The sequence below is a fragment of the Triticum urartu genome, chromosome 3A (genome assembly GCF_056163025.1).
Source record: "Triticum urartu cultivar PI428250 chromosome 3A, HENAU_Tu73, whole genome shotgun sequence".
In the NCBI taxonomy this organism is placed as follows: Eukaryota; Viridiplantae; Streptophyta; class Magnoliopsida; order Poales; family Poaceae; genus Triticum; species Triticum urartu.
In genome coordinates, this window is record NC_141875.1 from 627,390,030 (window position 1) to 627,534,208 (window position 144,179).

Consider the following 144,179-nt stretch of genomic DNA (forward strand, 5'->3'; position numbering starts at 1 on the left):
TGCTATGTACTCCGCTTCACATGTAGATCGTGCTACGACGCTTTGTTTAGAACTGCACCAACTGACAGCTCCACCGATTAATAAAAACACGTATCCGGTTTGCGATTTAGAATCGTTCGGATCAATATCAAAGCTTGCATCGACGTAACCATTTACGACGAGCTCTTTGTCACCTCCATAAACGAGAAACATATCCTTCGTCCTTTTTAGGTATTTCAGAATGTTCTTGACCGCTGTCCAGTGATCCACTCCTCATTACTTTGGTACCTCCCTGCTAAACTAATAGCAAGGCACACATCAGGTCTGGCACACAGCATTGCATTCATGATAGAGCCTATGGCTGAAGCATAGGGAACATCTTTCATTTTCTCTCTATCTTCTGCAGTGGTCGGGCATTGAGTCTTACTCAACTTCACACCTTGTAACACAACAATAACCCTTTCTTTGCTTGATCCATTTTGAACTTCTTCAAAACTTTGTCAAGGTATGTGCTTTGTGAAAGTCCAATTAAGCGTCTCGATCTATTCTATAGATCTTGATGCCCAATATATAAGCAGCTTCACCATGGTCTTTCATTGAAAAACTCTTATTCAAATATACTTTTATGCTATCCAGAAATTCTATATCATTTCCAATCAACAATATGTCATCCACATATAACCCACAAGTATAGGGGATCAAGTGTAGCCTCTTTCGATAATTAAGAGTGTTGAACCCAACGAGGAGCTAAAGGTAGAACAAATATTCCCTCAAGTTCTATCGACCACCGATACAACTCTACGCACGCTTGACGTTCGCTTTACCTAGAACAAGTATGAAACTAGAAGTACTTTGTAGGTGTTGTTGGATAGGTATGCAAGATAATAAAGAGCAAGTAAATAAAAAGTAGGGGCTGTTTAGATAAAGACACAACTAAATTAGTTTTAGTAAAGAGCTTTTGTCAACAAGAAGGTTATTCGTCCCTAGGCAATCGATAACTAGACCGGTAATCATTATTGCAATTTTATTTGAGGGAGAGGCATAAGCTAACATACTTTCTCTACTTGGATCATATGCACTTATGATTGGAACTCTAGCAAGCATCCGCAACTACTAAAGATTCATTAAGGTAAAACCCAACCTTAGCATTAAAGCATCAAGACCCCTTTATCCCATACGCAAACAACCTACTTACTCGGGTCTGTGCTTCAGTCACTCACGCCACCCACCATAAGCAAATCATAAGCATATTCCAAACCCTACAGCGGGAATCCCTCACACTTGCGCGACACGGAGAGCGCCATAGGACAGCACCAATAATAAAACATACAACTCAAACCAATCTTGATCATCAAATAGCCATTAGGACAAAACCGATCTACTCAAACATCATAGGATAGCCATACATCATTGGGAAATAATATATAGCGTTGAGCACCATGTTTAAGTAGAGATTACAGCGGGTAAGAGAGCGGTTACACCGCTGCATAGAGGGGGGAAGAGTTGGTGATGATGGCGGTGAAGTTGTTGGTGAAGATTGTGGTGATGATGATGGCCACGGCGGCGTTCCGGCGCCACCGGAAGAGAAGGGGAGAGGGGGCCCTTTCGTCTTCTTCTTCCTTGACCTCCTCCCTAGATGGGAGAAGGGTTTCCCCTCTGGTCCTTGGCCTCCATGGCATGGGAGGGCGAGAGCCCCTCCGAGATTGGATCTATCTCTCTGTTTCTCTCTGTTTCTGCGTTCTCTTCTGGTTCTGTTTCACCGTTTTGTATATATATGGAGATCCGTAACTCCGATTGGCCTGAAACCTTCGCTGTGATTTTTTTTCGAATATTAGCTTTCTTGCGGCAAAAGAAGAGCGCCAACCGCCTTACGGTGGGCTCATGAGGGTACGGGCGCGCCCTAAGGGGGGGGGCCTGCCTCGTGACCACCTCGGGCACTGGTTCGCGTTGATTTTCCTTTTGAATTTTCCATATTTTCCAAAAAATAAGCTCCATCCGTTTTTATCCCGTTTGGACTCCGTTTGATATGAATATTCTGCAAAACCAAAAACATGAAACAGACAGGAACTGGCACTGGGCACTGGATCAATATGTTAGTCCCAAAAATAATATAAAAAGTTGCCAAAAAGTATATGAAAGTTGAATAATATTGGCATGGAACAATCAAAAATTATAGATACGACGGAGACGTATCAGCATCCCCAAGCTTAATTCCTGCTCGTCCTCGAGTAGGTAAATGATAAAAAAAGATAATTTTTTATGTGGAATGCTACCTAGCATAATCTTGATCATATGTCTAGTCATGGCAAGAATATTAAGACAAGAGTGATTCAAAGCAATAATATATCCTTTGACATAAAGACAATAATATTTCAAGCATACCAACCAAGCAATTATGTCTTATTGGAATAACATAGCCAAAGAAAGCTCATCCCTACAAAATCATATAGTCTGGCTATGCTCCATCTTGACCACACAAAGCATTCACATCATGCACAACCCCGATGACAAGCCAAGAAATTGTTTCATACTTTGAAGTTTCTCAAACCTTTTCAACTTTCACGCAATACATGAGTGTGAGCCATGGACATAGCACTATAGGTGGAATAGAATATGATGGTGGGGGTTATGTGGAGAAGACAAAAAAGGAGAAAGTCTCACATCAACTAGGCGTATCAACGGATATCAATGTGAGGAGTAGGGATTGCCATGCAACGGATGCACTAGAGCTATAAGTATATGAAAGCACAACTGAAACTAAGTGGGTGTGCATCCAACTTGCTTGCTCATGAAGACCTAGGGCATTTGAGGAAGCCCATCGTTGGAATGTACAAGCCAAGTTCTATAATGAAAATTCCCAGTAGTATATGAAAGTGATAACTCAAGAGACTCTCTATATGAAGAACATGGTGCTACTTTGAAGCACAAGTGTGGTAAAAGGATAGTAACATTGCCCCTTCTCTCTTTTTCTCTCATTTTTTGGGCCTTCTCTTTTTTTGGCCTTTCTCTTTTTTTATATATTTTTTTTTATTTTTTTTTGTCCGGAGTCTCATCCTGGCTTGTGGGGGAATCATAGTCTCCATCATCCCTTCCTCACTGGGGCAATGTCCTAATAATGATGATCATCACACTTTTATTTACTTACAACTCAATATCACAACTCGATATCTAGAACAAAGATATGACTCTATATGAATGCCTCCGGTGGTGTACCGGGATGTGCAATGATCTAGCATAGCAATGACATCAAAAAACGGACAAGCCATGAAAACATCATGCTAGCTATCTTACGATCATGCAAAGCAATATGACAATAAATGTCAAGTCATGTATATGATGATGATGATGGAAGTTGCATGGCAATATATCTCGGAATGGCTATGGAAATGCCATGATAGGTAGGTATGGTGGCTGTTTTGAGGAAGATATAATGAGGCTTATGTGTGACAGAGCGTATCATATCACGGGGTTTGGATGCACCGGCGAAGTTTGCACCAACTCTCGAGGTGAGAAAGGGCAATGGACGGTACCGAAGAGGCTAGCAATGATGGAAGGGTGAGAGTGCGTATAATCCATGGACTCAACATTAGTCATAAAGAACTCACATACTTATTGCAAAAATCTATTAGTCATCGAAACAAAGTACTACACGCATGCTCCTAGGGGGATAGATTGGTAGGAAAAGACCATCGCTCGTCCCCGACCGCCACTCATAAGGAAGACAATCAATAAACACCTCATGCTCCGACTTCGTTACATAACAGTTCACCATACGTGCATGCTACGGGACTTGCAAACCTCAACAAAAGTATTTCTCAATTTCACAATTACTCAACTAGCACGACTCTAATATCACCATCTTTATATCGCAAAACTATTGCAAGGAATCAAACATATCATATTCAGCGATCTACAAGTTTTATGTAGGATTTTATGACTAATCATGTGAATGACCAGTTCCTGGCATCTCTCTAAATAGATATAAGTGAAGCAAGAGAGTTTTAATTCTTTCTACAAAAGATATGCCCATGCTCTAACAAATATAAGTGAAGCAAAAGAGCATTCTACAAATGGCGGTTGTCTAAGTGAAGAGAAACAGGCAATCCAAACTTCAAATGATATAAGGGAAGCACATGAAGCATTCTATAAAGCCATACTCAAAAGATATAAGTGAAGTGCAAAGAGCATTCTATAAATCAACCAAGGACTACCTCATACCAGCATGGTGCATAAAAAGAAAAATAAAAACCTAAATGCAAAAGACGCTCCAAGACTTGCACATATCGCATGAACGAAACGAATCCGAAAACATACCGATATTTGTTGAAGAAAGAGGGGATGCCTCCCCAGCATCCCCAAGCTTAGACGCTTGAGTCTCCTTGAATATTTACTTGGGGTGCCTCGGGCATCCCCAAGCTTGATCTCTTGCCTCTCTTCCTTCTTCTCACATCGAGACCTTCTCAATCATCGAACACTTCATCCACACAAAACTTTAACAGAAAACTCGGTAAGATCCGTTAGTATAATAAAGCAAATCACTACCCTAAGTACTGTTGCAAACCCATTCATATTTTGTTTTTGCATTTTGTCTACTGTAATATAACTTTTTTATGGCTTAATCCACTGATATAAATTGATAGGTTCATCAAAACTAGCAAACTATGCATCAAAAACAGAATCTGTCTAAAACAGAACAGTCTGTAGCAATCTGAACATTCACCATACTTCTGATACTTTAAAAATTCTGCGAAAATTATAAAAATAAAAAATTTGTATAGGAAGACAGTTCAAAAAGAATCAGAACCATTTGACGTTCCAGCTAAAACTGTAAAATCGCGCACTACAGCCAAAGTTTCTGTCCTGCACCGTACAAACCATCAAGCAAATGTAAACATCCTAAAGGCAAACCTTGGCACATTATTTTTATAATACAATGGAATTTTACAAGGGGATAATTATTTTTGTTGAAAAGTTTCTGTAATTAAGATTCACAAAGTTCCCATGGACATGAACAAAGTTCAAGGACGTCCCCCACTTTCACAATGCTCGTCTCTCTCACTTTCACTTTTCTTTTAGAAAAAGTTTTGGGTTCCCCTCTTTATTTTTGTTGTTTTTAAACTATATGAAAGCACTCAACAGAAATAAATGACTCTCTAAAACTTCCGGGTTGTCTCCCTGGCAGCGCTTTCTTTAAAGCCATTAAGCTAGGCATATAGTGCTCAAGTAGTGAATCCACCCAGATCCCAAGGTATATCAAAGCCAATTTTAATTAACAATGATTTGTAATTTAGTAGTGAGCACAAAGTAATATATATCATGCAACAACGAAGTCTAAATCTCTTCCTATGCATCGGCATGTCATAAAAGAACAATTCATGCACACATAGTAAAGGCCAATGCATAGTATAAACAGTTTCTTGCAATTTTATCATATTGGAAACATAGAGGTGGAGATGTAGTTCCTCTCTCATAATAATTGAGAGTAGGAGCATCAAGCACATGCATATTGTATTCATAAAAATCATCATGTGCAACGGTAAAAGGCAACCCATCAATATAATCCTTAATAAGTGCAAACTTCTCCGATATAGTGTAGTCGGGAGAATTCAAAAAGATAATAGGACTATCATGCGTGGGTGCAATAGCAACAATTTCATGTTTAACATAAGGAACTATAGCAAGTTCATCTCCATAAGCATAATTGATATTGGCATCTTGGCCACAAGCATAGCAAGAATCATCATAAAGGGATATTTCAAGAGAATCAATGGGATCATAACAATCATCATAGCAATCATCCTTCGGTAAGCATGAAGGGGAATTAAACAATGTATGAGTTGAAGAGTTACTCTCATTAGAAGGTGGGCACAGGTGATCAATCCGCTCTTCCTCCTTTTGTTCTTCACTCTCTTCCTCATCTTTTTCATCCAATGAGCCCACAGTTTCATCAATTTCTTCTTCCATAGACTCCTGCAAAATATTAATCTCTTCTTGGACAGCAGAGTATTCCTCAATATATTGTTTAACATAGGTATTAGAAGCATAATTATCATAGCAATATTTCAGTATAGCAAAATTTTCAGATTTGTGAAAAGTAGCATCATACTTTTCAATCAAAGAAGCAATTTCATAAGCACCCTCAAAAGCAACAAATTCTTCAATTTGTTGAACATCATAGTAACTATAAACACCTTTAGATAAGAAGATAAGATTCCATTATCAATAAAATCACATTGGTAGGGAAGGTGTTTCTTAGGGTTTTCAGAACAACAAGTAAAATCATATAATTCACATAAATTCCAAGCATAGCATTGCAAACGTTGAATTTGACTCCATAATAATTTCCCTTTTTCAGATATACGGTGTCGCACATAACAAGCATGCTCATCTAAAGATTTGCCCTCAACTAAGCTAGTTGGGGTTTCGGCATGGCACAAAGGGATCGAAGATGATCTAAGTAATAAGCTTTAGCAGTGTGATAGATTTTGATTGGTTCTTCAACCATTGGTTCAGTAAGTACAACTAATTTTTTTGGTATTTTGCGTTTCCTACCCATAACTAAAGATAGGAAACAACTAAGAACAGCAAATAAAAATTACTTAGTGATAAAGCAAACAAGCACACACGAGAATATTCACCCCACGCTATTGCTCCCCGGCAACGGCGCCAGAAAAAGGTCTTGATAACCCACAAGTATAAGGGATCAATTGTAGCCTCTTTCGATAAGTAATTGTGTCGAACCCAACGAGGAGCTAAAGGTAGAACAAATATTCCCTCAAGTTCTATCGACCACCGATACAACTCTACGCACGCTTGACGTTCGCTTTACCTAGAACAAGTATGAAACTATAAGTACTTTGTAGGTGTTGTTGGAGAGGTATGCAAGATAATAAAGAGCAAGTAAATAAAGAGTAGGGGTTGTTTAGATAAAGACACAACTAAATTAGTTTTAGTAAAGAGCTTTTGTCAACAAGAAGGTTATTCGTCCCTAGGCAATCGATAACTAGACCGGTAATCATTATTGCAATTTTATTTGAGGGAGAGGCAGAAGCAAACATACTTTATCTACTTGGATCATATGCACTTATGATTGGAACTCTAGCAAGCATCCGCAACTACTAAAGATTCATTAAGGTAAAACCCAACCATAGCATTAAAGCATCAAGTCCCCTTTATCCCATACGCAAACAACCTACTTACTCGGGTCTGTGCTTCTGTCACTCACGCCACCCACCATAAGCAAATCATAAGCATATTGCAAACCCTACAGCGGGAATCCCTCACGCTTGCATGAAACGGAGAGCACCATAGGACAGCACCAATAATAAAACAAACAACTCAAACCAATCTTGATCATCAAATAGCCATTAGGACAAAACAGATCTACTCAAACATCATAGGATAGCCATACATCATTGGGAAATAATATATAGTGTTGAGCACCATGTTTAAGTAGAGATTACAGTGGGTAATAGAGAGGTTACACTGCTGCATAGAGGGGGGAAGAGTTGGTGATGATGGCGGTGAAGTTGTTGGTGAAGATTGCGGTGATGATGATGGCCACGGCGGCGTTCCGGCGCCACCGGAAGAGAAGGGGAGAGGGGGCCCCTTCGTATTCTTCTTCCTTGACCTCCTCCCTAGATGGGAGAAGGGTTTCCCCTCTGGTCCTTGGCCTCCATGGCATGGGAGGGGCGAGAGCCCCTCCGAGATTGGATCTATCTCTCTGTTTCTCTCTGTTTCTGCGTTCCTTCTGGCTCTATTTCACCGTTTCGTATATATATGGAGATCCGTAACTCGATTGGCCTGAAACCTTCGCCGTGATTTTTTTTCCGAATATTAGCTTTCTTGCGGCAAAAGAAGAGCGTCAACCGCCTTACGGTGGGCTCACGAGGGTAGGGGCGCACCCTAAGGGGGGGCGTGCCCCCTGCCTCGTGACCACCTCGGGCACTTGTTCACGTTGATTTTCCTTCCGAATTTTTCATATTTTCCAAAAATAAGCTCCGTCCATTTTTATCCCGTTTGGACTCTGTTTGATATGGATATGCTGCGAAACCAAAAACATGCAACAGACAGGAACTGGCACTGGGCACTGGATCAATATGTTAGTCCCTAAAATAATATAAAAAGTTGCCAAAAAGTATATGAAAGTTGAATAATATTGGCATGGAACAATCAAAAATTATAGATATGACGGAGACGTATCAATGACCATAAAAGATATTGCTCATATAAATAGAACAACCATTATTCTCAGATTTAAATGAATAACCGTCTCGCATTAAACAAGATCCATATATAATGTTCATGCTCAACGCTGGCATCAAATGACAATCATTTAGGTCTAAAACTAATCCCGAAGGTAGATGTATAGGTAGTGTGCCGATGACGATCACATCGACATTGGAACCATTTCCCACGCGCATCATCACCTCGTCCTTAGCCAGTGTTCGCTTAATTCGTAGTCCCTGTTTCGAGTTGCAAATATTAGCAACAGAACCAGTATCAAATACCCAGGTGCTACTGCGAGCTCTGGTAAGGTACACATCAATAACATGTATATCACATATACCTTTGTTCACCTTGCCATCATTCTTATCCGCCAAATACTTCGGGCAGTTCCACTTCCAGTGACCAGTCTGTTTGAAGTAGAAGCACTCAGTCTCAGGCTTAGGTCCGGACTTGGGTTTTTTATCCTGAGCAGCAACTTGTTTGCTATTCTTCTTGAAGTTCCCCTTCTTCTTCCCTTTGCCCTTTTTCTTGAAACTGGCGGTCTTATTAACCATCAACAGTTGACGCTCCTTTTTGATTTCTACCTCCACAGCCTTTAGCATTGCGAAGAGCTCGGGAATTGTCTTATTCATCCCTTGCATATTATAGTTCATCACGAAGCTTTTGTAGCTTGGTGGCAGTGATTGAAGAACTCTGTCAATGACACTATCAACAGGAAGATTAACTCCTAGTTGAGTAAAGTGATTATGATACCCAGACATTTTGAGTATATGCTCACTGACAGAACTATTCTCCTCCATCTTACAGCTATAGAATTTATTGGAGACTTCATATCTCTTAATCCGGGCATTTGCTTGAAATATTAACTTCAACTCCTGGAACATCTCATATGCTCCATGGCGTTCAAAGCGTCGCTGAAGTCCCGGTTCTAAGTCGTAAAGCATGGCACACTGAACTATCAAGTAGTCATCAGCTTTGCTCTGCCAGGTGTTCATAACATCTGGTGTTGCTCCTGCAGCAGGTTTGACACTTAGTGGTGCTTCCAGGACGTAATTCTTCTGTGCAGCAATGAGGATAATCCTCAAGTTACGGACCTAGTCCATGTAATTGCTACCATCATCTTTCAACTTTGCTTTCTCAAGGAACGCATTAAAATTCAACGGGACAACAACACGAGCCATCTATCTACAACAAACATAGACACGCAAAATACTATCAGGTACTAAGTTCATGATAAATTTAAGTTCAATTAATCATATTACTTAAGAACTCCCACTTAGATAGACATCTCTCTAATCATCTAAGTGATCGTGTGATCCAAATCAACTAAACCATAACCGATCATCACGTGAAATGGAGTAGTTTTCAATGGTGAACATCATTATGTTGATCATATCTACTATATGATTCACGCTCGACCTTTCAGTCTCAGTGTTCCGAGGCCATATCTGCATATGCTAGGCTCGTCAAGTTTAACCTGAGTATTCTGCGTGTGTAAAACTGGCTTGCACCCGTTGTAGATGGACGTAGAGCTTATCACACCCAATCATCACGTGGTGTCTGGGCACGATGAACTTTGGCAACGGTGCATACTCAGGGAGAACACTTTTATCTTGAAATTTAGTGAGAGATCATCTTGTAATGCTACCGTCAATCAAAGCAAAATAAGATGCATAAAAGATAAACATCACATGCAATCAATATAAGTGATATGATATGGCCATCATCATCTTGTGCTTGTGATCTCTATCTTCGAAGCACCGTCATGATCACCATCGTCACCGGCGCGACACCTTGATCTCCATCGTAGCATCGTTGTCGTCTCGCCAACTATTGCATCTATGACTATCGCTACCGCTTAGTGATAAAGTAAAGCAATTACAGGGCGATTGCATTGCATACAATAAAGCGACAACCATATGGCTGTTGCCAGTTGCCGATAACTCGGTTGCAAAACATGATCATCTCATACAATAAAATATAGCATAATGTATTGACCATATCACATCACAACATGCCCTACAAAAACAAGTTAGATGTCCTCTACTTTCTTGTTGCAAGTTTTACGTGGCTGCTACGGGCTGAGCAAGAACCGTTCTTACCTACGCATCAAAATCACAACGATAGTTCGTCAAGTTAGTGTTGTTTTAACCTTATCAAGGACCAGGCGTAGCCACACTCGGTTCAACTAAAGTTGGAGAAACTGACACCCGCCAGCCACTTGTGTGCAAAGCACGTCGGTAGAACTAGTCTCGCGTAAGCGTACGCGTAATGTCGGTCCGGGCCACTTCATCCAACAATACCGCCGAACCAAAGTATGACATGCTGATAAGTAGTATGACTTGTATCACCCACAACTCACTTGTGTTCTACTTGTGCATATAACATCAACGCATAAAACCTGGCTCGGATGCCACTGTTGGGGAATGTAGTAATTGCAAAAGTTTCCTACGCACACGCAAGATCATGGTGATGCATAGTGATACGTCTCCGTCGTATCTACTTTTCCAAACACTTTTACCCTTCTTTTGGACCCTAACTTGCATGATTTGAATGGAACTAACCCAGACTGACGCTGTTTTTAGCAGAATTGCTATGGTGTTATTTATGTGCAGAAACAAAAGTTCTCGGAATGACCTGAAACTTCACGGAACAACTTTTCGGAAATAATAAAAAATCCTTGCAAAAGATGAAGGCCAGGGGGCCCACCACCTGTCCATGAGGGTGGGGGGCGCGCCCCCTACCTCGTGGGCCCCTGGAGCTCCTCTGACCTCAACTCCAACTCTATATATTTGGTTTCGAGGAGAAAAAAATGAGAGAGAAGGATTCATCGTGTTTTATGATACGGAGCCGCCACCAAGCCCTAAAACCTCTCGGGAGGGCTGATCTGGAGTCCGTTCGGGGCTCCGGAGAGGGGAATCCGCGCCGTCGTCATCATCAACCTTCCTCCATCACAATTTCATGATGCTCACCGCCGTGCGTGAGTAATTCCATCGTAGGCTTGCTGGACGGTGATGGGTTGGATGAGATCTATCATGTAATCGAGTTAGTTTTGTTAGGGTTTGATCCCTAGTATCCACTATGTTCTGAGATTGATGTTGCTATGACTTTGCTATGCTTAATGCTTGTCACTAGGGCCCGAGTGCCATGATTTCAGATTTGAACCTATTATGTTTTCATCAATGTATGAGAGTTCTTGATCCTATCTTGCAACTCTATAGTCACCTACTATGTGTTATGATCCGTTAACCCCGAAGTGACAATAATCGGGATACTTACCGGTGATGACCGTAGTTTGAGGAGTTCATGTATTCACTATGTGTTAATGCTTTGGTCTGGTACTCTATTAAAAGGAGGCCTTAATATCCCTTAGTTTCCGTTAGGACCCCGCTGCCACGGGAGGGTAGGACAAAAGATGTCATGCAAGTTCTTTTCCATAAGCACGTATGACTATATTCGGAATACATGCCTACATTACATTGATGAACTGGAGCTAGTTCTGTGTCACCCTAGGTTATGATTGTTACATGATGAACCGCATCCGGCATAATTCTCCATCACTGATCCATTGCCTACGAGCTTTCCATATATTGTTCTTCGCTTATTTACTTTTCCGTTGCTATTCTTATCATCACTACAAAATACCAAAAACATTACTTTTGCTATCATAACCTTTTGCTACCGTTACCACTACTATCATATTACTTTGCTACTAAACACTTTGCTACAGATATTAAGTTTCCAGGTGTGGTTGAATTGACAACTCAGCTGCTAATACTTGAGAATATTCTTTGGATCCCCTTGTGTTGAATCAATAAATTTGGGTTGAATACTCTACCCTCGAAAACTGTTGCGATCCCCTATAATTGTGGGTTGTCACATAGTAACGAGAGGGGAGAGTGTGTCCACGTAACCTCGTAGACCGAAAGCGGAAGCGTTAGCACAACGCGGTTGATGTAGTCATATGTCTTCACGATCCGACCGATCAAGTACCGAACGCACGGCACCTCCGAGTTCTGCACACGTTCAACTCGGTGACGTCCCTCGAACTCCGATCCAGCCGAGCTTTGAGGGAGAGTTCCGTCAGCATGACAGCATGGTCGCGATGTTGATGTTCTACTGCTGCAAGGCTTTGCCTAAGCACCGCTACGATATTATCGAGGTGGACTATGGTGGAGAGGGGCACCGCACACGGCTAAAAGATCCAAGAGATCAATTGTTGTTTCTCCAAGGGGTGCCTCCCTCCCCATATATAAAGGATGGAGGAGGAGGAGGGGTTCGGCCACCCTAAGCGCACCCCATGAGGAGTCCTACTCCCACCGGGAGTAGGACTCCCCCTTTCCATGTGAGAGTAGGAGATGAGAGGGAAGGAGAGAGAGGGGGAAAGGAAAGGGGGGCGCCGCCCCCCTCCTTGTCCAATTTGGACTGGGGGGCAGGGGGCGCGCGGCTGCCCTTTGGTTGCCCCTCCTCTTCTCCATTAGGGCCCAGTAGGCCCATTAGTCTCCCCGGGGGGGTCAGGTAACCCCCCGGTACTCCGGTATATGCCCGAGACTCCCCGAAACCATTCCAGTGTCCGAACATAGTCGTCCAATATATTGATCTTTACGTCTTGACCATTTCGAGACTCCTCTTCATGTCCGTGATCATATCCGAGACTCCGAACTATCTTTGGTATATCAAAAACCATAAACTCATAATATAACCATCATCGAACTTTAAGCGTGCGGACCCTACGGGTTCGAGAACTATGTAGACATGACCGAGACACGTCTCCGGTCAATAACCAATAGCGGAACCTAGATGCTCATATTGGCTCCTACATATTCTACGAAGAACTTTATCGGTCAACCCGCATAACAACATACAGTGTTCCTTTCGTCATCGGTATGTTACTTGCCCGAGATTCGATCGTCGGTATCTCAATACCTAGTTCAATCTCATTACCGGCAAGTCTCTTTACTCGTTCCATAACACATCATCCCGCAACTAACTCATTAGTTGCAATGCTTGCAAGGCTTAAGTGATGTGTATTACCGAGTGGGCCCAGAGATACCTCTCCGACAATCGGAGTGACAAATCCTAATCTCGAAATACGCCAACCCAACAAGTACCTTCGGAGACACCTGTAGAGCACCTTTATAATCACCCAGTTACGTTGTGACGTTTGGTAGCACACAAAGTGTTCCTCCGGTAAACGGGAGTTGCATAATAGCATAGTCATAGGAACATGTATAAGTCATGAAGAAAGCAATAGCAACAAACTAAACGATCAAGTGCTAGGCTAACAGAATGGGTCAAGTCAATCACCTCATTCTCCTAATGATGTAATCCCGTTAATCAAATGACAACTCTTTGTCTATGGCTAGGAAACATAACTGAGGGAGTCCTGGATTAGGGGGTGTCCGGATAGCCGGACTATAACCTTTGGCCAGACTCTCAGACTATGAAGATACAAGATTGAAGACTTCGTCTCGTGTCCGGATGGGACTTTCCTTGGCGTGGAAGGCAAGCTTGGCAATACGGATATGTAGATCTCCTCCCATTGTAACCGACTTTGTGTAACCATTTCCCTCTCCGGTGTCTATATAAACCGGAGGGTTTTAGTCCTTAGGACGAACAACAATCATACCATATGCTAGCTTCTAGGGTTTAGCCTCTCTGATCTCGTGGTAGATCTACTCTTGTACTACCCATATCATCAATATTAATCAAGCAGGACGTAGGGTTTTACCTCCATCAAGAGGGCCCAAACCTGGGTAAAACATTGTGTCCCCTGCCTCCTGTTACCATCCAGTCTAGACACACAGTTCGGGACCCCCTACCCGAGATCCACCGGTTTTGACACCGACATTGGTGCTTTCATTGAGAGTTCCTCTATGTCATCACCTTTAGGCCCAATGGCTCCTCCGATCATCAACAATGATGCGGTCCAGGGTGAGACCTTTCTCCCCGGACAGATCTTCGTGTTTGGCGGCTTTGCACTACGGGCTAATTCGCTTGGCCATCTGGAGCAGATTGAAAGCTACGCCCCTGGCCATCAGGTCAGATTTGGAAGTTTGAACTACACGGACGACATCTGCGGAGACTTGATCTTCGACGGATTCGAGCCACAGCCGGGCGCGCCGCACTGTCACGATGGGTATGACCTAGCTCTGCCGCCGAACAGTACCCTAGAGGTCGCGCCCGCATCAGCTCCGACCCTTAGCTCAGAGCCAACTGCGCCGATCAAGGACGGGTGGCTAGACACCGCCTCGGGGGCTGCAGTCTCAACGGCGATCGAGCCGAACACCAGCCTCATCCTCTGCGAAGCCCGTGACTCCAAGGTGCCGGACTCTTCTCCGGACTCCGAACCTTCCACGCCCCTACCAATCGAATCCGATTGGGCGCCGATCATGGAATTCACCGCCGCGGATATCTTTCAGCACTCGCCCTTCGGCGACATTCTGAATTCACTAAGGCCTCTCTCTTTGTCAGGAGAGCCCTGGTCGGACTATGGCCAACAGGATTGGGATGCGGACGACGAAGAAATTCGACGCCCACCCACCACCCACTTCGTAGCCACTGTCGATGATTTAACCGACATGCTCGACTTCGAATCTGAAGACATCGACAGTATGGACGACGATGTAGGAGACGAACATGAACCAGCGCCTATAGGGCACTGGAAAGCCACCTCGTCATATGACATATATATGGTGGATACACCCAAAGAAGGCAATGGCGACGGAACAACGGGGGATGACCCCTCCAAGAAGCAACCCAAGCGCCGGCGTCAGCGGCGCCGCTCTAAGTCCCGCCAAAGAAAAAATGGTGATGCCGGCATGGGAGATAATAACACCCCGGACAGTGCCGAAGACAATTCCCTCCAACAAGATTCAGCGCAGGAGGATGGAGAAGCCAGCCCCCTTGAGAGAGCGGCAGACAGAGAAGAAGAGGATGATAATTACATGCCTCCCTCCGAAGACGAGGCAAGCCTCAGCGATGACGAATTTGTCGTGCCTGAGGATCCCGTCGAACAAGAGCACTTTAAGCGCAGGCTTATGGCCACGGCGAGTAGCCTTAAGAAAAACAGCAACAGCTTAGAGCTGATCAAGACTTGCTAGCCGACAGATGGACGGAAGTCCTTGCGGCCGAGGAATACGAACTCGAATGCCTCTCCAAGAGCTACCCAAAGCGCAGGTTGCTCTCCCGTTTAGAGGAGGAAGCACTTAAACCTACATCCCCAACGCATGATGCGGCTGACCGGCCACCTCGCGGCCGCGACAGAGAGTCCTCCCGGCCCTCCACTCAAGCCGCACCCCGGCGTCGCTCAAAAAATACCAAGGCACGGGGAAATGCGCTAGACCTGCGAGATATGTTGGAAGACAGGGCAAGGCAAACAAGATCGATCTACGGATCGCGCGGGCGCCCCATGACATGAGACGATAACCGTCACGCCGGATACAGTAAATCCGGCCGGGCCGAACACAGCAGACAAAGCTCATTTGAGCTACGTCGTGATATAGCCCAGTACAGAGGCGCCGCACACCCACTATGCTTCACAGATGAAGTAATGGATCATCAAATCCCGGAGGGTTTCAAACCCGTAAACATTGAATCATACGATGGCACAACAGATCCTGCGGTATGGATTGAGGACTATCTCCTTAATATCCACATGGCCGGTGGCGATGATCTACACGCCATCAAATACCTCCCACTCAAGATTAAAGGACCAGCTCGGCATTGGCTTAACAGCCTGCCAGCAGAATCAATTGGTTGTTGGGAGGACCTGGAAGCCGCATTTCTCGACAATTTTCAGGGCACTTATGTGCGACCACCAGACGCCGATGACCTGAGCCACATAATTCAGCAGCCAGAAGAATCTGCCAGACAATTCTGGACATGGTTCCTAACCAAGAAAAATCAAATCGTCAACTGGCCGGATGCAGAGGCCCTAGCAGCCTTCAAGCATAACATCCGTGATGAGTGGCTCGCCCGGCACCTTGGACAGGAAAAGCCGAAATCTATGGCAGCCCTCATGACACTCATGACCCGCTTTTGCGTGGTAGAAGACAGTTGGCTGGCTCGTAGCAATAACATGACCAAGAGCCCTGGTAATTCGGATACCAAGGACAGCAATGGCAGGTCGCGTCACAACAAGCACAAGCACCGCATTAACAGCGACAACGCTAAAGATACGGCAGTTAATGCCGGATTCAGAGGACCTAAGCCCGGTCAACGGAAAAATCCATTTAAGAGGAACACTCTGGGCCCATCCAGTTTGGACCGTATACTCGATCGCTCGTGCCAGATACATGGCACCCCCGAAAAACCAGCCAATCACACCAACATGGATTGTTGGGTGTTCAAGCAGGCCGGCAAGTTAAATGCCGAAAACAGAGATAAGGGGCTGCACAGCGACGAGGATGAGGAGCCCCGGCCGCCGAACAATAGTGGACAGAAGGGCTTCCCCCCACAAGTGCGGACGGTGAACATGATATACGCAACCCACATCCCCAAAAGGGAGCGGAAGCGTGCACTCAGGGACGTATACGCGTTGGAGCCAGTCGCCCCAAAGTTCAACCCATGGTCCTCCTGCCCGATCACTTTTGATCGAAGGGACCACCCCACTAGCATCCGCCATGGCGGATTCACCGCATTGGTTCCAGACCCAATCATTGACGGATTTCACCTCACTAGAGTCCTTATGGACGGCGGCAGCAGCCTGAACCTGCTTTATCAGGATACAGTGCGGAAAATGGGCATAGATCCCTCAAGGATTAAACCCACAAAAACGACCTTTAAAGGCGTCATACCAGGTGTAGAGGCCAACTGTACAGGCTCAGTTACACTTGAAGTGGTCTTCGGATCCCCGGATAATTTCCGAAGTGAGGAGTTAATCTTCGACATAGTCCCGTTCCGCAGTGGCTATCACGCACTGCTCGGACGAACCGCATTTGCAAAGTTCAATGCGGTGCCGCACTACGCATATCTCAAGCTCAAGATGCCAGGCCCTCGAGGAGTCATTACGGTCAATGGAAACACCGAACGCTCTCTCCGAACGGAGGAGCACACGGCGGCCCTCGCAGTGGAAGTACAAAGCAGCCTATCAAGGAAATTCTCTAGTCCGGCTATTAAACGTCCGGACACCGTGAAGCGCGCCCGGAGTAACCTACAACAAGACCGCCTGGCACGTTCCGAGCACGCGTAGCAATACGGCCCCAACCCCAGCCCTCGTGAAACTGCGAAATCAGTACTACGCGTACATAACTATGCTCTGAAAATACCATGGGCACAGGGGGAGGGGAACGACCACGGCACGCCCAAAAATGCGGCTCAACCGCACTAGGGGCTCCCGATTTTTTCATTATTTCCTACTTTCAGGACTCCACTCTTCGGAAGGCCTGTCCGACAGTACAACCGCCGAACACACGATGCAACAACCAAGGAGGCAGAAAGCTACGTTGAATTCCTAGGTGGTCTCTATAACGAGCAAAATACCTGTCTTACATACCGTCTCGCAGCTCGCCCCTGGAGGGGGACTTGTCAAATAGTCCCATCTCTTGCTTATCACACTATTTGTATCGTTCTGCTTTCACAGCAGTCTTTTAAAATAAACAATGCTTAGCTTCAGCTTATTATTGCATTCTCTATTCATTTCTTTTTCAATACATATGTTCAGTTATGACATTTATCACCCGTACACTTTGGTACGGTCCATATGCAAGGGGCTCAAGCACCCCATAATACGGCGTGAGAAGTCCAAACACTTTCACAAAGTGCGGCCCTCCGAACTTATAGCATTATATGCATCAGCTCTGAATCATGTCTTTGGTCAATAGTTGGGTTTGCCCGGCTCCCATGTTTTGGTACCTTACGTTCCGCTATATCGGCTAAGGTAGCGCTGGGAAAACTACTGCGATTGTGCCTCGGTTGAGCTGGGCTAAGCACCTCAGTAGAGAAAGCTAAAACTGACTGTCATGATAGGGCGAGAGCTGGTCGCTGTTCGGGAGGTTTCGAGTCCCTAAAGACTTATGCCGCTTAGAGCGAGGAGTCGGCTTTGTCCAGCCTAGGCATGTATAGCGCCCCGAACTCGGTCTTCCGAACACTAGGGGCTTCGCCAAATTTAAAATTATAGAATTCTCTGGCTAAGTGAGAGTGATAACGCATTATAGTCCGATTGCCTTGTTCGTTGTGCTGAGCACCTCCCTTGAAGGACCCAAGAATGGGAAAAAGAGGGCTCACGTTTATCCCGAACACCCCAGCACTCGTGGCACGGGGGCAGAAGCCGACGACTCGCCATCTCTCAGACTCGATAAACGGCCGCATAGAAGGTAATATTTTAAATTAAAACAAGCGTTGCATAGCGCATATGAACAAAGTTTTCAGCGCACGGGATAAAACGAACAAGTTCACTCAAATATTACATCTTTGGAACATTCGTCCGCCACAAGGCGGGCGCCCTTCAGGACGCCCTCATAATACATCTCGAGGTGGCGATGCTCCTTGCCCTGTGGTGGCCCGTCCTTCACAAGCTTCTCCGCATCCATCTTGCCCAAGTGCACTTTAGCACGGGCAAGCGCCCTACGGGCACCTTCGATGCAAAGGGAGCGCTTGACGACTTCAAGCCACGGACAGGCATCCACCAGCCGCCCCACCAGCCCGAAGTAGCTTCCAGGCAGGGCCTCTCCAGGCCACAGCCGAACTATAAGGCCCTTCATGGCCTGTTCGGCCACCTTATGGAGCTCGGCCAGTTGCTTCAGCTGGTCGCTCAAGGGCACCAAGTGTCCGGCTTCAGCATACTGAGACCAGAACACATTCTCCGTTGAGCTGCCCTCCTCGACCCGGTAGAAGGCGGCGGCATCTGACACGCTACGGGGCAAATCTGCGAATGCTCCTGGAGAGCTCCGGATTCGGGTAAGTAGCAAGTAATTCACTTTCACGTGCTTGCTTTGCATAAGAATGCCTTACCCGCCGCTATCCTCTTCATCGCCTCAACTTCCTGGAGGGCTTTCAAGGCTTCGGCCTTGGCAGACTTGGCGCTTTGAAGGGCCGCCGCGAGCTCGGACTCTCGTGTCTTTCAGTCAAGCTCCAAACTCTCATGTTTTTTCATGAGAGACTGGAGCTCTTGCTGCACCTCGCCAACCCGCGCCTCATGTTTCTCCCGCTCGGTGCGCTCCGTGGCCGCCTTCTTTTCGGCCTTGGAAAGCGCTTGCTTAAGGGTCGCCACCTCAGTCGTGGCCCGTAGGACACCAATAGCGATCCTGTCATTTTTTGCAACTGCATCTTTTTAAATACACTCCACAAGGTATTACTTACCTTCTTTTTCCTCGAGCTCCTTTTTAGCAAGGCCGGGCTCTTGCTCGGACCGCTCGAGGCTCTGCTTCAGCACATCCACCTCCGCAGTCAGTGCGGCAGAGGCCAGCAGCGAAGCCTGCATATGCATATTGACTTAATTATGTTAGACTCCTGCGAATGTTGTTAGATCCTCTATTCGGCTTTTCTTTCCGAACGCCAAACAGAGCATCAGGGGCTACTGTCTATGCGGTAATATTTTCACATATTTTTCACATACCTCAAAGCCTGTTAGCAGGCTGGCACAGGCTTCAGTCAGCCCGCTTTTGGCGGACTGAACCTTCTGGATCACCGCACTCATAATAGTGCGGTGCTCCTCGTCGATGGAGGCGCCGTTAAGCACCTCCAGCAAATTATCCGGTGCCTCCGGTTGGACGGAGGTCACCGGCGTCGTAGGCTTGCTCTTCTTACCAGGGGGCCGCCTGCCGGACTCCGGAACCATTGAAGGTTCCGGTGCGGTGTCCGGCCCAGGGCCGGACTTGGAGCCCTTGGGGTTTTTTTCGCCTTTGCGCCTGGAGTCCGGGAGATCGCCTTGCGGTGCCTCCAGGACCACCCTCCTGGCTTGGAACCTTTCGGGACAACACCTGGGCATCGTCCGTCGGGCGGGGGGAGGTAGCGGTCGGAAGTGAAAAACTATTCACATCCGACGAATCCAGGGAGCCACTCGACGACACGTCGAGCCGGGCTTTGGGCGGACTGCATAATTATATTCGGCGTCAGGAGAAGCTGTGCAATAAAGGAACGCCATGAGCCACTCAGGTATCCGAATATTTACGATTTTGCCAGGGGCTTGGCCCTGAGCGGCCACTCCTCTTCGCCGTCGTCGGCGTTGGTGGAGTAGTCCGTAGGGAGGGTCCTCCCTTTCTTGGACCCTCCGGCCTCCACAGTTGGGGCGGCCTTCCTTTTCTTTTCTCCCCCTGTTGGGGAAGAAACCTCTCTTTCCTCCTCCTCGTCTTCGTGGGAGGAGTGTGCCTCGGAGTCATCGGACGATGAGTCCAACTCCACCCGGCGCTGGGAACTCTTCCGGGTTCCCGTGGCCTTCTTCTCCGGCACCACGTAAGGTGCCGGAACCAGCAGCTCCGCCAAGCGGGCGTCCGCTGGGTCTTTGGGCAAAGGAGCCGGACAGTTGATCTGTTCGGCCGTCCTCTGCCAGTCCTATCAAAGGCATGGGGGCTTAGATCCCGCATAGAGTCAAACTATGAAAGACAAACATCCTGTAAGAGGTAAAAACAGCTTACCGCGTTGGCTTGACGCTGCACGCTGAATCTGCGATCCTCGGTAGCGGATGCGGGAGCCTCGGCGCCCTTGAATAGCACCTTCCGGGCATCTTCGTACGTTGTGTCGAAGAGCCTTCTCAGAGTTCGGTGCTGGGCCGGGTTGAACTCCCACAAGCTGAAATCCCGTTGTTGGCATGGGAGGATCCGGTGGATGAGCTTGACCTGGACTACGTTAACAAGTTTGAGCTTCTTGCTCACCAGGTTTTGGACGCATGTCTGGAGTCCGGTCAGCTCTCCTTTTTTACCCCACAGCAGGCCCTTCTCTTTCCAGGAGGTGAGCCGCGTAGGGATTCTGGATCGGAACTCGGGGGCTGCGACCCATTCAGGGTCACGCGGCTCGGTGATGTAGAACCACCCCGATTGCCACCCCTTTATGGTCTCCACGAAGGAGCCCTCGAGCCATAGGACGTTGGGCATCTTGCCCACCATGGCACCTCCGCACTCCGCCTAGTGGCCGCCCACTACCTTCGGCTTGACATTGAAGGTCTTCATCCATAGGCCGAAGTGGGGCTGGATGCATAGGAAGGCCTCGCACACGATGATGAACGCCGAGATGTTGAGGACGAAGTTCGGGGCCAGATCGTGGAAGTCCAGGCCGTAGTAGAACATGAGTCCCTGGACAAATGGGTGGAGAGGGAAGCCTAGTCCGCGGAGGAAATGGGTGAGGAACACCACCCTCTCATGGGGCCTTGGGGTGGGGATAAGCTGCCCCTCGTCTGGGAGCCAGTGCGCGATGTCGTCAGACAAGTACCCGGCTTTCCTCAGCTTCTTGATGTGTCCCTTCGTAACGGAGGAGACCATCCACTTGGCTCCCGCTCCGGACATGGCTGGAGAAGGTTGAGGTGGGGAATGCGGACTTGGGCGCTGGAGCTTGAGTGCGTGAAAATGGATGAGCAAAGGAGGAAGAAGGCGTGGATGGAAAGGCGGATTCTTATCCCCTTATATGGGCGGACGAAACTATGCGTCCCCACCAGCCTGGTAAAACTCGCTTATCTCCCAAGCGCCGTAATCAATGGCGTGATTGGGTTACCCACGCCCGTATTGATGAGAATCCCGGGATAAAGGGACACGATCTCTGCTTCGACAAGACGTGCCAAGGAAACCGCCTCGCGAAACGCGCTGAGGTGGGACGGTAAAAACGGTTCAAATACAGGCTTGGCTGTGGCGTGATGACACGCTACGGAATACGTCAGCAGATTAGATTTGTGTAAATATTATTCTCTCTATGGCAGTATGTGGAACTTATTTTGCAGAGCCGGACACTATCCTCGTGTTCAAAATCTTCTATGAAGTATTCGGAGGAGGAACCCGCCTTGCAATGCCGAAGACAATCTGCGTGCCGGACTCGTCGTCATTGAAGCCTGGTTCAGGGGCTACTGAGGGAGTCCTGGATTAGGGGGTGTCCGGATAGCCGGACTATAACCTTTGGCCGGACTCTCGGACTATGAAGATACAAGATTGAAGACTTTGTCTCGTGTCCGGATGGGACTTTCCTTGGCGTGGAATGCAAGCTTGGCAATACGGATATGTAGATCTCCTCCCATTGTAACCGACTTTGTGTAACCCTAGCCCTCTCCGGTGTCTATATAAACCGGAGGGTTTTAGTCCATAGGACGAACAACAATCATACCATAGGATAGCTTCTAGGGTTTAGCCTCTCTGATCTCGTGGTATATCTAGTCTTGTACTACCCATATCATCAATATTAATCAAGCAGGACGTAGGGTTTTACCTCCATCAAGAGGGCCCGAACCTGGGTAAAACATTGTGTCCCCTGCCTCCTGTTACCATCCGGTCTAGACGCACAATTCGGGACCCCCTACCCGAGATCCGCCGGTTTTGACACCGACAATAACCATCTTTGATCAACGAGCTAGTCAAGTAGAGGCATACTAGTGACACTCTGTTTGTCTATGTATTCACACATGTATCATGTTTCCGGTTAATACAATTCTAGCATGAATAATAAACATTTATCATGATATAAGGAAATAAATAATAACTTTATTATTGCCTCTAGGGCATATTTCCTTCAATTACTTCCAATCGCTTCTCTTTTGTGAAAAAGTTTTTAAGTTCCCCTCTATTTTTTTAAAAACTTCATTAAATCACTCAATAGAAAGAAATGACTCTCTAAACCTTCCGGGTTGTCTCCCTGGCAGCGCTTTCTTTAAAGCCATTAAGCTAGGCATAAAGTGCTCAAGTAATGAATCCACCCGGATCCCAAGGTATATCAAAGCCAATTTTAATTAACAATGATTTGGAATTCAGTAATGAGCACAAAGCAACATATATCAAACAATGACGAAGTCTAACTCTCTTCCTATGCATCGGCATGTCATACAAGAACAATTCATGCACATACAGTAAAGGCCAATACATAGCATAAGCAGTTTCTTGCAATTTTATCGTGTTGGAAACATAGAAAGGCGGAGATGTAGTTCCTCTCTCATAATAATTGCAAGTAGGAGCATCAAGAACATGCATATTATACTCATCAAAATTATCATGTGCAACGGTAAAAGGTAACCCATCAATGTAATCCTTAACAAGAGCAAACTTCTCTGATATAGTGTAGTTTGGAGAATTCAAAAAGATAATAGGACTATCATGTGTGGGTGCAATAGCAACAATTTAATTCTTAACATAAGGAACAATAACAAGTTCATCTCCATAAGAATAATTTAAATTGGCATCATGGCCACAAGCATAACAATCATCAAGTTCTTCAAAAAGAGATATTTCAAACGAATCAACGGGATCATAGAAATTATCATAGCATTCATCCTTCGGTAAGAACGAAGGGACATTAAACAATGTATGAGTTGGAGGGTTACTCTCATTAGAAGGTGGGAACGGGTAGCTAATCCGCTCTTCCTTCGTTTGTTGTTCGCTCTCCTCATCATATTTTTCATCCAATGAGCTCGCAGTTTCATCAATTTCTTCTTCTATAGACTCCTGCAACATATTAATCTTTTCTTGGACAGCGGAGTTATTCTTAATAAATACATCAATATCATAATTGTATTTATAATTATTATAGCAATATTTAAGGATAGCAAGATTTTTAGGTCTATAAACTGAATCATTGAAATCTTCAAACATTTCAAACAAAGATTCAATTTCATAAGCACCCTTAAAAGAAACAAATTATTCTATTCATTCCACATCATAATAATCATATATACCTCTAGCATAAGAGGCCAAGGTTTCATTATCATTAAATTCACATGAATAGGAAAGGTGTGGAACTTCAATCTTAGAGCAACAAGTATAATCATATCTCAAGCATAGATTCCAAGCATACCATTGCAACATTTCAATTTGATCCCATAAAATTTTTCCTTTTTGAGTCAAGCGATAATCCCTAAAGTATTCATGTTGATCCAACGTTACTCCAATTATCAAGTTGAATGGGGTTTTCTCAGGATTATCAAAGTAGTGCATAATATTTTTCACATCACGAGCATCGAGCGTTATTGGAGGTTCCCCATCTCCATGAGTAGCTAGTACCACTAATTTTTTTGGTGTTTCGTGTTCCATATCCATAACTAAAAATAGAGAACAACTTAGAACAGGAAAATAAAAACTACTTAGTGATAAAGCAAACAAGCACACACGAGAATATTCACCCCATGCTATTGCTTCCCGGCAACGACACCAGAAAAAGGTCTTGATAACCCACAAGTATAGGGAATCATTTGTAGCCTTTTTCGATAAATGAGAGTGTCGAACCCAACGAGGAGCTAAAGGTAGAATAAATATTCCCTCAAGTTCTATCGACCACTGATACAACTCTACGCACGCTTGACGTTCGCTTTATATAGAACAAGTATGAAACTAGAAGTACTTTGTAGGTGTGATAGGATAGGTTTGCAAGATAATAAAGAGCATGTAAATAAAATCTAGGGGCTGTTTAGATAAAGAGACAACTAAGTTAGTTTTAGTAGAGAGCTTTTGTCAACAAGAAAGTTATTTGTCCCTGGGCAGTCGATAACAAGTACCGATAATCATTCTTGCAATTTTATATGACGGAGAGGCATGAGCTAACATACTTTCTCTACTTGGATCATATGCACTTATGATTGGAACTCTAGCAAGCATCCACAATTACTAAAGATCATTAAGGTCGTGAAACTCAACCATAGCATTAAGTATCTAGTCCTCTTTACTCCCATACGCCATACCCCACCTACTCGGGTTTAAGTTTCTATCACTCTCACAACCCACCGTAAGCGAACCATGAACATATTGCAACACCCTCTAGCGGGGGCCCCTCATGTTTGCACGAGAACGGAGGGCATGGTAGGATAGCACCATAAATAAAATATACAATCATACCAACCAAGATCATAATTAACCCACAGGACAAAACGGATCTAATCAAACATTATAGGATAACCATAAATCATTGGGCAATAATATATGGAGTTGAGCACCATGTTTAAGTATATATTACAGCGGGGAGAAGAGGTTTTACACCGCTGCATAGAGTGGGAGAGAGAGTTGGTGTTGACGGTTGATACGTCCATTTTGCATCATGCTTTTATATCAATATTTATTGCATTATGGGCTATTATTACACATTATGTCACAATACTTACACCTATTCTCTCTTATTTTACAAGGTTTACATAAAGAGGGAGAATGCCAGCAGCTGGGATTCTGGGCTGGAAAAGGAGCAAATATTAGAGACCTATTCTGCACAGCTCCAAAAGTCCTGAAACTTCACGGAAGATGTTTTCCAAATATATAAAAAATATTGAGAGCAAGAACTTCACCAGAGGGCCACACCCTGCCCATGAGGGTGGGGGCGCGCCCTACCCCCTGGGCGCGCCCCCTACCTCATGGGCCCCCTGGTGGCCCTCCGGTGGCCATCTTCTGCTATATGGAGTCTCTCGATGGGAAAAACATCATAAGCCATCTTCTCGGACGAAACTCCGCCGCCACGAGGCGGAACCTTGGCGGAACCAATCTAGGGCTCTGGCGGAGTTGTTCTGCCAGGGAAACTTCCCTCCAGGAGGGGGAAATCATCGCCATCGTCATCACCAACGCTCCTCTCATCGGGAGAGGGCAATCTCCATCAACATCTTCATCAGCACCATCTCATCTCAAAACCCTAGTTCATCTCTTGTATCCAATTCTTGTCTCCAAGTCCGGGATTGGTGCTAGTAGGTTGCTAGTAGTGTTAATTACTCCTTGTAGTTGATGCTAGTTGGTTTAATTGGTGGAAGATTATATGTTCAAATCCTATATGCATATTAATACCCCTCTGATTATGAACATGTTTATGCTTTGTGAGTAGTTACTTTTGTTCCTGAGGACATGGGAGAAGTCTTGCTATTAGTAGTCATGTGAATTTGGTATTCGTTCGATATTTTGATGAGATGTATGTTGTCTCTCCTCTAGTGGTGTTATGTGAACGTCGACTACATGACACTTCACCATTGTTTGGGCCTAGAGGAAGGCATTGGGGAGTAATAAGTAGATGATGGGTTGCTAGAGTGACAGAAGCTTAAACCCTAGTTTATGCGTTGCTTCGTAAGGGGCTGATTTGGATCCATATGTTTCATGCTATGGTTAGGTTTACCTTAATACTTTTGTTGTAGTTGTGGATGCTTGCAATAGAGGTTAATCATAAGTGGGATGCTTGTCCAAGTAAGGTCAGCACCCAAGCACCGGTCCACCCACATACCAAATTATCAAAGTATCGAACGCGAATCATATGAACGTGATGAAAACTAGCTTGACGATATTCCCATGTGTCCTCGGGAGCGCTTTACATCATATAAGAGTTTGTCCAGGCTTGTCCTTTGCTACAAAAGGATTGGGCCACCTTGCTAAACTTTATATACTTTTGTTACTTGCTGCTCTTTACAAATTATCCTATCACAAAACTATCTGTTACCACTTATTTCAGTACTTGCAGAGAATACCTTGCTGGAAACCGCTTGTCATTTCCTTCTGCTCCTCGTTGGGTTCAACACTCTTACTTATCGAAAGGACTACGATAGATCCCCTATACTTGTGGGTCATCAAGACTATTTTCTGGCGCCGTTGCCGGGGAGTGAAGCGCCTTTGGTAGGTGGAATTTGGTAAGAAAAATTTATATAGTGTGCTGAAATTTACTGTCACTTGTTACTATGGAAAGTAATCCTCTGAGGGGCTTGTTCGGGGTATCTTCACCCCGACCAGTAGAGCAAAGAGTTGCTCCTCAACCTACTGAACCTACTGAAAATGAAAATGTTTGCTTTGAAGTTCCTGCACGTATGATAGAAAAACTGCTAGCAAATCCTTTTTTAGGAGATGGAACAAAACATCATGATGTACATCTGATATATGTGGATGAAGTTTGTGGATTATTTAAGCTTGCAGGTGTACCCGGAGATGTTGTTAAGAAGAAGGTCTTCCCTTTATCTTTGAGGGGAGATGCATCGACATGGCATACGCTATGTGATGATATGAGGTCTTGGAATTACAAACGATTGAAATTGGAATTTCATCAGAAGTTTTATCCTATGCATCTTGTTCATCATGATCGCAATTATATATGTAATTTTTGGCCTCGCGGAGGAGAAAGCATCGCTCAAGCTTGGGGGAGTCTTAAATCAATGTTATATTCATGCCCCAATCATGAGCTCTCAAGAGAAATGATTATTCAAAATTGTTATGCTCGGCTTTCTGGTAACAATCGCACCATGCTTGATACTTCTTGTGCTGGCTCTTTTATGATGAAGACTATTGAATTCAAATGGGATTTATTGGAAAGAATTAAACGCAACTCTGAAGATTGGGACCTTGACAATGGTAAGGAGTCAGGTATGACACCTAGTTTTGATTGTGTTAAATCTTTTATGGATACCGATATTTGCCGTAAATTTAGCACTAAATATGGACTTGACTCTGAGATAGTAGCTTCTTTCTGTGAATCTTTTGCTACTTATGTTGATCTCCCCAAGGGGAAGTGGTTTAAATATCATCCTCCCATAGAAGTAAAATTAGCTGCACCTATTAAAGTTGAAGAAAAGACCATCACTTATAATGATCCTATTGTTCCTACTTCTTATGTTGAGAAACCACCTTTCCCTGTTAGGATAAAGGATCATGCTAAAGCTTCAACTGCAGTTTGTAAAAGCAATATTAAAACATATACACCTCCTGAGCAAGTTAAAGTTGAACCTAATATTGCTAATGTTAAATATCTCTTGTCTGATAATATTGATGGGCATGTTATTTATTTCTATAATGAAACTGCTAGGATTGCTAAACCCCGTGATAAAGATAAACCTAGACCTGTGGTAGGCATGCCTGTTATTTCTGTTAAAATAGGAGATCATTGTTATCATGGCTTATGTGATATGGGTGCTAGTGCTAGTGCAATACCTTATTCCTTATACCAAGAAGTTATGCATGATATTGCACCTGCTGAGATGGAAGATATTGATGTCACAATTAAACTTGCCAATAGAGATACTATTTCACCAATGGGAATTGTTAGAGATTTTGAAGTCTTGTGTGGGAAAACTAAATATCCTGCTGATTTTCTTGTTCTTGGTTCCCCACAAGATAGCTTTTGTCCCATTATATTTGGTAGACCCTTCTTAAATACTGTTAATGCTACCATAGATTGCAAAAGAGATGTTGTTACTGTCGGTTCAGATGATATGACTCATGAATTTAATTTTTCTAAATTCAGTAGACAACATCGTGAAGAAGAATTACCTAGTAAGGATGAAATTATTGGTCTTGCTTCTATTGTCGTACCTCCTAGTGATCCTTTAGAACAATATTTGCTAGACCATGAAAATGATATGTTTATGAATGAAAGAAGGGAATTAGATGAATTATTCTTTAAACAGGAACCTATTCTGAAAAACAATTTACCTGTTGAAATCCTAGGGGATCCTCCTCCACCCAAGGGTGATCCCGTGTTTGAGCTTAAACCGTTACCTGGTACTCTTAAATATGCTTATCTTGATGAGAAAAAGATATATCTTGTTATTATTAGTGCTAACCTTTCAGAGCATGAAGAAGAGAGATTATTGAAAACTCTGAAGAAGCACCGCGCTGCTATTGGGTATACTCTTGATGATCTTAAGGGCATTAGTCCCACTCTATGTCAACATAAAATTAATTTGGAACAAGATGCTAAACCAGTTCGTGATCATCAACGCCGGCTGAAATGAAAGAAGTGGTAAGAAAGGAGATACTAAAGCTCCTTGAGGCAGGTATAATTTATCCCGTTGCTGATAGTTAGTGGGTAAGCCCTGTCCATTGTGTCCCTATGAAGGGAGGTATTACTGTTGTTCCTAATGATAAAGATGAATTGATTCCTCAAAGAATTATTACAGGTTATAGTATGGTAATTGATTCCGCAAATTAAATAAGGCAACTAAAAAAGATCATTACCCCTTACCTTTTATCGATCAAATGCTAGAAAGATTATCCAAACATACACATTTTTGCTTTCTAGATGGTTATTCTGGTTTCTCTCAAATACCTGTGTCAGCCAAATATCAATCAAAGACTACTTTTACATGCCCTTTTTGTACCTTTTCTTATAGACGTATGCCTTTTGGTTTATGTAATGCACCTGCTACCTTTCAAAGATGCATGATGGCTATATTCTCTGACTTTTGGGAAAAGATTTGTGAGGTTTTCATGGACGACTTTTCCGTCTATGGATCTTCTTTTGATGATTGCTTCAGCAACCTTGATCGAGTTTTGCAGAGATGTGAAGAAACTAATCTTGTCTTGAATTGGGAAAAGTGCCACTTTATGGTTAATGAAGGTATTGTCTTGGGGCATAAAGTTTCTGAAAGAGGTATTGAAGTTGATAAAGCCAAGGTTGATGCTATTGAAAAGATGCCATGTCCCAAGGACATCAAAGGTATAAGAAGTTTCCTTGGTCATGCCGGTTTTTACAGGAGGTTCATTAAGGACTTCTCAAAAATTTCTCGGCCTCTGACTAATTTATTACAAAAAGATATATCGTTTGTCTTTGATGATGATTGCGTAGAAGCATTTGAAATACTTAAGAAAGCATTGATTTATGCACCTATTGTTCATCCACCTGATTGGAATTTACCCTTTGAAATTATGTGTGATGCTAGTGATTATGATGTAGGTGCTGTTCTAGGACAAAGAGTTGATACGAAACTAAATGCTATTCATTATGCTAGTAAAACTCTAGACAATGCTCAAAGAAAATATGCAACTACTGAAAAAGAATTCTTAGCAGTTGTATTTGCTTGTGATAAGTTTAGACCTTACATTGTTGATTCTAATGTAACTATTCACACTGATCATGCTGCTATTAAATATCTTATGGAAAAGAAAGATGCTAAACCTAGACTTATTAGATGGGTTATCTTGCTACAAGAATTTGATTTGCATATTGTTGATAGAAAAGGAGCTGAGAACCCCGTTGCAGGCAACTTGTCTAGGTTAGAAAATGTGCTTGATGACCCACTACCTATTGATGATAGCTTTCCTGATGAGCAATTAAATGTCATAAATGCTTCTCATAGTGCTCCATGGTATGCTGATTATGCTAATTACATTGTTGCTAAGTTTATACCACCTAGTTTCACATACCAGCAAAAGAAAAAGTTCTTCTATGATTTGAGGCATTACTTTTGGGATGACCCACATCTTTATAAAGAAGGAGTAGATGGTGTTATTAGACGTTGTGTACCTGAGCATGAACATGAACAGATCCTACGCAAGTGTCACTCTGAAGCTTATGGAGGACACCATGCTGGAGATAGAACTGCACATAAGGTACTGCAATCTGGTTTTTATTGGCCTACTCTCTTCAAGGATGCCCGTAAGTTTGTCTTATCTTGTGATGAATGTCAAATAATAGGTAATATTAGTAGACGTCAAGAAATGCCTATGAATTATTCACTTGTTATTGAACCATTTGATGTTTGGGGCTTTGACTATATGGGACCTTTTCCTTCCTCTAATGGATATACACATATTTTAGTTGTTGTTGATTACGTTACTAAGTGGGTAGAAGCTATTCCAACTAGTAGTGCTGATCATAACACTTCTATTAAAATGCTTAAAGAAGTTATTTTTCCAAGATTTGGAGTCCCTAGATATTTAATGACTGATGGTGGTTCACATTTTATTCATGGTGCTTTCCGTAAAATGCATGCTAAATATGATGTTAATCATAGAATTGCGTCTCCTTATCACCCTCAGTCTAGTGGTCAAGTAGAATTGAGTAATCGAGAACTCAAATTAATTTTGCAAAATACTGTTAATAGGTCTAGAAAGAATTGGTCCAAGAAACTTGATGATGCATTATGGGCCTATAGAACTGCATATAAAAATCCTATGGGTATGTCTCCGTATAAAATGGTCTATGGAAAAGCATGTCACTTACCTCTCGAACTAGAACACAAGGCTTATTGGGCTATTAAAGAACTTAATTATGATTTTAAACTTGCCGATGAGAAGAGGTTATTTGATATTAGCTCACTTGATGAATGGAGAACCCAAGCCTACGAAAATGCCATGAAGATGGCATGACAAAAGGATACAAAAGCGTGAGTTTAATGTAGGTGATTATGTATTGCTATACAACTCTCGTTTAAGATTTTTTGCAGGAAAACTTCTCTCTAAATGGGAAGGTCCCTACGTTATCGAGGAGTTCTACCGTTTCGGTGCCATAAAAATCAACAACTTCAAAGGCATGAATCCGAAGGTGGTGAACGATCAAAGAATCAAACATTATATCTCAGGTAATCCCATAAATGTTGAAACCAATGTTATTGAAACCGTGACCCCGGAGGAATACATAAGGGACACTTTCCGGAACGTTTCAGACTCCGAAAAGGAATAGGTATGTGGTACGGTAAGTAAACCGACTCCAAAACAGTTTTAAGGCAATATTTCTCTCTTTTGGAATATTTAGAAAAATATAAAAATAAGCAGCGGTCCGGGAAGGACACGAGGGCTCCACGAGGGTGGAGGGCGCGCCCTACCCTACTGGGCACGCCCCCTACCTCGTGGGCACCTCGTGTGCTCTCGGGACTCCGTTTTTGTACACGACACGTATTTTGGTTAGTAAAAATTAATTATATAACCTCCCGGGGGTTTTGACTCCTGTATCACGCAAAAATCTCATGTCTTTGTTTCGAGCTGTTTTCTGACAGATCTAGATTATCATGGCATCTCCAAGTGCTCCCAAAGACAAGTTCTTTGAGAAGGTCATCAACCCTTACCTCGCGGAGGTGCAGCGACACCCTCAAAGCATTGAGATGCGTGATTGGTTGCTGCACATCCGTGATGCTGAGGGACCGAAGGGGACCGGAAGCGTGGAGATGAGGCTCGAAGCAATGGAGCAACAATTTTTCAAGTGGCAGGGGATGGTGGAGCGTGGACTCAACTCCAACCACATGATGATCGCATAATTCACCAACAAACACAAGCTGGATGCCGACAACATCGGGGAGACCATCTTCAAGCTTCACGAGAAAATTGAGCACCTTCAAGCTCAAATCTATGACCTGCAAAACCAAAACTATGAGTATGAATATAGATTCAAAAGGATGAGTTTGGCTGCAGATTTGAGGATCCCGGAGACCCGGTCATCTTTCTATGATGGTGAGCCTATGCCTTGGAAGAAGGACGACAAGCCTACGCCATCAACAAAATCACCACCTTCTTCACCAACAAAGGAGACATAAGCACCTGGGTATGGGCACTCCACTTGGCAACTGCCAAGCTTGGGGGAGTGCCCCGGTATCGTATCACCATCACTTTTATCTTTACCGTTTTTCTTAGTTTGATCCTTTTGGTAATATCTTGATCTAGTAGAATAAAAGTTCTTAGTATGATCTAGTTGTGAGTTTTGCTTTATTATCCTTCTATGTAATCGAGTCCATGAGCTATATAATAAAGACTAGTGTTGAGTCAAGGGCTTGATTATTTTTCCATAATCCTAAGTGAATAAAAGAAAAGAGAAAGAAATAAAAAGATACAAAGGGATCATGTGAGTCTTATGGAGAGTAATGAGCTCACATAGAAAGAGTATGATGAATAAAAGTTGTTGAGGGTTGACAAACACAGTTTTGGTCATCGTTGCAATTAATAGGAAGTAATAAAGAAAGAGAGGTCTTCACATATAAATATACTATCATGGACATCTTCTATGATTGTAAGCACTCATTAAAATATGACATGCTAAAGAGTTGATATTGGACAAGGAAGACAACGTAATGGGTTATGTTCTCTTACATCTGAGATGAATTATATTGTCTTGGATCTTCCAACATGATGAGCTTGCTTTTCCCCCTCATGCTAGCCAAATTCATTGCACCAAGTAGAGATACTACTTGTGCTTCCAAATACCCTTAAACCAGTCTTGCCATAAGAGTCCACCATATCTACCTATGGATTGAATAAGATCCTTCAAGTAAGTTGTCATCGGTGCAAAGCAATAAAAATTGCTCTATAAATATGTATGATTGATTGGTGTGGAGGAAATAAGCTTTATACGATCATGTGATATGGAAGTAATAAAAGCGATAGACTACATAATAAAGGTCCATATCACAAGTGGCAATATAAAGTAACATTCTTTCGCATTAAGATTTTGTGCATCCAACCATAAAAATGCAAGACAACCTCGGCTTCCCTCTGCGAAGGGCCTATCTTTTACTTTTATCTCCTACATTGCATAAGAGTCATGGTGATCTTCACCCTTCCTTTTTACACTTTATCCTTTGTCAAGCACAATATGTTGGAAAGATCCTAGTATATATGGCTAATTGGATGTGAGCTTTCATGAACTATTACTGTTGACATTACCCTTGAGGTAAAACGTTGGGAAGCAAAACTATAAGCCCCTATCTTTCTCTGTGTCCGATTAAAACTCCATATCCATAAGTATTGCGTGAGTGTCAGCAATTGTGAAAGATTATATGATAGTTGAGTATGTGGACTTGCTGAAAAGCTCTTATACATTGACTCTTTCCTATGTTATGATAAATTGCAATTGCTTCAATGATTGAGATTGTAGTTTGTTAGTTTTCAATGAAGTTTACGATTCATACTTGATATTGTGATTGAATTATTACTCTAGCATAAGAGATATATGAAAAGAATTATATAAGTTGATGTTCTAAGAATGATCATGATGCCCTCGTGTCCGTATTTTATTTTTATCGACACCTCTATCTCTAAACATGTGGACATATTTTCGATTTCACCTTTTCGCTTGAGGACAAGCGAGGTCTAAGCTTGGAGGAGTTGATACGTCCATTTTGCATCATGCTTTTATATCAATATTTATTGCATTATGGGATGTTATTACACATTATGTCACAATACTTATGCCTATTCTCTCTTATTTTACAAGGTTTACATAAAGAGGGAGAATGCCGACAGCTGGGATTCTGGAATGGAAAAGGAGCAAATATTAGAGACCTATTCTGCACAACTCCAAAAGTCCTGAAACTTCACGGAAGATGTTTTCCAAATATATAAAAAATGTTGAGAGCAAGAACTTCACCAGGGGGCCACACCCTGCCCACGAGGGTGGGGGCGCGCCCCCTACCTCGTGGGCCCCCTGGTGGCCCTCCGGTGGCCATCTTCTGCTATATGGAGTCTCTCGATGGGAAAAAATCATAATCCATCTTCTCGGATGAAACTTCGCCGCCACGAGGCGAAACCTTGGCGGAACCAATCTAGGGCTCTGGCGGAGTTGTTCTGCCGGGGAAACTTCCCTCCCGGAGGGGGAAATCATCGCCATCGTCATCACCAACGCTCCTCTCATCGGGAGAGGGCAATCTCCATCAACATCTTCATCAGCACCATCTCATCTCAAAACCCTAGTTCATCTCTTGTATCCAATTCTTGTCTCCAAGTCCGGGATTGGTGCCAGTAGGTTGCTAGTAGTGTTAATTACTCCTTGTAGTTGATGCTAGTTGGTTTAATTGGTGGAAGATTATATGTTCAAATCCTATATGCATATTAATACCCCTCTGATTATGAACATGTTTATGCTTTGTGAGTAGTTACTTTTGTTCCTGAGGACATGGGAGAAGTCTTGCTATTAGTAGTCATGTGAATTTGGTATTCGTTCGATATTTTGATGAGATGTATGTTGTCTCTCCTCTAGTGGTGTTATGTGAACGTCGACTACATGACACTTCACCATTGTTTGGGCCTAGAGGAAGGCATTGGGGAGTAATAAGTAGATGATGGGTTGCTAGAGTGACAGAAACTTAAACCCTAGTTTATGCGTTGCTTTGTAAGGGGCTGATTTGGATCCATATGTTTCATGCTATGGTTAGGTTTACCTTAATACTTTTGTTGTAGTTGCAGATGCTTGCAATAGAGGTTAATCATAAGTGGGATGCTTGTCCAAGTAAGGTCAGCACCCAAGCACCGGTCCACCCACATACCAAATTATCAAAGTACCGAACGCGAATCATATGAACGTGATGAAAACTAGCTTGACGATATTCCCATGTGTCCTCGGGAGCGCTTTACATCATATAAGAGTTTGTCCAGGCTTGTCCTTTGCTACAAAAGGATTGGGCCACCTTACTGCACTTTATTTACTTTTGTTACTTGCTGCTCTTTACAAATTATCCTATCACAAAACTATCTGTTACCACTTATTTCAGTACTTGCAGAGAATACCTTGCTGGAAACCGCTTATCATTTCCTTCTGCTCCTCGTTGGGTTCGACACTCTTACTTATCGAAAGGACTATGATAGATCCCCTATAATTGTGGGTCATCAACGGTAGCAAGATTGTTGATGTAGATCGCCGTCCCGATCATTGCCCCGGTGGCACTCCGGCGGCACCGGAAGTGAGGGGGAGAGAGCCCCCCTACTTATTCTTCTTCCTTGGCCTCCCCCTTGATGGGGAGGAGAATTCCCCCTCTGGTCCATGGTCTCCCACTACTGGAATCAGCTTATTTGTCGTCCTCCATGGCGGACGGCAAAGGCTTGGTTCACGGATGGCAAAACTCTTTGCCGTCCTCTAGCGGACGGCAAATCGTCCGGATGAATGAATGCCAGCAAAGGATTACGCCGTCCGCCATCCGAGGCCAGCAGACGGCAAAGACTATGGACGGAAGTGCGGTGGTGTGAGAGTCGTTAGGGGTTTAACAGCGCTCTTTGCCGTCCTCCAACGAACAACAAGGAGCTCAGCTAGGCAGAACTGGGAAGCTGCCACGTGTGCAGCTATGCCGTCCGCCGGCAGACGGCAAAGAGGTATGAATCTTTTCCTTCCGCTGGCTAACGACATAGCTGGTCATTTGGCCGTATGCTAGCAGATGACAAAGTGACCAAATAGGCAGCCAGTGTTCCCAGTTTGCATAGGTAACTACCATGTGTCCTCTTTGTCGTCTGCTAGCGGACGACAAAGCTCTTTGCCGTCTGCTAGCGGCGGACGGCAAAGAGGCTACATATCCCCTGATTTTATTTTAATCCATTTAATTTGACAGGGTTTCAAACACAGATATACATGCATACATATGGAACATATCCAACAACATATAACAGCAAGTCCAACAACATATTTCATCAAATCCAACAACATATATATCCAACATCATATTTCATCAAATCCAACATAGTTCAACAAAGTCCAACATATCCATATATACATGCATAACCAGAAACTAGTTTCCAACAACATATCCTTGCATACATATTGAACATAATCAGAATAGTACACTCCATGAATCCAAGCTTCGTCATGTAAAGCAAATCTGCAAATTGGAAAGATGAAAGTTATAAGAAGAAGACTAGTTAGAAGAAGAAGAAGAAGAAGAAGAATATTTTTTCTTCTCTTTTTTTCTCCTCTCCTCTTCTTTATCTTCTTCTTCTTCTTCTTCTTCTAACTAAGGTAGGTAAAAATGTCATTTTATTGCTAAGCTAGGTAAAAATGCTAAGTGTAAGTCATTTTAGAGCTAACGTAGGTAAATAGGTCATTTTGGAGCTTAGTAAGGTTATTATGTCATTTTCGAGCTAACAAAGATTATCATGCCATTTTTTACCTAAGTATGCTAAGTATGTCATAAATGAACTGAATAAGCTAAGTATAGCTTATTTTTTATCTAACTTAGGTAATTATGCCATTTAGGAGGAAAATAAGCTAAGTATCCATTTGTAAAGCAGAACACTAGAGAAAACTTACCCTCATCACAACAAATATGATGAAGATCGCAACTAAGGTAACAATTGATCCAATGACATAATGATACCAAGCCTCATTATCAATGGCATATTTTCTAATCTTCTTAAGCTTCAGGCGCATTGCATCCATCTTCAAGCGCATTGCATTCATCTTCATCTTGTGATCATCGATGGCATCGGCAACATACAACTCCAATGTCATCTTCTCTTCTTCAATTCTTTTAATTTTTTCTTTCAAATACTCATTTTCTTTTCAACTAAATTTAACTTCTCGACAAGAGGGTCTATTTCAAATTCCGATTCACATACCTCCTAGATTAAAATATCTCTATGTCAACTTGATGGCCATAATTTGCATAAATGCGAAATGCAACAAATAGTTATGAAAGAGAATTTACCACATCCGAATCATAAAGCGGGCGAGGGCCGACCGGGACGGAAATCAAGACCATGGCACTATGTATAAGAAACAATCATAAAAAGTAAGAAAATTATAAATACCAACTATATAAATCATACAATCATACAAATAACTATATAAATCAAGTACACCATAAAAATTTGAATACCTAATAATCATTATCGATAATGACGTGCGCGTCATCATCATTAATAAAAGCATCATCATCATCACTATCGGTAATGACGTGCTCATCATCATCATTAATAAATGCATCATCATGTGGAAGGCCACCTTTACGTAATCATTCAAGCATTGACAGGTCATCTGCAGCAGTAACTTCTTCTTCTTCCGGTTCTTCTTGTTTCGGCTCAGGGGTGAAGTCGAATTCACTATCGTTGTCTACTTCAATGTTCTGGGGTGGAGTAGAGCAGTTCTTGAAACGTTTTTTGGAAAGACGTGTTTCTTGGAAGAATTCTCCTTTGCCATATGTGTCCTGGTTAATGTGAGGTTCATAATCCTTTTCATTAGGGGGAGGTGGTCTAACATGTGGCGGCACTTCATAAACGACATTCCAACCACTGAGATTTGGATCACTTTGACAGGCCCACGGTAGATAGAAATCTTGGGTTGCCTGTTGAGCCGTAATATAGACATCGGGAACATCCAAATGGGTGCTTTGTTTGATTTCGACTAGCCCTATATGTTCATGAGTCCTTCTAGTCTCCCTCGGCTGGAACCAATAACATCTAAATACTACGACGTTTGGTGGGTTTTCACCATAGAATTCAAGTTCATAAATTGCTTCAACTCTTCCATAATACTCGATACCTCCTTCGCCGATAGCAGAGACACAACAATTTGTAGACTTTCGGTCGGCCATAGATAGCTCTTTGCCATAGGTACGAAAGCGATACCCATTGATGTCGTATTTTTCAAATGAACGGGCCTTATAGTAAAAACCATTAGCTACTTGTCTCAATTCGGCATCCATAATCTCTGAATTAGCCTACAAGTTTAATACGAAAGGATTGTTGCATTAGTTGCAAATTATCCAAAGAAAAGAAAGGGTCTAATGGAAATTACCGTTTTTTGAACCAAGAGATGAAACCGGGATATCCGGCTCCTTGTTTTGCCAGAAGCTCATACTCTTCGACGGAATCCTTTTGGATCACTGCTCCATATGAGAATATGGCGACGTATCGACTGCATCAAATATCCATGAATAAGAGAAGTTAAAAGCAATTAGAAGTTGTGAAACAATGTACCGAGATCTTACTCGATGTACGGCCGCACTTCTGTTAGGTTGTTGAAGAGATACAGCGAAATGGTCCACCATTCTTCAACATCCAACCTTACTGGTTTCCAACCACTGGCTGGTGCGAGATTCTCTTTGAATAGGCTGAGGTTGGATTGACCCTTTTGAGGTTCGTCAACATTGTACCGAGGCTTCGGATTATGCAAATGACGATTTTTGGCTTCGTAGTGTGCTGTCACGAAGTTTGCCGCCTCCTCAGTGATGAATGCCTCCGTCATCGATGCTTCTATTCTACGTTTATTTTTACATTTTGCTCGAAGCGTCTTCTGCATCCTCTCAGTTGAGTAGCACCAACGATTTTGCACGGGCCCCCCCAATCGTGCCTCGGTCGGGAGATGCAAAATGAAGTGTTGCATTGGATTAAAGAAGCTTGGCGGAAAGATCTCTAACTTGCAGATCAACTCCGGCGCCAACTGTTCCATTTCTTCTAGGCAGCCAGGCAATAGTTCTTTCGCACAAAGAACACGGAAGAAATAGCTCAGCTCTGCCAGTACTAGCCATTCATCCTCAGGGATGAAGCCACGCAACATCACCGGCATTATCCGCTCAATCCATATGTGCCAATCATGACTTTTTAGACCAAATATTTTCAATTTTTAAAGACTCGCTCACCTCTTTAGATTTGCTGCATACCCATCAGGGAACATCAACTACATTTTCACACACAAAATAATTTCCTTCATAGTTGGCCTTCCAAGATTGAACCATGCCTTTCGCTTCGTCCAGTTGATCCCCTTTCCTTTTGGTTCTTTCATGTTTTGTAACGGTCTATCACATAGCTCCTCTTGATCGAATCTAGCCTTATTATTATCCTTTGATTTCCCCTCTATGCAGAACAATGTACCAAAAATGGCTTCGGCGATATTCTTTTTAGTGTGCATCACGTCGATGTTGTGTGGGCAAAGGAGGTCTTTGAAGTAAGGCAGATCCCAGAAGCATGTCTTGTGAGTCCAGGCATGTTCCTTATTATACCCCTTGAAATACCCTGGACGCTCTGGATCTGGCTCGAGAGCGTTTAAATGATCTAGGGTCAGTTGGCCTATCAATGCAGGTGGTGCAGAGTGTTTGACAACTCTACCTTTGATGAAGTTCTTCTTGTCTTTCCTGAACTTATGGCCAGGATGTAGAAACGGTCTATGCAAGTCGAAGCAACTATACTTGTGCCCTACCGTCAGCCAACGAAACTCAAGAGCTCCCTTGCATGTGGGGCACGGGAACCTTGCATGCACACACCAGCCAACGAATAGCGCATACGCCGGCAAGTCATGCATCGAGTATATGTACCAGGCATGCATTATGAAGTTCTGTTTGCTAAAGGTGTCGTATGTCTTGAACCCATTATCCCAAGCTTCTTACAATTCGTCCTTAAGCGGCTACATGTACACATTCATAATCTTCCCCGGATAGTTGGGCCCTGGAATTATCAACGTCAGGAAAATATTCTTTCGTTGCATAATCTGCCCCGGGGGGGGAGATTGAGTGGAATGACAAACATGAGCCAACAGTTGTATGGGGCTGCTATCTGACCAAACACACTGAACCCATCTGTGCTGACGGCGACTCGAGGATGCCTTGGATCTGCCGCTTTTTCCTTATGTAATGCATCGAAGCGCTTCCACGCTTCACCATATGATGTCTACTACACAACCTTCTTCTTGTAGACGTTGTTGGGCCTCCAAGTGCAGAGGTTTGTAGGACAGTAGCAAATTTCCCTCAAGTGGATGACCTAAGGTTTATCAATCCGTAGGAGGCGTAGGATGAAGATGGCCTCTCTCAAGCAACCCTGCAACCAAATAACAAAAAGTCTCTTGTGTTCCCAACACACCCAATACAATGGTAAATTGTATAGGTGCACTAGTTCGGCGAAGAGATAGTGATACAAGTGCAATATGGATGGTAGATAAAGGTATTTGTAATCTGAAATTATAAAAACAGCAAGGTAACTAATGATAAAAGTGAGCGTAAACGGCATTGCAATGTGTGGAAAGAAGGCCTAGGGTTCATACTTTCGCTAGTGTAAGTTCCCTCAACAATAATATCATAATTGGATCACATAAATATCCCTCAACATGCAACAAAGAGTCACTCCAAAGTCACTAATAGCGGAGAACAAACGAAGAGATTATGGTAGGGTACGAAACCACCTCAAAGTTATTCTTTCCAATCATTCCGTTGGGCTATTCCTATAAGTGTCACAAACAGCCCTAGAGTTCGTGCTAGAATAACACCTTAAGACACAAATCAATCAAAACCCTAATGTCACCTAGATACTCCAATGTCACCTCAAGTATCCGTGGGATTGATTATATTATATGCATCACACAATCTCAGATTCATCTATTCAACCAACACATAGGACCTCAAAGAGTGCCCCAAAGTTCCTACCGGAGAATCACGACGAAAACGTGTGCCAACCGCTATGCATAGGTTCATGGGCAGAACCCGCAAGTTGATCACCAAAACATACATCAAGTGAGTCACGTGGTATCCCATTGTCACCACAGATACGCACGGCAAGACATACATCAAGTGTTCTCAAATCTTTAAAGACTCAATCAGATAAGATAACTTCAAAGGGGAAACTCAATTGAATACAAGAGAGTAGAGGGGGAGAAAACATCATAGGATCCAAATATAATAGCAAAGCTCGCGATACATCAAGATCGTATCACCTCAAGAACACGAGAAAGAGAGAGAGATAGAGAGAGAGAGAGAGAGAGAGAGAGAGAGATCAAACACATAGCTACTGGTACATACCCTCAGCCCCGAGGGAGAACTACTCCCTCCTCGTCATGGAGAGCACCGGGATGATCAAGATGGCCACCGGAGAAGGATTGCCCCCTCCGGCAGGGTGCCGGAACGGGTCTAGATTGGTTTTCGGTGGCTACGGAGGCTTTTGGCGGCGGAACACCCGATCTATTGTCTGTTCTGGAAGTTTTAGGATACGTAGGTATATATGGGTGAAAGAAGCACGTCGGTGGACCGAAGGGGGGGCCACGAGGCAGGGGGCGCGCCCTAGGGGGTGGGCGCCCCCCCCCACCCTCGTGGGCACCTCCCTTCTTTCCTGACGTGCACTCCAAGCTTTTCCGGTAGCTTTCCTTCCAAAAATAACTTCGCCAGTTGATTTCGTTCCGTTTCGACTCTGTTTGATATTCCTTTTCTTTGAAACACTGAAATAGGCAAAAAAAACAGCAAATCTGGGCTGGGCCTCCGGTTAATAGGTTAGTCCCAAAAATAATATAAAAGTGGATAATAAAGCCCAATATTGTCTAAAACAGTAGATAATATAGCATGGAGCAATCAAAAATTATAGATACGTTGGAGACATATCAAGCATCCCCAAGCTTAATTCCTGCTCGTCCTCGAGTAGGTAAATGATAAAAACAGAATTTTTGATGCGGAGTGCTACTTGGCATAATTTCAATGTGATTCTTCTTAATTGTCGTATGAATATTCAGATCCATAAGATTCAAGACAAAAGTTCATATTGACATAGAAATAATAATACTTCAAGCATACTAATTAAGCAATTATATCTTCTCAAAATAACATGGCCAAAGAAAGTTCATCCCTACAAAATCATATAGTTTAGTCATGTTTCATTTTCGTCACACAAGGATGCTCTCATCATGCACAACCCCGATGACAAGCCAAGCAATTGTTTCATACTTTAGTAATCTCAAACTCATAAACTTTCACGCAATACATGAGCGCGAGTGTGACGCCCCGAGACCAATGTGCTAGGTGTCTTCCAGTTATTCGTTGTTGTTGCCTTGTCATTGCTGGTGTGTCATGCATTTCATATCATGTCATCATGTGCATTTCATTTGCATACATGTTCGTCTCATGCATCCGAGCATTTTCCCTGTTGTCCGTTTTGCAATCCGGCGCTCCTATGTCACCCGGTGTCCCTTTCTACCTCTTTTCGTGTGCAGGTGTTAAACGTTCTCGGATTGGACCGAGACTTGCCAAGCGGCCTTGGTTTACTACCGGTAGACCGCCTCTCAAGTTTCGTGCCATTTGGACTTTGTTTGATACTCCTACGGTTAACCGAGGGACCGAAAAGGCCTCGTGTGTGTTGCAGCCCAACACCCCTCCAAAGTGGCCCAAAACCCACCTAAACCCCCTCCATCATCTAGATCGTTCGATCACGATCGTGTGGCCGAAAACTGCACCTCATTTGGACTCTCCTAGCTCCCTCTACCTATATATATGTGTGCCTCCCCGAATTTTTCACGGATGAACCCTAACCCCCGCTCCTCTCGCGCCGCCTGACATGTCCGCCCGCCGGCGGAAGCGTCCACTGTGCGGCCTCAGCCAATCCGCGCCGGCCACATCACCGTCCTCCGCCGTCCCATCCGCGCGGCCTGCCGATGCCCGTCTCCAGCCCCCGCGGGCCCGAGCCGCCGTCCCGCGCCGGGATCCTCGCGCGCTGCCAGGGAGTCGGCGCCCCGCCACCACCGACCCTCATCGTCGGAGCCACCCACTGCCGCCGAGCCCGCGTGCCATCGCGGCACCTGCCGGAGCCCGCCCCGGCCCCTCCTCCGTCTCCGGCGCCGCCCGACCTCGCCATGGCCGCACCACCACCTCGCCTCCCCGCCTCTTCCTCGTCTCCGGCCGGCGACCCAACTCGGCGAACTGCTACAGTGTTTCCGGCGAGATCCGGATCTGGATCTGGACGAACTCGGTTGACTTTTTCTCCCTGAAACCCTAGATTTTCGCTATCTTCATCAGTGCATAACTTCGTCACCGTGGCTCCGATTCGTGCGTGTAGCATATCAAAATGTTCGTCTCGATGAGTACTCCATTTCATCTCATTGCATCATTTTCATTTGAGCTCATCTTGATGCCCGAAATGCTGTTGGAAGAGGGCTATGTGATGTTAGTTTCAGATTCATATCAGCAAATGCACTTTTGTCATTTTTGCCATGATTAATGTGTGCATGCTATGATCCTGAGCTCCACATGTGTTTTGGAGTATTCCATGCCATCTTTACAGGGGTGTATGCCATGTATTTTTGTGATCTCTGTGGTGACTAGCACAAGCATGCAAAGTAGCTTACTCAATGTTGCTGATTTCAGGGACTTAGAAATATTATAAGTCTTTGTCCTGTTATTATTTTTATGCCATATGTTCATGTTGTTTTCGAGTGATCCGCGCATCTTTTGAGCATGATCAGTAAGGATGTTTTTGTAGATATATTGGTGCTCTATCCATCCAAGTCTTTGTTTGCAATTATGGAGCACCCTAGCTTGACTCAAATCGAGTTCTACTTTTGCTATAAAATGTTCCTGGCAGATTGTTAACATGTTTAGCAATTTTGCCGAGCTTGTTGTTGTTGATCCATGCATGATATGTTGTTGTTCTTGCCATGTCTAGCTTCTATGCCATGTCTTGTAACATCCCAAAATTCTAAATTTTGGAATGTTATAATAAATAGATAGATTTGATTGACTGTTTGATTGATTGTCTGAAAGTGAGTGAATTCGAAACTTTTGAAAGTTAAATGAGAGGGAATAAAAGGACTTTCCCAAACTTTCATATTTGCTTTCCGATCTCCATGAATTCAAATTCTTTTCAACACAAAACCCTAGAGAGAAGATGACATGACTTCTTCCATTTAAAATGAAAAGGGTGTTTGAAAAATATTTGAATTCCATTGGGAAATATTTTTCCAATTCTGAAACTTTATGCGACTCAATGATTTTCACGAGAGAAGATAAAATGACTTCTTCAAATTATATGAAATATGAGTTGGGAGTTTCAAAGAATTAAATTCAAAGTTCTTTTGAATTTATTTTCAATTTGGAATGTTATACATTAGATCATCATGCTTATCTTATTTTCTTGTATTTTGGTCGATCCTAGAAATTTCACGCAACTCAAGGACCTTCGGAGAGAGTTGGAGATTTCGTTATTTTCATATTTGAGAGTTTTCTCGAATTTGAAAAGAGGATCATTTGATTTATTTATTTTATCTTCAATAATTTTTCCGTTCTCAAAAATATGAGAGAGGGAATAATATGACTTTCCCAAAATTGAGGAAAAATGAAGATTTAATAAATAGGTCAAACTTTGGTTCTCCCGGAGTTTTATTTGCATTTTATTTGGATAGGGAAAAATGCGCGTTTTCAAAAATTGCATTTTAGGTCCGGAGAAAAGTTCATTTTGTTCGACTCATTTTTAGGAGTCGGGGAAAATTTACTTTATTAATTTTGGAGCCCGTTTAGATTTTATTTTTCTGTGTTTTTCTGCGCGCGAAACCGTTTAAAAAAAACTGGACCAAGGCCCAGCCGGGCCAAAGGCCCAAGCCAAGCCGCAGCCTCCCTGCGCGCAGCGCAGCGCCAGGCGCCAGGAGCGCCCCAGGCCGCCGCCTCTTGCTCTACGAATCCTAAAAGGATTCTAGGGTAGCCCCTTGCCCCTTTTTCCTTTGTTTCGTATTCCTAGTCCTACTCCGTTTCCTCTTTTTCTTTCCTATTCCTACTCTATTTCTTGTCCCCTACCCCAAGTCTCCTCTCCCCTCCCCAATATAAATACCCCAACACCCCCCCCCTCTAAACCCATCAAATCAAACCCCAAGCCCCAAGCCCCAAGCCCTCCACCGCACCCCGCCCCGCGCCCTACACCGCCCCGCGCCACCCCACACCCGCGCCGCCGCCGCACCTTGCCCGCGCCGCCGCCGCACCTTGCCCACGCCGCCGCCGCCCTACGCCGCCGCTGGAGCCCCGTTCGCCGAGGTTGCCCTGCATCTCTTTTCCTCGGATCGTTTTCTTCTAATCATTCCGATTCTTTTCTTCTCTTCCAATTCGTTTTCTAGATCGGTTTTTCATTTCGGTTTTCTTCTCCGAAACCCTAAATCGGATTAGTCATCTTTTCCGATTTAGTTTCCTTTGGACCGTTCGCCGGACCGTTCGTCCTAACGAATGTGATCACCGGATTCTTCTAGGTTAACGAACGTCCGTTTGTTTAACCGTTCTTCTTTTTCTTCTCGTCGGATTTATTCCGCGATCGCGATCTCAGATCCGATCTTCGTTCTAGTTTATCTTCTCGCTCGTTTATCGGAATCAGGTGATTCAAGCGCCTGGAGTTTCGTCTCGAAACCGCCGTTCCGTCTAATCAACTTGAACAAGTTTTTGCTACTGTAAAAATTTGACCTAGTTTCAACTTGCTAGAACCGAGTTGTTTTCTTTCGCCGTTTTTTCCCGTATCTTTGTTTGGTTCGTTCTTTCTTTGCAACCGGAGTTCTTAAGTTGAACTATCTGGTTCGTTCCCTCGTTCGAGTTTTACTTGTGCATTAGATGAGTACTTATTGTGTGGTTACTATTGTTTGCTTACGATAGATTGACCGGAGTGTGATGAGTAGATCTATCAAGAGTTTTAAGTGCGAATCATCTTCATCAACATTGCAGGCAAGTTCACACTTTGATCATACCTTTTCTACAACCCATGTTTTATTGCATTAGATCAATCCCCTCACATTGCATGATTAGGATCTAATTAAATTGTGGGATGGGAAGTAGATGAGGTAGTACCTATTACCTGTATTATTATGAAACCTTGGGAGTTACTTCTACATTTGCCTATTATGCCATGCTATGCTAGTAGACGTGGATTGGGTGAGTGATATCCATGACAGATGTGAGATTGATAATTTTAATTGTTTATCTAAGGTGGCAACTTAAACACACATCTGGGTGGATTGAGGCACCTGATGTCTATCAGGACTTGCCTGTTTTTTTCGGACCGCCACCCAGGCTCAAAGGGATCATAAGATCTTTCATGCTAGAAACTTCCGTGTGCAACCACATGCTACTATGGGCTCTGGCGTAGTTGACTAAGTTGTGCGAACTCTTACGGGGTGGACTAGCATATGTAGGGGTTGTAGGTGGTACGGTCTACCCCACATGTAAGGTGCTAGCGCTTCTGAAAGACTATGTCTCGGTCATCCGTTTCTCAAACACCATGTAGTGCGAGAAAACAAACGGAGGCGATCGAGTCATGTGGGGAAAAGTGCGCAAACCTCTGCAGAGTGTACAAACTAATCATGGTTAGCCGTGTCCCCGGTTATGGACAACTTGAGTATCTAGTACTTGAATATCATTGTGAATCTCAACATGTTACTTCTAATTAATGTTGTTGGGTTTTAATAATTTTTAATTGGGATTGAGAATGCTGTCAACCATTCTCAATGTTTCACAACCACCATGATAGTTAAATAAATTTATTCCTTTGCAGTAGGGAAAAATTGGCTTTACGCAAAAACCTTATAACCATAGAGCTTTTCCACCAGCTAAATATGCATGTAGTGATAGCCATTGTTCATCATTCTCTATGGTGTGAATTTGCCAGTACATTCAATGTACTGACCCGTTTCGGGCTGCAACGTCTTATGTTGAAGGTTTCTTACGACGAGTAAGTGTTACGTTAGGGTTACGATTTCTACACTCAACTTTGCCGTTGGTGTTGATGGGAATCCACAACCTTGTTGCTTCCGCTATATGGATTGAGGTAATAGTATTTACGTTACTTTATACATGTGATTTACCTCTGTTATAAATCCTTCGAGTACTGTGTGTGTTAGCATACTGATCCAGGGATGACACATAAGCACAGAGACTTGATCCATTCGGGTCGGGTCGCTACAAGATGGTATCAGAGCACATGTTGACTGTAGGACGTGACCCTAGAAACTGGCAAGCCCATAGCAAAGATTTTTCTCTACAACTTTCCCTTTCAAAAAGATCTTTTACCTCTCTTCTCTTCTGAGCTTATTCAAAAATTCTTTTAGCGAGACCATACCCCTTTCCCTTTTTGACCCCACGAAGATTCGACTGATGAGACCACTCCAAGAAGTACAGGATATCAGACTAGTAAGACAATTCGGAATTAAGAGGATTTTACCATACATTATGATAATGGAAACTAAAGTTGTTGAAGACTCTGAAGACTAGGAGAATTGGAAGGCTCTGTAGAATTTCCAGATTTGTATGACCTAGGAATGCTACCCTTATGGAACTTGGCAGACAATGGAAGTTGTCAATGCCCGAGATCAAGGTGTGTTGGAGAAAGACCGGAGCATGTAGAGTTAAGAACTCAAGGATTTGTCAAAACCCTAAGGCAGGAGATATCAACTATGGAGAGATAGCTCATGGAAATGACAACCACGGCTATCCATGATGTCATCACCCGCTAATGCTATTGTCACCGTGCTGAGTTAAGGATGCATGTCATCAGAAAGGATTGGATGGTAGAAGGTTGATGGAGCAGCCATCAGCAAAAGATGAAGTTTTAGCCCTAGCCGGTGTATCACCACGATCTGGAGTAGTACATCAAGAAGTTTAAGGTGGAGCTCCAGGAAGTCGTATTAGACAAGGAAGTATTTCATGAGGAACTCAGGATCCTGAAGATGAGAGTAGCCAAGCTGGAGGAGCTACAACCTCGAGATACCGGAGAATTGTCAAGAACTGAAGGACAGTATGACCATGAAGGATGATTGAAACCAGAAGTTTGAAATGCAACTCCGGAATATTAAAGGATGTCATGAGAGACTTCGCGTCACAAGAGTTGACCTGGCAAAAGAATTTGAGAAGGATAAGCATGATTGGAAGAAGCCATTGGAGGCACGAACAAGGCTTGAAGAGTTTGGAGATGTTGGAGATTTATTGACCTTTAGAAGACCAAACCCCTGCTATACACCTACGTTAGATGCGACGATTGTGAGCTGTCATTTGTTTGATGTTTTTCGACAGCCATAATAAAAATCTGTCTTTTCAAAACCATTGTTTGTATTGTGTGCATTCCTCTCTATCTCTCTTATCTCACCCCAAAACCCATGGACCCAATAGAGGATGAATGGAGATGAGCTTGTATTTTCTGGACCGATGAGTCAATTGGAGACAGACCGATGGATTTAGAACATGGAAGATCACATGGAGAATAACCCTATAGTTGGACATGATATGACCCAGCATGCTCTTCTGTGCTTTGAAAGAGGTGCTGCTACTTGGTGGAGGATGTACCAAACCATGAATGGATGGCAAGGAGTAACCACTTGGAAAGAATTTAAGTTGACTTTGCCAAAGTCTCGGTTTGTGTCCCAGAAGTTGAAACCTTATGGAAAGGATATGAAGAAAACCTTGTGCATGCAAGATTTGTGGAGAAATAGGACACACCCATAAAGAACACAAGGATAAATGCCCTAATTGTGAAGGAAGTCACCCAGTTGAAGAATGCCCAAATAGGCAGATTACTTGTTTCTTGTGTGAAGGGACTACCCACTATCCTGCTATGTGTTACATTTACCCCATGGTACAACGAACCATCCAGTAGAAGAAAGAAGTAATGAAAGGAGCCCTCATGGAAATTTTAGAAAAAGCTGTGATGGAGGACACGCCTAAAGAAGACCCAATTAAACCTTACACCAAGTCATGCTATTCATGTGGAGAAGAAGGACACATCTCCCAAAATTGTTTGAATGGGGATCTAGTAGAATTCCCGACAGATGAAGTAGAATATGACCCATAGGAGATAGAAGCCCTAATTGGAATGAAGAAGTCCAGGAAGAGAAACCGATTGGAGCCCAGGAGGAACCTGAGTCATATCACCTGTTACAGGTGCAAGGAGTCAGGGCACTACCTCAGCAGTTGCCCAAAAAGGAAACCTTGAAACTTGTCAGATGTAATATGTTTCCATTGTAATAAAGCAGGGCACTTTGCCAGAGATTGTCCGAAGGAGAAGGAGACTTGTGATAAATAGTTGAGTTTGTACCAGAAGAAATATAGTCGTAGTAGTGAGGACATTTTCCTTTATATTGAGGTGTTGAGTTGAGGCATGTAATGGAAAAATAGGAGATTGTAATAATTTGAGAATCAATAAAGTTAGCAGTGTTGGTACTGATTTGGATTTTATGAGTTACTCTATGAGGAAAGATGTTGACCATTTTTGAGGATATGAGAAATATGGTCTATAAAATATTGGAGCATTTTAAGGGTGGTAGTACCCTGTAAGAACCGTTGACCCTTGGAAAAGATAAGGATACTCCACTGAGTGGATTTCGGACAAAATGAATACGAGTTTTGTCTCGATATGTGTGATGCCCCAAGAGTATGTAGGATGAAGTTGGAGACCGTCAGTTGTTTGGACCAAATGTGATCAAGGAGTCAGACGAGAATGTTAAGTTGATTCGAGATAGACTGAAGGTAGCTCAGTCCAGGCAGAAGAGTTATGTAGACTCAAAAAAACGCAAGGAGGTAGTCTATGAAATTGGAGACAGAACATGTCTTCGTGTGACCCCTCTGCGAGGAGTTAAACGATTTGGAGTTAAGGGACAGTTAGCCCCGAGATTTGTAGGACCATACCGAGTTTTGGAGCGTATGAGAGAAGTGGCCTACAAGTTGGAGTTACCCGAAGGACTGTCAGGAGTTCAGGATGTGTTTCACATTTCCCAGTTGAAGAAGTGCCATGCAGAGATGGCCAATATTCCCATGTAAGGATGCTTGACCGCGGAAAGGATAATGATGTTCCACGAAGTGGAATATGGACTTCATGAGTATAAAATCTCGGTATGAGGGATATCCCACGAGAATGAAGAGATGAAGTACTATTGGATATAAAGGAGGTATGATATGGATCAATGGAAAATTCCATGATGAGTCTGAGTAATCATGTCCTAGTTTGGTGCCAAAAGACGGAACGAAGACAGTACAATTGGATGGATTTAAGAATACTAGGAAGTTGGAAGTTGGAATAATGATCAGTTGCCCGATGATAGGTTCAAGGATTACAAGTGATGAGATGGGCCATAACCCACAGGCCCCAAGACCTGCCAAGAAGCAAGCACATTATTGCTGAAGGAAAAACCCTGGAAGAAGTTACGATTTTATCGACGGACGATTTTGTAGGAGTAACGCAAAACCTGAGAGTTGTGAAGGAATGATAGATGTTTGTTTGGCTTGCAGAATCTATGGATTTATCCGAACTTGGTTCGTCGACAAGAGAAATTCTGCAATGCTTGTGAGGATGACCGAGTGTTAGAATGCGAGATTCGCTAAACTGTATACAAGGTAATGATTTGGGTGCGGGATGGATTGGTCACCATACCGACTTACTCTTATTATTCGCCTTGCTATGTGGGATGGTAAATCTGAGTGACTTACCTATAGTGGAGAGACGACGATCAAAACCTTGTATAAACCTTAGAATGGTATAAGCATTTTCCCTTGTACACGGCAGTTGTTGTCAATCGTAGGTTATACGGTGAGGATCAACCCAGACCCATTTCCTGCAGGAGAAACCATACATTGTTGACCACCATGAGATATCGATAGTTGTTTAGTTTTGGCGCCAGACCCGTCAGCTAAGAAGACCCAGTCCCGAAATAACCTTACCAAGAGGAAAGGACAAAAGAATTGAGGAAAAGGTTATGCCACTACCGGAAGAGCCCGGATAAGGAATTATCCTGAAGATCTGAGAAGACCGGCCCTGTCAAGAATAAGGATGGAGTATATGAGATTTGATGAAACCATAACAATGATTCTAAGGGTGGTAGCACCCCAGACCCCGGTGAAGATTGATGGAATTTGAGGAGACCCCCCAAACCCTAACCTTTTCTTGCTAGCCTCTCCGAATCTCGAGGACGAGATTCCTTTTAAGGGTGGTAGGTTTGTAACATCCCAAAATTCTAAATTTTGGAATGTTATAATAAATAGATAGATTTGATTGACTGTTTGATTGATTGTCTGAAAGTGAGTGAATTTGAAACTTTTGAAAGTTAAATGAGAGGGAATAAAAGGACATTCCCAAACTTTCATATTTGCTTTCCGATCTCCATGAATTCAAATTCTTTTCAACACAAAACCCTAGAGAGAAGATGACATGACTTCTTCCATTTAAAATGAAAAGGGTGTTTGAAAAATATTTGAATTCCATTGGGAAATATTTTTCCAATTCTGAAACTTTATGCGACTCAATGATTTTCACGAGAGAAGATAAAATGACTTCTTCAAATTATATGAAATATGAGTTGGGAGTTTCAAAGAATTAAATTCAAAGTTCTTTTGAATTTATTTTCAATTTGGAATGTTATACATTAGATCATCATGCTTATCTTATTTTCTTGTATTTTGGTCGATGCTAGAAATTTGACGCAACTCAAGGACCTTCGGAGAGAGTTGGAGATTTCGTTATTTTCATATTTGAGAGTTTTCTCGAATTTGAAAAGAGGATCATTTGATTTATTTATTTTATCTTCAATAATTTTTCCGTGATCAAAAATATGAGAGAGGGAATAATATGACTTTCCCAAAATTGAGGAAAAATGAAGATTTAATAAATAGGTCAAACTTTGGTTCTGCCGGAGTTTTATTTGCATTTTATTTGGATAGGGAAAAATGCGCGTTTTCAAAAATTGCATTTTAGGTCCGGAGAAAAGTTCATTTTGTTCGACTCATTTTTAGGAGTCGGGGAAAATTTACTTTATTAATTTTGGAGCCCGTTTAGATTTTATTTTTCTGTGTTTTTCTGCGCGCGAAACCGTTTCAAAAAAAAACTGGACCAAGGCCCAGCCGGGCCAAAGGCCCAAGCCAAGCCGCAGCCTCCCTGCGCGCAGCGCAGCGCCAGGCGCCAGGAGCGCCCCAGGCCGCCGCCTCTTGCTCTACGAATCCTAAAAGGATTCTAGGGTAGCCCCTTGCCCCTTTTTTCTTTGTTTCGTATTCCTAGTCCTACTCCTTTCCTCTTTTTCTTTCCTATTCCTACTCTATTTCTTGTCCCCTACCCCAAGTCTCCTCTCCCCTCCCCAATATAAATACCCCAACACCCCCCCCCTCTAAACACATCAAATCAAACCCCAAGCCCCAAGCCCTCCACCGCACCCCGCCCCGCGCCCTACACCGCCCCGCGCCACCCCACACCCGCGCCGCCGCCGCACCTTGCCCACGCCGCCGCCGCCCTACGCCGCTGCCGGAGCCCCGTTCGCCGAGGTTGCCCCGCGTCTCTTTTCCTCGGATCGTTTTCTTCCAATCGTTCTGATTCTTTTCTTCTCTTCCGATTCGTTTTCTAGATCGGTTTTTCGTTTCGGTTTTCTTCTCCGAAACCCTAGATCGGATTAGTCTTCTTTTCCGATTTAGTTGCCTTTGGACCGTTCGCCGGACCGTTCCTCCTAACGAACGTGATCACCGGATTCTTCTAGGTTAACGAACGTCCGTTCGTTTAACCGTTCTTCTTTTTCTTCCCGTCGGATTTATTCCGCGATCGCGATCTCAGATCCGATCTTCGTTCTAGTTTATCTTCTCGCTCGTTTATCGGAATCAGGTGATTCAAGCGCCTGGAGTTTCGTCTCGAAACCGCCGTTCCGTCTAATCAACTTGAACAAGTTTTTGCTACTGTAAAAATTTGACCTAGTTTCAACTTGCTAGAACCGAGTTGTTTTCTTCCGCCGTTTTTTTTTCGTTTCTTTGTTCGGTTCGTTCTTTCTTTGCAACCGGAGTTCTTAAGTTGAACTATCTGGTTCGTTCCCTCGTTCGAGTTTTACTTGTGCATTAGATGAGTACTTATTGTTTGGTTACTATTGTTTGCTTATGATAGATTGACCGGAGTGTGACGAGTAGATCTATCAAGAGTTTTAAGTGCGAATCATCTTCATCAACATTGCAGGCAAGTTCACACTTTGATCATACCTTTTCTACAACCCATGTTTTATTGCATTAGATCAATCCCCTCACATTGCATGATTAGGATCTAATTAAATTGTGGGATGGGAAGTAGATGAGGTAGTACCTATTACCTATATTATTATGAAACCTTGGGAGTTACTTCTACGTTTGCCTATTATGCCATGCTATACTAGTAGACGTGGATTGGGTGAGTGATATCCATGACAGATGTGAGATTGATAATTTTAATGGTTTATCTAAGGTGGCAACTTAAACACACATCTGGGTGGATTGAGGCACCTGATGTCTATCAGGACTTGCCTGTTTTTTTCGGACCGCCACCCAGGCTCAAAGGGATCATAAGATCTTTCATGCTAGAAACTTCCGTGTGCAGCCACATGCTACTATGGGCTCTGGCGTAGTTGACTAAGTTGTGCGAACTCTTACGGGGTGGACTAGCATATGTAGGGGTTGTAGGTGGTACAGTCTACCCCACATGTAAGGTGCTAGCGCTTCTGAAAGACTATGTCTCGGTCATCCGTTTCTCAAACACCATGTAGTGCGAGAAAACAAACGGAGGCGATCGAGTCATGTGGGGAAAAGTGCGCAAACCTCTGCAGAGTGTACAAACTAATCATGGTTAGCCGTGTCCCCGGTTATGGACAACTTGAGTATCTAGTACTTGAATATCATTGTGAATCTCAACATGTTACTTCTAATTAATGTTGTTGGGTTTTAATAATTTTTAATTGGGATTGAGAATGCTGTCAACCATTCTCAATGTTTCACAACCACCATGATAGTTAAATAAATTTATTCCTTTGCAGTAGGGAAAAATTGGCTTTACGCAAAAACCTTATAACCATAGAGCTTTTCCACCAGCCAAATATGCATGTAGTGATAGCCATTGTTCATCATTGTCTATGGTGTGAATTTGCCAGTACATTCAATGTACTGACCCGTTTCGGGCTGCAACGTCTTATGTTGCAGGTTTCTTACGACGAGTAAGTGTTACGTTAGGGTTACGATTTCTACACTCAACTTTGCCGTTGGTGTTGATGGGAATCCACAAACTTGTTGCTTCCGCTATATGGATTGAGGTAATAGTATTTACGTTACTTTATACATGTGATTTACCTCTGTTATAAATCCTTCGAGTACTGTGTGTGTCAGTATACTGATCCAGGGATGACACATAAGCACAGAGACTTGATCCATTCGGGTCGGGTCGCTACATGTCTGCTTGCTGGGTGTATGATTAATTTATCATGCAATACCTCGTGGTGAGTGCATCGAGCTCGTAAACATGCCTACTTGATATCTGTTTTGCCATGTTCCAGTTTTTCACTAAGTCTGAATCTGTTATCATTAATTGCTATGTTCACGTGGTTACAATTGTATTTTCTGATCCCTTTTTGGCTTATGGTCAGTAAGGGACTTTTGTTGTATGCTTTGAGTAGTTTCATGCCATTCCTTGCTTTGCCATGATATGTTCCTGTAGCATGTAGTTATAGTGCTCTAAAAATTGCTTCCTGATGTTAAATTCCTGACATGTTGCTAATTTCACTAAGTCTGTAACCTGTTATCGTTTGCTCTTTTGCCATGCTTGTTTGAACCTACTATTGAGTGAATTAGCCGTAGCTCAGTGTTCATCTTTTGTCAAGCATCTTGAGTGGACCCCTGCCACGTATTTTGTTGCTATGTTTGAGTGCAGTAGCTTATTTATCTTGATGCATTTAGATGGCCACGTGTTGTTAATCGCAGACCGTTGCCATATTTGTTTTGCTTGTCATTTCCAAACCGTGCATCCGATTCCGGTGATCTTTATATCTATTTCAACCGAAATCAACTCCTCTTTCCAGTGGAACTCTTGGATTTCCAAGTTGAGGCCAAGTTCAATCATTCCTTTCTGAAGCATGCATATGCATCGCATATCCCATCCCGCATATCATGTCGTGTTTTGCATCATGTTGCTTGAGCATTGCACGTGGTTGATTGTGTTCCCCTTTGCTTGTGTTTTTGCTTTGGGTAGAGCCGGGAGACGAGTTCGTGTTCGAGGAGCCCATTGAGTACGTTTACGAGGATCAAGCTTTCGTATTCTCGGAGAACTTTGCAGGCAAGATGACCATACCCTCGAAATCACTTCTATCTTTGCTTGCTAGATGCTCGCTCTTTTGCTATGCCTATGCTGCGATACCTACCACTTGCTTATCATGCCTCCCATATTCTTAAGCCAAGCCTCTAACCACCTTGTCCTAGCAAACCATTGTTTGGCTATGTTACCGCTTTGCTCAGCCCCTCTTATAGCATTGTTAGTTGCAGGTGAAGATTGGAGTTCGTTCCATGTTGGAACATGGATTGTTGTTGGGATATCACAATATCTCTTATTATATTAATGCATCTATATACTTGGTAAAGGGTGGAAGGCTCAGCCTTATGCCTAGTGTTTTGTTCCACTCTTGCCGCCCTAGTTTCCGTCATACCAGTGTTATGTTCCTTGATTTTGCGTTCCTTACACGGTTGGGTTATAATGGGAACCCCTTGACAGTTCGCCTTGAATAAAACTCCTCCAGCAAGGCCCAACATCGGTTTTACCATTTGCCACCTAGCCTTTTCTTTCCCTTGGGTAGGCCTGCCCAAGGGTCATCTTTATTTAAACCCCCGGGCCAGTGCTCCTCTGAGTGTTGGTCCAAACTGAGCGATGTCCGGAGCTACCAGGGGCAACTTTGGGCTGGCCCACCCGACGTCTGGCTCATCTGGTGTGCCCTGAGAACGAGATATGTGCAGCTCCTATCGGGATTTGTCGGCACATCTGGGTGGCTTTGCTGGTCTTGTTTTACCATTGTCGAAATGTCTTGTAACCAGGATGCCGAGTCTGATCGGATTGTCTTGGGAGAAGGAATATCCTTCGTTGACTGTGAGAGCTTGTGATGGGCTAAGAAGGGACACCCCTGTAGGGATTTGATCTTTCGAAAATCGTGCCCGTGGTTATGGGCAGATGGGAATTTGTTAATGTCCGGTTGTAGAGAACCTAAAACTTAACTTAATTAAAATGCATCTACCGCATGTGTAGCCGTGATGGTCTCTTTTCGGCGGAGTCCGGGAAGAAAACACGGTCTCGTGTTATGCTTGATCGTAGGTTGTTCTAGGATCACTTCTTGATCATAGTTTGCTGATCGTGCCTTTGCCTTCTCTTCTCGCTCTCATTTGTGTAAGTTAGCCACCATATATGCTAGTTCTTGCTGCAGCTCCACCTCACATACCTTTCCCTACCTTTAAGCTTAAATAGTCTTGATCGCGAGGGTGTGAGATTGCTGAGTCCCCGTGACTCACAGATACTTCCAAAACCAGTTTGCAGGTGCCGACGATACCGTGCAGGTGATGCAACCGAGCTCAAGGAGGAGCTTGATGAAGACCGTGTTCGTTATGTTGTTTCCGTTTTTCAGTTGATCGGTAGTGGAGCCTAGTTGGGACGATCGGGGATCTGTGTAGCTTTTGGGGTATTCTTCTTTTATTTTGGTTCCGTAGTCGGACCTTGATTGTATCTGGATGATGTAATGCTTTATTCATGTATTGTGTGAAGTGGCGATTGTAAGCCAACTATGTATCTCTTTCCCTTTATGTATTACATGGGTTGTTTGCAAAGATTACCTCACTTGCGACATTGCTTTCAATGCAGTTATGCCTCTAAGTCGTGCTTCGACACGTGGGAGATATAGACGCATCGAGGGAGTTACAAGTTGGTATCAGAGCCTTCCCCGACTTTAGGAGCCCCCCCTGCTTGATCGAATCGTTGGCGTTGTTGAGTTTAGAAAAATGTTTTGAGTCTTAGGATTATATATATCGGAGAGTAGGATTCTTTTACTCCTCGGTCCTTTCGTCGCTCTGGTGAGGCATCCTGACGTAGAGTTTTGACTCTTCTCTTCTCAAATTTCACTAAAAAATTTAGGATCACGCGGGTATCTTGGAATTGTTCCGATGGTTTTGTTATGAGAACATTGTTCTTGGTGCCTCCTGACATTTATGGGTTGTGGCAGTGTCCCGGGGAGTTGAGCTCCAAGGTGTTGTCGTCACAATTTTATCGTTGCAGTTCTGGAATACCTGAGTTTCGCCGACATCAAAAATATCTTTTATGCAGTTGTTGGTGAGATAACCTCGACGCCACCCAGTACTGGGGCGGGAGTTCGGGTGTATTGCCATAACTCGTATGACTGATGCTTTTCGAAGGTTGAGGTAAATGATTTCTGAAGGTTTCTTGGTTATGTGTTGAAGGATTGATACAGCTGGATGTAGGATTTGTTAGTTTTGGGTGAGATATTATGCTTCCCCTGTATCCCCAACACCTGATTGCATAACCGGGAAAGTTTCGGGAGTTTATAAGTGGGAATTCAAGTAGCTCTTAGGATATCTTTCCGACAGAGGTATGATATAAAATTGGGGTTCGACGTCTAGTGGTCCGCCTATCCACGGTTGGTTTTACAGTGGTCTCGTTGTGTCTTAAAGAGTCCTTGGCTATGCTGACTCGGGGATGCTTCGTATGTCATGTGCACTGCCTTGTACATGATGGTGATGTACGATCGAGCCCGTGTGGGCCCCACCACGAAAACTTCGGACGAAATCTCTATCATATGTTTCTTCTGGCTTATTCTGCAAGCCAATCCTTTGTTTTGTTTTGAGTTGTGGTTTTCGAGTTGCTTCAATGTCAAGTGTTGATTCCATACCTTCCCCAAATGGTGTTCTCATATTTCTATGTGATTACCAATCCTTCATGATAATCTAGATTGTCATGTCAATCCTTTTCAACCAGCATGTTTTCTCTTCAAGTGGATCCGATCATTTTCAACATCCGCAAGATCAACTCAAGCATTCTCAACGGTGTTTGTTTCATTCGTCTCAAATTGTCTTGGTTTTCCCCGCCCACCCACCCTTTTTCTTCGAGGACTCAGATTTCTTATTCAAGTATCCTTTTATTGATGGGAAGTCTCTCCATTCTTTTTTTTCAATGTTCTTATTCGGTGCTTCTCGTGAAGATGCTCTACAAGTTCATCATTCTTATCTTCTCCGGTGGATTCAAGTCAAGCTTTGTTGATCATATCCTTTCCTCGTTTCAATGCCTTCTCATGCCTGTGCACCTCATATTCATTCATTTCTCGCTATTCAATTGTTCTGGAGTGTTGAAGATATCTCAGCAGATTCAAGTTTCCACTCTCTATTCGTTCAAGCTTTTGCGAGGATGTTACCTCATTCAAGCCATTTATTTCAACCGGCACAATTTCTCTTTTAAATCGTTCAACGGTGTATCTTTTCAGTGGGCCCTAACCCACAGGTCTTTTTCTAGGATCTTACTTGACTCTGCTAATTTTCCCGGAGCTATCCTAAATTCTTTTCAAAGTTTGACGTAAGAATGATTCATCATCAGTCATATGTATTTCTCCAAGATTTTGTTTCAAATTATTTTCATCGTTGGCTCAACCTTTTCCATTCTTCATTCCGGAGTGCCTCAATAATTCTTGGTGGTGTTTCTCATCGTCATTCTCAACATTTGAAGACCGAAGAAGAGTTTTACCTCCATATCTTATTCGTTCTCTCAGATATTCGTGGTTCTAGTTCGAGGCCATCCTCTCATAATTGTTTTCGATTGTCAGAATTCTTTTCACCCATCCGAAGCAATTCAAGAGTCTTCTCAGTTTGATTATCCGGAGTCCATCAATTCAGGTTTATTCATTCTCAACTTTCAGTTATCATTCTCCAATCTTACCGGTGCATCGTTCAAGTGATCTCTAATCAGTCGTGATCCCTTCGTTCTCATGTATCTAGATTGTCTCAAGTATCTTCGTTCATTTCACAATTCTTACCCGGTGATTCATCCCTTTACTTCGTTCTTTTTCAATTCTTACGGTGGTTCCTTCAAGAGTTCTCTTCCTTGGTTAACATATCAATTTATTCGTTCTTCCAAATCCTAACGGTGGTTCGTGGAAGACATTCTCAAGTTTATGTTATATCTATCTTAATATTTTCTACGAGAATAAGTAATATGTCAAATCTGTTGATTGTCATCAATTTAATTGGTGAAGGATAAGCATAATGTAATTCTTATTCTTGTTTCATCGAGTGAACTCAATTCCCTATTCCGGAGGCTCATCAAATTCCTGATTTCAATTGTTTCATCTTCTCTTTTTCCCGGAGTTCCAACCTTTTTCAATTATTTCACCACGGAGATTCATCTAAATCGGTACAAGGAATCACCTTGTGTTTTCAACTTTTCTTTCCTTCCATTTGATCATTCTTTTGTTTAACGGAGTTCTTCATGAAGGTTCTACATGATGGTTCATCAAGGATTTAATTCCTTCTCGAAGTGTTCATCAACATTCTTTTAAGAGGAGCCCAAGCATCCTTCATCTTGCAATCCGGAGCGCAATTCTTTTTACCTCATCTTTTGAGATGGTGTTATGTCACTCTTGACAATTTGAGTTTGTGTTTCATGATTCCCATGTTTGTCAAGATTGAGATATTTTAAATCCATCAACCTCTTCATTGGAGTTATCTTGGGTTATATTTCACCTAAAGCCTTCCCTAAGGATTGTTGCTATTTATGGTGCTCATAAAGGACCCAAGTTCTTCTTTTATCCTTCCGGTGAATAAGTTTCTTGTATCCTTCTTGATATCAAGCCAAAATATTGTTTCGTCAGTGGCAGGATTTCACCTCATAATTTTGAGATGTCTTACATAAGCCCACATCAAGCTTATTCTTTTTGTTGTTGGTTTTCAAACAACTTCATTCGACCCTTCTCCTAAAGAGGCCTTTTCAAGTTCATTTGAGGCAGAAGATGTTGTTTTCTCCTCCGTTCCTTTTTATTCCATTCTTTCATCTGTTCTGGAGGCATTGTGTTGTTGCTCTCATCAACCCATCATCTTGTTGGTTTGTTGGTTTGTGCGGTGCAAAACAAAAACTTTGGCTGTAGTGCTCGATTTTACATTTTTACTGGAATGTCGAATGGTTCTGAAACTTTTTGCACTGTCTTTTTATACAAAATGTTTATTTTTTCCTAATTGTTCAGAATTTTTTGAGTTACAGAAGTATGGTGGATGTTCAAATCTTTACAGACTGTCCTGTTTTCACATATTGCTGTTATAGCTTCATTATTGGCATATATTTGAATTCTTGTTGAAGCATCCTTGACTTGGGGCCATAGAATTGTGATAGCATACAATGGGTAATGTTTGTTTATAATTATACAATAATGTTACATCAGTACATGATGGGATTTCATTGTCATATATTCACTAACCCCGCCACTAAAAGTTCGGTTAAGTTTTGTGCGGATGAAGTGCTCGAAGATCGGCAAATTTGACAAATTTGACATGTGGACAAAATCAAATCACAGAATGAACTGCCCGTGAAACTATTTCACGTGGCTGACTGAGGGAGTCCTGGATTAGGGGGTGTCCGGATAGCCGGACTATACCTTCGGCCGGACTCCTGGACTATGAAGATACAAGATTGAAGACTTCGTCCCGTGTCCGGAAGGGACTTTTCTTGGCGTGGAAGAAAGCTTGGCGATAGGGATATGTAGATCTCCTACCATTGTAACCGACTCTGTGTAACCCTAGCCCTCTCCGGTGTCTATATAAACTGGAGGGTTTTAGTCTGTAGGACGAACAACAATCATACATAGGCTAGCTTCTAGGGTTTAGCCTCCTTGATCTCGTGGTAAATCTACTCTTGTACTACCCATATCATCAATATTAATCAAGAAGGATGTAGGGTTTTACCTCCATCAAGAGGGCCCAAACCTGGGTAAAACATCGTGTCCCCTGCCTCCTGTTACCATCCGCCTAGACGCACAGTTCGGGACCACCTACCCGAGATCCGCCGGTTTTGACACCGACATTGGTGCTTTCATTGAGAGTTCCTCTGTGTCGTCACTTTTAGGCCCGATGGCTCCTCCGATCATCAACGACGATGCGATCCAGGGTGAGACTTTTCTCCCTGGACAGATCTTCGTATTTGGCGGCTTTGCACTGCGGGCCAATTCGCTTGGCCATCTGGAGTAGATTGAAAGCTACGCCCCTGGCCGTCAGGTCAGATTTGGAAGTTTAAACTACACAGCGGACCTCCGCGGAGACTTGATCTTCGACGGATTCGAGCCGCAGCCGAGCACGCCGCACTGTCACGACGGGCATGATCTAGCTCTGCCGCCGAACAGTGCCCTGGAGGCCGCACCCGCATCAGCTCCGACCCTTAATTCGGAGCCAACTGCGCCAATCGAGGATGGGTGGTTGGACACCGCCTCGGGGGCTGCAATCTCTATGGCGATCGAGCCGAACACCAGCCCTATTCTCTGCAAAGCCCGTGACTCCAAGGAGCCGGACTCCTCTCCAGACTCCGAGCCCTCCGCGCCCCTACCGATCGAACCCGATTGGGCGCCGATCATGGAGTTCACCGCCGCAGACATCTTTCAGCACTCGCCCTTCGGCGATATTCTGAATTCACTAAAGTCTCTCTCTTTATCAGGAGAGCCCTGGCCGGTCTATGGTCAACAAGGTTGGGATGCGGATGATTAAGAAATTCAAAGCCCACCCACCACCCACTTCGTAGCCACTGTCGATAATTTAAACGACGTGCTCGACTTTGACTCCGAAGACATCGACGGTATGGACGACGATGTAGGAGATGAACATGAACCAACGCCTATAAGGCACTGGATAGCCACCTCATCTCATGATGTATACATGGTGGACACACCCAAAGGAAGCGACGACGAGGAACACAAGGATGCAACGAGGGATCATTCACTCGAAAAGCAATCAAAGCGGTGACGTAAGCGCCACTCCAAGCCCCGCCTCGACAGAGACAGCAGCCATACAGACCCAGCCATAGAGCAGGACGAGCCGGCGGACGACGAACATGCCATCGAGCAACCGTCCGAACAGGGCAACTTGGATAAACAAACCGAACAACCCGTCCCCGGCGAAAACAACAGTCCGGACGACCTTACGCCAGATAGGCTCATGGAGCAGAAGAACCTCCACGAAGGGCTCGTCGCCACTGCGCGTAGCCTGAAAAAGCAGAAGCGGAAGCTCAAACCTGCAGAAGATGCACTCAGAATCAGATGGAGCGAAGTACGCAACACCGCAGACAAATATGGCAGCAGTCGCCGCACAAAAAGCTATCCAAAGCGAAAGCTACTGCCTGAATTTGACGAGGAGGCCTTAGAGCCCCCGCAGTCAAAAAATAGGAAAGCCACCCGGTCGGATAGACGACCGCATGGCCAGCATGGAGCGGCAAGCGGCGACGCACACAAGCTGGCACACGATCCACCAAAGGATCCGCATCAAAAAGATGGCCCAGCCAGATCTATCTACGGGCCAAGAAAGCAAGCTCTAGTAAGCAATGCAACACAACAAATATCCGAACATCACGGCACACCCAAATACAGGGGTGCCGCACACCCCCTATGTTTCACCGATGAGGTGCTGGACCATGAATTTCCAGCGGGATTCAAGCCCGTAAACATAGAGGCGTATGATGGAACAACAGACCCTGGGGTCTGGATCGAGGATTATATCCTCCACATACACATGGCCAGAGGAGATGACCTCCACGCCATAAAATACTTACCCCTCAAGCTTAAAGGGCCAGCCCGACATTGGCTCAAAAGCCTTCCCGAAAACACCATTGGAAGTTGGGAAGAGCTTGAGGATGCTTTCCGGGCAAATTTTCAAGGGACCTATGTCCGCCCTCCGGATGCAGACGATCTCAGTCACATAACTCAACAGCCCGGAGAGTCAGCCCAGAAATTCTGGAACAGATTTCTTACTAAAAAGAATCAGATAGTCGACTGTCCGGACGCCGAAGCCCTAGCAGCTTTTAAGCATAACGTTCGAGACGAATGGCTCGCCAGACACCTCGGCCAAGAAAAGCCAAGAACAATGGCCGCATTAACAAGCCTCATGACCCGCTTTTGCGCAGGAGAGGACAGCTGGTTGGCAAGATGTAGCACCAGCGACCCAAGTACATCCGAAGTTAGGGATGGAAACGGAAAACCCTGACGCAGCAAGGACCAGCGCCGGAATAAGGGAAACAGCCCAAAGAGCACGGCGGTCAATGCCGGATTCAAAAGCTCGCGGCAGAATCAGAGAAAGCCGCCCCTCAAGGATAACAGGGATGAGCTATACAACTTAAACAAAATTTTGGACAAGATATGTCAAATACACAGTACTCCCGGGAAGCCTGCGAACCATACCCACAGAGATTGTTGGGTTTTCAAGCAATCCGGCAAACTCAATGCCAAACACAAGGGGCTCGACACACCTAGTGAGGACGATGACGAACCCCACAAGCAGAGCACTAGGAAATAAAAGGATTTCCCAGAAGAAGTCAAAACAGTAAACTTACTTCACGTGATGAACAGAGTGGCGCCAACAGAGATACGCGCCATACGGCCTATCCCAAAGGAGTCTCGCCAATGGTTGTTAAAACCGATCACCTTTGACCATCAGGATTACTCTAGAAGTATCCGGAACGCAGGCTGGACTGCCTTGGTATTAGATCCAATAATCGGCGGACTCCACTTTACAAATGTCCTGATGGACGGCGGCAGTGGTCTAAACCTGTTATACCAGGACACAATCCGCAACATGGGATAGACCCAACAAAAATTTGCCATAGCAAAACCTCCTTTCAAGGGGTAACGCCAGGCCCGGATGCCCGTTGCATGGGTTCTCTCCGGCTAGAAGTTGTGTTCGGCTCCCCCGATAACTTCCGTCGCGAACAACTAACTTTCCACATCGCCCCATTCTCAAGTAGCTATCAAGCACTGCTGGGACGCGAAGCTTTCGCCCGCTTTAACGCAATACCGCATTATGCATCTCTTACGCTTAAGATGCCTGGTCCACGAGGCATCATCTCATTAAAGGGAAAACATTGAGTGTTCCCCCGCGCAGAAGACAGTGCGGCTGCCTTGACAGCCCCACAATAAAGCAGCTTCACCAGCCAAAACACCTAAACAGGTCGTCAAGACCATGGACATGGCTAGACGAGTCCGGCATAAACATACAATTGATAAAAGCTTAATAGCCGTATACCCCTGTACTAGGGGCTCCGCGCATATAAAACAAGAGACAATAAAGCTCAATTTTACCCATTTCGATTTATACTTCGTTTATTTAGTATAACTCATGTTCGGCACGATCTTTCCTAAACTAAGTTCCTCTCTTTTACAGATGAACACCGTGCTACGCCTGTCCAGGATACGGCACAACGGAGACACAGGCGCAGACGTGCAGCAGGGACCCATTCCAAGGATTCTTTTCAAATTAAGACCCTGCGTAAACCTTTTTTACTGTCTCTTGTTGATACACATCCCCTGGTTTCTTGGTATAACCAAGGAGGAGGCTGGCGTTTTGGCATGTGGCCACGTCAGAGTTTTGCGCGTACCTAGACACTAGGGGCTTATTACTAAGGGCGTTATCCCGCCTGCCCTCATAAAGACCGAATACCTTAGGGAGTGTTCGGCGTCGCGAGTTTGGCCTTATATGCATCAGCTCCGAATCATGTCTTTGGTCAAATGTTGGGTTTGCCCGGCTCCTGTGTTTTGCTACCTTATGTTCCGCTCTATCGGCTAAGGCGGCACCAGGAGAACTACTGCGATTGTGCCCCGGTTCGGCCAGACGAGCACCTCAGTAGAGAAAGCCGAAAACTGACTGTCATGATATAGCGTGAGACTGGTCAACCACTCGATGACTTACCGGAATCTTTAGGATTCCTTCGCAATAATGAAGGGCCACTTCCCGGCCAGGCACATACGCACCCCGAGTTCGGGCGAGCGCAGGCGCCACCAGGGGCTATATAAGTAGCCTCACTGTCAAACTCCTATGGCTAAGTCAAAGTGATAAAGCATCATAGTCCGATTGCCTAGTTTGCTGCGCTATCACCTCCTTTGTAGGACCAAGACGTTGGATCGAGTGTGAAAATGCGCCTTCTGTGAACACCCCCTCATTATGTGCGTGGGGGCTGAAGCCGACGACTGCTATCTTTCAGATTATATATACATATATGTTAAACGACCGCACAGGAGGTATTATAATACTTGCAGGAACAAGTATAAAAATCTTCTACAATTTATCAAAATATTGTTTTACAATAATATATGCTATTCGAATATAGTATCCTTCGAGCACTGCGTCTCTATTAAACGAGCGCCTTGCAGAACTTCCTGAAAATAGTGCTCGGCAGGTACTCGGCTTCCATCCGAGTCTGGGGATGCAACAGCGGTGGCCTCCATTTCCGCCCAGTATGTCTTCACACGGGCAAGAGCCATCCGCGCACCCTCTATGCACGCTGACCTCTTCATCACATTGATATGCGGCGCCGCACCAAGGAACTGTTGCACTAAGTTGAAATAACTTTTCGGCTCTGGCCTCTCTGGCCACAGATGACTCATGACATACTTCATGGCGAGTCCAGACAACCTATTTAGCTCGGCCAAACGATCGGCTAATGACAGTGGACGCTCCGGATTGTGGAACTGCGACCAAAAGAGCTTTTCCACTTCGCGATCTTCTTGATCTCGGAAGTGTTCGGCCGCATCTGCGGCACTCGCTGCCAAATCCAGATAGGTGTCCGCCGTACTCCACATCCGGTCTAACGGAGCATGTTTAGGATCACAGAACTTCCTCTGCAGCATAAAGGGCTTTCCAGCCGCGATCTCCCCGACCTGACGCAGCTCCTCCTTCATAGCTCTCATTGCAGAGCGAGCATCCTTGGCATCGAAAACGGCCTTCTCCAGGTCCGTCTGTTCCGCCCGATCTTCTTTTTCAAGAAGCTTGCAACGGTCAGCAGCGTTCTTCAGCTTCACGGCCATCTCGGCCATTTCCTTCTTGCTTCGGCAGTGAGCAGCCTGTTCGGCTTTCAGCTCTTCAATTGCCTTTCCGGTAGCCGCATCACTTTTCCTGGCTTGCTCCTTGGCTCGGGCAAGTTCCGCCCGAAGATTCTCCATGGCAGCAGCACCATCTGCATCAAGCGCACACATTGTAAGATACTGGCATAAAGCTCCTCTTACCAGGTGCCGTCGGAGGAATTACATACCTTGTGCCTCGTCAAACCGCTTGTTGACAAGCGCGATGTCGGCATCTGCCACATCAAGTTGCCGCTTTAGCTCGGCAAATTCATCAGTCCGGCTTGCCACCGGACACTTCGCCACCTACGTATGAAGGCGGCATATTAGACCTGGGATTATGATCCTCTGCACGCCATCACTTTTGACAACGCACAGAGTCTCAGGGGCTACTATCTACACAGGGAGCATCTTATTTATGCGCAACTGTCCAAAAAGGGTACATTATTTCGCGTACCTCAAAACCTGTCAGTAAACTCCTGACGGCCTCGTGCAATCTTCTCTCCGCAGATGAAATCCTCTCAATCACCGTACCCATCAATGCACGGTGCTCCTCCGAGATAGATGCTCGCCCTAGCAGATCCTTCAGCTCCTCTGACCACGCACCAGACGGCGCCGGACTCGTCCGATGGCCCTTTTCGAAGGCCGGACGCGGAGGGCTTTGGGGGGCCATATGACTACCTTCCGGCCCTGCCGGATTCGGAGAAACCCTCCACGACGATACCTCAGGGTCGCCCGCCTCGCAAGGCGGTACGGCAGGGGGAGGCATTCCGCTCTCCATCATCTCCAGAAGAAGATCCCCCGAAGACGAGCTCTGCTAAGAAGGGCTAAGGTCCGAGCTACAAGGTAAATTTTCGATTACTTTTCTCAGATATAAAGCAAGGATTTCTCTTGAAAACTCCTCTCTACTTACGGCTCGGTGGAGGGCTGATCCCCTTGAGGGCATAATTCGGCCGAAGTATCCCCCAGCACAGGACCCTCTGGCGAAGATTTCTTCCCCCGCTTTGAGGCAATGGTCTCCGGGTCTTCAGAGGCGGTCCTGTTCTTCCCCTGAGGAGAGGAATTTTCAATTCCTCCCTTCCGGACAACCTCCTTCGAGGAGTTTGTAGCTTCCTTGTCCCCTCCCTCGCTTTCCTTTGAAGGCACAGCCTCCAACATCCTGACTAGCACGGGACCCGGTGTGGTCTCGGGGAGGGGGGACGGACACCTGATTAGCTTTGCTTTCGCTATCCACTCCTGTTTAAAGGACAGCTCTTTTAGGGGCAATTTTATGATAAATATATGGATAGCGAGTCCGGGCACAAGGCTACTTACTTGAGTATCCGGACAATTGCAGCTCAGACCTCGTCCTTCGTAGAATCCGGACACACTACTTGTGGTCCGAAGAACAATTTGTACATCTCCACGGGCGTCATGCCAAGAAAATGTTGGAGAACTCGTGGTCCCTCCGGGTTGAACTCCCACAGGCGGAGGGGGCGACGTATGCAAGGCAGAACTCGGCGAATTAACATAACATGCGTCACCACGACCAGACTGATGTTTCTTTCTAGGAGATCTCAGATGCGGCCCTGCAATAGGGGCACGTCCATTGCCGACCCCCAGTCCAGTCCCTTATTGACCCATGACGCCAGTCGTGGCGGGGGACCCGAGCGGAAAGCAGGCAGCGCCACCCACTTGGTGCTCCTGGGAGCTGTGATATAAAACCACTCTCGTTGCCATAAGCTGGACTCCCCTTGAAAAGAGCCCTCGGGCCATGGAGCACCAGCATTCTTGCTTATAAAAGCACCTCCGCACTCCGCGTGCCGTCCCTCGATCATCTTCGGCTCTACTTTGAAGGTCTTGAGCCATAGTCCGAAGTGAGGAGTAATACGGAGGAAGGCTTCACACATGACGATGAATGAGGAAATATGGAGGATGGACTCCGGAGCTAAGTCGTGAAATTCCAGCCCATAATAAAACATGAGCCCCCTCACGAAGGGATCCGTCGGGAAGCCTAGCCCCCGAAGGAAGTGAGACATGAATACCACACTCTCACCAGGCTTGGGAGTGGGAATGACCTGCCCTTGAGCAGGCAGCCTATGCGAGATTTCGCCGGTCAAGAACCTAGCCTCTCTCAACTTCAGCACGTCCTCCTCCGTGACGGAGGAGGGCATCCATCGGCCTCGAAGGTCAGAATCGGACATTGTCGAAGGTCCGAAGCGCCTGAAATCTGGAGCCTTGGGTGTTGGAACTCGAGGCAAAGGGCAAACTCGTTTGAGATTGAAAGAAAGGAGGAAGGCCTTGGCCTCTTTATAAGAGGTTGAATACCAAGGGCCCTCCCCGTGACCGTTTGGGACTCGCCTTTGATCAAGAAAACATACCAACGGGTACGGTTGGGTTACCCACGCCCGTATTGATGAGAATCCCGGAATAAGGGGACACGATCTCTGCTTTGACAAGACGTGCTAAGGAAACTGTCTCGCTAAACGCGCTGAGGTGGGACAGTAAAACGATTCGAATAAAGACTTGGCCGTGGTGTGATGTCACGCTACGGAATACGTCAGCGGATTAGATTTGTGTAAATATTATTCTCTCTATGGCAATATGGGGAAACTTATTTTGCAGAGCCGGACACTACCTTTGTGTTCAAAATCTTCTATGAAGTACTTGGAGGAGGAACCCGCCTTGCAATGCCGAAGACAATCTGCGCGCCGGACTCGTCGTCATTGAAGCCTGGTTCAGGGGCTACTGAGGGAGTCCTGGATTAGGGGGTGTCCGGATAGCCGGACTATACCTTCGGCCGGACTCCTGGACTATGAAGATACAAGATTGAAGACTTCGTCCCGTGTCTGGAAGGGACTTTTCTTGGCGTGGAAGGCAAGCTTGGCGATACGGATATGTAGATATCCTACCATTGTAAACGACTCTATGTAACCCTAGCCCTCTCCGGTGTCTATATAAACCGGGGGGTTTTAGTTCGTAGGACGAACAACAATCATACCATAGGCTAGCTTCTAGGGTTTAGCCTCCTTGATCTCGTGGTAGATCTACTCTTGTACTACCCATATCATCAATATTAATCAAGAAGGACGTAGGGTTTTACCTCCATCAAGAGGGCCCAAACCTGGGTAAAACATCGTGTCCCCTGCCTCCTGTTACCATCCGCCTAGACGCATAGTTCGGGACCCCCTACCCGAGATCTGCCGGTTTTGACACCGACACTGACCTTTTTGTGTGACGCCCGACACGAAGGAGTCACACTACATTGTGCAACACCTCACAGATAGGCGCTACACGTCTGGCCAGCGTTGCACCCCAAACTGCCTAAAATTGCTAAGTCATTGTGCAGAGCCTGAGAGCTAGGCGTTGCACTGTATAGTGTGGCGCCTAGCTCTCAGGCGCTGCACTAGTGATTACACTACAAAATGAAGCAACCACTAGTGCAACGCCTAGAAGCTAGGCGCTACACTGTGTAGTGTGGCGCCTAGCTCTCAGGCGCTGCACACTGATTTAGTAATTTTCGGATCACACGGGTGTGACGCTGGCTAGGCGTGTAGCGCCTATCTATGAGGCATTGCATAGTGTAGTGTGGTGCCTTCGTGTCGGGCGTCACACAAAAAAGTCAGCCACGTAAAATAGTTTCATGGACAGTTCATTCTGTGATTTGATTTCGTCCGTAGGTCAAATTTATCAATTTTGCCTCGAAGATCGAGGAGGTTGCTACCTCTTGAGCACTGCGTTGGATTTCCCCGAAGAGGAGAGGGTGATGCAGCAAAGTAGCGTAAGTATTTCCCTCAGTTTTTGAGAACCAAGGTATCAATCTAGTAGGAGGCTACGCTCGACTCCCTCATACCTACACAAAAACAATAGCTCAATGCAACCAATGCGCTTAGGGGTTGTCAATCCCTTTACGGTCACTTACAAAAGTGAGATCTGATAGAGATGATAAATAATATTTTTGGTATTTTTGGTATAGAGATGCAAAGGTAAAAAGTAAAAGCAAAGCAATAATAAAGTTATGGAGATTGATATAATGAGAAAGAGACCCGGGGGCATAGGTTTCACTAGTGGCTTCTCTCAAGAGCATAAGTATTCTATGGTGGGTGAACAAATTACTGTTGAGGAATTGACAGAATTGAGCATAGTTATGAGAATATCTAGGTATGATCATGTATATAGCCATCACGTCCGAGACAAGTAGACCGAAACGATTCTGCATCTACTACTATTACTCCACTCATCGACCGCTATCCAGCATGCATCTAGAGTATTAAGTTAAAAACAGAGTAATGCCTTAAGCAAGATGACATGATGTAGAGGGATAGTTTCATGCAATATGATAAAAAAAACCATCTTGTTATCCTCGATGGCAACGATACATTACGTGCCTTGCTGCCCCTTCTGTCACTGGGAAAGGACACCGCAAGATCGAACCCAAAGCTAAGCATTTCTCCCATGGCAAGAAAAACCAATCTAGTAGGCCAAACCAAACTGATAATTCGAAGAGACTTGCAAAGATAACCAATCATACATAAAAGAATTCAGAGAAGATTCAAATATTATTCATAGATAGACTGGATCATAAACCCACAATTCATCGGTCTCAACAAACACACCGCAAAAAAGAAGATTACATCGAATAGATCTCCACAAGAGAGGGGGAGAGCATTGTATTGAGATCCAAAAAGAGAGAAGGAGCCATCTAGCTACTAACTATGGACCCGTAGGTCTGAAGTAAACTACTCACACTTCATCGGAGGGGCTTGGATGATGATGTAGAAGCCCTCCGTGATCGATGCCCCCTCCGGCGGAGCTCCACAACAGGTGTTGGGGAACGTAGCAGAAATTCAAAATTTTCCTACGTATCACCAAGATCTATCTATGGAGAAACCAGCAACGAGGGGAAGGAGAGTGCATCTACATACCCTTGTAGATCTCTAAGCGGAAGCGTTCAAGTGAACGGGGTTGATGGAGTCGTACTCGTCGTGATCCAAATCACCGATGATCCTAGTGCCGAACGAACGGCACCTCCGCGTTCAACACACGTACAGCCCGGTGACGTCTCCCACGCCTTGATCCAGCAAGGAGAGAGGGAGAGGTTGAGGAAGACTCCATCCAGCAGCAGCACAACGGCATGGTGGTGGTGGAGGAGCGTGGCAATCCTGCAGGGCTTCGCCTAAACACCACGGGAGAGGAGAAGGACTTGGGAGAGGGAAGGGCTGCACCAAAGGCATAAGGGGTGTCTCAAGAGGCCCTCCTACCCTCACTATATATAGGGAGCCCAAGGGGGGGTGCGCTAGCCCTAGGAGATCCAATCTCCTAGGGGGCGGCGGCCAGGGGAGGTTTCCCTCCCCCCCAAGGCACCTAGGAGGTGCCTTCCCTCCTTGGGACTCTTCCTTAGGGTTCCCCCTTCACCCTAGGCGCATGGGCCATAAGGGAAGTGGCGCCCCAGCCCACTTTGGGCTGGATCCCTTCCCACTTCAGCCCATGGGACCCTCCGGGATAGGTGGCCCCACCCGGTGGGCCCCCGGGACCCTTCCGGTGGTCCCGGTACAATACCGATGACCCCGAAACTTGTCCCGATGGCCGAAATAGGACTTCCTATATATAAATCTTTACCTCCGGACCATTCCGGAACTCCTCGTGACGTCCAGGATCTCATCCGGGACTCCGAACAACATTCGGTAACCACATACAAGCTTCCTTTATAACCCTAGCGTCATCGAACCTTAAGTGTGTAGACCCTACGGGTTCGGGAGACATGCAGACATGACCGAGACGTTCTCCGGTCAATAACCAACAGCGGGATCTGGATACCCATGTTGGCTCCCACATGTTCCACGATGATCTCATCGGATGAACCACGATGTCAAGGACTTAATCAATCCCGTATACAATTCCCTTTGTCTAGCGGTATTGTACTTGCCCGAGATTCGATCGTCGGTATCCCTATACCTTGTTCAATCTCGTTACCGGCAAGTCTCTTTACTCGTTCCGTAACACATCATCCCGTGATCAACTCCTTGGTCACATTGCGCATATGATGATGTCCTACCGAGTGGGCCCAGAGATACCTCTCCGCTTACACGGAGTGACAAATCCCAGTCTCGATTCGTGCCAACCCAACAGACACTTTCGGAGATACCTGTAGTGCACCTTTATAGTCACCCAGTTATGTTGTGACGTTTGATACACCCAAAGCATTCCTACGGTATCCGGGAGTTGCACAATCTCATGGTCTAAGGAAATGATACTTGACATTAGAAAAGCTTTAGCATACGAACTACACGATCTTTGTGCTAGGCTTAGGATTGGGTCTTGTCCATCACATCATTCTCCTAATGATGTGATCCCGTTATCAACGACATCCAATGTCCATGGTTAGGAAACCGTAACCATCTATTGATCAACGAGCTAGTCAACTAGAGGCTTACTAGGGACATGGTGTTGTCTATGTATCCACACATGTATCTGAGTTTCCTATCAATACAATTATAGCATGGATAATAAACGATTATCATGAACAAGGAAATATAATAATAACCAATTTATTATTGCCTCTAGGGCATATTTCCAACAACAGGCCCCAAGATGGGATCTCGTGGATACAGAAAGTTGCGGCGGTGGAATAAGTTTTTGGCTCCTGTTCTGATTGTTTGGGGGTACGTGGATATATATAGGAGGAAGAAGTATGTCGGTGGAGCTTCGAGGGGCCCACGCGGCAGGGGAGCGCGCCCTCCACCCTTGTGACCGCTTCGTGGCTTTCTTGACAGAGGGTCCAAGTCTCCTGGGTCTTATCTGATGAGAAAATCACGTTCCCGAAGGTTTCATTCCGTTTGGACTCCGTTTGATATTCCTTTTCTTCGAAACCCTAAAACAGGCAAAAAACAACAATTCTGGGTTGGGCCTCCGGTTAATAGGTTAGTCCCAAAAATAATATAAAAGTGGAAAATAAAGCCCAATATAGTCCAAAACAGTAGATAATATAGCATGGAGCAATCAAAAATTATAGATATGTTGGAGACGTATCAAGCATCTCCAAGCTTAATTCCTGCTCGTCCTAGAGTAGGTAAATGATAAAAACAGAATTTTTGATGCGGAGTGCTACTTGGCATACTTTTAATGTAATTCTTCTTAATTGTGGTATGAATATTCAGATCCGAAAGATGAAGGACAAAAGTTCATATTGACATAAAAATGATAATACTTCAAGCATACTAACTAAGCAATTATGTCTTCTTAAAATAACATGGCCAAAGAAAGTTCATCCCTACAAAATCATATAGTTTAGTCATGTTTCATTTTCGTCACACAAGAATGCTCTCATCATGCACAACCCCGATGACAAGCCAAGCAATTGTTTCATACTTTAGTAATCTCAAACCTATAAACTTTCACGCAATATATGAGCGCGAGCCATGGACATAGCACTATGGGTGGAATAGAATATAATGAGGGGGGTTATGTGGAGAAGACAAAAAAGGAGAAAGTCTCACATCAACGAGGCTAATCAATGGGCTATGGAGATGCCCACCGATTGATGTTAATGCAAGGAGTAGGGATTGCCATGCAACGGATGCACTAGAGCTATAAATGTATGAAAGCTCAACAAAAGAAACTAGTGGATGTGCATCCAACTTGCTTGCTCACGAAGACCTAGGGCACTTGAGGAGGCCCATTGTTGGAATATACAAGCCAATTTCTATAATGAAAAATTCCCACTAGTATATGAAAGTGATAACATGAGAGACTCTCTACTATGAAGATCATGGTGCTACTTTGAAGCACAAGTGTGGCAAAAGGATAGTAACATTGTCCCTTCTCTCTTTTTCTCTCATTTTTTGGGCCTTTTATTTTTTTTATGGCCTTTCTCTTTCTTTCTTTTTTGGGCCTTCTCTTTTTTATGGCCTTTCTCTTCTTTTTTTATTCCTCACTTGGGACAATGCTCTAATAATGATGATCATCACACTTCTATTTATTTACAACTCAATGATTACAACTCGATACTAGAACAAAGATGACTCTATATGAATGCCTCCGGCGGTGTACCGGGATATGCAATGAACCAAGAGTGACATGTATGAAAGAATTATGAACAGTGGCTTTTCCACAAATACTATGTCAACTACATGATCATGCTAAGCAATATGACAATGATGAATGTGTCATGATGAACGGAATGGTGGAAAGTTGCATGGCAATATATCTCGGAATGGCTATGGAAATGCCATAATAGGTAGGTATGGTGGTTGTTTTGAGGAAGATATAAGGAGGTTTATGTGTGGAAGAGCGTATCATATCACGGGGTTTGGATGCACCGGCGAAGTTTGCGCCAACTCTCAATGTGAGAAAAGGCAATGCACGGTACCGAAGAGGCTAGCAAGGATGGAAGGGTGAGAGTGTGTATAATCCATGGACTCAACATTAGTCATAAAGAACTCACATACTTATTGCAAAAATCTACAAGTCATCAAAAACCTCGGCACTACGCGCATGCTCCTAGGGGGATAGATTGGTAGGAAAAGACCATCGCTCGTCCCCGACCGCCACTCATAAGGAAGACAATCAAATAACACCTCATGTTTCAAATTTGTTACACAACGTTTATCATACGTGCATGCTATGGGATTTGAAAACTTAAACACAAGCATTTCTCAAATTCACAACTACTCAACTAGCACGACTTTGATATTATTACCTACATATCTCAAAACAATCATCAAGCATCAAACTTCTCTTAGTATTCAATACTCTATATGAAAGTTTTTACTAATATTGTATGCCTAGCATATTAGGATTTTAAGAAAATTACCATGCTATTAAGACTCTCAAAAATAATCTAAGTGAAGCATGAGAGTTCATCTATTTCTTCAAAATAAAACTACCACCGTGCTCTAAAAGATATAAGTGAAGCACTAGAGCATCGACAAACTACTCCTAAAGATATAAGTGAAGATCAATGAGTAGTTGAATAATTATGCAACTATGTGAAGACTCTCTAACATTTAATAATTTCAGATCTTGGTATTTTATTCAAACAGCAAGCAAAGAAAAAAAAATGACATTCTAAGAATGGCAAACATCATGTGAAGAAGCAAAAACTTAGGATCAACCGAAACTAACCGATAATTGTTGAAGAAGAAAGGTGGGATGCCAACCGGGGCATCCCCAAGCTTAGATGCTTGAGAATTCTTGAAATATTATCTTGGGATGCCTTGGGCATCCCCAAGCTTGAGCTTTTGTGTCTCCTTAATTCCTCTCATATCACGGTCTCCCTAAATCTCAAAAGCTTCATCCACACAAAACTCAACAAGGACTCGCGAGATAAGTTAGTATAAACCATTGCAAAAACCTTATCATACTCTACTGTAGCAAATCACTAAAATTATTATTCAACATTGCATACTAAATGCCTCTGCATATTTAATAGTCCTATCCTCAAATAGAATCATTAAAGAAGCAAACATATGCAAACAATGCAAACATAACAGCAATCTGCCTAAACAGGACAGTCTGTAAAGAATGCTGCAACATCCATACTTACCTAGCTCCAAATGTTATGAAAGAAAATTCCCAGTGTATTAAATTTATCAGATCTTAATATGCAAAAGGTTTCAACATTTTATCACATTATGACTTTTCTAGGGAATTATTGCAACAGCGGTAAACTTTCTGTTTTCAAACAGGAACATGTATACTTGTAACATAGGCATAGTAAAGGCTATCAATGCCACTTTTATTAGAATAAAAGATGCAAAACATTGTTCTAAATAACAGCAAGCAAATCCTAACAAAATAAATTGACGCTCCAAGCAAAACACATATCATGTGGCGAATAAAAATATAGCTCCAAGTAAAGTTACCGATGAACGAAGACGAAAGAGGGGATGCCTTCCGGGGCATCCCCAAGCTTAGGCTCTTGGCTATCCTTGAATATTACCTTGGGGTGCCTTGGGAATCCCCAAGCTTAGGCTCTTTCCAATCCTTATTCCATAGTCCATCGAATCTTTACCCAAAACTTGAAAACTTCACAACACAAAACTTAACAGAAAACTCATAAGCTCTGTTAGCGAAAGAAAACAAAACACCACTTCAAGGTACTGTAATGCACTCATTCTTTATTTATATTGGTGTTAAACCTACTGTATTCCAACTTCTCTATGGTTTATAAACTATTTTACTAGCCATAGATTCAATCAAAATAAGTAAACAACACATGAAAAAACAGAACAGTCTGTAGTAATCTGGATCAAAAGTATACTTCTGGAACTCATAAAATTCTCAAATAAATTGCTGGACCTGAGGAATTTATCTATTAATCATCTAAAAAATAATTAAATAAATATCACTCTCCAAATAAAAATGGCAGCAATTCTCGTGAGCGCTAAAGTTTCTGTTTTTTTACAGCATGATCGCAAAGACTTCCCCCAAGTCTTCCCAAAGGTTCTACTTGGCACAAACACTAATTAAATGCATAAAACCACATATAAACAGAGCCTAGATGAATTATTTATTACTAAACAGGAGCAAAAAGTAAGGAACAAAAATAAAGTTGCGTTGCCTCCCAACAAGCGCAATCGTTTAACGCCCCTAGCTAGGCATGATGATTTCAATGATGCTCACATAAAGGATAAGAATTGAAACATAAAGAGAGCATCATGAAGAATATGACTAGCACATTTAAGCCTAACCCACTTCCTATGCATAGGGATTTTGTGAGCAAACAACTTATGGGAACAATAATCAACTAGCATAGGAAGGCAAAACAAGCATAACTTCGAAACTTTAAGCACATGGAGAGGAAACTTGATATTATTGCAATTCCTACAAGCATATATTCCTCCCTCATAATAATTTTCAGTAGCATCATGAATGAACTCAACAATATAACCAACACTTAAAGCATTCTTTTCATGATCTACAAGCATAGAAATTTTACTACTCTCCACATAAGCAAATTTCTTCTCATGAATAATAGTGGGAGCAAACTCAACAAAATAACTATCATGTGATTGATAATTAAGATCAAGATGACAAGTTTCATGGTTATCATTGTTCTTTAAAGCATACGTGTCATCAAAATAATCATCATAGATAGGAGACATGTTTTCATCATAATAAATTTGCTCATCAAAACTTGGGGGACAAAAAATATCATCTTCATCAAACATAGCTTCCCCAAGCTTGTGGCTTTGCATATAGTTAGCATCATGGATATTCAAGGAATTCATACTAACAACATTGCAATCATGCTTATCATTCAAATATTTAGTGCCAAACATTTTATAGATTTCTTCTTCTAGCACTTGAGCACAATTATCCTTTCCATCATACTCACGAAAGATATTAAAAAGGTGAAGTGTATGAGACAAACTCAATTCCATTTTTTATAGTTTTCTTTTATAAACTAAACTAGTGATAAAACAAGAAACTAAAAGACTCAATTGCAAGATCTAAAGATATACCTTCAAGCGCTAACCTCCCCGGCAACGGCGCCAGAAAAGAGCTTGATGTCTACTACACAACCTTCTTCTTGTAGACGTTGTTGGGCCTCCAAGTGCAGAGGTTTGTAGGACAGTAGCAAATTTCCCTCAAGTGGATGACCTAAGGTTTATCAATCCGTAGGAGGTGTAGGATGAAGATGGTCTCTCTCAAGCAACCCTGCAACCAAATAACAAAAAGTCTCTTGTGTCCCCAACACACCCAATACAATGGTAAATTGTATAGGTGCACTAGTTCGGCGAAGAGATGGTGATACAAGTGCAATATGGATGGTAGATAAAGGTATTTCTAATCTGAAATTATAAAAACAGTAAGGTAACTAATGATAAAAGTGAGCGTAAACGGTATTGCAATGTGTGGAAATAAGGCCTAGGGTTCATACTTTCGCTAGTGTAAGTTCCCTCAACAATAGTATCATAATTGGATCACATAACTATCCCTCAACATGCAACAAAGAATCACTCCAAAGTCACTAATAGCGGAGAACGAACGAAGAGATTATGGTAGGGTATGAAACCACCTCAAAGTTATTCTTTCCAATCAATCCGCTGGGCTATTCCTATAAGTGTCACAAACAGCCCTAGAGTTCGTACTAGAATAACACCTTAAGACACAAATCAATCAAAACCCTAATGTCACCTAGATACTCCAATGTCACCTCAAGTATCCGTGGGTATGATTATACGATATGCATCACACAATCTCAGATTCATCTATTCAACCAACACATAGGACCTCAAAGAGTGCCCCAAAGTTCCTACCGGAGAATCACGACGAAAACGTGTGCCAACCCCTATGCATAGGTTCATGGGAGGAACCCGCAAGTTGATCACCAAAACATAAATCAAGTGAATCACGTGGTATCCCATTGTCACCATAGATACGCACGGCAAGACATACATCAAGTGTTCTCAAATCTTTAAAGACTCAATCCAATAAGATAACTTCAAAGGGGAAACTCAATTCAATACAAGAGAGTAGAGGGGGGAGAAAACATCATAGGATCCAAATATAATAGCAAAGCTCGCGATACATCAAGATCGTATCACCTCAAGAACACAAGAGAGAGAGAGAGAGAGAGAGATCAAACACATAGCTACTGGTACATACCCTCAGCCCCGAGGGAGAACTACTCCCTCCTCGTCATGGAGAGCACCGGGATGATGAAGATGGCCACCGGAGAAGGATTGCCCCCTCCGGCAGGGTGCCGGAACGGGTCTAGATTTGTTTTCGGTGGCTACGGAGGCTTCTGGCGGCGGAACTCCCAATCTATTGTCTGTTCTGGAAGTTTTAGGATACGTAGGTATATATGGGTGAAAGAAGCACGTCGGTGGACCGAAGGGGGGGGCACGAGGCAGGGGGCGCCCTAGGGGGGGTGGGCGCGCCCCCACCCTCGTGGGCACCTCCCTTCTTTCTTGACGTGCACTCCAAACTTTTCCGGTAGCTTTCCTTCCAAAAATAACTTCTCCAGTTGATTTCGTTCCATTTCGACTTCGTTTTATATTCCTTTTCTTCGAAACACTGAAATAGGCAAAAAACAGCAAATCCGGGCTGGGACTCCGGTTAATAGGTTAGTCCCGAAAATAATATAAAAGTGGATAATAAAGCCCAATATTGTCTAAAATAGTAGATAATATATCATGGAGCAATCAAAAATTATAGATACGTTGGAGACGTATCACCATCCGATGTGTGCACCATCATCACATTCCCATCTGCATCTAGTTCGGTTCTTTTGCCCGATTTGTGCCATGTCATATGTCTGGCTGTCTCTTCGACCATGAAAAGACGTTGAAGTCTTGGTACGATTGGCATATATCGAAGAACATTAACGGGTATTTTGGTCTGCGTCTTCTCACCCATACCATTGTCTACCACAACATACCTGGAAGAATTGCAAATGGGACAATAGTTCAAGTCCTCATACTGAGGCCTAAATAAGACACATCCTTTCTCACAGGCATGTATCTTCTCATAGGGCATCTTAAGAGCACGGAGGATTTTGTCTGACTGGTACAGGTTTGGAGGTAGCACATGGCCTTTGGGTAGAAATCGTCCAAATACTATCATCATCGTGTCGTAGCATTCTCTGCCCAAGTTGAATTGAGCCTTCAAAGCCATTATTTGTGAGATGGCATCCAGCTGACAAAGCTCAGTGTTCTCGTGAAGAGGACATTTTGAGGACTCCAACATTTCAGTGAAGGCCTTTGCAGATTCCTCCATCTCCTCGTCCGAGTCCCGAGCATCGTCAAAGTCTTGCACCATGTTTGCGGTCCCGGTACCATGCTCGTCGGTGCGACGGCGAACCTCGGCTCTGGCACGTTGGGCAGACTCACCATGTAATGTCCAGACCGTGTAACCAGGCGTAAAACCAAACTTCTGCAGGTCTTTACTCATTTGAAGCTCGTCCCTCTTTTTATAGTTGTCGCAACGGGCACAGGGGCACCAGCTAAATTCCCGGCCATTTGCAAATGCGGCTCTAACAAACCCCTTGGTTTTTGTTAACCATTCCTCGGTCCAAACTTTCTGACTAGTGTAACCGGTGTACATCCATGCACGATCACTCACATTGATTTCCTACTGGACACACAAGAAATATATACATAATTAAGCAAACCATATCCATCAGTTAATGGAGTTTGTCAGTTTTATTACGTCCATGCAACCTACACGCTAATAGGTAAAGATAGGTCCTAATCCCACCCGAGTATGTGTAGACCAGGTTCGTTTTCCCATGCTCTACTCTGGATCTGATGCAAAATTTCGGCAGCACCTCCCCGCTGTTCTCCTGATACACGTCTCGGCAATAAGCAGAGATAATGTGTACCCGGAGAACAACAGGGAGGCACTGACGAAATTCTGCATCAGATCCGGAGCTAAGCATATGGGAAAACGAACCCAATCTACACATACTCGGGTTGTCCATGGATAACGTTGGACAATTCGAAAGAATCATGATTATAAATATGCAAATGCATGCATATTTATAGATGTAACCCTTTCGAATGGGAGACGCATAGTGGTTACGCATACTGATGATTGACACCTATAGCTAGCAAGTTTCATCGGGAGATGTCATTTGTGCTCACCAACAAACGCAGGGGCGGAGCTCGTCGAACACTAGACCCTCGTAGCGACGAAATAACTGCACATTTATATCCAAAGATGAGTAACATAGCGACCCCCTAACCCGCTCGTCCCCGGGTAAACTAAATAGCAACTACCATCGGTGCAACTTACATGAGGCTGTCGGCGTTGAACACTAGATCCACATCCCACAAGTGAAGCCGGTGCCCGGCGTCCCGCAACAATAGTTCTGGTGGCCGATGACGGTCGAACACCTTGGCGAATTTGTCTGGCAGCCTCTGCGACGAGGATTAAACCCAAGTTTTGAAATTTCAAACAACCAAACCGACTTGAGTCAGTTTGGGTGTTTCAAATTTCAACACTTGCCTTTTAATCGTCATCGCAGAGGCTGCCAGACAAATTCGCAATGGTGTTCGACCGCCATCGACGCTGAGAACAGTTGCTTTGGGACGCCGAATGTCGGCGTCACTTGTGGGACGTGGATGTAGTATTCGACACCGACGGCCACATGTACCTCGCACCGACGATACTTGCTATTTAGGGTTCCATCGACACCGAGGAACCCCCTACCCCGCTCGTCCCGGGCGCCCTCTTTTCCTACTTCTTTTTTTCATCTTCAACTTCTACTTATTTTTTTTCATCTTCTTCTTCTACTACTACTTATTGTTCTTTTTTATTCTTCTTCTTCCTCTTCTTCTTTTTTCTTTTTTTCATCTTTCTTGATTATTCTTAAAAACAGGAAAAAAACCTAAACAAAACTATAAACTAAATGTAACCTAAAATAAACTAAATTAACCTAAACTAACCTAAACTAAACTAAATAAACTAAACTAACCTAAACTAAACAAATATAAACTAAATCTAAAAAAACAGAAGAAAAAACTCACCACGATGAAGGGCAGGGCGGCGGCAGGGCAGGGCCAGGCGGTGCGGCCAGGTGGTGCGGTGCGGCCGGGCGGCGGCAGCTCGGGACGGGGGCGGGGCGGTGCGGGGCGACCGGCGACTCGGGACGGGGGCGGCGCGGCCGGGCGGGCGGGGTGGGCGGGGCATAGCGGCCGGCGGCGACGGCTCGGGACGGGCGGGGCGGCCGACGACGTGGGTGGCGCGGCGGGGGGGCGGCTCAGGCGCGGCTGGGCGGGCGGCGCGGCCGGGCGGCGGCTCGGCTAGGCGAGGCGGGCGGCGGCACGGCGTGGCCGGGCGGCGGCAGGGGTGAGGGGTCGGGGCGGCTCGGGCAGGGAGAGAGAGGGAATGGACAGATTGGGCGCGGGCACGGCCCCTTATCTGCTAGGTCACAGCTCTTTGCCGTCTGCTAGTAGACGACAAAGAGCGTACCTAGTGGGGTGGGGCCGGGGGAAACGGGCGAACTAACGGCCACCTTCTTTGCCGTCAGCCAGCAGACGGCAAAGAAGATGGCCGTTAGTTCGCCCCGGTACGCCCGCCACCCACCCTCTTTGCCGTCAGCTAGCGGACGTCAAAGATATGCTGATGGCAAAGCCATGCTTTGCCGCCCGCTGTCTCTTTGTCGTCAGTTTTCCGGTGGCTGATGGCAAAGCCTTTCTTTGTCGTCAGCTAGCGGACGGCAAAGAAGTGGCTGACGACAAAGAAGTGGATTCCAGTAGTGTCCTATGGCGGCGGAGGGGCGGGAGCCCCTCCGAGATTGGATCTGCCTCTCTATTCTCTTCTGTTTTGCATTCTCAGATCTGGCTGAAAATCATTTCTTATATTCCCGGAGATCTGTAACTCCGGTTGCGCTGAGATTTTAACATGATTTTTTTCGGATATAAGCTTCCTTGCGCCCGATGTAGAGCTCCAACCAACGTACGAGGTGGGCACAACCCACCACCACGCGCCTGGCTCAGGGGTGGTGCGCTGGTGTCTTGTGCCCTGTGTGGGCCTCCGTTTGCGGTGATTCCAACTCCCAAAAGTCACATATATTCCAAAATAATTCTCCGTAAAATTTTATTGCATTTGGGCTTCGTTTGATATGGATATTCTGCGGTACAAAAAACATGCAAAAAAACAGGAACTTGCACTGGGCACTGGATCAATAGGTTAGTCCAATAAATCATATAAAAAGTTGCCAAAAGTATGTAAAAGTTATATAATATTGGCGTGAAACAATCAAAAATTATAGATACGATGGAGACGTATCAAGACATGACCGAGACACATCTTTGGTCAATAACCAATAGCAGAACCTGGATGCTCATATTGGCTCCTACATATTCTACGAAGATGTTTATCGGTCAAACCGCATAACAACATACGTTGTTCCCTTTGTCATCGGTATGTTACTTGTCTGAGATTCGATCATCGGTATCATCATACCTAGTTCAATCTCGTCACCGGCAAGTCTCTTTACTCGTTCCGTAATGCATCATCCCGTAACTAACTCATTAGTCACATTGCTTGCAAGGCTCATAGTGATGTGCATAACCGAGAGGGCTCAGAGATACCTCTCCGATATACGGAGTGACAAATCCTAATCTTGATCTATGCCAACTCAACAAACACTATCGGGGACACCTGTAGAGCATCTTTATAATCACCCAGTTATGTTGTGACGTTTGATAGCACACAAGGTGTTCCTCCGGTATTCGGGAGTTGCATAAGCTCATAGTCAGAGGAACATGTATAAGTCATGAAGAAAGCAATAGCAATAAAACTTAACGATCATAATGCTAAGCTAACGGATGGGTCTTGTCCATCACATCATTCTTTAATGATGTGATCCCGTTCATCAAATGACAACACATGTCTATGGTTAGGAAACTTAACTATCTTTGATTAACGAGTTAGTCAAGTAGAGACATACTAGGGACACTCTGTTTGTCTATGTATTCACACATGTACTATGTTTCCGGTTAATACAATTCTAGCATGAATAATAAACATTTATCATGATATAAGAAAATATAAATAACAACTTTATTATTACCTCTAGGACATATTTCCTTCACTCTATGGGCATGCCATCAGGACCGGCAACCCTATTATGTTTCATAGAAAAAACAGCAAGCTTAATCTCATCTGGAGAAACAAGCTATCAACTTGCTCTTGTCATCACTATCCAAAACAACAGGAACAAGAATGCTCAAAGAAACAGGTAATAGGTCTACTGGACCAAACAACTTCTTGTAAAAATTAGTGGCATAATCAAGCAGCTTATCATTCCTTTGAATAATCCCTTCCTCCTAAACAAATCTATTTTTTTGCTCTTACGCTTTCTACCACTAGCTTTAATCATAAGATACCTACTGATATTATCGTCTTCCCTAATGTCCCTCTCTTTAGAGGGTTGGTACCATTTAATCTCTTCCTCTTGAAGCAATTTATTCAAGTTATGTTGTAAAGCATCTCTTAACTCATAGTCAGCAATGGAGAATCCAGTTTGCTCACATCTTTTATCAATATTATCTAGCTGAGTAATTAAGCCATTTCTACTTTTCTTATACATCCCTTCAACATTGAGATTCCAGCCCTTCAGGTACATAGGAGTGTAAATGCTACAAAAGATAAATCATCTGAAATGCTTAATGCATATGATCAGTCCGCAAAAGCATTGTCATCAACCACCAAAACCACTAAAGGTGAAATATGAGGCTTTCCGCCCATTGTTGGCATTGAAGACGGGGCGCCGACTGGAGTGCAGCGGTGGTGGCAGCCCGCTATGGACCGATGTCGGATTCTGGCGTGCTTGTCTTTGCGGGATCTAACCGCCGTCCATCCATCATCGTCACCCGAAGAGGAAGGCCGCACGCTAGGAGAGGGCACTACCATGACGAATGAGCGAAACAACACATTACACACGGTCAAACTTCTGTGATTTGTATCTGCTCCCTCCGTTCGGAATTACTTGTCTCGGGTATGGATGTATCTAGAACTATAGTAATTCCGAACGGAGGGAGTAGATATCAAATTATATGCACAATATAGTTTTGACATCTATTAGCTCAGCCAAGCTTTACTCATCAACAGATAGCACGGAGAGTGCAAAAACAATGCAGTCAGTCTACAAAACGCCTCCCAAACTGAAAACGCATCCTAGCTGAGAGCCCACAACCCCCGAGTCGCATCAAGCCCTCACCGAAAAACCGCACACCGCCCTTCCCCAAATCGCGCCCGTCTGCCGTGTGCCGCTTCTCGCCGTCGGAGGCGATGGAAGGCGATGCGAGCAAGCCGCTGCTCGCACCCTCGACCACCTCCGACGACATCCCCGACGAACGGGCGCGCCGGGACTTGCCTCGTGGTGCTCCTCCGACGACCAAGGAGCATCCGGCCTTCTCCTCCTCCCCTTCGCCGCCGCCTGCCGCGGCCGCGGGCACCCGGCCTTCTCCTCCTCGCCTTCGCCGCCGCCTCCCGCGGGCATCCCCGACCCCGAGGCCGCCTTATCCTCCTCCGAGCTTTCGGCGCCGACTGCCGACCCCGAGGACCCGAGCAGCGCCAAGAATTCTCCGGCGGGGCCCACACCGACGCCCTCCTCCCTCCCGCCAGCAGATCCCCAGGCTCGCGTGGCCGCGGGCGACGGGTCATCGTCTTCCGCGAGACATTGGTGGAACTTCTCTGGCAGGGTGCGACCAAGGGGGCCGTCGCAGTCGCACCTTCCCGTCTTGGTTCACGGCGCTCAACTTCCCGTCCCCGCCCCGCGTCGCAGCATCCACGAGTCCATTCAGGCGCTCCGTCGCCAGGGACCAAGGGTATTAATTATCTTTTCTCACTTTGTGCTTTGCTCCACTAGTATTGCAATCTTGAATGCTGTTTTTCCTACTGTTCTGAAGCGTGATTCAGCACCCTGCTTGTCTGTTCTGAATCAGAAAATATTGGGTGTTCCTGACTGTGAAAGATTCTATGATCTTTTGGGATCTTATTGCCCTTCTGTGAAAGGATGCATTACATCTTGGCCCTGACTCGTAAAAGAAGTTTAGTACCCTGATGTCTCAGTGAGTAATTAGTGGTATATAACTTACGCGCAACGCAAGATTCTTCACTAGTGGGTGATGGATGAGATGGTCTCTTGTTTATCTTTTCCCTGTACACATAATCTTCCAGTAAACCCTGCATTACCGCTATCTGTTTTTATCTTGTTCGTTTCGGGAATCTAGATGTGCTTTAGCACAACTGTTATACATATGGCCTCAAAGCAGGCAAAAGTTAAAGAAAAAGAGCTCTAGCTAGTTCAAAATTGTTTTTTCTGGGCATTGATCAAGAGAAAGGAGAGGAATAAAAAACAATTTAACCCTTGTACATTTATGACTTAATTTGCTAGCAGGCTGCTTGCAGCCCGCAGAGTTTCTAGTAAAACTGTGTATATATACTGCTAAAAAATGCTGCTGCATTCTGGATGCTGATTGGGATAAGAGTGGCAGCAGCAGGGGCGCTGCATGCATCTGCATGGACACATGATATTTCACTGGAAAATGGCTGATGGCTGTGCATGGCTCATTTGATGCCATCCAGGGTTTGTTCATCTTAAAGTAGAAGAGACCTGGTTTCTGTCTCAATGTTTAGTTTCTTCTCTTATGTTGCTTGTGGCCACTACTGTTTTTTTTTAATCTGTAAGCTATTAAGTTACTTGCTGTTTACTACAGTACCCAGATTGCATGGTTTCTGTTCTTAGAGAGTAGTTAGTTGAGCTGAAAGCAGTACTATCGATATCTTAACTCTCCCTTTGCTTTATATCATTGGTTGGTATTGCTTTCGGTCTTTGACAGAATTTGATATGGTATGTGGCATAACAGTAATGTTTTCGCTATTGTGCAGCTTGACTCAGTTGGCGTTGAGAAGGTGATCGGCCTATTTGGTTTCTCCCTATTCGGATCCCTTTCCCTCTTGCCCTCCACCGCAGAGCGCGCCGCGAGCAAAGATAACTTGACAGGCACACAGAGGGTCATCCTCGTGCTGAGCTTCGCTTTGATCTGGGTGCTGGCTAGCGTGGGGCTCTTATGTGGACTGCACGGCAAGTCCAACTTCGAGCAGGCGGTATGCAGGCTCACTGCTCGCCTAGGGATTCTTGGACTGACACTACTAGTGGTTCTCCACCTCACATGGATGCTCCCGACCGGCACCTTTGCCACTCTGCTTCTACGTCTTCATGATCGCCGCTGTCATACTTCACTTAGTGTCATGGGTAACGGTAAATGATTCTTCTCTGCTCCATAGTAATCATCGATATGCTGGCTGACTACTCGCCTAGGTACTCTTGCGCTAACACATGAATATTAACACGTTTCCACTGGAATTGCAGAGCTGCCTAGTTGGCGAGGACAAGATCGAGGAGATTGCAGCAACAGAGCAGCGGTAGGCGAGGTCAGTAAAAGCGCATGTTAACCACCTCCCATGTGCAAGCTAGAGTGCAAGCCCCCTGCCAGCATAGTCGTCGACCATGGCAAAAGCACCTTCTGCATTCGCCATCATCTGTAACTCAACTCAAACCTAGATGATACACACCTGTACTTACTGTCAGTGCTCACGTTATTACTGTCGAACTACACGTCAAGCTCCAATTGGCTTGAGGGGTGAGATTTTTCTCGCTTTTAGGACGGAATCAATTGTTCCTTTACTCCCTAGGACCTTACACACCAATAGGACCCATTTGAGTTCTTCTTTCTTGCTCCGATGCCGCATTTTATCCTTAAAATGCCTGCAACATGTACAAATAGTATACCAATGAAGTGAATACAACAGAAATGCTGAAGAAGTGGCATGGTATGCGTACAGCAGTAAATTTCCTATTGCGGTCAATTGAGTTCAATTTCCTTTGTGGAACATATGGTGGGCGAGTGAGGAAGGCAACTAGAAATCTGGTGTGTTCTTCTTCCTGGTCTTCTGAATTTTAACTGCTATATTTGTCTGTCTGGTAAGTCCAGCTACCTTCAGTTTATGGAGATGAAGCTAGGAGGGGGTGCCCCATTTGGAAAATGGGGACTAAAAATATATTCTGAGATGCTATGAAAGCAAACATCTGTTGTACTACGTAGTAGTATTAACCTAAAAAACTTGTGTGTCTGAATGAAATGATCCTGGCCAACAAAGACAAGAGACCTCACCTGCATAGAGGAACCCTGCAGGTGCCCGGTGTAGAACACATTCGCGAATGCAGCTCAAGAAGCTGCCACATACGCTTGCAGTTGGAGCAGCCACGCGGAACACGCATTTTGCATGCCGAGAAATGGCGCACCAGCAACTCGATGCCCTTGCAGGCAGGAAACTTGCAAACAACCTGACTGCCCTTCAGTTTCTGATCCCAGGGGCCAATCGTCCTACAACCGTCTCTGCAGATATGAACAAGAGCTTCCATAGCTTCATACAGCTGAAGATAAACCTTCTTTTCCTCCATCCTTTTAGCTCTTTCTTGCCTTCTCTGCATCAAATTCAGTTGTGAGAATGATGAGTATGAACCATGACAATATGTAGATGTGCAGCTATAAAAATTTCTGACAGCGGGTATAAGCATGCTAAGTGTGTGCGTCATGTGGAAGATCATACACATAACAATATAGATAGACGAGTAATTCGAACAACTGAGATGTTGCGAGGTGGAGTAACTAGTGATTAAGCCATTTTAGGATGCTCTGTTTCAGAGAACTCACTGTGTCCACTTCAACAAGAAACTCAAGAAGCTCTTGCTCCAGGCTCGGGTTGGCCCGTCTCATGACTTTCCACCCTTCTGACAGAGAGATGGTCTTGAAATCTCCAGTGATCATGCGAGTACACATGAGCGAGAGCCTTGGCGCGTCACAGAGTCTAGCCAGTTGTAGAACGTCCACCACGTTATCAGGAGCAAGAAAAAACCTCTCGAGCTGGTCGGTGCAGACGATCTTCAGCGATGGTACCGAGAAAACATGAGAGAGTACGAGCAAATGGAGGGCATATTTCTTCATCTCATCCTGCTCAAAGCTTCACCAGAGAGAAACGGCATGAATGTCAAGGCTAGACTGTGTGAGTCAAAGAAGACCATACTGAAAACTCCGAAGAAACATAAACATTCAGGCATGAAGAATACAGTCCACATTCATACCGTGAAGAATACAGAAACCTGATGAAGACACGGGCTGCTTCAGATGGGACACCAGAAATCAGGATGTTTCTGAAACCATCTTCCACTCTAGCTTCTTCCAACATACTTCTTAGAACGGGAGATCTGATGCCCTGTAAAAGACGTGATCAAGATCTTCTTACATAAGATTAAAACCTGCCTCTGTTCTAATGAATGTGAGGCAGTTACAGGAAGGGAATCAGAAAACTGCACTCACAAGAATGCAGGAATGCGATAAAATCTCGCTTCCATCATCCGTCGATACGCGGACATCGGCTTGATATCCTTCCAAGAAAAGCCTGTTCCAGCAGTCCCGGACCTCCTTAGGGACATCATGAACACAACGAGCCTCTTTTGCATTCCTGGAACTTCTCTGCTTGCCATAAGAAGTTCGAGGTAATGGAGGTGGATCTGGCACGACTCTGGTGCCCGCCAAGGTACCGCAGTCGTAGACATCGAACGTGCTGTCGAAGAAGAGCTGTGAGGAGCTTGACTCCAGGGGCGCCATCAAGGTGTGCCTCCTGCTTTGACCCTGCAAGTCCAAATGATCAAGAGAGAAGAGAGCTGAAACCACAACCTACTCGAGTTTTTGTAGTACCCATACGGCAGCGCAAGTAGTACTTTCCTTGAAGGAAGGTTCAGGAAGAAGTTGTAATAAATAGATGGAAGAACCCAAAGGCATAACGTAAGGCAAGTGATTCACTGTTAATTACTCGATATCTTGGGCAAATAATAAATTAATTAATTAATGAGTACTGTATTTCTGAAGTTACTTCATACTACTAGTAATAAGTAATAGTGGGTTCAAGGAAAAGATGCACATAATTACATCCATGTTGTTTTTTTCCTGAACTCTGAGGGAAATTGTAAGAATTTGCTGCCCGGAAGAACATCACAAATGCCATAAACCAGGGAATCAGACTATTTCTGAACTCTGAGGCGTTCCATGAGACTTCCACTCCCCAGCAAATTTCTAAACGGCTCTCAAATTTTGAGCTTATCAAATGATTCTCAGCTCAGATATTCTTCAGCTCCTCAGTGAAGAAGAGCTATGGCTCCCAGGTCCTTTGGACCATCAGAGAGGGGAAACCGACGGGGAAGAAGAGAGACTCGAGAGGGGACTTGGACTGGAGCAAATCGCAGCTGCGTGCTCACCTGAGATCGTGCTCGAGTGGTCGGAGTCGCCGGAGTCTCTGTAAAAGCGACGACGGGAAGAGAAAGAAGCTGGGCTGCAGCACCACCACCGTCCCTTCAGTCTCCACTCTCGAAAGCTTTTGAAGCCTGCTTGGCTACCTTCCTGCTTGGCCACACGCCCACGCAGGCTGGGGGGAGGGGGCCACGTGCTGTGTGTGGCTGACACGAGTCCCCCACCAGAAGGCCCGGCCCCGCATGTCACTGCCACGAGGCAGGTGCGTCTTCGGTGCCCGCCACGGCTGTGAAGCGACGAGAGGGCAAAAGGTAGGACGGAGGTGACTCACACATATGTCCTCACGTGGAAAGGACGCGCCGCCCGGGCCAGTAGGATCGCGCCACGTGGCCACACGCCGGCGCCGCCCGCAGAACGGACGACGCACACTTTCTCACTGCGCGGTGGCCCCAGTGTATGTAGCACATTTGTGTGTACTACGTGCCCACTGCCTCCGGAAAAGCAGACCTGGAAGGTGGGCCGGCCGGTGCCGTCCGCCCGTGTGGCGGTGGCCCCGCGCCCCGCGCCCCGCGGGTATGGATACGGAGGCCTACTTGTTTGTCCAAGTGGGAGGGAGAGAAAAGAGAAAGGTGTGGCCTGGCTCGGCCCAGCTCGCCGCCCCTCGTCCGCCCGTGCGTGCGTGCGTGCACGGCGGATGAACAGCTACCGATGAATAAACGGCCCTCGGATCTGCAGCAGCAGCAGCAGCAAACGCGCGTCAGTCAGTCAAAACGATGCATTATCCTATCCTATCGTCGCAGCAGTGGAAGAAGAAAAATACGTAATTCTGGGCGTTACCATTTGTCCCTGTGGAGATCCCGGACATACGTACGTCTCCTTTTGTATCTTCCGCGCGGGACGGGGACCCTCCCCCCTTGTCCCGTTCCGGAGCCAGAGGATTCCAGCGGGCGGCGAACCAGGCAGCCGTTTCGGCGGCGAGTTGAATCGAATCACACGCACGGCACGGCGCGGCTGCCATCACCCGCGACACACGCAGCGACAGCGACGGGCGGGTTATGTGCAGACGCCGAGGCGAACCGCTTGCTTGCCGGCGAGTGGAGAAAACAGAGGGTTCCCAACATTCCAAAAAAGACAGAACGGAAGAAGAGAGGGTCACAGGGCTTTCACGTGTCAAAAGCTTCAGAAGGAAGATTACATACACACATTTCCTTCGGTCGACGGGCCACGGAGGCAGGCGTTCTCACCAAAAAAATAGGTTCATTCGTCGTCGGGTTCCGCTTCCTCAGCTTGTGTGCCAAGCTTGACGATGTCCTCAACCAGGATCTTCCCGTCTGTGATGCAATCCAAGCATAAGACAGAGCAGTAGTATGTGTCAATACGGTCAAGCAATATCGAGACAGGGGTGCAGGCGTGCAGCTATCGTTGTTAGGTTACCTTTATCTTTGGAGAGGCTCCCGATGAGCTCCTCGATGCCTGAACTGTCCAAGTTGTGCTTCAGGTACATTACCGGTCCCTTCGGGGAATCATCATGATACCACAATATAATATCGTGTCATGTTGATAATATATGGCACCAGATCTTAGCCTCATGTCGTCTAGACTTGTCTAGATACACAAAAGATCAAAGAGTTACCTGTCCAGAAGCTGCCAGCCATCACCAATGGCCGTGTCTACATCATCTATCTCCGTTTTCAGTTCCTTGAGCATGGCATTTATCTGCAAGAAAAAGCATAACACACCAGATGTTACAGGCCAGAGATGGTTGGCCAAGATGAAGAAGCAGACTGGTAAATTATCAGGATAGTGGATGCTCATTAGAAACGGGAGAACCCCAAACTCATGCCAACCAAATTGGTTAAACTTCATTTTTGTTAACCCTACAGACCTGCTGCACTTTCAAAGATCTGATAAACTAATAAATACAGTAGTTCACATGAGCAATACCTTCCTCATGAGTGCCGATGATACTGAACTTCTAGCGGATTTACTCCCCTTCGCAGCTACGTATGCCTCATTGGCATCCTCTGTCGTAGAACCTTCACGTATTGAGTTGTACAGTTCTATCTGCACAAAGCAAAAATAATGTGTTTTAGAGAATGCGAGAAGGTTGAGATCGTCAGATAAAACCCACCTTTTTGCAGATAATAATAATGAGATGAAATTCACTAGAACATAGTGAACTGAATGCAACTGCTTAATTTTATTGTGGAAGGCTGAAGGCCCTGGTTAACCTTATTGTGGATAAGAAAATAATATGCGCTAGATTCACCTCTCTGTGCACAAGGCTTAGGAATTCTTGACGTTCCTTGCTAGTTGACTGCAAGAGAAATAAATCAACAAACAGAAAGTTCAATAACTATCTAGTAACAGGCATGTGCAAACAAATATTCTGTTGAAATCTTACCGATGCAGAAGACAAAAGAGCTAATGCCTGACTAACTTTGCAAAGCTCTTCCTGTTTCTCTAACATTCTCTTTCTTGCCAGATCACCAGCTTCCTTGACACTGAATTTATTGCACGCCTTATCTTTGTCTTCCAACTTCCCCATGTCCTCTTCTTCGTTTTCTTCTTCCTGCAACAAGTGTAAAGAAACTTTTCAAGCCAAAAAGGCGTCAGAGAATAGACAGAGAAAAAGAACAAGAAACATTAGTACTAGTAAACTCATCAATAGCAGTGGGCATAAATGGAAAATGGACTCCCCTGGCCCTACTCCCCAACCTAGAGTAGTTAAGTGTGGAAGTAAAATCAACCCTTGTTAATACATGGCCTTTACTGGTACGAAATGGGCCACTTCAAATAAGTTCATTGCTCCGACTCAGAATACGATTAATCCGGCATTTGGAACTGATATGCCTTTAAAAAGGTAAACTGAAGTAGAAATAATGTAACTCCCAAGTAAACATTAGATGGCTTAGATGACCTTGATAAGTTTATCTTGCATTTTCAAGAACTCCAACTTCCTCTTCCTAGCTGAAAGAGCATCTTCAGATGGCAAGCTAAGACCCACACTACCAAATATGTTGTCACGAAGGGATGATAGTGTAGCTGCAACATCCTCAGGCTTCATCTTGCCAGAAAATGTGAAGGCTCTACAAAAATTATTATAATCAGTCGATGAAACAGGGCACCTGCCAGCTTTACACAGTTCATATATTTGTCCACACGGTACATTATTTAGAGAAATAAATAAATCAGAAAATTTCAGTCACCTAGATAGTATAAGGAGAGAAGATGGCACTTCACAGTGGAGAGACAGGTCCAACCAATCTTGCAGCTGAGCAGAGGCACAAGAAAGTAAGCAAACACATTCTCCTCAAGTGATAAAACCATCAACTATTGACTAGTAACCATTGTTGAATAGAAAGTGACTACATGCATCTATTGTATAATAACTACTATTTGTATAATAACTGGAGAAGTTATGAGATCACCTCTTCACGCATCTCTTCTACTGGAAGCAAACCAAGGTGGCCTCTCTCCCTGCAGGCCTGACGGAGTTCATCTTCACTGAGAGAGGCTACACCTTCTCTCTGTATTAATATATCGTCATCTTTTATACTAACCAAAAAAAAGGCAAGTTAGCAACTTAGCTTTAGCTCTAATGGCCCATTTCTACAAATTTATGACTGTCAGAACCGAGTAATCAATATACTGGATGTTGGGATGACAAGAGGAACGTATCTGTCATACCAACTTGCAAATGTAACTCTACAATAACCAGGGTATCACACACGAACATGCTACTATAAACACCATGTTATGTGAAGTATAGATACACTCACCATTTCAGTTTTCTTCTGAGCATGAAGCGCAAATAATTGTTTGTCCCATATGGCTGGATCCCCATATACTTGCACATATTTACTAAACGTGGCCTGCAAGGTTATTATGACATGAACCTAAGCATCATTATATATGAAGAGAAAAGGCACAAATGAAAAAGCGTAAGTACAACAAAATAACCTGCTCATATTATCCAAGGTTAGTTCATCACTGAATAACTTCGCAAAACCCAATATTTCACCATTATCAACATATGAACCAGTCCTTACCTAACCATTGAAATCTCACATAAGTACCGAGTGATCCAAGTCATGCAGAATAATAATGTACTGTAGTAAACATGAACCAATAAATGGTGACATATGGGGAAGTCTAATACTTTCTTAATGAACTGCTCAATATCCTCTGCCCTTTGCTTATTCTCTCCATTACGTGTAAACTTCACTTCTTTCGCCATTTCCTTCACGATGTCCTGTAGAAACTTGGCATATCCCATCCTTGCATTGAGCTTCCTTTTTAGTGCCTCCTACCATTGGTCATGTCACAATAGACAGTAAAGTATCACGGTGTTTCTTCAAAAAAGCATGCCATTATTTGTTTTAAAATAAATAAACAGGATGACATAAATATGATGTGTCTTCTGAACAAACGGAAGTAAAAAGAAAATTGTAAGTAACTATTATCTGTTCCCTGGTACTAGTGTTTAACCACCTAGATTTCCATCCGCACGGTTCTTTCATTTGTGCTACAATAGTTGCTCTCAGAATTCAGAAGAGAACAACATCAGTTATAGTGGGCACACTCCACATACCATACCTGTTCTTTCATCCTGTCCTTGAATGTTGAAGGTTGCATGTTTGGGAACAGCCTTAGAAACACAGGCAACAAAAGTTCCATGAATGGGACTACGACAAAAACCGAAAAGGGGACCAGCTTGAATATGTCTGCAGTTGTGCGGGTCAGCTGGCTTCTCTCTCTTCTAGAGAGTCTTTTCCCATTGGCTAGCTTCAGCAGTAATCTGGACGAAATACTAACATCTAGCCACAGCAGTCGCAAGCCAAGCCAGTAGTGCTGCAAGGCTGAAAAGAACTCGTCCTTCTTGTGACTGAAATTAAAGAGTCCAGTCCAATCAGCACTAAGAACAAGTAGTACTTCCTGAGGAACAATATTCAGTAACTAATCTGAAATTCTGAATCAGAGCATATTAGCTAGCTAGATGTATGGTTACATGCTCATGGAAGTGACTCCTTCAATTGCAGGACCAATCACAGGAACACTTGCCCAGAACTTCTGTTTCACAGACGACTGTTCTTGATTATTCATTTCGGGTTTGGCTTTGGCAGGACCTAGCTCTACTGCAGAGTCCACAGAGTCTTCCATTGATACGTCTTTCTCTTGATGTCTGTCTTGATCGTCCTCCTGTTCATTGCCACTGTCAAACTCGGGTCTTCTAGCTGCATTAGTGCTTGCAAACCGAAGAGTCTGCCACATAGCACCAGATCGCAACGGTAAAATAACTTTGTGCCTTCCTTTCCGAGAAGCGCCGTCAACTAAACTGTGTAACAGCTGATGTTTATCCAAGCTTTCCAATCCAGCCCCTTTATTAGTTGTATGATCTGAAGCCGACTTCCCTGAATGGACATCATCTGACATGCCATTATTACCAAGAATGTTAAGACTGATGGTAACAGATGTTGGGTTCTTCTGGCAGCTCAATCTCCATATGATACAGTTTCTTCCTCGAATGATCGCTTTTGAGCCCATTTTGCTAGAACGATCGACCAACTGCAGAAGAGCAAGATAAAACTTCAGATGATTTCAGACATTAATGTTCACATGGGCGATGAGTCCCAGCAGTATAACAGTATTCCACGCATCAAATGACATCACTGAATATCATGATCTGAAAATATTCCGGTAAGACAGTGACGAGCATACGGTCCTTAAACCAACATAGACCCTCAGGTATGTTATGTGAGTGTTTTCAGTGCAGTTTTCAGATAAAAGTAACCCGGCGTTAGAAACCACATGACTGACAGGGAGCAGCAGAAATACAATCAGTTTGACGACATATGTTAGGAATGAGTGACTCTGAAGTCTGAATTGCTTCGATTTCCCAAGTTCTCACAACAATGGACAGAGACAGACATACTGAAATGGTAGGCACGCATGCATTTCTAACTGAACTGAGCACACGCGGTCTCTAGCTTACAGCACACTGCTACACGCCTGACGCCAGAGGCAGAGCAGCATATACTCCGTATAAAGTTAGTACAAAGTTGGTCATCTATTTTGGAACGGAGGGAGCAGTACCGTACACGATTCTGCACTCAAAAGTTCAAATGCGGAAGACAACGACGTCACCTCCTCACCTCGCCTTGGTCAGCTAGCGGCGGGCAGGTGCGGAGGGAGTGCGCGGTGGAGGAGCTCGCGCGCTGCGGCGGCGCGGCCTGGGAAGGAGCGGCTTGAGGAGGAAGGAAGCACGTGAGTTGCTAGGTCTTTTTCTCCGTCCCGGGATGGGAGATGAGGAGAGGTGGCGGCGGTGGGCGGCGGCGTGTCGGCTACAGAGATAGGCACGGGAAGAGCGGTGGCGCAAATTTTTTTTTTTTTTTTTTAGAAATCTCGCCTTCTTTACTGCTTAATAATTAAAGGTATAATGTTTTGGTCATGAGGAGACCCCAACCAAACATCACGACCTACACCTAAATTACAAATAAACTTGACGAGATTATGTGCTTTGAAATTAAAAACTCTACGTTCATGAGTGAAAGTACATGAAATCATATCATTTTTTCTAGCAATTATTTTCTGGATGTTGGCACCATGATATCCTCTCGACCCTTGCTTAATGTCCTTCACCACTTCCTCATAATCTGAAGCAACGTGCATCATCTGAATTCCCAGGTCCTCTGCAAGTGCAAGAGCTTCTCTACACGCAAATGCTTCGAGAAGAGTCGGGTCAATAATACCTGCATACACAACAAGAGAAGAGCCCAAGTAAAGCCCGGTGCTATCCCTGCATACTGCTGCTGCCACTCCACAATGGCCATGCCGACCTACAGCTCCGTCGACATTGATCTTTGCTTTGTCCCCCATCGGAGGCAGCCACCTCTGGACTTCTGCCACCCTAGGACCCAAGCTCGCACCAGGAACCCTGCTTGTTGCTGATTTATGCAGTCCTCGCAAATCCATCAAATATGAGTTAATGAATGAATTTGTTTGACTTGGGCTCTGAAAAATAGCTTCATAGACTGCTTTCCGTCTTGTGTACCAGATAGACCATAGGGTAACAACCATAGTTGTAAACTGGTCATGGCTCAACGACTCCTGCATGTCGAAGAGAAAGTTCTTGGCACCCGGCTCCTAATTATCTCCCATACACTGCACCACCTCTGAATCTGACAAGGCCCAAATACAACGCGCCATGGTGCAACTGATTAGTGCGTGTCTCCAAGAGTCTTCCCTCCCACACAAAGGGCATGCATCAACCGTAGACATGTTTCGTTTCTTTAGCACATTTGTTGTCAGCAGTGAGTGGCGTGCCAGTCTCCACAGGAATATTTTCACTTTAGATGGAACCGAGAACCTCCAAAGCGTAGTCCAATCTTCCTCCTGTCTTGAGTTATTCGACGCACCACTTCTCCCTTCAAGCCAGTTTTCCCGCTGCATTTTGGTTTTGATAATAAATTTGTATGCAGAGCTAATAGAAAAAACACCCTTCCTATCTGGGTGCCACGCCAAAAATCCTCCATATTCCGTGTGCACACCGGAATTTTTAAAATAATGTCCGCATCGACAGGCAGAAATACACTACGGATGTAGTTCACATTCCATTGTGCTGTAGCTGGAATTAACAACTCTGAAACTTTAGATGAAGGATCAGCCACACAACATAAAATTGGTCTTAGTGATGATTCTTTTGGTAGCTAATTATCTGTCCAAATATCCGGTGGCGCAAGTGGAACCGACTAACTGCTAGAGAAACTGATAACTTCGCAAATCGTGGCCCAATTCACTGACCTCAGCCCATTGGCCAGGTCATGCCATGGGTCTTTTACCTTCACTGACTCGATGCAAGCGAAATGGATCCCAAATGTAGAGTGAGTGAGTGTGGCGCGGGTCAGTTGGGCCGGTTACCGTTTAACTTAACGTTCTGCCAATTCAAAAATCAGTGGCCCGGTCACACCGGATGTCCAGTGCTCCCTGAGCCACCAGAAGTCTGGTCACTACGGCCGTCCGGTAAAGGTAAATTTAGTACAGTAAAATAGAGGCTAAACTGAGCTCTCTCAGCAATCTGCGTTTCTTGTCGTCCGTTTTTAGCGTTTCTGGTCATCCATTTTCACGATCTAAACGTTTTTAGCCATCTGATCTACTGTCCTAAGGGGCTTCTGCTCCAGAAGAAAAAACTAAGCCCTGTGGTGAACGTTTTTAATCTTGCCATGTTCTCAAAACAGTGGTGGCGGCTGATAGAGGACCCGGAGTCTCTTTATGCCAGGATTCTTAAGGCGAAATATTATCCTAACTGTAGCTTACTCCAAGCAACACTAAAGAGTGGCTCATCGTTCACCTGGCAGAGTATTATGAAAGGGTTGGAAAACTTCAAGTTGGGATATATCTGGAGAATTGGAACGGGGGAAAGAGTGAATATATGGTCTGACCCTTGGATCCCAGGCAGTGTAGACAGAAAAGTGATTTCAGTTAGAGAACATTCGGTACTAACTCATGTCAGCGAATTAATTGATCCTAGTACAGGAACATGGGATGAAGAGCTAATTGGATCAATAATGAACCCTGTGGACGTGAGGAGAATTATGCAAATACCAATTGCAATGAATGCTTTTGACGACTTTATTGCTTGGCATCCAGAGAGGAATGGAACGTTTTTAGTCAGATCAGCTTACAAAGTTCAATGGTATCGATCTTTCAGATCGCATGCACACAATTCTGTCTGTCCAAGTGGATCACAAAAACTGGAGGTCTGGAGTAAGCTTTGGAAACTTAATATTCCACTTAAAGTCTCGATTTTTTGCTGGCGGGCTCTGCACGGAATCATCCCTCTAAAGTCCATACTCATGAATAGGCATGTTGGGTCGGCTGACTCTTGTCCGATATGCCATGGAGCTCCTGAGGACATCAAGCACCTTCTCTTTGATTGTATATCTGCTAGAGAACTTTGGAGGGGCTTAGGTATACTAGAGATTGTTGAAAAAGCAAAAGAGACTGACCGCTCAGGATCGGTGGTCTTGGAACAATTGATTCTGGAGGAGGAGAGATCGCTAACCTTGAAACCCAATCTGAATATAAATCAGATCATAGCAGTTGGGAGTTGGTATCTCTGGTGGATCCGACGACAACATACTCATGATGAAACTCCACCACTGCATGCATGTGAGGTGGCCCATGTCGGTCTTAGCCATTACAAACAATTTTCAACAAGCAAACTCAAGAAACAGCGAACCGAGAGAGCAAAAATGGATAAAGCCCAACCCAAAGTTTGTCAAACTAAATGTTGATGCTTCCTTTTTTATAGATGAAGGGTCTGGGGCCTCGGCGGCAGTAATCAGGGATGAAAAAGGTAATTTTCTGGCAGCCTAATGCAAATATATACCGAATGCGCTTGATGTTGTCTCTTCGGAAGCTTTGGCAATGAGGGATGGCCTCATATTTGCTAACTCACTTGGATTCAACCGGGTTGAAGCTGAATCAGATTCATCTATTGTGATTGAGTATTGTTCGGGACAAACAATTTGGAAGGATGCTGCAACAGCAATCTTCGCACAATGCGTGGATGTGTCTTCTTTGATTGGGAAGGTTATCTTTAAACACTGTGTTCGCTCCGCGAACCAAGTAGCACATGTGCTAGCTAATTATGCTTTTTGTAATAAATCTTGTAACACTTGGACTGACGAACCTCCGTCTTGGCTCGTTTCCAAGATATTGGACGATGTAATTCCTATTTGCGTTTAATAAAGCTAGCCATGATGGTCTTCCTTTAAAAAAAAGCCCTGTGGTGAACTGGGCCGTTTCTCGAAACCCAGTTACGAGCACAGTCTAGTAGTCCAAGCCGATCTGCCCTTCTGCTCGCTCACAAAAGAGGAACGGATCGATCAGCGGCTCGACGCTCGTCGTCTCCTCTTCTATCCTCTTCCTGCGTCGCCGACATCAACGGCCCCCATCACCATTCCTCTCGTCCACCCTTATTCTAGGGTTGTAGCGGATCCAGCAACACGGGATACAAAGGAGCGGACGGGCTGCGTCCATCCAGCCTCGATGCGAGGCATGCAGATCGACCGGAGGTGAATTAGAATGGATCGGGGAGGTCGATACAGAGGATGCGGACTGGCGCTCGATAAAAAGGATTTTAGCGGCCTGCGATGGGATCGAGCCGACACACTGTCTTCTGAGGGCATCTCCAATGGGGAGGGAGATGCTTATGCCGGCGCTTAGTGCAAAAAAATACGTTTATCGTCTATGCTGGAGTCTCTGGTAGCATACAGTCGCTACTCGAACTGAAAAATTAACGTAAAGGTCCGCTAACATCGGCTGCCTACCTTTGCTCTGACGCTAACGAAAAACAGGGAATAGGCCAGGATTTTGTTGTAACGGCCAGGAATCAGATCCTGGTGCCGACGTTGGCGCCCAGCATTGTAAATACTCTGAGTGGACCGCCAAGAGCGACGCGGCATCCTACCCCTACCAACGACGTGGCCGTGGCCTTCCTCATCCATCGGAGGCGCTCAATCATCTACTCCCTCCGTTTCTAAATACAATTCCTTTTACAGATTCCACTATGGACTACATACAGATATATATAGACATATTTTAGAGTGTAAATTCACTCATTTTACTTTATATGTAGTCTTTTATTGAAATATCTAAAAAGACTTATATTTAGGAAAGGAGGGAGTATACACTAAGCCCTCGTGTGCCCCAACATGCATTTTGGGCAAGCCCGTGTGTGGGCTGGGCACTTATGTTATTAAATGTAAGAAAATGTTCGGGATATAAAAAAATTCTTAATTTCGAAAACTGTCCATGGATTTAAAATATGTTCCGAATTTCAAAAGATTGTTCCCCTATTCAAAATATGCTCGAGATTTCATAAAATGTTCATGAACTCAAAAATTGTTAATGCTCGAGATTTCATAAAATGTTCATGAACTCAAAAATTGTTAATGAATTGAAAATGGTGAATATAAACAATGTACCCAGATTTAAAAAAATGTTCATTGATTTAAAAAAAAATCGATGATTTACAAAATGTTCATGAACTCCAAAAATGTTGGGAAAATTCAAAAAAGTTCACCTATCCAAAAAATGTTCATAGATTCATAAAATAATATTCGTCAATTCAAGTTTTTGAGAAAATTTCAAAATTAGTTCCCAGGTTTAAAAAACATGGTCGTAGATTTAAAAAAATCATGAATTCAAAATGTTTACTAATTTAAAATAATATTCACGATTTCAAAAATCGCTTATGGTTTCAAAAAATCTTTGAAATTTTAAATAATGTTCCTGATTTCAAAAGATATTTATGAATTAAAAAATTGTTCCAGAACGAAATGTAAAAATTAAAATAAAATAAAAGAGAAAAAAATTAAAAAAAAAGAAAAAGAAAAGAAAAGAAAAAAAGAAAAATGTTAAAATAAACGAGAGAAATGACACAACCTTTTGTTTTTAGACTAAACACACAAAACTTTATTGGTCAACTTGAGTATGTTTAGACTAAAATAAAACCAAAGACATAACACAACTAGCCGGAATAGGGACTCTCCTGTATGAAGCCTACTTGGGTCGGCCCAATATGAAACCTAGGGATCGCAGGGGTGCGCGTTACCATGGTATTTACCGTGGTACGCGAGAAATAGGAGTTGTGGACCGTGTTTCCACGCTAGAAAAATCCGCCCTTTGATCTTAACACTTGACGACGATGGTCTATCCCTGTCCAAATTCGAGAAAAATAACTACAAATCGGTTATCTCCCAGCTCGATCTCATTGAGGCCTCGTTTGCTAGCCAGGGTTTGGGGAGGTTTACAGGGGATTATCCTCGCGAGGCTCAAAATCCCCATGAATCCCCGAGTCGTAATTTGGTAGGGGTTTGGAAGAGGGCACCCCATGTGATCCTCGAAATTTCCCCGTGATCTAGGTGCTTGAGAAGCCCCGAGGAATGGAGGGGGAAAAGAAGAGACGAACTAAAAGAGGATGGGAGGAGGGTGCGGCCACCTGCACGAGACTGTTGTCCCTTCTCCAGCTGAGTCTTTCACCAGAGGTACGTCTCCACTGCCCCTTCCCCTCCATTCCCCTCGCCCAGGGTTCTCACCTTCATTCACCATGGTTGCCATCTCCTACGAGGTCCAAACCTTCGTTCGCCTTCTTTGGTAGAGGGGGATTTCCAACCCCAAAGGGGACTTCAGGGGATTTGCAAAAAGAGGTTCGTGACTGCTGGTGTTTTTCTCAAGCACCCCATGAGATGCTAATTTTCATCACTTGGTAGCCTATTTTACATCGTGCCCTATCCTTTGAGTAATTTTTTTTCGCATCTACATCATCTTTTTGAGATGATCAAGGTAAGAAATGAGATGATAGGATTTTTTTCTATTAGGTATGAGTAATGTTTTTTCTCTCTTGAAAATATGAAGGATATGAACCAATCCTTCAATCCTGCATAGGACTAGGGACCCATTCCTATAAAGTAAAGGACTAAGGGCATCTCTAGTCGATCGTCTAAACACGATAGAGGAGGAAAAAAGATATTTTACTCCTCTAACCGACACCTAGGCGAAGTCTTAAAACCATTAGAGGAGTAAACAATTTACTCCTCGCCTGAAAAATTGGCCCACAGAGGCGCCTAAATATACTAGCCCCCGGCGCGGCAGAGTAACCCCCCCCCCCTCTTCTCCCACCCGCGCGACCACCATTTCTGCCGTTTTCGTCGCCACCGATGACCCCCACTTCGGCTGGAAAATGGGCAGCCAAGACCCGTCCGCCACCCGGTCGGCGCATCGCCGCCAGAAACCACACTGTCGTGCGCACCCAAAAAAAGGTTCGGGACAAAATCTCTTGTCCGGTCCACCACCCCGGCAACTCCTGTGGTGGTGGTGATCTCTTTGGCGAGGATGGAGTTTGAGTTCATTCATGTGTTTGGTTGGGCTCGATCCGCGACAAACAAACTTCCTATGATGTGGTGGTTTTGAATCAAACTTGATCGATGTGATGCCTTTTGAACTATACATGTTTAAATTTGAAATCTTGATCCGTGAAACCATATGCTTGTTAACGTTTGATATGTTATGCATGTATATCTTGAAATATTTGAATGATTGATGATGTATTGTGCAATTGTTTGAAATTTATGCGGCTAGTCTAAAAGAATTGATGATTTCTTTTTACTCCTCTAACTTTACGGGATGGGCTATCATCCAGTTTTAGAGGAGTAAAATTTTACTCTTTAAAGATACTTGGCGGTTTGCTCCTCTAAACTTTAGGGGAAAGTAATTTTCCCAGGGGAATTCTATCATATGAAATTCCTCTAAAATTCCTGTAAACTAGAAGAGACCTTAACTTAAACGGCTGAACCCATCTGGAACTAGAACCGAATAAAACATACAGAAACGCTAAAAAAAACATGGGATCGACTAAAAAAGGTGCAAATCATTCCTCGACCGAAACCAATGTGAAAGTAACAACGATAACACAAGATGATCAGATCCTTAGCTTAACAACGATAACACAACATCAACACTCACTTCCCACACTACACATGCATGTTGATCTGTGTCCGGCGGAAGGCCGGACATCAACTTTGAAGACACAGCCTAACAATTTGCGCACAATGCCTACTGCTACCACGCATCAACTAAGTCACTCGACCACATAAGTACTAATCAGTCTCCGCCGGCCGGTCGGCTAACAGGTAACAACTCGACGCTCTACTCCCCGTGGACGGCGACCCATCCGAAGTCGAGGTGGGCGGCGGCGGCGGTGAGGGCGCAGACGACGCGAGCCACGCCCAGGGAGACGGGCCCCTGCTCGCCGAGGAGCATGTCGGCGACGGCGTCGAGGGCGAGGAAGATGCAGAAGGCGTTGAGGCCGAGGGCGAGCAGCACCCCCCCGCGGAGCAGCAGCCTCTTCCAGCGTGCGAAGTGCATGATCCTCCCTCCGTTGGCGGCCAGCACCGCCGTGACGACGCCGAGGACCAGCCAGGCGGCCAGCAGGGTGGGGGCGTAGAGCCGCCGCCGGGCGGCGTCGCTCTCGCCGCCGCCGGTCGCCAGGATGAGCGTGGCCGGGAGGAGCCACAGGAGCGGCTTGCGGGCCGCGTCGCGGAAGGCCATGGCGGGCGAAGCTAGCTAGCTTGCTGGTGCGAGGCTGCGAGTCTCCCTCTGCTTTCGCTCGCTCTGTCAACTTGAACCTAGGCAAGCTGGGAATCTGCGTTGTTGCTGGGTACTGTGAGCATGCATACGGTAGGGTAGATTTATAGTAGCCCAAGCCACAACGGTGGGTTAATGTGTCCTGCGCCATTGCTCGTCTCTTGGCAGCAAGTAGATGGAGCCGATCGAGCGCGTGTATTCAAAGCTCTGCTGCTGCGCCTGAGTATACAGGAGATTTGATCGTATCAACCGTATCACACGAAACAGTAGTGGCCTGACATGACAGGGAAAGGGGTAGAGCGGAGCAGCCGAGGGAGGCAAGCATGGCTTGGACCAGCGGTCAAAAGCCTAGACTGGCACGGGATTACCACGGCAGATATGAGATACGCTGCACAGTTGAGAGAGAAGATCAGCAGCGCGTACAGTGCGTCGCAAGTTTTCATCGTAGCAGCAAGAGAGAGCATGCATGCATGCTCCACGCAGCAGGCGCATCTTGGCAAGCAAAGCGCAATGCCTGCGAGCCTTAACTCGTGTGCAGCCGTGCAGGCACACAAATCCTAACACGTTCAGCCGCGGTGCGCAAGCTTGTTAATGGGGTACATTTTAGTCCGAGCTATATGAAGGTGTTCCCGCCAATCAAGTTTATGTATCTCGGGTTCAACAGCCTCTTGTCGAGCAAGTGAACCTCCGTGTGCTTGGCCTTTGGGTGGCTGTCTCCGTGCCCGGCCGGCCATGCTACACCAGGTCTCATTGAACAAGACAAACCCCGTTCCTCTGGTCAAACTCCTGTTAGCCATGCTCATGCACCGTTGTTGGTTGCCCCCACAAGTTCGCCTGCTATATGTAAATGCTCCTGCGCATATCACCTTTGGCCTCTGCCAATGTTCTTTTTTTGTGAAACAATCTGCCAAGAACTGAGACCGAGCCTTTTTACCCGCTCCACCTCCACACACTGCTGCTCCGTCTGTGCGTCCACCACGCTTTTGACCGCCTTGACCGATGCACAAAACGCGCAGCGCCTGCTCTTCTTTCACACTCTCGGCAACATGCATGCTACGCGGGAAAACGATTGCTGTGTGGAGAGATCGGAGAAGATTTACCCTGGTCCTGGTCATGGGTTGGATCGACGACCCGCTGCTTTCCTCCGGCTGGGTACTGCGCCGACGCCTGCGTTTCCTGGTTCCACCTGCAAGATGACCGGGTTCAGCACAACACAGCACAGCACGGCTGCATGCAGGGTGGGATGGTGGACAGCATGGTCGCACCATGCGATTTTGCTCTAAAGAAACACTTTTCATAAGACGAAATCATCATTTAAGAATACCGCTTGCAAATGGTTGTCATCGGGGAGTTTTAGTGTGTGTTTTTCCCAGGGAGGGCGTGTGCTTTATTTTTCCGCGAGATTCAAATTTCAAAATAAAATATCTTGCGAACCTAGGGTTCAAACTATAAGCCATTTTTATTGAGATCTCATGTCAATAGATTTTGATGGTTTTTTTTATTGTAACTTGTACTCTAAAAGATACTAACATACATGTAATCGTACTATAAAAGATAACATATATGTAATCCACAGGGTAACATTACTTTCGAGACCGATCTATATAGCCTTTAACATTACTCCTCCAGTTAACATTGAATCGCTATTTGGGACGTGGTTAGCTGGGGTTGATCATATTACCACGGCTCGTATTTGGATTGGAATATGTGCGCTTATATGGGCTATATGGAATTGAAGGAATGATATGATTTTTAACAGACAACATACTTTAACTTTCTTGCAAGTCATCTTCAGAGCTACCGCATGGATCTGTACGTGGTCCTTACTCACTCCTACGGACTCCAGGGAGCCTTTGGTTACTGGGTGCAACCTGTGGGAGATGGTAGCACGTGCTATATTCAACCAGTTGGCGGTCGCATAATAAGATAGGAGTCTAGGGAGCTTGTCCTTTACATTATCATACCGGTTGTGATATTGAGCATTCACTTTTGTTTTCCTTTTTGCTCCGCTTGCGAGCTATAATACTTTTATGACTTTGTGCTACTTCGAGACTCTTTAATAAGATGGCTGCATGCATCGTTCTGATGCAGAGGCCGGGGGCAAGCCTCCATTTCCAAAAAAAAAAACACATAGGGTAACATACCTGTACTCCTTCGGGAGGTAGTGTGCTCTCATGTAGCGTAAAATTGCTCTCCACGTGTAGTGCAACATGTGCTTCGTTGTGGGTCACGCCTATGTTGCACTCGATAAGTACGTGAAGCACACATGTGATGCATGTGCCATAGAACATGTGTAGTAGGTGCTACAATGTATGTTAAAATATGTGTAATGCGGGCGCTACAGTATGCTTTCTACAGTACATGTGCCGTGCTGTTACAATACACTCGCTACAATATGCCAAAATTGCAGTACAATGCAAAAAGAGAAAAGAAAACTAGGATCACTACCACGTGTTGCTCACCCTTGCGCCCCGCTTCACCGAAAGTCTACATGGGTGACTTTCGTTGTTACCCTAACCTCCTCCATATTCCCTTTGGGGTGGCAACGATGGTTGAATTTTCCGAACAATTTTGGTTCAAATGGCTAGTTTTATCTTACTGTGTTTTTCATATTCTTAAAAATAATTTGGGAAGTGTCTTGCGTCTGGATGTTCCAGATGTAATGATTTTCTTGCTTAATACATTCCAAATATTTGGGTTACAAAAACCCGTTAGGCATTTTTCGAGTTGAAATTTCATAGATTGAGATCATTTTGATCGAAGTAAATATTGATTTGCACTCTACCATCATTATAACTGACGCAACCGCCATCATTGAGTCCACCTGCATTCGTCCAGAAGTTCAGATCCGACAAGTTCTTCATGTCTTGTTAGGGTGCCACGTGATCAATGATTTGTGGTTGCTACTTGCTACAACCTTCGTGGGCCCCTTTGAGTCGGTCAATCATGTGAACAACATTGTGGAACCGGCAATAACAAACTCATAATGGTGATGGGAGAGATATTAGGGCACCCATATTGTGTGCCCAATAGTATTGCCAAATTGTGTTTTGGCTTATGGTAGCCCCATTACATGTGTAGACTAGTGCCATAGCCAAACAAATGGGAATTAGGGAATTTCGTGCTCTAATGCCAAATTAACCAAGGCAATAAAATACGATATGAATCTCAGCAAACTAGTGCAAGCAATGTGGGGTGGGCATAGATGTGGCAATTTCATCTCTCATAATGCAGTGGGGCCTACTATACAAAATTTGCGAACCAGATACGTTCTGAAGAACTAGTCCATTTGACACCGATGTGGAAGTTCTGATCGCATCAAAAATTTGGAATCATCACATGCCCTTGATGTCATCCATGTCGTGCCTAGACCCATATTCCTCGGTTTAAACGTTTTCGGATGTGGTGGAGAACGGGATTCCATCATTGACATCTCCTCCAGGCTCCAACCGCATCTGACGCAAAGTCCTAGGGTGACATCTCCTCCAATTTCACCCGATACCTACCCAACGGTCGAAACTAGTCACCCTGGTGTCTGCATGCTTTTAGTCACATCATTTAGTCAGAAAGATTATCAATAAAGGCCAATACCAACTAAACCTATGCCTTGTGAGGCGAGAAAGCGCCTAGAGATTGATCCAGTATTGTATATTTCAGGTCCTTAATCAGACCAATTTTCACTTCACAGAATTGTCGCTCCACTCAAATACATTTTGAGGTGAAAATTGGAAAAAAGTCCAAAATAAACCATGAACTTATAGGCAAAAGCTAAGTCAAACCTTGTACTTTCAATCCCTGAAATCTACGTGCCAAACTCTCTAATCCCGATCTATTTTTGAACCTTGAGAGCGTTCCCAAAGAGTGTTGACGTGGGAGGTCGAATCTTGGGATTGTTGACTGCGACTTGACTGGGCAGGTCCACCAGCCGTGAAGCAAGTTTGTTTTCTTTTTCGTAACATGTGATGTAAAAAATGCCGAAAAAGAGAAAAAATCGAACTTGCAACCTAGCGATGTTGAACTACTCACCCTAGCCACTAGAACCAATGGCTGTTAGTGCTATAATGAGAGGACCAGACAATTTAACCGCACACCCCAGCGTTGAGAATTGAAAACATTTTTTAAGGGCAACCAAATTTTCAAACTATAAACAATATTTGAAATATCCAAAAAAGTGCGAACACTAATTCTGAATATATTTTTTTTAAAAGGTGGATAATTTTTTTCAACACAATTAGTTCTGAAAAGGCAAACACAATTTGAAACATACTATTTTTTTTGTAAAAAATGGGAACAAACTTTTAAAGTGCATTTTTTTTGTTTTTTTAAATGGGGACAAATTTTGAAACCTTAAAAAATGAGTAACAAAAATGTTTTGACATCGAATTTTTTTCATGAGTTTTAAAAACTGTATGTGAAATGTTAAAATGAGAATGTGTGATTCAACAATATATTCCGTACATACAAAAAAAGTTCACAAGTTTCAAAATGTGTTTGTGAGATATCCAAAAAAGGGTATAGGATGTAAAAATAATTTTTGCGTAATGTAAAAAATGTGTCACCCTTAGAAGAATACACGTACCATCATGTAACTGAAAAAAGGGTTATACAATTTTTAAAATGTTTAAACAATGTAAACAAATGTTCGTGTAGTTTTATAAAATGTTTATTCTCATTTAGAGATTGTAAAATGTTACTGTGTATTTAAAAATGTTGAAAACATGTATTTTTTTAAAAATTTACATATTTTATTTAAAAAATGCTCAAATTATATCAAAAAATGTTTCATGTGTTCATTAAAAATGTACATTGTGCATTGAGGAAAAATAGACATGTGTAAATAACAATATTGAGGATATCGCTTATCGCCAGCGTCTCGGTCGACTTGGGATTATAGATTAATTGGAAATTGGACGATTAATCGATTTTATCGGTTGACTATTAATCGGCCATTTTTTTACAAATCTCAGGTTTTCAGCACTAAAATATGCTATATTCAACAAAAAAAATTGGACAAAAGTGTTAGGTTTATTCCTTGTCTTTGAATCCTTATACAATTACAAACAAAACAGATGTTCATGTTACATAACAAGGTCTGCAAAAGACAAATAAACATAGTTCTTGCACACATAGTGCTAGAAAATGGGCATGATTTATCGGTATAACCTTGATAAATCGCTTGTCAAAGCGATAAATTAGTCCAAACGATAAATAAAAAAGGTATGGCATAATCTTATTGTTTACCCACCGATTAGCGATAAATTGGCTGATTTTTTAAACAGTTGTAAATAATAAAACCGATTAAAACCGGCAAATAAACAAAAATAAAAAGAAAAAGAAAAAACTACAAATAAAATCAAGAAAGACACAACAGAAAATAAAATGTATGATGAAGAAAGAAAAACCAGTGAAAAGGTAAAGTACAACAAAGGGAAAAGGAAAGCCAAAAAACCAATGAAAAACAAAGAAAATGAATAAATAGAACAGACCAGGCTCGCAAGCGACTGCGCTAATGGGCCAGCCCGATGTGACTTAGCACGTCAGCAAATACCAGCTAAACACTTTCAAGGTTCAAAATAGTCCGGGATCAGAAAGTTTGGTGTGCTGATTTTAGGAACTAGAAGTTAAGGATTTGATTTAGCTTTCGTTTACAAGTTTAAGATTCATTTTGGACTTTTCCGTGAAAATTACACTTACCTCCTAAAACCCCCTCATTACGGGCTTGATACTCATTAGGAATAGGGGTAGACTAATAAGCTGATTGGCTCGTTAAGCTCATGTTCGTTAAGAGCATCTCCACTAGCCTCCCCAGGACGTCCCCAGGACACCTTTTTAAGCTCGGTTTTAGACTCGGACGGCACTTTTCACCGAAAAACGGCCCAGCCACGCCCCCAACGTCCCCTAGGACGTCAAAGTAGCGCCGGCAAACCCATGTGAAACCCGGCGCGCTGGGGGTCTCTTGGGGGCGCCGGCACAAGTTTCGGCGAATCATGTCTCACCACATGTCTTTTTTCTTGGCCCACTTAATCATTCTCCTCACAAACTTTTGCTTGGGGTGGGGTGTGACTGAAAAGATGCCCTCTTTATTTCGCCGGATGACCCCCAAGACACCAACTTTTTTGGTTCGGTGATGTTCTTGGGGGTGCCAACGGCTGGAGATGCTCCAAGACTCGGCTCATTAAGCTCGTTAAGCTTAACAAGCAGAAAACCCTCCTCAGTTCGGTTCGTTTGAGGCTCGTTAAGCTCGTGAGCGCTTATTAATAGATTCCGATGTGTTACGGTCTACAAGATGAGTGTATAGGTGTGGTTTTTAAGAAGGAAGGTGGTGACTACAAAAAGAAATGCACTAGTTTGTTGCCTCCTATGTAGATTATATATTAAATAAATGGGTTGAGGTGCTATGAAAATTGTGTCATATAAGACAAAAATACGTAATGTGTTGTTACTATCAAGCTTAACGAGCTGAAATCGATGATTGACTTTGTTCATTAAGAAGCGAGCTATGAGTTTAACGGGCCGAATTATCGAGCGCTCGTTAAGCTCGCAAGCTATGAGGTTTTGGTCCGGCCTATCCCATGTTTTGTAAGTGGAAAACATACAACTATTCTCCCATTCAAAATACGTGGGAACAGTTTTTCGGTGATCGGTTCAAAGTTCACAACCTACATGTGACGGATTCGAGTCACCAAACATCACATGGCAAAAAATCACACAAACAACCCAACCATGGGTAGCAATTAGTCACGCCAGTCACATGATAACGAAAGCCATATTTCTCAAGACAGTGACAGCATAAACATACATCATGATATATCCTAGCTTCTACGGTAGAGCATCATTGTTGTATTCAGACTCTTTGTTCGACAGTACAGCAGCAAAAATTAAAAAAAGACCGTATACTGTATACATGTTGTGTCATCTCATCCAGTTCAACTCAGATATCTTTTACAGTATGTATGACAGGGACGTGGATACGGCGATCCTCCAGCTCCATCAGTACCCAGAGAAGAAGCGACGTACGTACACAGGGACGTGGTACGCGTTCGCCTACGTACGTACACAGAGACCTGCCCGTGTCATTTCCTGCCGGACAAAACGCAGAGAGCAAAATCATTCAGTGTTCAGATAACCGGACAGTAGTAATACCGTCCAGTGACTCGTCCTTTTTCGGATGTTGAGCCTGAAACGCTCAAGTCGCCGGGATACGGACCAGATCTTGAGCGACTCCTTCCAGGCCCCGTGCTTCATGCAGTGCGCGTAGATCTTGTCCAGCCGGACGATCATCTCCGAGAAGGTCGGCCGCGCCATCGGGTGCGTCTCCCAGCACTCCTCGATCAGCCTGCATCGCATTTTTGCATGCACCCAGGGTAGAAGAACAAGGGTTTCTGGCTCATTGTGGTGCTGGTTCTGGTCTAGTGAACTTAAAAGGTGTTTTCATATTCACAAGATAACTCACCCTTTGAAGTCTGAAGGGTACCCCTTGAGCTTGTTCTTCAGCGACGGCCGCATCCCCTCGCATCGGGCTATGACGGTTGTGGATTCCATGTTGGGCAGTCCTTCAACCATCTGACGATCACATCCAGTCAGACCAAAAGAGATCAGAGTTGATGATCATAGGGACGATTAAGTTATCAAGTCTGAAACCCAGCCGGTAATGTTCTCTGCTCTGCTTTGTGCACATCGCAGAGTAACCGCACATGGAACAGAAAGCTGTACTGACCTCGTAAAGGATGAAGCCGAATGCGTACGCGTCGACGCTCATGTCAAACACCTCGTTTCTGTGCATCTCAGGCGCAGTGTAGTAACCTAGGTTACAGAAGAGCGCGATTGAGTTTGTCAGCGAAATGATCCTCGTTTATATTTTGTTGCTGAGAGTGGGCTTACTGAAGGTGTCGACGATGGCCTCGTGGTTCATCAGTTTCACCTTGTCAGGAGCCATCTTGGACAGCCTCATCAGCCCGAACCCTCCGACCTTCATTAGGCCTCCATTATCCAGGAAGATATTTCTGGCACCTTACCAAGATTCAAATAGTAAAGTACGGCACAACCATGCCAATTTTATTTTGTTGCATCATCTGAATATGCGCGCGCGGTGTATTTACGCTTCCAAGAAAATGCAAGAAAGACAACAGAGGAGTGGTTGCTTCATTTCCTCATCTTACTTTGGCTTTAGGTCGCAGTGGATGATGGGGTCTGGCTTGCACTGATGCAGATAAGTCATGCCCCTGAACATCCAGAGTCAGCCGCGATGAAAACAAGTAAGATCATTAGCACTGATGCACATTTCGGCATGGAACTTCGTCTTTTGTCGAATGAAGAACAATATGACACAATGTTTCAATTTTCAAGGATTGATCTTCTCTTGGGATCAGTAGACATACCTGGCAATGTCAAGGGCATATCTCAGCACCTTATGGCCATTCAGCCTTCCTTTCCTCTGAATAAGGCTTCCTAAATCAGCCTGTGTTTCAGAATAACTGCATGAATTAGTCCATCTAAGCTAGATAGTGGCTTAAGTAACAGTCTAATTTTGACACTCTTAATACATTTGCATGGTATTCAGAAACAATCATCATGGGTATGTTCTGCGTAACGGCTCCGATGAACTGGACGACGTTCGGGTGCCGGACCTTCTCGAATACCGTCAACTCGTGCCTGAAAGAGTTTCTGTAACAAATGAAAAAAAACATGATTGTCAGATAAATAAATTGGTTGGGCTCTTTGGGGTGAAGAATTGAGGATTGAGATCTGCATCTCACATGGCCTCCTGATCGGAGTAGGTTTCTCTGTCGACTATTTTAACGGAGACCTTGGTTCCGTTCCATTTTGCAACTTGGTACGTGCCCTGTTCGACGCACGCACCGTCAATTCCCCCTCTTATTTTTTCACTCGCTTCATGCTATTTCTGTTATCTGAACTGAAAATGGAAAGGAAAACAAATTGCACTACCTACCTTGAGCACTTCGTCCCCTTTCCGGAACTGGAGCTCGCCGGGGTTCAACTCGTACTCCGGTATCTCCCCGGGGTTCGACACCATCATCGGCGTCCTCCTGTTTCTCTGCAAATTACAGACGTTCAAAGACAGAGACCAGCACATGAACCATGAATCCATCGATCACACAAATCAAAGAGACAGTTGATGTGATGGAAAGACAGATATATACCGGGGCCTTTCCACCATGAGATTTCAGAAGATCGTAGATGTCCATGTGGCCGTAACACTTGGAATCGGCCACAGCCTACATATACATGATCAGAGAAACCAATGAGATATCGATCGTTTGATGCCAATGAAATGAAAAAAATTACGTTGGTCGAATGGTGGATGATGACTGACCGTGCTGCCCCATCGGTCGCGGGCGTCGATGTTGGCCTGCCAGTCGAGCAGCACGCTGACGACCTCGCGCTGGCCCTCGCAGGCAGCGACGTGCAGCGCGGTGCGGCCGTCGAGGTTGATGCTGTTGACGTCGACGCCGCCGTGGAGCAGCGCCTCGACGCCGGGCGCGTCGCCCTGGCAGGCGAGGAAGAGCAGCTGCATGGTGGAATCGAGGTTGTCCGGCACGGCGAGGTCCTGGTCGGCCTGGGAGCCCACGGGGCTCTGGCTCCGGCCGCGCCGCCGGTTGGGGTCCATGGACGACTGCCGCCCGAACAGGTGCCGGTTCCCGCCGCGCCCCGAGCGGGGGGACGACTCCAGCGACGTCTGCCGCCGGAGCTCCCCCGACGGGCCCTGCGTCAGGGACCCCGACGACGCCTGCCGCTGCAGCGTCACCTTCGCGCCGGGCTCCATCTGACTCAGCTCCTCCTCCATCAAGCGAGCTGCCAAGCTAGCTGCTCAGGCGCGAGGCACGAGCAGAGGCGTCCGGGAGATCTAGGCAGGTGTGATGGATGGTTCGACCGTGGTGTCGGCGGCGGATTGGGGTCCCCGAGGCACGAGGGGGTGCGCCGGAGAGCCCCGCGGAGATGGAGAGAGGTTCGGCGGTGGTGGGCTGGGGTGGGTCGCAGAATGAGGAGGGAGGAAGTGGAGGAGGAGAGGAGATGGGATGAGAAGACGGGAGGTGGGGGAAGGGTGGAGTGGACGGAAGGCCTTGCTTCCCGGAGGAGGCCAAGGAAGTTGTTAAAGTTAGCGCGGGAAGGAAGCATGGGATGGAGCCTTTTTGGCGCGTGTTTTTAAACTGCCGTTGGGGAGCGGGAGTGCTAACCGTCGCTGTCGGGGAATGGTGGTAGTCAGAAGCGAGTAGGAAAGCTACCGGTGTCTCTTTCGAGCTATGGTCTAATTCCAGCCTGGAATTGTGACAAAATTAATAAGCAGAAAAAAGGGGACAAAAATATATGGAACTAGGATGAATGTTCTTCGAAGCCGACGAAGTAACCCCTGCGTCGCCCTCCTCTTAAAACACGGGGGGCGATCCACTGCCTTGCGTCAGTGGCGGAGCCAGAAAATATGTATTAGAGGGGCCAAGTGCTACTAAAACAGGCTGGGAGGGCCAAAGTGTTGAAAAATAGATTTTTAGCAACAACTTAGTATTAATTTTGCCACTGTTCATAGGAAATTACAAGCAAATCATGGTGCTGGGGGGGGGGGGGAGGCCCCTGCTGGTCCCCCTGTCTCCGCCACTGCCTTGCGTTGTGGCCTTCCTCCTGTCTTCTCCCACATCTCACCGCCGCCTGAGGTGCCGCTGGCGAAGCCCGGCCAGACTCCAGTGGAGGAGGTGATGAGGCGTTTCTCGGGGCAACTTCTTCCCACCCGTCCACGACGATTGGGGCGAGGACTAGCGATGGATCAGCGGGTCAGCCTGGGCATGAAACCCAAACCCCGAACCCGAAAAACCTGATAACCATTCCAAGTATCAACTCTAAAAACCCGAAATTTATTCAGAAAACTTGGGTTATTAACCATGGTATCAAAAGTACCCGAATAGCCCGAAATAACACAGTAGAAAAATCACGCCTCCTTTTAGCCTAGCACAAGCCTACCACAAGTAATCATGTGTCCGTGACCAACCATACAATCTTGACCCCCACCATTCCATCGATCCAGCCGCCAATGTAGCTGATCTCGCGACCCCCACCCATTCCCATCAATCCAGCCTTGAGTCGTCAACTTCCCCACCACGACTCGCCGCCTAGGCGCCCGAGGCTACCGCCGCCACTGGGTCGTACTCCTCGTCGACATCAAGCTCTCTGGCGCAGGGTACCTACCCATGTGGCTCGCTGTCGCTGGGTTGCGCCAGCTCCTCTTCCATTTGTCTGCTTCTACATGTTACCGTGCAAACCTTCTTGAACACCGCAGATGTCGTCACCGTCTTGACCTTCTCTGACGGCAACCTTTCCTATGGTTCCCCTAGCAGCCTGAAGCGTGCACGAATATCACCGGCGACCTACTGCGCTGCCCTTTTTTGCTAGGAAGTGGACACAACAGTCTATTCGGGTAAATCGGGAAAACCCGAACCCGGATTTTTAGGTACCCTGATTTTTGGGTTTCTCCTTTTTTTGGGTCAAATTTCAGGTGTTAGTTTTGAAAACCCGAAATTTCAAAAACCCGAATTACCCAACCCAAATTATTCGGGTAACCCGAACACCCAACCTGATCAACGGGTGCGGGAGCCTGGGCAGCGAAAGACCTCGGCGGGTGACTGGCGTGCCGCGACGAAGCTGGAGAGGGTCTAGCATATGGCGTTGAGGCGTTGATGATAGGAACAATGGTATGCTGATGATATTCATCACCGCTTGGATCGAATCGACTGGGGGTGAATCAAATTGAATCGAAGCAACTGCCAAGAAACCCTAACCGCCCCAAAAATCAAATCTGCGAAAGAGAGTTCTGTACTTACCGCCTGCGCTGGAGTGGGTGCTACCGGAGGTGGACGTGGAGGTGGAACATACGTCGATAGTCCAAACCTTGGTGGCAACAACACCTAGGCCGCCACGAATGTGCCGGCGGCCGCAACTGATGACCCTACCATTGCCATGGTAGTCGTCATCGTTGACGCATTCACCGTATCGACTGCAACAACCAACATATTGGCCACAACGGCCGGGGTACCACAGGATTGGGCCAGAGTGAGGGAAGAAAAACCTCACAGGGGAGTGAGAATCCCCACCCCGGCCAAAGCCGATGTGCTTGCACCTGCAAAACCCATCCACGCTGCCGCCATGAAAGAACTGTCGAGCGTCGTACGTACAAGAATTGAACACGGACGGGTGGTCGATGGCCGTGGACCGCGGCCTGGTGCAAAAGGGGGACGGGGCCTTCAGAGCCCTAAGCAACCAACTGTGGTCAACGCCTTCCGCTGCCAAGCATCGACCCAGTGGTTGTGGTTCTAGGGGTCAGTGGGAATGTGACCGGGGCACCGTGGAGGTGGAGAGGCCATCAAATACATCGAATGAGCGTGAGAAAGTGATGTGTGAATGTATTCCGACAGTGAAGCGAGAGAGGGGTGGGAGTTAAGTCAGATTCAAAATGACACATATGTTTCCCAGGCTTCCCTAGGCATGTAGGCGAGAGCCACACATGGCTCGCCAGTCGCCAGAGACTGGCTCCCAAAAAACGGTCGAATCAATCATTTCCGCTTAGCCTAACCTAGAAGTGCTTCAAGGTTTGCGTGGGCAAGAAACAAGGAAGGGCCAGATCCTTTTCTTCAATCTTCCGCTAGACTTCCTGCTCATCTTCTTCATTTGAACCGCCGAGCCACCACTGGCCTAACCGCCTGTTGCCGCCGGCGCTTCCGCGCCAAGCTCGTCGCCCCACCCTCCCCCAACAACCGCCCACCGCCGTGCTGCCGCCCCCTCGGCCATCCCTCTAACCTGGCCATGATCCATCTTTTCCGACGAACCTGTACCGCCACCCTAACACCCCTAAGAAAGATCATGGGGGTAGATTGCACCCTAAGTGTTGGGGAACGTAGTAATTTCAAAAAATTTCCTACGCACACGCAAGATCATGGTGATGCATAGCAACGAGAGGGGAGAGTGTTGTCTACGTACCCTCGTAGACCGTTCGCGGAAGCGTTATATCAACGCGGTTGATGTAGTCGTACGTCTTCACATCCGACCGATCCAAGTACCGAAAGCACGACACCTCCGAGTTCTGCACACGTTCGGCTCGGTGACGTCCTCGCCTTCTCGATCCAGCAAGAGGGGCGAAGTAGTAGATGAGTTCCGGCAGCACGGCGGCATGGTGACGGTGTTGGTGAAGAACAATCTCCGCAGGGCTTCGCCTAAGCACTACGAAAACTATGACGGAGGATAAACTAGAGAGGACGGGGTTGCCGGCACACGACTTGGTGTTTCTTGATGTGTCTTTGGTGCTAGCCCTGCCCCTCTATTTATATGTTGAGCCCTGGGGTCGAAAATTGGAGTAAAAGCCTCCACAAAGTCAGTTTCACCCGAAAGGAAAGAGTCCTTCTCGGACTCCAGGGCCAGACGCCAGGGTTCCCGGCGTCTGGATCCAGACGCCAGGACCCTGGCGTCTGGCCCCTGGACTCCGCAAAACTTCCTTTTGCGCTTTCCATAAACGTTGTGGGCTTTCCCCTTTGGCCCAAATAAAGTGTTCTCGTACCCAAACATTTCGGGAAACATCCGGAACCCCTTCCGATGATTTCCAGAACCCTTCCGGTGACCATACACTATTATCCCATATATCAAACTTTATCTCCGGACCATTCCGGAGTTCCTCGTCATGTCCGTGATCTCATCTCGGACTCCAAACAACATTCGGTCACCAACATACATAACTCACATAGTACTATATCGTCAACGAACGTTAAGCGTGTGGATCCTACGGGTTCGAGAACTATGTAGACATGACCGAGACACCTCTCTGGTCAATAACCAATAGCGGGACCTGGATGCCCATATTGGCTCCTACATATTCTACGAAGATCTTTATCGGTCAGACCGCATAACAACATACGTTGTTCCCTTTGTCATCGGTATGTTACTTGCCCGAGATTTGATCGTCGGTATCTCAATACCTAGTTCAATCTCGTTACCGGCAAGTCTCTTTACTCGTTCCGTAATACATCATCTCGCAACTAACTCATTAGTTGCAATGCTTGCAAGGCTTATGTGATGTGCATTACCGAGAGGGCCCAGAGATACCTCTCCGACAATTGGAGTGACAAATCCTAATCTCGAAATACACCAACCCAACATTCACCTTTGGAGACACCTGTAGAGCTCCTTTATAATCACCCAGTTATGTTGTGATGTTTGGTAGCACACAAAGTGTTCCTCCGGGAAACGGGAGTTGCATAATCTCAGTCATAGGAACATGTATAAGTCATGAAGAAAGCAATAGCAACATACTAAATGATCGAGTGCTAAGCTAACGGAATGGGTCAAGTCAATCACATCATTCTCCTAATGATGTGATCCCGTTAATCAAATAACAACTCTTTGTCTATGGTTAGGAAACATAACCATCTTTGATTAACGAGCTAGTCAAGTAGAGGCATACTAGTGACACTCTGTTTGTCTATGTATTCACACATGTATTATGTTTCCGGTTAATACAATTCTAGCATGAATAATAAATATTTATCATGAAATTAGGAAATAAATAATAGCTTTATTATTGCCTCTAGGGCATATTTCCTTCAGTCTCCCACTTGCACTAGAGTCAATAATCTAGTTCACATCGCCATGTGATCTAACATCAATAGTTCACATCTTTATGTGGTTAACACCCATAGTTCACATCGATATGTGACCAACACCCACAGGGTTTACTAGAGTCAGTAATCTAGTTCACATTGCTATGTGATTAACACCCAAAGAGTACTAAGGTGTGATCATGTTTTGCCTGTGAGAGAAGTTTAGTCAACGGGTCTGCCATATTCAGACCCATAAGTATTTTGCAATTTTCTATGTCTACAATGCTCTGCACGGAGCTACTTTAGCTAATTGCTCCCACTTTCAATATGTATCCAGATGAAGTCTAAGAGTCATCCGGATCAGTGCCAAAACTTGTATCGACGTAACCCTTTTACGACGAACCTTTTGTCACCTCCATAATCGAGAAACATATCCTTATTCCACTAAGGATAATTTTGACCGCTGTCCAGTGATCTACTCCTAGATCACTATTGTACTCCCTTACCAAAATTAGAGTAGGGTATACAATAGGTCTGGTACACAGCATGACATACTTTATAGAACCTATGGCCAAGGCATAGGGAATGACTTTCATTCTCATTCTATTTTCTGCTGTGGTCGGGCTTTGAGTCTTACTCAATTTCACACCTTGTAACACAGGCAAGAATTCTTTCTTTGACTGTTCCATTTTGAAGTACTTCAAAATCTTGTCAAGGCATGTACTCATTGAAAAAAACTTATCAAGCGTCTTGATCTATCTCTATAGGTCTTGATGCTCAATTTGTAAGCAGCTTCACCGAGGTCTTTCTTTGAAAAAACTCCTTTCAAACACTCCTTTATGCTTTGCAGAATAATTCTACATTATTTCCGATCAACAATATGTCATTCACATATACTTATCAAAAAAGTTGTAGTGCTCCCACTCACTTTCTTGTAAATACAGGCTTCACCGCAAGTTTGTATAAAACTATATGCTTTGATCAACTCATCAAAGCGTATATTCCAACTCTGAGATGCTTGCACCGGTCCATAGATGGATCGCTGGAGCTTGCACATTTTGTTAACACCTTTAGGATTGACAAAACCTTCTGATTGCATCATATACAACTCTTCTTTAATAAATCCATTAAGGAATGCAGTTTTGTTTATCCATTTGCCAGATTTCATAAAATGCGGCAATTGCTAACACGATTCGGACAGACTTAAGCATAGATACGAGTGAGAAACTCTTATCGTAGTCAACACCTTGAACTTGTCGAAAACCTTTTGCGACAATTCTAGCTTTGTAAATAGTAACACTACTATCAGCGTCCGTCTTCCTCTTGAAGATCCATTTATTTTCTATGGCTTGCCAATCATCGGGCAAATCCATCAAAGTCCATACTTTGTTCTCATACATGGATCATATTTCAGATTTCATGGCCTCAAACCATTTCGCGGAATCTGGGCTCATCATCGCTTCCTCATAGTTCGTAGGTTCGTCATGGTCAAGTAACATGACCTCCAGAACAGGATTACCGTACCACTCTGGTGCGGATCTCACTCTGGTTTACCTATGAGGTTCGGTACTAAATTGATCTGAAGTTACATGATCATCATCATTAGCTTCCTCACTAATTGGTGTAGTAGTCACAGGAACAGATTTCTATGATGAACTACTTGAAGGAAATATGCCCTAGAGGCAATAATAAAGTTATTATTTATTTCCTTATATCATGATAAATGTTTATTATTCATGCTAGAATTGTATTAACCGGAAACATAATACATGTGTGAATACATATACAAACAGAGTGTCACTAGTATGCCTCTACTTGACTAGCTCGTTAATCAAAGATGGTTATGTTTCCTAACCATGGACAAAGAGTTGTTATTTGATTAACGGGATCACATCATTAGGTGAATGATCTTATTGACATGACCCATTCCATTAGCTCAGCACCCGATCGTTTAGTATGTTGCTATTGCTTTCTTCATGACTTATACATGTTCCTATGACTATGAGATTATGCAACTCCCGTTTGCCGGAGGAACACTTTGTGTGCTACCAAACGTCACAACGTAAATGGGTGATTATAAAGGAGCTCTACAGGTGTCTCCAAAGGTAGATGTTGGGTTGGCGTATTTCGAGATTAGCATTTGTCACTCCGATTGTCGGGGAGGTATCTCTGGGCCCTCTCGGTAATGCACATCACATAAGCCTTGCAAGCATTACAACTAATAAGTTAGTTGTGAGATGATGTATTACAGAACGAGTAAAGAGACTTGCCGGTAACGATATTGAACTAGGTATTGGATACCGACGATCGAATCTCGGGCAAGTAACATACCGATGACAAAGGGAACAACGTATGTTGTTATGCGGTCTGACCGATAAAGATCTTTGTAGAATATGTAGGAGCCAATATGGGCATCCAGGTCCCGCTATTGGTTATTGACCGGAGATTTGTATCAGTCATGTCTACATTGTTCTCGAACCATAGGGTCCGCACGCTTAACGTTACGATGACAGTTATTATGAGTTTATGCATTTTGATGTACCGAAGTTAGTTCGGAGTCCCGGATGTGATCATGGACATGACGAGGAGTCTCGAAATGGTCGAGACATAAAGATTGATATATTGGATGACTATATTCGGACACCGGAAGGGTTCCGGGGAAGTTTCGGATAAAACCGGAGCACCGGGGGGTTACCGGAACCCCCCGGGGGGTTAATGGGCCTCATGGGCCTAATGTGGAGAAGAGGAAGGGGCTGCCAGGGCAGGCCGCGCGCCCCCTCTCCCCCTAGTCCGAATTGGACAAGGAGGGAGGGGCGGCGCCCCCCCTTTCCTTCTCTCCTTCCACCTCTCCTAATTGGACAAGGAAACGGAGGGGAGTCCTCCCGGTAGGAGTAGGACTCCTCCTGCGCGCCTCCTCTGGGCTGGCCGCACCCCCCCCCCTTGGATCCTTTATATACGGAGGCAGGGGGGCACCCTAGAACACACAAGTTGATCTTCGTGATCGTTCCTTAGCCGTGTGCGGTGCCCCCTTCCACCATATTCCACCTCGGTCATATTGTAGCGGTGCTTAGGCGAAGCCCTGCGACGGTAGAACATCATCATCGTCACCACGCCGTTGTGCTGACAGAACTCATCCCCGAAGCTTTGCTGGATCGGAGCCCGGGGAGCGTCATCGAGCTGAACGTGTGCTAAGAACTCGGAGGTGCCGGAGTAACGGTGCTTGGATCGGTTGGACCGGGAAGACGTACGACTACTTCCTCTACGTTGCGTCAACGCTTCCGCTTCGGTCTACGAGGGTACGTAGACAACACTCTCCCCTCTCGTTGCTATGCATCACCATGATCTTGCGTGTGCGTAGGAATTTTTTTGAAATTACTATGTTCCCCAACAGTAGCATCCGAGCCTAGGTTTTATGGTTTGATGTTATATGCACGAGTAGAACACAAGTGAGTTGTGGGCGATATAAGTCGTACTGCCTACCAGCATGTCATACTTTGGTTCGGCGGTATTGTTGGATGAAGCGGCCCGGACCGACATTACGCGTACGCTTACGCGAGACCGGTTCTCCCGACGTGCTTTGCACATAGGTGGCTTGCGGGTGACAGTTTCTCCAACTTTAGTTGAACCGAGTGTGGCTACGCCCGGTCCTTGCGAAGGTTAAAACAGCACCAACTTGACAAACTATCATTGTGGTTTTGATGCGTAGGTAAGATTGGTTCTTGCTTAAGCCCGTAGCAGCCACGTAAAACTTGCAACAACAAAGTAGAGGACGTCTAACTTGTTTTTGCAGGGCATGTTGTGATGTGATATGGTCAAGACATGATGCTAAATTTTATTGTATGAGATGATCATGTTTTGTAACCGAGTTACCGGCAACTGGCAGGAGCCATATGGTTGTCGCTTTATTGTATGCAATGCAATCGCGATGTAATGCTTTACTTTATCACTAAGCGGTAGCGATAGTCGTGGAAGCATAAGATTGGCGAGACGACAACGATGCTACGATGGAGATCAAGGTGTCGCGCCGGTGATGATGGTGATCACAACGGTGCTGCGAAGATGGAGATCACAAGCACAAGATGATGATGGCCATATCATATCACTTATATTGATTGCATGTGATGTTTATCTTTTATGCATCTTATCTTGCTTTGATTGACGGTAGCATTATAAGATGATCTCTCACTAATTATCAAGAAGTGTTCTCCCTGAGTATGCACCGTTGCGAAAGTTCTTCGTGCTGAAACACCACGTGATGATCGGGTGTGATAGGTTCTACGTTCAAATACAACGGGTGCAAAACAGTTGCACACGCGGAATACTCAGGTTATACTTGACGAGCCAAGCATATACAGATATGGCCTCGAAACACGGAGACCGAAATGTCGAGCGTGAATCATATAGTAGATATGATCAACATAGTGATGTTCACCAATGAAACTACTCCATCTCACGTGATGATCGGACATGGTTTAGTTGATTTGGATCCCGTGATCACTTAGAAGATTAGAGAGATGTCTATCTAAGTGGGAGTTCTTAAGTAATATGATTAATTGAACTTTAATTTATCATGAATTTAGTCCTGATAGTATTTTGCAAATCTATGTTGTAGATCAATAGCTCGCGTTGTTGCTTTCATATGTTTATTTTGATATGTTCCTAGAGAAAATTGTGTTGAAAGATGTTAGTAGCAATGATGCGGATTGGATCCGTGATCTGAGGTTTATCCTCATTGCTGCACAGAAGAATTATGTCCTTGATGCACCGCTAGGTGACAGACCTATTGCAGGAGCAGATGCAGACGTTATGAACGTTTGGCTAGCTCAATATGATGACTACTTGATAGTTTAGTGCACCATGCTTAACGGCTTAGAATCGGGACTTCAAAGACGTTTTGAACGTCATGGACCATATGAGATGCTCCAGGAGTTGAAGTTAATATTTCAAGCAAATACCCGAGTTGAGAGATATGAAGTCTCCAACAAGTTCTATAGCTAAAATATGGAGGAGAATCGCTCAACTAGTGAGCATGTGCCCAGATTGTCTGAGTACTACAATCGCTTGAATCAAGTGGGAGTTAATCTTCCAGATAAGATAGTGATTGACAGAATTCTCTAGTCACCATTACCAAGTTAGTAGAACTTCGTGATGAACTATGATATGCAAGGGATAACGGAAACGATTCCCAAGCTCTTCGTAATGCGGAAATTGACGAAGGTAGAAATCGAGGAAAACATCAAGTGTTGATAGTAGACAAGACCACTAGTTTCAAGAAAGGGCAGAGGGAACAAGGGGAACTTCAAGAAGAACAGCAAGCAAGTTGCTGCTCAAGTGAAGAAGCCCAAGTCTAGTCCTAAGCCTGAGACTAAGTGTTTCTACTGCAAAGGGACTGATCACTGGAAGCGGAACTACCCCAAGTGATTGGCAGATAAGAAGGATGGCAAAGTAAATATAAGTATATTTGATATACATGTTATTGATGTGTACTTTACTAGTGTTTATAGCAACCCCTTAGTATTTGATACTAGTTCAGTTGCTAAGATTAGTAACTCGAAACGGGAGTTGCAGAATAAACAGAGACTAGTTGAGGGTGAAGTGACAATGTGTGTTGGAAGTGGTTCCAAGATTGATATGATCATCGTCGCACACTCCCTATACTTTCGGGATTAGTGTTGAACCTGAATAAATGTTATTTGGTGTTTGCGTTGAGCATGAATATGATTTGATCATGTTTATTGTAATACGGTTATTCATTTAAGTAAGACAATAAATTGTTGTTCTGTTTACATGAATAAAAACCTTATATGGTTACACACCCAATGAAAATAGTTCGTTGGATCTCGATCGTAGTAATACACATAATCATAATATTGAAACCAAAAGATGCAAAGTTAATAATGATAGTGCAAATTATTTGTGGCACTGCTGTTTAGGTCATATTGGTTTAAAGCGCATGAAGAAATTCCATGCTGATGGGCTTTTGGAATCACTTGATTATGAATCAGTTGATGCTTGCGAACCATGCCTCATGGGCAAGATGACTAAGACTCCGTTCTTCAGAACAATGGAGCGAGCAACAAATTTGTTGGAAATCATACATACTGATATATGTGGTCCGATGAATATTGAGACTCGCGACATGTATCATTATTTTCTGAACTTCACAGATGATTTGAGCAGATATGGGTATATCTACTTAATGAAACATAAGTCTGAAACGTTTGAAAAGTTCAAAGAATTTCAGAGTGAAGTTGAAAATCATCGTAACAAGAAAATAAAGTTTCTACGATCTGATCGTGGAGGAAAATATTTGAGTTACGAGTTTGGTCTTCAGTTAAAACAATGTGGAATAGTTTCACAAACTCATGCCACATGGAACACCACAGCATAATGGTGTGTCCGAACGTCATAACCGTACTTTATTGGATATAGTGCAATCTATGATGTCTCTTACCGATCTACCACTATCGTTTTGGGGTTATGCATTAAAGACAGCTGCATTCACGTTAAAAGGGCACCATCTAAATCCGTTGAGACGACGCCTTATGAACTGTGGTTTGGCAAGAAACCAAAGTTGTCGTTTCTTATAGTTTTGGGTTGTGATGCTTATGTGAAAAAAGTTTTCATCCTGATAAGCTCAAACCCAAATCGGAGAAATATGTCTTCATAGGATACCCAAAGGAGACTGTTGGGTACACCTTCTATCACAGATCCGAAGGCAAGACATTCGTTGCTAAGAATGGATCCTTTCTAGAGAAGGAGTTTCTCTCGAAAGAAGTGAATGGGAGGAAAGTAGAAAACTTGATAAGGTAATTGTACCTTCTCCCTTATTGGAAAGTAGTTCATCACAGAAATCTGTTCTTGTGACTACTACACCAATTAGTGAGGAAGCTAATGATGATGATCATGTAACTTTAGATCAAGTTACTACTAAATCTCGTAGGTAAACCAGAGTGAGATCCGCACCAGAGTGGTACGGTAATCCTGTTCTGGAAGTCATGTTACCAGACCATGACGAACTTGCGAACTATGAGGAAGCGATGATGAGCCCAGATTCCGCGAAATGGTTTGAGGCCATGAAATCTGAGATATGATCCATGTATGAGAACAAAGTATGGACTTTGATGGATTTGCCCGATGATCGGCAAGCCATAGAAAATAAATGGATCTTCAAGAGGAAGACGGACGCTGATAGTAGTGTTACTATCTACAAAGCTAGAATTGTCGCAAAAGGTTTTCGACAAGTTCAAGGTGTTGACTACGATGAGAGTTTCTCACTCGTATCTATGCTTGAGTCTGTCTGAATCATGTTAGTAATTGCCGCATTTTATGAAATCTGGCAAATGGATAAACAAAACTGCATTCCTTAATGGATTTATTAAAGAAGAGTTGTATATGATGCAACCAGAAGGTTTTGTCAATCCGAAAGGTGCTAACAAAATGTGCAAACTCCAGCGATCCATCTGTGGACTGGTGCAAGCATCTCGGAGTTGGAATATGCGCTTTGATGAGTTGATCAAAGCATATAGTTTTATACAGACTTGCGGTGAAGCCTGTATTTACAAGAAAGTGAGTGGGAGCACTACAGCATTTCTGATAAGTATATGTGAATGACATATTGTTGATCGGAAATAATGTAGAATTATTCTATAAAGCATAAAGGAGTGTTTGAAATGATTTTTTCAAAGAAAGTCTTCTGTGAAGCTGCTTACATATTGAGCTTCAAGATCTATAGAGATAGATCAAGACGCTTGATAAGTTTTTTCAATGAGTACATACCTTGACAAGATTTTTGAAATAGTTCAAAATGGAGCAGTCAAAGAAAGAGTTCTTGCCTGTATTACAAGGTGTGAAGTTGAGTAAGACTCAAAGCCCGACCATGGCAGAAGATAGAAAGAGAATGAAAGTCATTCCCTATGCCTTGACCATAGGTTCTATAAAGTATGTCATGATGTATACCAGATCTATTGTATACCCTACACTGATTGGCATGGGAGTACAATAGTGATCTAGGAGTAGATCACTGGACAGCGGTCAAAATTATCCTTAGTGGAATAAGGATATGTTTCTCGATTATGGAGGTGACAAAAAGGTTCGCCGTAAAAGGTTACGTCGATGCAAGTTTTGACACTGATCTGGATGAATCTAAGTTTCGATCTAGATACATATTGAAAGTGGGAGCAATTAGCTAGAGTAGTTCCGTGCAGAGCATTGTAGACATAGAAAATTGCAAAAATACATAACGGATCTGAATGTGAAAGACCGTTGACTAAGATTCTCTCACAAGCAAAACATGATCACACCTTAGTACTCTTTGGGTGTTAATCACATAGCGATGTGAACTAGATTACCGAATCTAGTAAACCCTTTGGGTGTTGGTCACATGGCGATGTGAACTATGGGTGTTAATCACATGATGATGTGAACTATCGATGTTAATCACATGGTAATGTGATCTAGATTATTGACTCTAGTGCAAGTGGGAGACTGAAGGAAATATGCCCTAGAGGCAATAATAAAGTTATTATTTATTTCCTTATATCATGATAAATGTTTATTATTCATGCTAGAATTGTATTAACCGGAAACATAATACATGTGTGAATACATAGACAAACAGAGTGTCACTAGTATGCCTCTACTTGACTAGCTCGTTAATCAAAGATGGTTATGTTTCCTAACCATGGACAAAGAGTTGTTATTTGATTAACGGGATCACATCATTAGGTGAATGATCTGATTGACATGACCCATTCCATTAGCTCAGCACCCGATCGTTTAGTATGTTGCTATTGCTTTCTTCATGACTTATACATGTTCCTATGACTATGAGATTATGCAACTCCCGTTTGCCGGAGGAACACTTTGTGTGCTACCAAACGTCACAACGTAAATGGGTGATTATAAAGGAGCTCTACAGGTGTCTCCAAAGGTAGATGTTGGGTTGGCGTATTTCGAGATTAGCATTTGTCACTCCGATTGTCGGGGAGGTATCTCTGGGCCCTCTCGGTAATGCACATCACATAAGCCTTGCAAGCATTACAACTAATAAGTTAGTTGTGAGATGATGTATTACAGAACGAGTAAAGAGACTTGCCGGTAACGAGATTGAACTAGGTATTGGATACCGACGATCGAATCTCGGGCAAGTAACATACCGATGACAAAGGGAACAACGTATGTTGTTATGCGGTCTGACCGATAAAGATCTTTGTAGAATATGTAGGAGCCAATATGGGCATCCAGGTCCCGCTATTGGTTATTGACCGGAGATTTGTATCAGTCATGTCTACATTGTTCTCGAACCATAGGGTCCGCACGCTTAACGTTACGATGACAGTTATTATGAGTTTATGCATTTTGATGTACCGAAGTTAGTTCGGAGTCCCGGATGTGATCATGGACATGACGAGGAGTCTCGAAATGGTCGAGACATAAAGATTGATATATTGGATGACTATATTCGGACACCGGAAGGGTTCCGGGGAAGTTTCGGATAAAACCGGAGCACCGGGGGTTACCGGAACCCCCCGGGGGGTTAATGGGCCTCATGGGCCTAATGTGGAGAAGAGGAAGGGGCTGCCAGGGCAGGCCGCGCGCCCCCTCTCCCCCTAGTCCGAATTGGACAAGGAGGGAGGGGCGGCGCCCCCCCTTTCCTTCTCTCCCTCCACCTCTCCTAATTGGACAAGGAACGGGAGGGGAGTCCTACTCCCGGTAGGAGTAGGACTCCTCCTGCGCGCCTCCTCTGGGCTGGCCGCACCCCCCCTTGGATCCTTTATATACGGAGGCAGGGGGCACCCTAGAACACACAAGTTGATCTTCGTGATCGTTCCTTAGCCGTGTGCGGTGCCCCCTTCCACCATATTCCACCTCGGTCATATTGTAGCGGTGCTTAGGCGAAGCCCTGCGACGGTAGAACATCATCATCGTCACCACGCCGTTGTGCTGACGGAACTCATCCCCGAAGCTTTTCTGGATCGGGGCCCGGGGAGCGTCATCGAGCTGTACGTGTGCTAAGAACTCGGAGGTGCCGGAGTAACGGTGCTTGGATCGGTCGGATCGGGAAGACGTACGACTACTTCCTCTATGTTGTGTCAACGCTTCCCTTGCGATCTACAAGGGTACGTAGATCATACTCTCCCCTGTCGTTGCTATGCATCACCATGATCTTGCGTGTGCGTAGGAAATTTTTTGAAATTACTACGTTCCCCAACACTAGTTTCCAATAAGGGAGAAGGTACAATTACCTTATCAAGTTCTACTTTCCTCCCACTCACTTCTTTCGAGAGAAACTCCTTCTCTAGAAAGGATCCATTCTTAACAACGAATTTGCCTTCGGATCTGTGATAGAAGGTGTACCCAACATTTTCTTTTGGGTATCCTATGAAGACGCACTTCTCCGATTTGGGTTTGAGCTTATCAGGTTGAAACTTGTTCACATAAGCATTGCAACCTCAAACTTTAAGAAACGACAGCTTAGGTTTCTTGCCAAACCATAGTTCATACGGTGTCATCTCAACGGATTTAGATGGTGCCCTATTTAACGTGAATGCAGCTGTCCCTAATGCATAAACCCAAAATGATAGTGGTAGATCGGTAAGAGACATCATAGATCGCACCATATCTAATAAAGTACGGTTATGACGTTCGGACACACCATTACATTGTGGTGTTCCAGGTGGCATGAGTAGTGAAACTATTTCACATTGTTTTTAACTGAAGGCCAAACTCGTAACTCAAATACTCTTCTCTACGATCAGATCATAGAAACTTTATTTTCTTGTTACGATGATTTTCCACTTCACTCTGAAATTCTTTGAACTTTTCAATGTTTCAGACTTATGTTTCATCAAGTAGATATACTCATATCTGCTCAAATCATCTGTGAAGATCAGAAAATAATGATACCTGTCGTGAGCCTCAATATTCATCGGACCACATACATCAGTATGTATGATTTCCAACAAATTTGTTGCTCGCTCCATTGTTCCGGAGAACGGAGTCTTAGTCATCTTGCCCATGAGGCATGGTTCGCAAGCATCAACTGATTCATAATCAAGTGATTCCAAAAGCCCATCAGCATAGAGTTTCTTCATGCGCTTTACACCAATATGACCTAAACGGCAGTGCCACAAATAAGTTGCACTATCATTATTAACTTTGCATCTTTTGGTTTCAATATTATGGTTATGTGTATCACTACGATCGAGATCCAACGAACTATTTTCATTGGGTGTGTAACCATATAAGGTTTTATTCATGTAAACAGAACAACAATTTATTCTCTTACTTAAATGAATAACCGTATTGCAATAAACATGATCAAATCATATTTATGCTCAACGCAAACACTAAATAACACTTATTTAGTTTCAACACTAATCCCGAAAGTATAGGGAGTGTGCGATGATGATCATATCAATCTTGGAACTACTTCCAACACACATCGTCACCTCACCCTTTACTAGTTTCTGTTTATTCTGCAACTCCCGTTTTGAGTTGCTACTCTTAGCAACTGAACCAGTATCAAATGCCGAGGGGTTGCTATAAACACTAGTAAAGTACACATCAATAACACGTATATCCAATATAGCTTTGTTTACCTTGCCATCCTTCTTATCCGCCAAATACTTGGGGCAGTTCCACTTCCAGTGACCAGTCCCTTTGCAGTAGAAGCACTTAGTCTCAGGCTTAGGATCAGACTTGGGCTTCTTCACTTGAGCATCAACTTGCTTGCCGTTCTTCTTGAAGTTCCCCTTCTTCCCTTTGCCCTTTTCTTGAAACTAGTGGTCTTGTCAACCATCAACACTTGATGTTTTTCTTGATTTCTACCTTCGTTGATTTCAGCATCACGAAGAGCTTGGGAGTTGTTTCCGTTATCCCTTGCATATCATAGTTCATCACGAAGTTCTACTAACTTGGTAATGTTGACTAGAGAATTCTGTCAATCACTATCTTATCTGGAAGATTAACTCCCACTTGATTCAAGCGATTGTAGTACCCAGACAATCTGAGCACATGCTCACTAGTTGAGCGATTCTCCTCCATCTTTTAGCTATAGAACTTGTTGGAGACTTCATATCTCTCAACTCGGGTATTTACTTGAAATATTAACTTCAACTCCTGGAACATCTCATATGGTCCATGACGTTCAAAACGTTTTTGAAGTCCCGATTCTAAGCCATTAAGCATGGTGCACTAAACTATCAAGTAGTCATCATATTGAGCTAGCCAAACGTTCATAACGTCTGCATCTGCTCCTGCAATAGGTCTGTCACCTAGCGGTGCATCAAGGACATAATTCTTCTGTGCAGCATTGAGGATAAACCTCAGATCACGGATCTAATCCGCATCATTGCTACTAACATCTTTCAACACAATTTTCTCTAGGAACATATCAAAATAAACACAGGGAAGCAACAACGCGAGCTATTGATCTACAACATGATTTGCAAAATACTACCAGGACTAAGTTCATAATAAATTTAAGTTCAATTAATCATATTACTAAAGAACTCCCACTTAGATAGACATCCTCTAATCCTCTAAGTGATCACGTGATCCAAATCAACTAAATCATGTCCGATCATCACGTGAGATGGAGTAGTTTCATTGGTGAACATCTATGTTGATCATATCTACTATATGATTCATGCTCAACCTTTCGGTCTCAGTGTTCCGAGGCCATATCTGTATATGCTTGGCTTGTCAAGTATAACCTGAGTATTCCGCGTGTGCAACTGTTTTGCACCCGTTGTATTTGAACGTAGAGCCTATAACACCCGATCATCACGTGGTGTCTCAGCACGAAGAACTTTCCCAACGGTGCATACTCAGGGAGAACACTTCTTGATAATTAGTGAGAGATCATCTTATAATGCTACCGTCAATCAAAGCAAGATAAGATGCATAAAAGATAAACATCACATGCAATCAATATAAGTGATATGATATGGCCATCATCATCTTGTGCTTGTGATCTCCATCTTCGAAGCACCGTTGTGATCACCATCATCACCGGCGCGACACCTTGATCTCCATCGTAGCATCGTTGTCGTCTCGCCAATCTTATGCTTCCACGACTATCGCTACCGTTTAGTGATAAAGTAAAGCATTACAGCGCGATTGCATTGCATACAATAAAGCGACAACCATATGGCTCCTGCCAGTTGCCGATAACTCGGTTACAAAACATGATCATCTCATACAATAAAATTTAGCATCATGTCTTGACCATATCACATCACAACATGCCCTGCAAAAACAAGTTAGACGTCCTCTACTTTCTTGTTGCAAGTTTTACGTGGCTGCTACGGGCTTATGCAAGAACCAATCTTACCTACGCATCAAAACCACAACGATAGTTTGTCAAGTTGGTGCTGTTTTAACCTTCGCAAGGACCGGGCGTAGCCACACTCGGTTCAACTAAAGTTGGAGAAACTGTCACCCGCAAGCCACCTATGTGCAAAGCACGTAGGGAGAACCGGTCTCGCGTAAGCGTACGCGTAATGTCGGTCCGGGCCGCTTCGTCCAACAATACCGCCGAACCAAAGTATGACATGCTGGTAAGCAGTATAACTTATATCGCCCACAACTCACTTGTGTTCTACTCGTGCATATAACATCAACACATAAAACCTAGGCTCGAATGCCACTGTTGGGGAACGTAGTAATTTCAAAAAAATTCCTACGCACACGCAAGATCATGGTGATGCATAGCAACGAAAGGGGATAGTGTTGTCTACGTACCCTCGTAGATCGTTCGCGGAAGCGTTATATCAACGCGGTTGATGTAGTCGTACGTCTTCACGTCCGACCGATCCAAGTACCGAAAGCACGGCACCTTCGAGTTCTGCACACGTTCGGCTCGGTGACGTCCTCGCCTTCTCGATCCAGCAAGAGGGGCGAAGTAGTAGATGAGTTCCGGCAGCACGACGACGTGGTGACGGTGTTGGTGAAGAACAATCTCCGCAGGGCTTCGGCTAAGCACTACGAAAACTATGACGGAGGATAAACTAGAGAGGACGGGGTTGCCGGCACACGGCTTGGTGTTTCTTGATGTGTCTTTGGTGCTAGCCCTGCCCCTCTATTTATATGTTGAGCCCTGGGGTCAAAACTTGGAGTAAAAGCCTCCACAAAGTCGGTTTCACCCGAAAGGCAAGAGTCCTTCTCGGACTCCAGGGCCAGACGCCAGGGTTCCCGGCGTCTGGACCCAGACGCCAGGGACCCTGGCGTCTGGCCCCTGGACTCCGCAAAACTTCCTTTTGCGCTTTCCATAAACCTTGTGGGCTTTTTCCTTTGGCCCAAATAAAGTGTTCTCGTACCCAAACATTTCGGGAAACATCCGGAATCCCTTCCGATGATTTCCGGAACCCTTCCGGTGACCAAACACTATTATCCCATATATCAAACTTTATCTCCGGACCATTCCGGAGTTCCTCGTCATGTCCGTGATCTCATCCCGGACTCCGAACAACATTCGGTCACCAACATACATAACTCACATAGTACTATATCGTCAACGAACGTTAAGCGTGCGGACCCTACGGGTTCGAGAACTATGTAGACATGACCGAGACACCTCTCTGGTCAATAACCAATAGCGGGACCTGGATGCCCATATTGGCTCCTACATATTCTACGAAGATCTTTATCGGTCAGACCGCATAACAACATACGTTGTTCCCTTTGTCATCGGTATGTTACTTGCCCGAGATTCGATCGTCGGTATCCAATACCTAGTTCAATCTCGTTACCGGCAAGTCTCTTTACTCGTTCCGTAATACATCATCTCGCAACTAACTCATTAGTTGCAATGCTTGCAAGGCTTATGTGATGTGCATTACCGAGAGGGCCCAGAGATACCTCTCCGATAATTGGAGTGACAAATCCTAATCTCGAAATACGCCAACCCAACATTCACCTTTGGAGACACCTGTAGAGCTCCTTTATAATCACCCAGTTACGTTGTGATGTTTGGTAGCACACAAAGTGTTCCTCCGGTAAACAGGAGTTGCATAATCTCATAGTCATAGGAACATGTATAAGTCATGAAGAAAGCAATAGCAACATACTAAACGATCGAGTGCTAAGCTAACGGAATGGGTCAAGTCAATCACATCATTCTCCTAATGATGTGATCCCGTTAATCAAATAACAACTCTTTGTCTATGGTTAGGAAACATAACCATCTTTGATTAACGAGCTAGTCAAGTAGAGGCATACTAGTGACACTCTGTTTGTCTATGTATTCACACATGTATTATGTTTCCGGTTAATACAATTCTAGCATGAATAATAAACATTTATCATGAAATTAGGAAATAAATAATAGCTTCATTATTACCTCTAGGACATATTTCCTTCACTAAGATAGATCATGGAGTAGCTTCTCCGACAAGTGGCAATTGCTTCTTCATTCCCTCCGGTGGTTGCCTCCTTTTAGAAAAATCGACGGATCCAAATTCTATTTTGAGGCGACTTACATTTAGGTATTGTGATAGTCCTTGACAACGGAAAGCAACAGCGTGGAATGCGGACTTTAGGGCATTTACAATGCAGGCGCTAACGCCAGGCGCCAGGCTTAGAATCCTGGCCGTTTCCCGCTAATCCTGTCCAATTCCCGAAATTTGGTTAGCATCGATGCCACAAGAGTCGTCTTGCGCTAGCCAAGTTGCCCATTCATTTTTCTGCGTGTAGCGCTCGTATGATAAGCGTTGCATGCATGGACTCCAAGCCCAGGCGCTAGGTGAGAGATCCTTTTTTATTACTCCCTCCGTCCTAAAATAAGTGACTTAACTTTGTACTAATTTTATATCAAAATTAATACAAAGTTGAGTCATTTATTTTAGAATCCTGATTAGGAATCAGGCGCTTTGCGATGGAGATGCCCGCGCATCACCGCGTCGCCGTAGCTTCTGGCCTTGGATCACAAGCTAGCGATCCCCGCGTCCTCGGCACACGGATCGATCGGCATCCTCCTGGCTTGGGAGGTTGACCACGACGCCCGCTGCCAGCGAGTGGCGTAGTGTGTACCTGGTGCGCGTGCCCTTTCCGGCGTGCGTCTCGCCGCGGATGTGGATCGATGGCCTCGCTATCGGTACCCATGCAGCTCAAGATGGCCCTCTCGCTTCAACGTTCCATCTCTGACCAAGTCACTGGTCAGCACTCGGCAGCGATGGAACCAGGGCGCGTCCGTGGCAGTTATTTCGAGAGGCCCGTCCTCAGCTCAAAGGTACTGTACTGTACTGTACGTGGTACTGTAGTACAGCAGACAGTAGTGCCCTCACGGGTGGTGCAGAAACTCTCAAGTTTCAGTAACGAATCAATCAAATCAAACATAAAGAAACGAGTCAAGCAGTGCCCAGAACCGGAAGCAATCGATCGCGTGCGCCGCTTTGCCGTTTCAACTGCTTTGCTTCACCTTGATTTCAGTCAAGTGTGCATACACCAGAAGTTAGCATTTGGTTTATTTTTTTCTGCTGTTTCAGTTAGGTCATTTTGCCTGCATTCCAAAAGCAGTAACAGGTTAGATTGTTATCACAAAGACAGCTTAGAGCATCTCCAACAGAGGCGCTAAAAATAGTCCATGCTGTAAAAATCGCTAATTTAGCGCGCGGAGCATCTCCAGCAGACGCTGCAAAAGCTAGCCCGCTGCAAAATCCATCCGGCGCGCTGGGAATTTCGGCATCACACGCGGGATATTTGCTGCGCGACGTACAGCGCGCTGAATAATGACGCGCGAAGACCAGCTCTGCTCGTTCCGCCATTTCCTACAGCTCGCCGCCGCCGGCCGCCGGCCGCCGCCACTCCTTTGTGTGCTCGTCGTCTGCTCTTCCCGGCATGGGGCGGAGCCGCCACTGCCCTTCTGCTCGCCGGCTGAAGCTTGCCGCCTCGAGTTCGCCGGCCGGGAGCCGCCGTTGCCCCTCTGCTCGCAGCCTCCCTGTGGCCGAAGGCTAGCGTTGCATGCGGAGCTTGCGGTTTCCGATCGATTGCAAGCGAGCTGATAGGGAAGCCAAGCTAGCTAGCTCGTGTTTGTGCATCAAGCTAGCTCGCGTGCGGTGGCCGGCGATTTCAACGATCCAACAATTGGGGAGCTAATTGCGTTTTTGTTTTGGTCAGATGGATTTATCTGTAAATGTTAGGGACCTGTTTGTTGTAGATATATTTGTGACACTTTATTTTCTTAGTGCATCTGCTGGACCGCTGCGCGCCGTCCGCTACGCGCTATATTTTTGTGCGTCTGCTGAACTGAGTCGGCCACAGCGTGCTAAAATTACTAAAATGGCGCTGTAAAATTATTTTAGCGCGTCGCGTTTTTGGGCGTCGGTTGGAGATGCTCTTATGTTCCTTCGCAAAAAAAGAAAAAGAAAAAAGGACAGCTTATGCTGGACTTGAGAAATGCCAGACACCATGCATGACGGCCAGTTCGAAATAAACCTGCCCTGTGACTGTCTGACTGATGGATGGTGATGCAGACTGCAGACAGAAACATGATGCCTGACTGCTCATGGAAAAATGTCATACATACAACCGTCAAAGTTAATGTAGACTAGCAACGTTGCTTCAAGTGCTTCGTTCCACTTCAACCACTGCCGCAGAGCGATAGACAGACACATAAAAACTAGGGAAAAATTGGATCATACGCGAAACATGTAAGGCTGCAGCTTCCCGCAGAAGACGAACAGTCGTGGGAAGTACAAGGCGACCACGAACCCGACGACGAACCCGACCGCAACACCGACGGCGGCGCCGTCGTCCCCTCCCTGTCTCCGCTCGCAGTATCGTAAAGGTTCACCGCAGAGCCCTTGGTTACCGGTGAAGTTGGCGGCCGGAAACGACCGGAGGGAGCCCGGAACGGGGCCCGACAGGAGGTTGTCCGCAACGTTGATCGAGGTTAGCCTCGCGAGGTGGCCGATCTGCTCCGGAATCTGGCCACGGAGCTGGTTGCGCTCAAGGTTGAGGACGTTGAGGTATGCCATGCCTGAGACGCTGCCCGGGATTTCGCCGGAGAAGCTGTTGTTGGAGAGGTCCAGGTATGTCACGTAGGGTAGCTGCCGCGAAATGTCTCGGGGGATTGGTCCTGAGAGGCCGTTGCCTGATAGGTCTAGCCCGGTCAGGCTGGTACAGAACTCAAGGCCCTGGGGAAACTGGCCCTTGAGTCCCATGCTGCCGAGATGCAATGACATGACCGCGCCAGATGTCCAGCGTTCCACACCCTGACCGGATGAAGTATCACCCGCGGCGGCACTGTCAGAGGCCGGCGAGTCGTTGGGTGTGCCTTGGGGATTGTTCAGGAGCTGCTGGACGGCCATCAAGCATCGGATGTCATTGTTGGAGGAGCCACAACACGCTGATAGGCTGCCTGTGCTAATCAGAACCAACCAGAGGAGGAGCTTTGTATCTTCAGGTACCATGGCAGAGCTCAGAGCCGCACAGAAACGATCAGCTGCACTTCCGAAATTACTTATTCTGACTTGCCAAATCCAGGCTCTGGATCTTCTGCTACCAAAGAGGCAAAGAACACCGCGGGATTATTTGAAGGGAAAGTGCAAGGTAAGTCAGGTTACCACAAAATTCAGCATGTTACAACACCTTGTAAAAGGATATATACATCTGACGAGGTAGCTAGCAGAAAGGCTATTGCCCATCAACCCACAATGAACACTAATAAATCCTTTTCCAGAAGGAAATCAATAATCAATACTGAGAAGATGCCTACTCCATGTATACTTCGCGATAGGAAGCTATTCACAATTGCTACAAAGAGGTAAAGAACCCGAGACCCGAGTTAATAAAACTTCAAAAGACAAAGCTGATATTGATATGGATTCAGTCTTTTAGACCTTGGTCAACATGAGGAAATGTGAACAGCTTAGCTAATGAACTTCTATGGAATATGGATGTATTGAACTCCTTCACTAATCCTTTCCAACTACGCTTTTAATCAACTTGTGGAACAACGGTACGAATGAACAGATCCCAGCATGAGCAGCGGCCATGGCCCATGGATGAACAAGATGAGCAGAAGCACGACCCATCAAAGTTTTCACTAACAGCTTGAGAAGGGGGAAACGGGACTCACCGTCGCCCAACAATGGGTCTGAGCATCGGCGTGGGGCGACGAGAGAGGCGACGGCGGCGTCTGGAGAGGGGAAACTGGATTTGGATATGTAGAAGCAACGAGATGCTGTGGATGTGCATTGCATCGAAGGAAGATTGGTGCGAGGTAGCAGGTGGGGAAAGGAGATTGTGTTTGAAAAATAAATAAGAAAGCGCGACCTCGTGCAAGACCAAGAACTGAAAAGAAGACATTGTTTTTCTCTTGCAGTCGTCGTCGTCGTCGTCGTTGATCGTGTTCAGACTGATCCATCTTCCCTCTGCAACTGCCATGGATTTCTTGGAGAATCACAGATTCTGTTGTTTGATAGCATAAAAAAAACATATATCGGATAGTACTAGCTTGGTATGTATGTACAGAGTGTGCGATAGCGTGAAGCGTCGTACCTCCTCGTTGGAGGGCGCGTCTTCGTGTTAATCCTAGCTACTCTCCAAGCTAAGCTAACCTCCAGCTGAAGATAACATGGCAACGTGACAACTTGCATGACATATAGTGTTTTTTTTTTGCTAGTAAAAGAGCTTTACTGCTAACTAATCAGGCATACAATCATGATACAACGTATCCGTTAGGAATACTGGAATGCAATTAAGCCATAAGCATCTCCTCCTAACATTTGTCGCCTGCTTCGCACATAAGTGAGCCGCCTCATTAGCGTCTCTTCGTACGAAAATTAGCCTAAAACTCTCAAATTGTGCACTCAGTTCTTTGATCTCATGAAGAACTCCAACGATCTCAGCACGATCAAAATCTTCTGTCTCCTACAGCTTTATAATTGCTTGAGCGTCGCTCTCGACGACAACTCTATGGAAGCCTCTCTCCAGGGCCATTCGGACCACATCCCGAATCGCCTCAGCTTCCATTGCCATCGAGCTTGTTGCAAACTCATACCAAAGGGCCTGTGCACGTAAGAGATTGCCAAAACTATCACGGATCACCAGCCCGAAAGACCCTTGATTGGTATTCTCATCAAAGGAGGCATCAACATTCACCTTGATCACTCCATTTTCAAGTGGTGACCATTTAGCTTTCAGCTTCGGCGCCTTAACTATGGTTCCTTTTCCTGTCATAACCAAATTCATCACTGTATCAGTAACCCATTTGACAGATTGCGCTATGGTATGGTACGTCCAGCCTCCCCATGTCTTCTTGCATTTCGCTCAGTCCATATTGCCCACGCACCACAACAAATAACGCAAGCATCTGCTTGAGAAACCTTGGTTCCATCAACAAGATCAAGTGTCCACGACTGCGGGTGAAGTTTGGGAATTTTAATGCCAGTTAGACTTTTAATCTCGTCCCAAAAACTCCGAGCCCAAGTGCAATAAAAAATTGCATGCATCGAAGTTTCCGGCTGCCCACAACTTTCACAGAAGTCAATTTCCTCCATATGTCTTCGCTTCAGCACCGCGCGGCACGGAATGAAATCATGACAAATACGCCACCAGAAATTCCTAACCTTTGGAGGAACTTGAAGTCGCCACATTTTCTTCCATGCATTTCCTTGACTGCTACTGGAACCCGGGTGGACTCTTTGATGGCATTTAGCTACTAGCTCTCTATATGCTGATCTTACTGTGAAATTCCCATGCTTTTCAAAGTGCCACGCCCATGAGTCCTCGGTGAAGCAACCGAGGGGGATCCTGCAGATTGCACTCACATCAGGTTCAACAAAATGCAATTTTATCATATTGATATCACATTCCCCAGTGTCTTCATCTATCAGATCTCGTACTGTGTTCACGGCTGCACCTGGGAGCTTCACAATAGGTTTGAAACCACAATTAGATGGAATCCATGGATCATCCCAAGGCCGAATAGAAGAGCCATCTCCAACCCTCTTCACCAACCCCAGTTTTAGTACCTCTCTGCCATGGAGTATTGCCCTCCAAATGTGTGATGACCCTCTCTTGTTCTTGGCTAACATAAAGTCATGATCATGAAAATACTTGCCTTTAAGAACTCTAGCACACAACGATTTTGGTGTGGTAAATAACCTCCAGCCCTGCTTTGCAAGCATAGCCTGATTAAACATTTCAAAATCCCTAAAGCCCATGCCTCCATCTCCTTTTGGTATAGCTATATCTCTCCATTTTTTCCAATGAAGCTTCCTTCGGCTTTCATCTCCACCCCAGAAGAATCGAGCCACTATAACAGTCAACTTTTTACATAGTTTTTTGGACAACCTGAAACAACTCATGGAATATGTGGGAATTGCCTGACAAACCACTTTGATCAAAACTTCCCTTGCTGCGGTGCTCAGAAGTTTGGGAACATACCCATTTACTAGTTTACGGATACTGGTGGCAATGTGTTCGAATTGAACATCGGATGAGCGACCAATGGCCGTTGGCAGCCCCAAATACTTCTCAACAAGAGCTTCCGTCTCAATCTCAGTTTGCTCACGGACCACCGCTTTCATCTCATCGGAACAATTGGCACTGAAGAATATGGCAGACTTCGCTCGGTTCACCATTTGGCCTGAAGCTTCTTGAGAGACGTCCAGAGTGTTATGCAATCTGGTAGCTGCCTCAGAAGAGGCCTGTGTAAACACCAGACAATCATCTGCAAACAACAAGTGGGACACCCATGGAGCATGTATTCCAACTCTAACACCTCGGGATAGCTGGTCTGGGCCACGGAATTTCAACAAACTGCTCAACCCTTCCGCACATATGAGAAATAGATACGGTGAGATGGGATCGCCCTGCCTGATGCCTTTGGTAGGTCTGAAAGATTATGAGAATTGGCCATTAACTCAAATTGAAAAAGACATAGTCTGAACGCATACCATTACCCGGTCGATCCACTCAGCAGCAAACCCAAGTTTCTCCATCATCGCACGCAAGTATGTCCATTCCACCCTATCGTACGCCTTAGCCATATCAAGCTTCACTGCCATATCTCCAGACTTGCCCTTCTTTTTCTTAAGATAATGAATGCACTCATATGCCGTTAGGACGTTGTCCGAAATCAGCCGGCCCGGGACAAACGCTGACTGCTCTTCCGCAATGATATCATCCAGTACTGGTCTCAGTCGTAGAGCAAGGACTTTTGAAGCTAGCTTATAGAGCACATTACACAAGGAGATCGGTCTGTACTGTGTTAAATCTTGTGGATTTTTGATTTTAGGAATAAGAACCAACACGGTACTGTTCACAATCTCCGGCATTTCTCCTCCCTCAAGGAAAGTGCGAATTGCATCACAAACAACATCTTTAAGTAAGTGCCAATAGAAGCCCGCTGTAAACCCATCAGGACCAGGGGCTTTATTGGGATGCATCATAAAGAGCGCATTCTCTATCTTTTCATTGGAAATTGGTGCACACAGCCTAACATTCATTGCTTCAGTAACTTTGTTTGGAACCCAGTCTGTCACTAGCTCCGGCCTCGTCTCATGTTGGGCTGTGAAGAGATCAGAATAAAAATTCATAGCGAGGGTCTCCAGCTCCGGCTGTGTCATCGCCACTGATCCATCTGGCTTCTTCAGTTTTTTGATCTTATTTATGCGGGATCTTTCTTTCATCTTAGCATGGAAAAATTCAGTGTTTCTATCACCTTCCGACAGCCATAGTACCCTGGAACGTTGCTTTGTCAACGCCTCCTCCCTAGCCAACAATTCAGATATACGTTTCAAGAGGTCTTTCTCGGCTCTAGTTGGTCCAGACCGCAGAGAAGCTGCTCGCACCCTCTCCAGCCGGTGTCTCATAGCTTTGAGCTGTTTTTGAACAGAACCAAACTCCTCCCTACTCCATTTCTGCAGCTTTTGGCGAACAGAATTCAGTGCGTCATATACCCCGGCCAGGTCATTTGCTTGAGGTTGCCAGCTCTCAACTACCACTTCCTCGTACCTCTCATGCCTCGTCCATGCATTCTCGAAACAGAAAGGTTTGTTGCGGCTGCAGTCATGGACCCAAACAGACCGTTGGGTCCTTAAGAGAAGCGCACAGTGGTCCGATTCAGAAGTCTGAATGTGTTGTACAGACGTGTTGTCAAAAAGCTCTAGGAATTTATCATCAGCCATTCCTCTATCCAGCCGTACTTTCACGTTACATCTACCTTGTTGCCGGTTGTCCCATGTATACGGAAGACCGGAGAACCCAAGGTCGATAAGCCGACAGTAATCTACAGTATCCCTGAAGCCCTCCATCTTCCACTCTTCTCCGTCATTGCCGCCAAACTGTTCGGATGCATCAAGAACCTCATTGAAATCCCCCGCACATAGCCACGGGTGATCATATTCTCTTCTCAAGTATTGCAATAACTCCCAACTATTCTTCCTCTTCGATCTCGCCGGCTCACCGTAGAACCCGGTGAATCGCCATTCCTTCTCTCCTGTATCCTCATTCCGCACAAACACGTCAATGTGCGAATTGCTGAAAGACTTTAGGGACACGAGAGACTCATTATTCCAGTAAAGAACTAGGCCACCACTCAGCCCCCTTGCTTTAACTCCGAAAGCATTGCTGAAACCCAAATGAAGCTTCAAATCCTGCGCTCTCTTGTCTGACACCTTAGTCTCCGAGAGAAAAATAAGGCAGGGCGATGTAACCTAATGAGGTCACATATTTCACGAACTGTCTCCGGCTGCCCAATTCCGCGACAGTTCAAACACAAAATATTCATTGCTCCCGGCGCGACCCATCTATGGGGTCCGCCGAAGACGAGCTTGTCGAGTCTGAGTCACCATTGTCACCTTTGTGCCATTTAAGAGCCTCAGTACAGTCTTTACCATTGAGGTCATCAATCATCATATTACCTCCCTCTTTTCCTTTCAAATGAACCTCTTCCGGAACCTCATCGGTTGTCGCCGTTGCAAACGCCAACCTCTTGTTACTGTTCTTGTCATTTGAAATTTCAAAAATATCCATATCTTTGGGTATAACTTGGCTCGACGTAGTATCAGCAATATAATTCACTCTGCCATTATTGGTTCTCTCAGGGTGCATCCCCCAATCACCCCAGCTGCTTCCATCTCTTGCAAAACTGTCCCCTGCAGCACTACCCGCATATTCACAATTGCCTCGACCTGCGCTGTCGCTATATAGCTGCACCCTCACCATAACATACTCCTGGTTATCTTGATCGCTACATAGTATGCTCTTTTTTGTAAGTTGCAGAGGTGGATAAAATTGATTATCGGCAGCCTGGGAGACCTTTGCTCTGTTTATTACAATGCATTCTCTCTTCAGAGTCTCTAACAGACCCATAGAGTTAACCTGTAGAATTGAGATAGTGCTCACCCCAGGGCATTGAGATGTCAGGGCTATGTATGCATCACCCAAGTCCCTCATCAGCACTTCTCCCTCAGATTCCACCACCATGCCAAGAACCATATCGGACCATCCATCCTCGCCGCGCTTCACAACCATCGGAGACCTCATGACAAATCGTGGCCCAGATACCATCCCCATCTCCGCGCCTTCGCCATATTCTTCTGCAGCGGAACTAGATTTCTCATATACATAATCCCCTGTATTAACTGAGCCCTCCATTAAAGGCATCGAACCATCAGAGGACGAATTAGCTTTGCAAGCTGTCACCAATTCCTTCTTCTTCAATAGCAGACCAACCTCTTCGACTCTCAAATCAATACCAAAAATCCCCGCTGCCTTCACTCTCATCCGAGTCAGCAGGCTCGACGGATCCCTCGAACGCCGCACGATATCCAGGGCGCGCTTCCTCAGAGCAGCCCACTCGACGGGGACGAGGCCGCCGCTATCGAACCATAATCCCCGAGCAACCCTAGGGTCCTCGGTGGCGGCCACCTCCATCCTCTCTCCCTTACCTCGCCGCCGCCGCCCAGACGCCTGTTCTGAAGAGACCTTAAGCTTATCCCCCCTTTCTAAATAGATGATACAGGAGGAAGAGAGAAACAGATTTCTGAGATGAGAGAGGATTAGTAATGATTGAGTGGGAAGAAACGAAACTAGAAATGGAGAAAGATAGAGGAGGGAGGGAGCGGAAGAAATCAAGGGGAAGAAGGAAACGGCAATCGCCAGTCGCTGGCAGTTCGCCCAAATCGCCACTCCTGGATACTGTAGCAGGGGAAAGTAAATAGCAATCATCGGGGCTTCGTATCTCAGTGTTGAACATCCTCCCTTGGTCACAACTTGATCAAGTTAAGATTATATTTAAACTTTTCAAACCTTCCTATGGGCAATGCTTTGCTAAAATCATCTGCAATCTGATCTCTAGAGTGCACAAGCTGAATTTCCAATGGTTGTTAGCAGCTCGTTCTCTGACAAAGTGCAAATCCGATGACTGAGCATCCATGGCGGTGGAAGTCCGGTGGCAGGGGTGTGGAGGAGG

The 144,179-nt window shown here is 44.8% G+C and overlaps 4 protein-coding genes and 1 pseudogene across 6 annotated transcripts; 1 reads left to right on the plus strand and 4 right to left on the minus strand.

Annotated features, from left to right (window-relative positions):
- The first annotated feature begins 42,986 nt into the window (after positions 1–42,986).
- Positions 42,987–87,567, plus strand: LOC125547081 (uncharacterized). Its single transcript, XM_087515784.1, has 4 exons — positions 42,987–43,356; positions 84,880–85,523; positions 86,587–86,959; positions 87,071–87,567. Exons 1-4 carry the CDS (start codon positions 42,987–42,989, stop codon positions 87,151–87,153), a joined length of 1,470 nt encoding a protein of 489 aa, XP_087371910.1. The 3' UTR covers positions 87,154–87,567.
- BT3 (BTB and TAZ domain protein 3) lies at positions 87,280–90,155 on the minus strand. The gene is made up of 6 exons (XM_048709597.2): positions 90,017–90,155; positions 89,079–89,393; positions 88,844–88,974; positions 88,416–88,722; positions 87,873–88,186; positions 87,280–87,466 (listed from the first exon to the last, which is right to left on the minus strand). The coding sequence occupies exons 2-6, from the start codon at positions 89,367–89,369 to the stop codon at positions 87,319–87,321; spliced, it is 1,191 nt and encodes a 396-aa protein (XP_048565554.1). The 5' UTR covers positions 89,370–89,393; positions 90,017–90,155; the 3' UTR covers positions 87,280–87,318.
- Positions 90,156–90,370: 215 nt separating this feature from the next.
- Positions 90,371–95,555, minus strand: LOC147980895 (uncharacterized; annotated as a pseudogene). The gene is made up of 15 exons (XR_015598748.1): positions 95,020–95,555; positions 94,608–94,896; positions 94,171–94,317; positions 93,972–94,060; positions 93,791–93,883; positions 93,440–93,566; positions 93,218–93,282; positions 92,929–93,097; positions 92,413–92,580; positions 92,278–92,325; positions 91,953–92,072; positions 91,642–91,724; positions 91,443–91,603; positions 90,846–91,339; positions 90,371–90,737 (listed from the first exon to the last, which is right to left on the minus strand). The product of XR_015598748.1 is annotated as an uncharacterized LOC147980895 (transcript).
- Positions 95,556–110,911: 15,356 nt separating this feature from the next.
- Positions 110,912–114,280, minus strand: LOC125545539 (integrin-linked protein kinase 1). 2 transcript variants are annotated; one of them, XM_048709530.2, is made up of 12 exons: positions 113,494–114,280; positions 113,321–113,395; positions 113,110–113,214; positions 112,916–113,001; positions 112,703–112,823; positions 112,538–112,617; positions 112,319–112,381; positions 112,041–112,162; positions 111,877–111,962; positions 111,613–111,722; positions 111,367–111,495; positions 110,912–111,239 (listed from the first exon to the last, which is right to left on the minus strand). In XM_048709530.2, exons 1-12 carry the CDS (start codon positions 113,962–113,964, stop codon positions 111,233–111,235), a joined length of 1,455 nt encoding a protein of 484 aa, XP_048565487.1. In that variant the 5' UTR covers positions 113,965–114,280; the 3' UTR covers positions 110,912–111,232. The 2 variants fall into 2 exon arrangements, 1 of the variants encoding a protein (XP_048565487.1); XR_015598749.1 differs by lacking the exons at positions 110,912–111,239; positions 111,367–111,495; positions 111,613–111,722 and having other exon boundaries at positions 111,884–111,962; positions 112,041–112,169.
- A 21,922-nt stretch (positions 114,281–136,202) lies between these two features.
- Positions 136,203–137,311, minus strand: LOC125545541 (putative inactive receptor kinase At1g27190). The gene has a single exon (XM_048709531.2). The coding sequence runs from the start codon at positions 137,164–137,166 to the stop codon at positions 136,390–136,392; it is 777 nt and encodes a 258-aa protein (XP_048565488.2). The 5' UTR covers positions 137,167–137,311; the 3' UTR covers positions 136,203–136,389.
- Positions 137,312–144,179: the final 6,868 nt, after the last annotated feature.

What these genes read in the sequence shown, in the direction of transcription:
- LOC125547081 (XM_087515784.1), top strand. Translation starts at nt 42,987, where the DNA reads ATGTCCGCCCGCCGGCGGAAGCGTCCACTGTGCGGCCTCAGCCAATCC. An exon ending in TCCGTCGCCAGGGACCAAGG is followed by an intron (nt 85,524 to 86,586) that starts GTATTAATTATC and finishes GCTATTGTGCAG; the next exon opens with CTTGACTCAGTTGGCGTTGA. An exon ending in ACTTAGTGTCATGGGTAACG is followed by an intron (nt 86,960 to 87,070) that starts GTAAATGATTCT and finishes CTGGAATTGCAG; the next exon opens with AGCTGCCTAGTTGGCGAGGA.
- BT3 (XM_048709597.2), bottom strand. Translation starts at nt 89,369, where the DNA reads ATGGCGCCCCTGGAGTCAAGCTCCTCACAGCTCTTCTTCGACAGCACG. An exon ending in AGGTTTCTGTATTCTTCACG is followed by an intron (nt 88,723 to 88,843) that starts GTATGAATGTGG and finishes TCTCTGGTGAAG; the next exon opens with CTTTGAGCAGGATGAGATGA. An exon ending in TGCAGGGTTCCTCTATGCAG is followed by an intron (nt 87,467 to 87,872) that starts GTGAGGTCTCTT and finishes TACATGTTGCAG; the next exon opens with GCATTTTAAGGATAAAATGC.
- LOC125545539 (XM_048709530.2), bottom strand. Translation starts at nt 113,964, where the DNA reads ATGGAGGAGGAGCTGAGTCAGATGGAGCCCGGCGCGAAGGTGACGCTG. An exon ending in TTTCTGAATACCATGCAAAT is followed by an intron (nt 112,618 to 112,702) that starts GTATTAAGAGTG and finishes TCTGAAACACAG; the next exon opens with GCTGATTTAGGAAGCCTTAT. An exon ending in TATGCCCTTGACATTGCCAG is followed by an intron (nt 112,382 to 112,537) that starts GTATGTCTACTG and finishes CTGGATGTTCAG; the next exon opens with GGGCATGACTTATCTGCATC.
- LOC125545541 (XM_048709531.2), bottom strand. Translation starts at nt 137,166, where the DNA reads ATGGTACCTGAAGATACAAAGCTCCTCCTCTGGTTGGTTCTGATTAGC.